At 38.1% G+C, this 120,898-nt stretch overlaps 6 protein-coding genes across 6 annotated transcripts; 5 read left to right on the top strand and 1 right to left on the bottom strand.

Annotated features, from left to right (window-relative positions):
• The first annotated feature begins 2,118 nt into the window (after positions 1 to 2,118).
• smg8 (SMG8 nonsense mediated mRNA decay factor) lies at positions 2,119 to 12,637 on the top strand. Its single transcript, XM_084730085.1, has 5 exons — positions 2,119 to 2,915; positions 3,738 to 4,641; positions 6,143 to 6,288; positions 8,669 to 9,553; positions 12,260 to 12,637. Exons 1-5 carry the CDS (start codon positions 2,292 to 2,294, stop codon positions 12,470 to 12,472), a joined length of 2,772 nt encoding a protein of 923 aa, XP_084586211.1. The 5' UTR covers positions 2,119 to 2,291; the 3' UTR covers positions 12,473 to 12,637.
• Positions 12,638 to 17,518: 4,881 nt separating this feature from the next.
• On the top strand, positions 17,519 to 22,341 carry kcnj15 (potassium inwardly rectifying channel subfamily J member 15). Its single transcript, XM_084730083.1, has 2 exons — positions 17,519 to 17,780; positions 20,038 to 22,341. Exon 2 carries the CDS (start codon positions 20,093 to 20,095, stop codon positions 21,113 to 21,115), a length of 1,023 nt encoding a protein of 340 aa, XP_084586209.1. The 5' UTR covers positions 17,519 to 17,780; positions 20,038 to 20,092; the 3' UTR covers positions 21,116 to 22,341.
• Positions 22,342 to 24,125: 1,784 nt separating this feature from the next.
• Positions 24,126 to 47,205, top strand: vps26c (VPS26 endosomal protein sorting factor C). Its single transcript, XM_084730462.1, has 8 exons — positions 24,126 to 24,317; positions 25,274 to 25,417; positions 26,578 to 26,727; positions 28,913 to 28,993; positions 30,468 to 30,542; positions 30,633 to 30,783; positions 30,858 to 31,010; positions 46,944 to 47,205. The coding sequence occupies exons 1-8, from the start codon at positions 24,261 to 24,263 to the stop codon at positions 47,024 to 47,026; spliced, it is 894 nt and encodes a 297-aa protein (XP_084586588.1). The 5' UTR covers positions 24,126 to 24,260; the 3' UTR covers positions 47,027 to 47,205.
• A 367-nt stretch (positions 47,206 to 47,572) lies between these two features.
• On the bottom strand, positions 47,573 to 94,055 carry ttc3 (tetratricopeptide repeat domain 3). The gene is made up of 47 exons (XM_084730082.1): positions 93,904 to 94,055; positions 85,743 to 85,822; positions 85,606 to 85,654; positions 85,308 to 85,467; positions 85,128 to 85,203; positions 84,009 to 84,062; positions 83,361 to 83,496; positions 83,099 to 83,184; positions 81,791 to 81,885; positions 80,620 to 80,682; positions 80,268 to 80,322; positions 77,240 to 77,402; positions 76,192 to 76,222; positions 75,998 to 76,095; positions 75,316 to 75,329; positions 75,177 to 75,216; positions 73,664 to 73,724; positions 71,470 to 71,551; positions 70,913 to 71,065; positions 69,991 to 70,071; positions 67,624 to 67,733; positions 67,402 to 67,528; positions 66,901 to 67,023; positions 66,671 to 66,772; positions 66,479 to 66,571; positions 66,340 to 66,404; positions 65,059 to 65,195; positions 63,416 to 63,736; positions 61,700 to 61,975; positions 61,562 to 61,605; positions 60,318 to 60,365; positions 60,151 to 60,230; positions 59,902 to 60,060; positions 58,060 to 58,702; positions 57,878 to 57,946; positions 57,312 to 57,461; positions 57,083 to 57,222; positions 56,797 to 56,865; positions 56,616 to 56,712; positions 55,395 to 55,498; positions 55,226 to 55,310; positions 54,817 to 54,918; positions 53,980 to 54,188; positions 53,698 to 53,812; positions 52,950 to 53,078; positions 49,597 to 49,689; positions 47,573 to 47,842 (listed from the first exon to the last, which is right to left on the bottom strand). The coding sequence occupies exons 2-47, from the start codon at positions 85,809 to 85,811 to the stop codon at positions 47,732 to 47,734; spliced, it is 5,367 nt and encodes a 1,788-aa protein (XP_084586208.1). The 5' UTR covers positions 85,812 to 85,822; positions 93,904 to 94,055; the 3' UTR covers positions 47,573 to 47,731.
• Positions 94,056 to 97,021: 2,966 nt separating this feature from the next.
• Positions 97,022 to 100,723, top strand: LOC146319505 (uncharacterized). The gene is made up of 3 exons (XM_084730081.1): positions 97,022 to 97,357; positions 98,351 to 98,653; positions 98,762 to 100,723. Exons 1-3 carry the CDS (start codon positions 97,043 to 97,045, stop codon positions 99,398 to 99,400), a joined length of 1,257 nt encoding a protein of 418 aa, XP_084586207.1. The 5' UTR covers positions 97,022 to 97,042; the 3' UTR covers positions 99,401 to 100,723.
• Positions 100,724 to 102,215: 1,492 nt separating this feature from the next.
• On the top strand, positions 102,216 to 114,140 carry rabgef1 (RAB guanine nucleotide exchange factor (GEF) 1). Its single transcript, XM_084730079.1, has 9 exons — positions 102,216 to 102,447; positions 104,122 to 104,313; positions 104,492 to 104,703; positions 107,078 to 107,244; positions 107,355 to 107,436; positions 107,614 to 107,746; positions 109,567 to 109,658; positions 112,625 to 112,881; positions 113,703 to 114,140. The coding sequence occupies exons 2-9, from the start codon at positions 104,135 to 104,137 to the stop codon at positions 114,120 to 114,122; spliced, it is 1,542 nt and encodes a 513-aa protein (XP_084586205.1). The 5' UTR covers positions 102,216 to 102,447; positions 104,122 to 104,134; the 3' UTR covers positions 114,123 to 114,140.
• Positions 114,141 to 120,898: the final 6,758 nt, after the last annotated feature.

Raw genomic sequence — 120,898 nt, 5'->3', positions numbered from 1 at the left:
AGGGCTTTTTGTGGACATGATGAAAAAAGGTGGCCTGTTTTATGATGTCTGCAGTTCAAGAATGAAGACAGACCCACCTCTGTTTCTTTATATAATCTCAGCAACACGTCACTGTCACAAACTTTATGAAGAAAACTTTATTTAAAAGAGAAACAACACACTGTAAAACCAAACACTCAAATGAATGAGTTGTGAGAACTTAAAATTTGTTTACAAGTTCTCATAACTTAAAAATGTTGAGTGACTGTAACTCATGTAATGTAAAGAGTACTGAAAATTTGTACTCAAGTATAAGTACTATTACATTTACATTTACATACAAGTAAAGGTACTGTTGTTAAATAAAAGTACACAGTATTCTTCTGAAAAAGTCCTCTTAGTTTTTAACCATTGAAATCTGAAATTTTTGGACTTTCTTTCTTTTAAAAAATGACTCAAACTGATTTACCAATCAATTAATCCTGTCACAATTTTATTAGTTGAAAAATAGTTCCAGACATGTTTGGATTTATTTTTCAACTGACAACATTGTTTTAACTTCTCTCCTGTAATGATTATTTTCATTATTGATTAATCTGCCGATCATTTTCTCCATGAATGGATTAGTTCTTTGGTCCGTAAGAAGTCAGAAAATATTGAAAAATATAAAAATCAGAAAATATTCACATTAAGAAGCTGAAATCAAAGAATTTGGACGTTTTATTCAGCGCTCCCTGTCTTAATTCACTCTCCAAGTCTCTCTACCTCTCTCTCCTTTGTTGAGCTGGGGAGGAGGCGCCAAATCAATACATGACAGAATCAAGCTTATTGATAGATTTTTATCCTCCTAAATACATTAATCGTATATTTGATTGTGGTTTATTTGAGACTGTTGTTGATTTAAACTATTTGTGACTAACTTTTGTATTTTTATCAACAGATTCTTTTATAAACATGAACTGCATAACATCCTAAATGATAACAGAAATTTCTCAGCTACTAATCTTTTAATTTTACTGGCTAATTGTCAAAGTCATAAATACAACTTGGCAGGTAAAGGAGGCCAAACGTGAACTCGGTTCATTTTTCTTTAAAACCAAAAGCTGTTAAACAAAAAACAAACAAGCAAAAAAAAAAACTTCTGTGCAGCTCAGATCCTGTTACTATATTATGTTTCTTCACTTTCTTCAAGATGAACGTGGAGCTTTTGGAGGTGACTCTACCCTGATTCCTTCAGTTGTTCTTGTCTAACCTCATTTTTGTTTTCTGCTGACAGAAACTGAACTGTGTAAAATACTTCAAGGAATATTTTATTCTCCCCTGGGTATACAAAGCCAAAGTGTTCAAGTTGTAATATAAATAAACAGACAAGACATATATATATATAAGAAGCAAATCATATGAATCCATATACAGACAAAATATGTTATAAAACAATGATATAGTTAATTATTATATATATATTAATAATAACTATAATATATGTTGGCCTTGAAAACCAAAGACAGCAGACAAGCTGGTTATGAAACTAAATGAATTACTAATGCCTCTATATAATCTACCCACCCATGCAAAGTTATTTCTTGTTGTTCTCAGTACCTACCATCAATGGTGAAATCAGAGGTAAAGAACCTGCGTTTACTTTTTCTCAGCCAAACTTACAGTCAGTAGCATGGTCGTCAGTTAAAAAGAAGCAGGAGGGGATTTTAATTGAAATAATTTTATTTTTAACATTATATTTTGTCGATATTACGATGGAAACTCTTTTCCCCTGAGATCTCTAATATTGATAAAATATATTAAAAAGTTATTTGTAGTAGCTGTAATTCTAAAAATATATATATATATATATGAATAAATAAAGTAATGCATAAAAATACACATAATACACATTTATATAAATAAATACATTAATTAGTAAAGTAAATATATAAATACATACATTTATCACACACATCTATTTATATGTTTAAGCAATTGAGTACGTAATTATTTATGAGTTTATATTTTTGGACCATTTTTCTGCATTGATAACTTAAATACTTTGATTAAGGTACATTTTACTAATAATTCTTACTGTGATTAATACAGGACTTCATCTTATAATAGCGTATTTTACAGGATTTTAGAGTATCGATTTTACTTTACTTAGTAAATAATCTACATTCACCAATGTGTGAAACAGAAAAACACCTGTAGCCAACAGGGAACTGTAAAGCAGATGTTGTACCCAGTCGGACACTTTAATTGGCGGACCCGGACGCATATCAGGAAATGAGCGCGCGGTTGTTTTTATTCCCCCGCCGTTCACCATGAAGGAAGCGAACATGTCTCTCCCTGTGAGTGTGGGGGCTCTGCTGGAGGCGGACCTCCAGGAGGACGCCGCTCACCGGGACGACGGCCTGTGTGTGGTCGGGATCTTCGGGAAGAGCAACACGCAGTCCGGTCCGCCCAAAGAGTCCCTCATCAACACCCTGGCCGACAAACACATCTTCTCCCTGTTCGGAGGACCGGAGGACGGCGGCACCGCCGACAGCCACATCCAGGCTTTCTACCACCAGGAGAGCCGCGTCCTCTACCTGCTGCTGTCCTCCGTCTGCGACAGCCGCCAGCTGCTGCGGGCCTGCCAGTCCCTGAGCTCCGGGACGGGACACTCCGACGCCCACGAGTTCTGGAAGGGCCTGGACCGACAGCACTGCCTCCACCTGCTCTACATGTTCTCCGTGTGCCACGTCCTCCTGCTCGTCCACCCCAACCAGACCTTCGATGTTGCCTACGACCGGCTGTTCAGAGCGCTGGACGCCCTGAGACAGAAGGCGCTGCCGCTGATCCGGGCTGCCATCAAAGACTGTCCGGTGTCCAAAGAGTGGAAGGTCAACTGTCGGCCCTGTCCTCCACGGCTGCTCTTCGTCTTCCAGATGAACGGCTCTCTCAAGGTCTGACACTTAAAAAGTCTGTCAGAGCACAGTGAGATCCAGGGCCACGGAGTCCTTTCCAAAACAAAATTATAGTCATAATAATGGCTTAATTTTGTGCAAGTTTACATATATATTTAAATACTTTAGGGAAAGTATTTTAAAACTTCACTAAATCAGTTTTTGTAGCTCAGTAATCTTCCACTTAATGTTGGTGCAAGTTCTGCAGGGCTGCAACTGAAATCAGCTTTATTAATATATTTTTCATACACACATGCAAATGTAAATTAAAACAAATGAAACAAGCAAAGAATGATGGAAATACAAATAAATCAAATCAGATAAAATGCAGAAATTACAACAATATCACAATAAAATGAAAGTTCTTAGAATTAAGTAAAGGAAGCACTGAGAAATTCAATAACATAAAAAACAATTATTGCATCTTAAAGGGATAGTTCACCCAAAAATGAAAATTCAGTCATCATCTACTTATGTTTGACAAAAGTGTCAGTGTTTTCACCTCCAAAACCACAAAATATAACATCAAAAAATTTGTTTCATTATTGATAAATTAAGACGGTTTTGTAACCAGTTAAAAACTCTGTAGTAGCTTTAATAAGTCACTTAACTTGAAAATGAAGATTTCAAAGAAAGATGAGTTATGGGCCTTTTCATGTTTATTGATTTGATCTGATAAATAAGATAATTTGATTTGATTATTAACTGTCCCCTGGCCTCCTGCCATTTCACAAAAGTTGAGTATCTGTGGTCTAGAGGGCTAAAAAACTCAGGAGTTTCATCTGAGTTTAATGGACTCTTCTCCTGTTTTTGGTTCCAAAGGTCTCTGCAAACGGCTCAGACTCTGGAGGAAACCCCGACAAACCCAAGAAGCACTCTCCCAGGAGGAGGCTGCAGCACGCTCTGGAGGACCAGATTTACAGAATCTTCCGGAAAAGCCGCGTCCTGACCAACCAGAGCAGCAACTGCCTGTTCACTGTGCCCGCCAACCAGGCGTTTGTTTACGTGATACCGACAACAGAGGAGGACCCTGTGGGCGCTCTGCTCGGTCAGCTGCGGTCCAACTGCATCTTGTGCGACCAGGACTCCACCACGGCGGTGTCTGGGCCGAGGCGTTACCAGCAGATGAGGCGTTCGGCTCGGCCGTCCGGCTTCAGCGGAGACTCGGGCGTCATGTCGATGGGCGCTCAGCCGGTGGACTGCAGCCTGAAGGAGTTCCTCTGGCAGCACGTCGAGCTGGTTCTGACCAAGAAAGGCTTCGACGACAGCGTCGGCCGCAACCCGCAGCCATCGCACTTTGAGCTGCCGACCTACTCCAAGTGGGTCCAGGTCGCCTCCAGACTCCACCAGGTCCTCATCAACAACACAGAAGAAGAAATAGCCGAGCTGGCCACCAAAGTGCAGGGCCAGCTGAAGGTGTTGGAGGGTTTTCTCGATGCCGACACAAAGTTCTCTGAGAACAGGTGTCAGAAAGCTCTGCCGCTGGCTCACAGCGCGTACCAGTCCAACCTCCCCCATAACTACACCACCACGGTGCACAAGAACCAGCTGGCTCAGGCTCTGAGGGTGTACAGCCAGCACGCCCGAGGCGTGGCGTTCCAACGCTACGCTCTGCAGCTTCACGAGGACTGCTACAAGTTCTGGAGCAACGGCCACCAGCTGTGTGAAGAACGAAGCCTGACGGACCAACACTGCGTTCACAAGTTCCACCTGCTGCCTCAGCCAGGTCAACACATTGTCAGCCTCTCTGCTGCGCTGCATCGGCACTAATCAGGACAGAAACCAGGGGCCGTATTATAGGAACTTCCTGTTTTAATACTTCGGTTAAAATAGGTATATAGGTAAATAGAGTCTAAGATAGGATATTTCTCAATTTGGTATTTAAACAAGCAAATCCTGACTAAGTTTAGGAACGCTTTCTTATCTCACTTCGTCCTTTCTTATCTCAAGTTAGGATAGGAACATTGACTTAGGAACTGTTCATCTTTTTCTCCCAGGAAAGCGAAGTCATACGTCAGACTGACAATACTTCATGCAGCTGTCAAGACCAGATGCTCCCTCTGGGGGAAAACTCGTGGTTTCATATAATGGGAGTGATAGGAAAATGCAGAAAACCTGCTGTGTACCAGGCTGTAAAACAAATGAATATACAAATACAGCACCATCTTTGGTTCCTCATTCTTCCTAGAAAGGAGAGGATCCCAAAAGAAGAGCAGAGAGAAAGTCTGAGCCTCCAGAGAGCGATAAATGTTACTACTGATGGAGAGCTTAGGTGACGCTGCTGCAGTTCAGTCCAACGTTTTCATACAGCAGCATCAGACTGTTTCTGATTAAATCTGAGCGTAGCTTTGATCAGCAGTTGTCTATTATTTCTGGCCACTTGGAAAGAGCAGACTGAAGGAGTATGATGACTGATTTATGAAGTTATCGTGAACACTCTGGTTCAGGTAGGGTCACAGAATAATTCTTAGACATGTCTCTAAAACAAAGTTTAGTTTATCTTGACATGAATTCATACAAACCTGATAAAGTTCTTATTCAAAAACATGTAACATTGTATTGTTTGCAGTGAGATCTTCTGTTTTGTATCCTCCGAAAGACGGCATGGCGTTTGTGCAAAGTGCTCATCTCTGCCGGTCTGATGCCTGCTCTCACTCTGATGTAGCATTTGTTGATTTGGATTTTTGGGGTTTGTTTAGGTTTAGGCAATGAGTTGTGGGATTGAATTAAGGATAGGGTAAGAATACAGGGGTAAAACAATTAGAAGCAAAGCAGCTCAGGTCATGTCTTCACCATCCTGGGAAAAACGATGCCATGTGTTGAGGCTTTTTTTTTTTTCCTACATCAGGTCCTAAACCAAACAGTAAGATAGGATCTGCAAGTCAGGGAGTTTCTGTAAGACAGCCCCTGAAGAATATAATTTTATGAGATGTATAATACAACACCTGTCCACCCACAGTGGAAGCTTTCATGTAGTTTATATTTACATTGACATTTCAGTCGGCCTCAGGCAAACATAAACTGAGTGTGTTCATTTGTACTGGAAGTCAAAACTCCTTGAAGATAATTGAAGTTTTAAGACTCTACAGTAAAGTTCAACATCTTCTACAAATACGAACAGAAAGTTCTGAATGTGTTTGTGCATGGATGTATATTTATTTATATGCTTATTATATGTTCAAAAGCAGTCGGGACAAAACCAATAAATCTGACGATTATTTCCGTAGGAGAGAAACCAGACATGGACCGAAACCCGCCCGTCCTGAACCACAACAGCAGGGGGCGCTCCACCAGCTCCTGTAACTGCGGCAGGAAACAGGCACCTCGAGAGGATCCGTTCGACATCCAGGCTGCAAATTATGACTTCTACCAGGTCAGGAATCACTACACACACACACACACACACACACACACACACACACACACACACACACACACACACACACACACACACACACACAGCCCTGACAGCGCTGATCTGACGGAGTGTGTAGTCATTTCTGTAGCCAAGCTCTTATTGTTTGTGTTGATGGCGCTCTGTTCGTTATAAAGAGCCACTGTGTAGAATTTCATAGTAGATATTTCATTCCCTTGATTAAAAATCCTTAAAATCCATTTTTGTCCATAAAGAGAATCCTGCTGATTGATTTGCAACATTGCCCACACCAGTCCGATGCAACCAAAGACATAAAGGGGACACCTACGACGTTAGAACCAGAACAGAAAAATCTCATCTCATGGTCGTATTCATTCTTTTATTCATTCAACCTTTGTTTATACAGTGTGGTCCAAAGATAGCAGCTCATTCTCTTTTGCAAGGTGCAGTAAAAGCAGGACAAAATACAACGTTTAAAATGTATAAATCTGCAAATAAAGGATGAGGATACAAGAGTGGAAAGGATGATTATTTTTCAGAAAAGTCAGAGTCGGTTCACTAGTAGCTGCTGAATGAAACAAACCATCTTCTCATCATTAAGTAAATATATATATCCTTTATTTAACCAGGTAAAAACCTTCTCCTTTCAAGAGTAAAACATTGTTACACGTTACAACAATACAAACAGACAGAAACAATTGTCACACAACAAGTGAGTGAAACTTTAGGAACAGTCACACTGACCGAGGCAGTTCTTGGCACCTTTCAGATCCTTCTGTAGATTATTCCAAGATGAAGGAGCGTTTTTTCCAGAGTTCTGTTCTCACTCTCAGAACCAGCGTTTGTAGAATATTGATTTTAATACTGATTTTGGTTTCTGCACGTTCATGCAGACAGATGAGAACCAACTAATGCAAGAGCCTGTGGACGTGCAGAGATGGACATTTAGCAGTAACATACAGAGTACAGTGGTGTGTGCAATTTCCACAGCCAGTAATAAAACACACTGGTACACAGTGTCTAACTTCTTTAGACGCTGGTCAGGTGCATTCAAAAAAAGTAAATCACCCAAATGCAGCAGAGATTATAAAAAAAAAGTTGCTCTAACAATGTCCTCTATCAGCCTGGTACGCAGTTCTCCTTCTGTGTTGTGAACTTTCAGAGTGACGGAGACCCAGAGTGTCCCTGTAACCATGGTAACTCACTCTCACTCCTGCACGGTGCGAGAGGAGAGGGAGACACAGAGATCACTCTGAGCAGACGCAGAAGATTAAATTACAACATACAGTAATATATATTTCTTAATTTTTCTCATTTTCTCCCCCGGTGGTCTGAATAACTCACTAACTGAGACGGTCAGTCGACACTGTAGTGTGTGAGTGAGGAGGCAGGGACGGTTATGTTGGTTACAAAAGATCAGTGGTTGTATGAACTCATAATTCAAAGGAGAATTTGTCGTAATTGATCATAAAATTACTCTGCCTTTGTAATATGTATAACTGTTGTTCTTTGCCCGTTTCACGTTAATCAGAGTTCAGATTAAAGCCGAATGTTTGCTGAATGAGTTGGTGTCTGTTTATGAGTCGTAAGAAGTAATTCATAATCTTGTAGAAGGAGTAGATGTTTATATCAGTTAAACTGAACAAAACGTTAATGGAGTTTGGTAGGTAGTGAGACAGACAGTCACTGAACTCAGACTCGGAAGTGCAGTATTTTCAGAGCAGTGGGTTTTTGTTTTCAGGATAACAGGCTGAACTTTACATTGACAAGAGACAGTTACAAACAGCTGATCGACTTACAGTATAGGACTCACTGTCACTTATTATTGTCAAATTATGTCGCACTCTTGCTGCGTTCCTGCAGCCTGCCTGAGGGAAACAACTCGCTTCAGTGCTTGATTGTATATTAAATCGGATTTCAACCTATTTGAAATTGACTATTTGAACTGCAGTACTCATTTTGGGACACATATATTGCTCCTTGAAATATTTTGGCAGTAAAAAAAGGACACTTCACTGCAGAAAAAAGACCTGTGGCTACCAGCTGCAGGTAAGCAGTGGACCAAACCACTGTGAGGCATATGGGGGACGTCATCTTTCAAAACTTTCAACAATGCAAAATTATGTTTTGCAGCTATAATTAGCACAGGTGCTAACTAACATTGACTTGACAGTGACAGACAGCAGTGGTTCTGTTTTTAATTTTTTTTAAATCAAAATTATTGCAAACCCTTTTTACCTAAATTCCACCAACTCCTGAAGTAAATATTTGGCTCTTTAGTTTCTAAATACTACACACACATCCTCACATTGTCCAACCTCAAACATGTTTTTCCACGTCTTTGTTGCTTATATTCTGTGACGATGTTCTCTAACAGATGCTGGAGGAGAAATGCTGCGGGAAGCTGGAGAGGATCGAGTTTCCGGTGTTCCAGCCGAGCACTCCTGACCCAGCACCAGCCTGCAACCAGGCTCAGCGACTCCCATGCGAGGTGTCGGGGTCAGCTGAGGCAGAGAGGCTGAAGGAGCCCAGCACGGCCCAGAGCCACACACCCGGAGACCCCAGCCTCAGCCTGGCGCTCAGTCTGGGTCAGTCCACCGACAGCCTGGGGCCCTACGGGGACGGAGACGGAACAGAATCCCAAGTCCAGCAGAAGAGGCCGAGCCTCGTTGACCGCCAGCCCTCCACGGTGGAATACCTCCCTGGTATGATGCACTCCGGCTGCCCCAAAGGCCTCCTGCCCAAATTCTCCAGCTGGTCACTGGTCAAACTGGGACCAGCCAAGTCGTACAACTGCCACTCCGGTCTGGAGCAGCCAGGCTTCCTGCCCGGCTCCTCCTTCCTCCTGCCGTGGGACCTGGTGATCCGCTCTCGGTCGGAGGAGGACACAGGACTGACGGAGCCTCTGGACGGAGGCACCTCGTCGTGGCCGGCCCCCAACAAGACGCTGGTGGGAAAGCGAGGGAGCACCGGGGGGCTCGGCAGGAGTCGCAGGAGGGACGACATGGCTCGGGTCTTTGTGGGGTTTGAGTATGAAGACAGCAGAGGACGACGCTTCATCAGCTGCGGGCCGGATAAGATAGTGAAGGTTCTGGGGCCGGGGGGCGCCAAAGACCCCGCCACCAGGGTGCTGAACACCGACATGCCGCTGTACATCCCCTCCCCCTCACAGGGCCGTGGCCTGAAGCCTCACTACGCCCAGCTGGCTCGCCTTTATATCGTGGTGCCTGACGCCCCGCTGGAGGTCACCCTCAACCCACAGGTAACCGGACTGCACCTCACTTCTGTTTGTCCTCGACTAAACTAAGACAGTGTTGTGCATGTGACATCTGCTGAGGCTGAATGTTGGATATTGAGTCCAGGTAGCATTAATTTAATTAATTTTAGCATTAAAAATTATTGTGATGTATCGCTGCAAAGTACTGAGAAAATGTTCTTCTAGGCCATTTAGTCCCTGCTGGTTTTCCATGTACTGTCATATTTTAGCTGCGAGGATCATGAAAAACATTATTTATTCTAAGTGATATTAAAAATGTCTTAAAAGTCCCAAATTTATCTTGATGAACCCTGCAGAAACCCTGGATTTAGACGTGCTGTCAAAAACCTCGTGGGAACACTTATTTTGCATCCATCTTTAGTGCCACTTTCTGAGCCGTGCACTTCCCTCAGATCACTGGTTTATTCAGACGGACTTTTATAAACACTCCTCCGGCTCAAATGTTGGCTCCGGCCTGGGAATTTAAACACATTTGTTTGTTAGAGACAGTGATGCTGTTGGCTGCTTTTATCATCAAAAAATCATCACATTTTCTGGGAGCTGAGCGCCGTTTGGAAGCTCAGAGGTTTTCTGTCGCCAAAACAAAGAAGTGGCACATTTCAGAATTAGGTGTTAAAGTAGCGGGATTTATGGTTTATCTCACAAAGTAAATCTTCTGCTTTATTCTTCATACACATCTTAAATAACCAGGGATCGATGGATGGATTAATGCGTTAAGTTTGGTTGTAGTCGATGCAGATTTTAGCTCTGTATGTGACCCCTCTCTTCAAATATCATAATAATCTTTATTTGTAAAGTCCTGGTTACAAAGTGCTTCACAAAGGCAGCAAAATAAAACAGACAAGTCAAAAATATAAAAAATATAAGAGAGTTTAAAGAAAAAAAAGGCTTTCTGATAAAAGTATGTTTTAAGAAGAGACTTAGAGGAGTTCACTGACTCAAAAACCAGAAGTAATAATACTCATTGAACAGAATTGCCTATTTCAGAATAAAATATATTATTTTATTGTAATTATTGATGATGTGTCCATCACTCTGATGTTGCAGCTGGTAAATGTGCAGCTCATTTTAATTACTTTATCTGCTGCTGGGTAATTTAATCTGTATTTATATATCATGTTTTATTTGCTGAATCTGTAAAAATTATGAAAATAGTGAGAAGTGGCGTCTCCATCACACGGAGCCCAAAGCGACACCTTCATGATGTTTGTTTTGTCCAACCAGCAGCTCAAACCTCAACATGATTAAAAGGAAAATCAGCAAATCATCACACGTTTGTGAAACTGGAACCATTTATTGATTATCAGAACAGCTGCTGATTAATTTTCTGTCAATGGACAAACTGATTATATGTCGTGTACAAAAATCTGAATCTGTAAAGTAACTAGTGACTAAACTGTCAGTTAAATACTTTAAGTAAGGTAAAACTGAAATACTCAAGTAAAGTACCTATTAAATGTCCAGGTTTTGAGTAAATGTACTCAGTTACTTTCCACCACTGTCTGAAAGAGATTGGAAGTTGAGGTGAGGTGATCTTCACTGCTCGTGTTTTATACTTCCTCTTCGTCGTTTACTTTTGCCAAACAAACAGCAACCAAACTTCATCATACTTCTCAGTTCAAATTACAACACGGGCAGCAGAGGCTGCTGCCAAGTCCAAAAAAAAAAAAGATTTCTGTTATGTAATCCAGAGTTTTGAAGCTCAGAAATCTTAGAAAAAAGGACTCTTGTAATAACTTCAGAACTTGGCTGAGAAGTTTTTAAGTTTTCTTCAGTATTGAAGGAATCCAGTGATGGTTGTCTGTGTTTCCACGGGAACATTACAAACAGGAACTGCTAACAGCTGATGCTGCATATTTTTATTAGTGTCAGTTTGCCAAAATGTAAACAAACAGTTTAAATCAGAGGATCTCCTCACAAGATCCAGAATATATCCATTTGTTTTCTAAACATCTTCTTAGTGAGTTAGTTCATGAGAGAACAACACAAGAGAAATGTATTAGAAAGATATTAGTCGTGTATTAAAGATAATTATTACATGGTTTTGTCTGATTGGTCAGTTACAACAAAAGATCTGTTACCTCTATGCAAATTAAACTGAACCTCGTCTTTTCTGTCTGTTATGTCTTCTAGTATTTTTTGTTACTTTTTTACTTTTTTGTCTTTTGATTACTTTGTTTTTGTTCTTTGTTTTTTGTTGCTATGTCTTTTACATAATTTAGGTCTTGTTATGTATCATTGCCTCGTCTTGTCAAACCCTTTATGTTTTCATCTTGTGATGTCTTTTATCATTCACAAAGCAAAAAAAAGTCAATAATTCCCCTCAGATACATTCAATTCAAAGTAACGAGTCTCTTTCCAAAATGTAAGGAGTAGAAAGTACAGATATTTGTGTTCAATGTCAGGAGAAAAAAAATAAGAGTTGTCAGAAAAATAAATACTCAAGTAAAGTTCAGATACTTGAAAAAACTGCTTGAGTACAGTAATAAAGTATTTGTAATTAGTTACTTCTCATCTCTGACACTCCTCCCTCTTAAAATGTTTGATAAAGTTTCCCCAGGTCTGAAAAAACTTGGGCCGTTGAACATAGTGACATGAGTTCCTTTAAGATATAAACAGGAACAGGGGAAACTGGTTTCCACTCAGGAAAACCCTTTTTTCATTAAACCGTTTCTTCTGATGTGTGTTCAGGTGCAGCCCGGTCCTCCTCCCTGCCCAGTTTTCCACCCGGAGCAGACAGATTTGGTGCTGCCTCCTGACGGTCTTTGGGTTCTGCGGTTCCCTTATTCCTACTCCACAGATCGCGGTCCCTGTTACCCCCCCAAAGAGAACCAGCCCCTCAACAACTACAAGGTGCTGCGGGGCATCCTGAAGGCCACCACTGCGAACCCTCCACCACAGTGAACCTGGTCTGAACCAAGGACCTCGCCTTCCTGGACCCTGTTTTATTTATTTACACCTCCTCATCTTGAAAATGTTTGTTTGTCCTCTTCAGACCTTCACAGGTCGAAATCTGGCCCTGATCAGTCGATTGGTCCGCGACAGCGATGTTAGAAACTTATGGTTTGACTTCCTGCTCCCCGTTCTGTCGCACCATCCAGACTTTAACCTTTACATTTTTTAGCTCTGAACGTGTTAAAATCAGTCGCACATCATCTTTCCGGTGTCGGATTCGAGGGGGCTGCTGTGTCCAACAATCTCTGGAACTTTCCGAAACCAGCAGTCTGAGATTCACACCCATTCACACCCACTTCACGCCCTGATTGGCCAGCTGTGCGGAGGCGAGAAAACGAGCAGGATGTGAACTTCTCTCTCCCAGTCTTGATCCAAACGGTTATTTCTGTCACTTTTCATGTGAAGAAACGAGTGCAGCACTGAGAGCGTCTTCCAGGAGACACTGTCTGAAAAATGTGTCCTGATAATAATAATAATTAGGCTGAACTGATGTGCATTCAGCTCCAAATTACTTCCCCTATTAAGCCTTTATAAGCATATATAAATATTTAAAAGCCCAGTATGTGAGATCTGCAGGGATCTACTGGAATATGGCATCTAATATTGATAAGTATGTTTTCATTGGTGTATAATCACCTGAAAATAAGAATCATTGTGTTTTTGTTTGTCCAGTCTGCCATGTCTCTACAGTAGCCCAGAGTTTCGCTGCCACCGTCACCATCGGTTCTCCTCCATGCTTGTAAGGGGAGGGCGGCTGCGTAACTTCTTAGTTATCCAACTCCCTGGCAGCGTTTAATCGATTAGGCGACTAATCAAGCACATCCCCAAGAAACAGACAACGAATGACAACATAGTAAAACTACAGAAGCCAAGAACAGCCGTGATTTCAGGGAAACAAGCTTTTTAATCTCGATATAATGAGATAATCAACATGATATCATGAAAAAACAAACAGTGTTTTCTTCTTGTTACTCGTAAAGCTTATCAGAGATCAGGAGTACACGCTTGTAGGCAGGTTTTTTTTTTGTGGCATCACTGTGAAAAAGTTCCATCATATCATTTCAGCATAATGTAAATTAAGTGGTCTGAAAGAAAACTAGACTTCAGTTCCTCCTCTTGAATCTGTTTTCAGGTTTTAGAAAGTTTCACCTGTGACAGCAGACTTTTGCCAATCACAGATCAATAAGACAGTTAATGTTGGGTCTTGTTCCCAAAAGGTCGACAGGAATGAGACTCAACAACCTACAATCTCTGACCAGAATCGCTCGACACACCTTTAGAAAAATCCAGCATGGCTTTTCTCACCTTCTGTTTGAAACGAATCTTCACAGGTTATAAGTTATAACAGCTGACAAATCCTGCACATTAATAAAAACTTTAGAATTTTAGAGTATGAGTCAGAGGTTTGGGTAGTTTTTTCTTTTTTTAATTATCTTTGGAGACATCAAAACTATGAAATATGGAAGTGTGTAGCACAAAATATGAAAAAAGGCAAAATGTTTGTTTTAAATTCTTCAAAAGCAAAAAAAAAACCTTTGCACGCTGTCTTCTGCACTTTTGATCAAAGTTTTGATAACGTTACACGCACAGACGACAGCGTTCAAATCATTTTTGCTGTTTGTTGTCGACCGATGACCTGCAGGTGTGCAAAAGTTTGCTCTTTGATATTTTAGATTCTTCACATTAGCTGCATACTTTTTTTTTTTAGAAGAAACATTGAATTATAGAAGATGTGTCTAAACTTTTGTTTAATACTGTGTAACTGCCTACAACTACATTATATTGTGTCATGAACATTTAATTAAATGTTTATATTCTGCTTATAAAGGCAAACTAGGAGGACTTACAGTAAAATATATTCTGCTTCATGTGTAGTTTGGTATCACGACACATATTCTTCACATATTCAGACAGACGTAACAATACACCGAGTACTGAGGAGGAACGTGTTCATGACTTTTCTGTAATTAAAATTAACTGTCATTCTGTGTCAGATGCTTTATGAGTGATATTGAAAGAGAAAATCCTTCATGTGTTTGCAAACTATATGCATTTTACTGTTTGTCCACCAGAGGGAGCCGGACTCCTCCTCCTCCTCCTCCTCCTCCTCCTCCTCCTCCTCCTCCTCCTCCTCCTCCTCCTCCTCCTTCTTCTTCTTCTTCTTCTTCTTCTCCTCAGCTGCAGTTTTCCTCAATCAGTTTGGCTCTTGTTTTTTTAACAGTCTTAGCTTTCTTTAAACTCTAAGTGCAACTGTTACAGCTGTTTCTTGGGGCAACTTTTCATTTTGGTGGCACCGACCAGTTTACTGACACAAAAATGAGGTTTTTAAAGATGAACAAAATGTTTTGGGTGAGTTACTAACTTCTGCAAAGATGCAATAAGGTTGTGATGTGGGTGAAAAAATTAAAATAAACAAATAAATAAATAAATATAGTGCAGCCCGAGCCCAACGTTAGCCCAGAAATAAGGCCCGACCCGCCCGTACCCGTCGTGTCCCATCAGGTTTATTGTGCAAATTGTAGACAATCTGACTGACACTTCTGCACACATGTGCTGAGATATGTGCACTTTGCTTGAATGAATTCCACTCTGTTGTGAACAACAAACTTATTGTTCTGAGAATTGAATTTACGGTTTTAAAAAACATATTTTTGAAAACTGAGCCAAACCGACTGAAAAAAAAACTGTAAAACACTTTGACATCCACTTGGTGGAGACACTTTGCCCCTTTTAAAGCTTCAGCAAAACTGAAACCAACAAATAGATCACACTTATTAGACAGTTTTGTTCCCCAGTACATGTTATTGTATGTTGTAAGTTATCCTCTGTTTATATAAGACTTTTCTCAACAAGGTTACAAAGTGCTTCACAGAAACAGAACGATAAAAAACAGCACAGATATAAATACAGCAGAAAACGAGGAGCTGTATTGCCTCAGTGTTACCATCATTATCCTGTCAAACGTGGAGTTTAATTCATTTATTTTTGGCTTACTGTGTCAAACTCCCTCCAGAACTCCAGCAGACTTTATACAACCAGCTGCAGTGTCCCTTTAAACAGCTGCTGAAAAGTAAAAGTCTGAGTTTATGTAAGATATTTGGTTGATGTCCTCCTCAAATATTTACACACGTAATACATGATGGGCTGCTGTCATCTGTCTTTTATCTAACTTTCTTTTTTTTAAAAATTGCAATATCGACAAACTGTTAAACAGAAGTGAAGAACAAAAACACGGACAGAACGAGGTCAGCGATGACAGAAGGATGTTCATGCAGGTGGGGTTTGAGTCATACTGCCTGACATTGAAGTGAGAAAAAAAAATTAATCGGTGTCCATTTCCTGTAATTAACAATCCCATTTCATCCAGTATTTTTCACACGTGTCTCAGAAGGAGTAAATCATCTTTTCCATGGAGCGTAGACAGTTTATTATAGAGCCCATTAAAAGATCCACAGTGGAGGTTTTCCCTGAAACCAGCGTTTGGAAACAGCTGTTTTGTTTGCAACCATAAAAACCTTCAGCAGGTAAATATTAAACCATTTTATGAACAAATTCAACCTGCATGAATCAGTATTTCTGTATTATATTGTATAGTTCTGTCACCTTCATTGATTTTTCCTACAGTCTGTCGTTGTTGTTCTCTGCAGGTTTTTTTCCCTGAAGGAAACAGGAAGCTGTAAGATCCAACTGGTTAAAGATCAACAAACAGACGGGTGATAATCTGATGGGAATGACGAAGAGATCAGTCTGTACAGTAGAAGTTCTTCTCTCAGTCTCCAAGGAACAAGTTAGTGATTTCATAACTTAGTCACACACACACACACACACACACACACACACACACACATCTAACCCCGAGGAATGTGGGTAATAACTATGAGGTTAATAACAAAGCTAAGGAGTGTTTTTTCAGGTCATAAAGTTGAACAACCACTGTTCAAGATTTAAAGAAACATTCTACATACAAGTTAAAACTTTCTCAGTGTGTGATTTGTACACTTTTATTTAAAGGCAAACTATGCATGACACCCCCCCCCCCCCCCCCCCCAAAACAAACAAAAAAACAAAAAACAAAGCAGCAAAAAGTCATATACATAAAAAAAATAATCTACGGGTGCAACTAACAATTTCCCAATTAATGGATCAATCATTTACTCCATAAAATGTCAAACAAATTGTGAAATATTGTCAGTTTCCCGGAGCCCAAAGTGAATCCTCACATTTAATCAGTGGTGGAAGGAGTACTGACTGTCATAAAAAACTTCTCCGAGTATTAGTTACTTTTAACCACTGATGTCACCGTCACCTCTCAAAACTAGGGCTGCGAATTTTATGTATCATTGTTTTCATTGGCCTGTTTGTGATCGGATCATTTTATTGGCTATTGAACATTTAATTATTTAATTATTAATTATGCAGATGAAAGATACTCAGTACTCAATTATGGGATCAAAAGTAACTAAGTAGGTTACATATTGTAATGCAAACTGAAGTACAAGTAAAAGTACAGACTTGAAAATCTGCTCATAAAAGCTCAAGTACACCCCCAAAAAAACTACTTAATTACAGTAATTTGAGTATTTGTAATTAGTTACTTCCACTCCTGTCATTTAAGAAGCTGGAACCAGCAAGTGTTTGACTTTTTGTTTGAAAAATTACTGAAATGATCAAGATAGTTGGCAGTTTTTTTTCCGATTGACTGATTGATTAATTGACTAGTTGCTGTACCTTTGAAATAATCTGTTTCGATCATCACACACACCAGAGGAGTGTATCCAGGGTCATTTCTAGCTTTTTGGAGGCCCTGTGCAAAATGTTGTTTGGGTCCCCTATTCTGTGAAACTAAATGTTGGTCGTGACGCCCTTCAGATGAGGAGGCAGTAAATCTGGGTGTGATTGTGTAAAGCAACAACAGCCATAAAAGGAGCAAAACAAACTTTTAAGTGGTGCCGCTGTTCCCACCTGTGGACAGGTAGAGGTGGAGGAGGCGGAGGGATAAAAAGCTCAACCCACAGCGTGTGGATCGGAGTTTACGGCTCTGCTTTGTGTCTCTCTCATTTCTGTTCTTCCCTCTGAACGACACGACTGTGCCAAAGTTCAGCGCTCACAGACGGGACAATAGGAGAAAGAAGACACTGAACTAGATGTTCTCTGGCAGCTTCGTCTTACAGATTGTGTGTGTGTGTGTGAGTGTGTGCGACCCTGAGACAGGTGAAGCAAACACCTGAGACTATTCAACAAGGCAGCACCGCAGGATGTGAGTATAATACACACTCAGATTTATCAGCTAATCAATGATTATGTCAAGTTTTCTTGGCCTCCTGTAATGTTTTACTACAAAGTTAACTTTCAACTTGTTTAAACTTTGAGACGTAACAGCGACCTGGAACAGAAGTGTGTTTGTAGGAGGTACATTTAATTTTGAGAAGTATTTGTCTGTCATTTTATTGCGTTGAATCCTCTGCTGTACCCTTGTCCCCTTCAGAGGACAAAGACTGATTAACTTTAAAGGAACATACCAAAGTTTTTGCATGTCTTAGCCTCATAAGAACAACTGTACTTAGATAAAGTTTGAGATACTTATTTACTGGGATGTTTCTATTTTGTGACAATTTGTGCTATATTTAAGATTTCCTTATTCATTTAAACTGATTACAATGACTTTTTAACTGGTTATGAAATTGTCTCAATTTAGTACTGGTGCCTGTATTTGACCTCCTTGAGGAAAAGAGACTATTTGAAATCAGCTGAAATGATTTATGGCGTGCAGACCGGTAGAGCCTGTGTTTACATTTTCTCAGGTTAGGTCATGTTATCCAGGAGGAGATTTCTATTTAAATGATTTTATATTTTCTTATTTTATACAGAAGTAAATCATGTAAATCTTACACACTGGACCTTTAAAGGTGTGTTCTGACAGAAAAGTAAGTTTTGTCATGTGCAGAAATTTGACCAATGGCCTGTTCAAACTGCCAGCGTAGACCTACTGACTGAACTACAGACATTAGCTGTGAGACGGCTAACAACAGTTGGAGTGTGCTTGTGTGCGTGGATGTATTAAGAGATGTCGATGTGGCGCTGCCACTCAGTCTTGCTGCTAATTTGTTTCGGTCACTTGTGGCATTGCAACATAAAAATCTCTGCAGCCCCAGCTCTCAGCAAGAAGATGAAATTCCCAAAATGTTGTATCTTTTAAAGGTTACTGCAAATAATTTAGTAAATAGACTTAAACGCCAGAAAATGATGATTTTTCTCGCTCACCTCTGCTGGTATCTAGCAATGCAGATAGTCCAGGTTTTTAAGGTTTGTGAATAGTTTTCTCTTTTTCTCTGGGATTATTTTGTTGGTAGAAAGCAGTTCGACTGAAAACTTTTTACAATGTGGTCTGAAGATTATCCAGAGTAACTGGGACACTGTTACTGGAAAGACAGGTTGAGCACCACATATTAAATTCCATCCACCTCCATTGTGCTGGGATAGAGGCGGAAATCTTACAGACTCAAATACATAAAACTACAACTATCTTTATGGTTTGATACTAACCCTAATTTAACGTTCAAACAACATATATGTGTTGAAGTGCGAGTTTTATGACTGTTTATTGTATCATAAAAATGTCAGTATCAAAGCCCTTTGTGCCTTTTTGTGTGTTGGTACTCATCAGAAGATTTCGATTCTTTACATCCCTTCTCTCTTTACTCTCATGACGTGACTTTCTCATACATTTCTCCTCTGGTCAGCAGTCAACATGGACAGAGTAACTAATTATCTTACTGTAAACAGTGTGGTCAGCTCCTCTGTGGTCGCTGCTGCACACAGGCTTACAAGTAAACGTGAATATAAATCCACTTTTTAATCCCAGAAGTTTAAAAAAAACAAACACTGAGCTCTCATCTGGCCTGTCCTTGGGTCTGTGATTTCTTCGTGGGTTCCTACTGCAGGCGTTAAAACGTTGAGTGAAAATAATTCCTCTTTTTAATCTCATAAATGTTAAACAGACACTCTGAGCTCCTCTCCCGCTAACAAAGGAGTTGGCGTCAGAGTGACTCTGGTGTTTCTTCCTCCAGAAGCTCCAGTCTGCCATCTTAGCTCCGCCTGGTCCTCTCGGCGTTCAGTAAAGCCCCACAATAGACATGAATTAACTCAACTGAAGCTTAAGTCACAAGTTACTGAGTGAGCTGACAAACTCCTGGGCTGAACATGTTGCTCATTAGCTAGACTCTTTAAGATTCTCTTTTTGATAATTCATTTTATAGCGACTTTTCTTGCAGGAGTTCACAACATTGATTCGGGGTCTCACCGAAGATTCTGTAAAGTTCTGTCTCAGACCACTTGATTTACAATATGCTGAAAGGTTATTTTGAAATTATTTCTCAGTGATACCAAAACGGTGTTGCCTACCCTAGCCTGAATGCAAATATTTTCTGGTTTCTTTACTCCTTTATGTCAGTAAATGCATATCTTTGATATAGCTTCAGGTGAGATATTAATCGTGTTTTTTATTCCTTTGTCAGTCCTTCCATCAGCAGTGCCACACTGAGACCTTCGTTTTAATTGACCCAGAGCAACATGGCCACCAGGAAGTCAGCGGTCCAGCGAAGGATTGTGTCCAAGGACGGCCACAACAACGTGCGGATCGACAACGTGGAGGGCATGGTGAAGCTGTACCTGCACGACATCTGGACCACCGTGGTGGACATGAAATGGCGCTACAAACTCACTCTGTTTGCCTCCACCTTCGTCATGACGTGGTTCATCTTCGGGGTGTTCTTTTACTTCATCGGGATGGGCAACGGAGACTTGGAGCCTGGTCTGAGCTCCAACCACACGCCCTGTGTGATGAACGTGGGGACGCTCACCGGAGCCTTCCTCTTCTCTCTGGAGTCTCAGACCACCATCGGCTACGGTTTCCGTTACATCTCAGAAGAATGTCCTCTGGCCATCTTCACCCTGGTGGCTCAGCTCGTCATCACCGGCCTGGCAGAGATCTTCGTCACCGGCGCTTTTCTAGCCAAACTGGCTCGACCCAAGAAGCGAGCGGAGACCATCAAGTTCAGCCAGTCAGCGGTGATCTGCAGGCGCCAGGGGAAGCTGTGTCTGATGGTGAGGGTGGCGAACATGAGGAAGAGTCTCTTGATCCAGTGCCAGCTCACAGGAAAGCTCCTGCACTCCAATGTGACGCAGGAGGGCGAGAGAACACAAGTCCACCAGAGCTCTGTGGACTTCTACATGGACTCCAGCAGCGAGTGTCCCTTCCTCATCCTCCCGCTCACGTTCTACCACGTTCTGGACGAGCACAGCCCACTGGCGGGGCTGAACGCAGAGAACCTGCGCACTCGAGAGTTTGAGCTGCTGGTCACTCTCAACGCCACCATGGAGTCGACGGCCGCCACGTGCCAGAGCCGCACCTCCTACGTCCCTCAGGAGATCCTCTGGGGCTACGAGTTCAAGCCGGTGCTGTTCAGCACCACCGGGGGGCGCTATGTGGCAGATTTCAACTTCTTTGACAAAGTGCAAGTGAGCAACGATGCAGTGTTCCTCAGCAACAACACGGAGAAACTAAAACTGGAGGAGGACTACAAGAGAGAATAGAAGATACAGATGTTATCGTCGCCACTGTTTGATCTAACTGTGAAATGTTAGTTCGGTCTGGACCAGTAAGTCAGTTTACTGATATATTGTGCCAGTCTTACTCACAGCCATGAACCCCTCATATTTTTGTATATCATATAAAAAGTGATTTGGTCCTATTTTTCATTTAAAAGAATGACTCTCAAATGTTCCATCAGACTGGAAAATCAAACCTGACATAAACATTCTCTGCACATTTAATTTATTCGTTTGATCTTTAGAATTTTTTCTTTTGTTTTTATGGTAATATATTTCTGCCATGCGGGAGAAAGAAAAAAGAATCAGAATCACGCTATAAAATGAAAAGTTTCTCATTAAAACAAGATGTACATGTCATGTAAAGCATAATATACGGTGAACAGGTCAGTATTGCAAAATAAACCCCGACAGGGTGAATCAGTGGGGTTTATTTCACAATAATGACCTGCTCACTGTACATTATCCCTTACATAACATAACATGAAACTTTTCATGCTTTAACAACATAAATAGTGATTTTTATACCAAGAACAGTAAATAAACTTTTCACTTTTAAACTTGTTGGTTAAGAAACATTTAAATAACAAATTTATAACGTGCAAATAATCAGACAGCTAAAGAAGGAAATGGATAGAAGGTGTACACTTTTGAAACACATAAGCTAGCAATTTCCCCCTGTTTTAAATCTGTGTGCTTAAGCTATGCTAACACATTCTGTCTCGGCCCTGGACAGAAACTGAGGAGGACATCTTCTTCTCTGACAGTGAACACGCTTTACACCCTCCAAAATGTGGTGACTGTTCCTTTAAAGACACTGATGCTCAGCAGTAAATCTACATTTCTAGCAGCTTCAAACCCAAAACATCAGTTTCAAAATCCGGTGTAATATTTCTGGATGTGAGTTCATTCATTTTGGGAGGATTAATAATTGTCAAAATCTATGATAATTTGAGTATAATGTTTATGACAGTAACGTATCTACAGCTGCTGAGTTTGTATGACACGTTTTATCAACATAAAATAAGAATGTATGTGACCTGATTCCTGGAAACACGTGTAAGGTTTGTTTGTTGTTATTAGGATAAACAAATAGATTATGATGGTATAATACACTGGGTGTGGTGATACAGAGGGGGTTGTTATGTAGACTGTAAACAGATTATTGTTTTGTAAATAAAGATCTTTATGAGGTAAAAATTAAAATGAAATGTTGTGTTAATTTTTGTAAAAACAGAAAATGAATGTCTCCCAGTGCATGCTGGGATATTCTCCAGTAACGATGACCCTCTTAAGGAATAAGTGCTTATCAGGGGTGGAAGTAACTAATTACAAAAACTCAAGTTACTTCTTTCAGGGGGTACTTGTACTTTTACAAGTAGGTTTTCAGTCTGTACTTTTACTTGTACTTAAGCATTCATTCCACAATGTAATCTACTTAGTTACTTTCAAAATCATAATTGAGTGCTGAGTATCTAGACCTTGCATCTGCGTTTTTGTAGCCAGTCAGCTGATCTGATCATCAACAGGCCAATGAAAACCAGGACGTACTGATGAAAAAAAAACCCATAAAATACTGCAGCAGGCACAGGTTTGAAATAGGGATGTTAACAATTATTAATTAATTAATTAATTAATTGATATTGAATCAATAGCCTAGAAATTGCAGTTATTGCATGTCGTCGTTGCAAGTTTCACATACATATATGTATGTATATACATATATATATATAAAAGAGGGGGAAAAAGTTTTTTAAAAAAGTATTTTTCTAACACCAGTACTTTTACTTGTAATTGATTAATATTTCCATAATGTAACAGTACTGGAGTGCAGATTTTCAGTGCTCTTTCCACCGCTGGTGCTCACAGAGAACAGATGAATGAATGAAAGCGTTGGAGGGACAGAACAGGTTCGGCTGCTGGCTCTGTGTCTCAGTTGTCTTCTGTTGTGGCAACAGTGAGGAGCAGCCAGCGAGCTGCTTGTATCTGGTCAAAACAATCTGTCAGTCCAAAACACAACTGACAGAGACACCGAGGAACTTTATTAAGAACTGGCCAAGCAAGAAATAATTAAAGAGGTGATCTAATATCTAATGTCTTAATGTCAGAACATCTTATATAATAAATGGAGATTACCAACAATGAGTTTGTATTTCTTCTATGAACCACAGCATGTATAAAATAATACTGTCATGTTTGACAGTAAACACTTTTGCCTCAAGATGTCACTACTGTACAGCAAACTACTGAATTTACAGATGAGGAACATTTTGACAGTTAAGACATCAACAATCAAAAAGGATTTATTTTTTTCATTATTCTTTCTTAAACACGTTTTTATTATAGGATATAGCACAGACCAACAGTATAAAGATTTGATCATACCTGAAAAAAAAAAAAGAAAGAAAGAAAGAAAAGAAAGACTGAAGGAAAAGCTCAAGTTTTGACAGATTTTACTGGCACTATTTCTTTATCATCCAGTGAAAAATAATTACAATGAGATCTGTGGATTATTCAGTAAAAAAATAGACACTGTTTTCCAAATGCATGGCTGTTAGATTTTTTGAAATGTCAGTTTATTTCAACGCATAAATTAACGATAATGATAAATGAAATTCGATTGAGTCGAGGCAGAAATCTCAAATCTCCCCATCAGTTGTTCTCCATCATATGATGGAGTATAAGGGTACATTTAGAGGAAAAATTTACATTTTGACAATAAAGAATAAATGTTGAGAATAAAGTCAAACTCTTTTATTAGTGCCAGGAACAAGAAAAAAATAAGTCAGAGGAGGATTTTTTTTTTTCATTTTGCATCATGAGAATAAAGATGAAATACCATGATGAGAATAAAGACAAAATGGTATATCAGTTTAATTATTTCTTTCTAACTGTTTCTCCTCGCCATGTCTGGTCCTAATACTCCAAGTTTCTTGGATGCTTTTACTTTGAAGATTCCACTTTTATTCTGAAGGATCTGGCCCGGAAGTCGTTTTGTTGTTGCTGCTGAGCGGAACTAAAGTCACGAGAGCAGCTAGAAGTAGATAAAACAGTTTGTTTGTTTGTTGTTTTTAACAAACAGAGCCTGTAAACAGTTGTTTGGTGTCTGTGTGATGTGTGCTGGTCAGAGATGAGCGTCACTTTAGATATAAGACTGAAAAGAGCGAACAAAGTTTATCATGAAGGGGTGAGTATATAAACCACAGTCAGCTGACGAGCTGCTACTGTTCTCTGTTCAGCTAACTGAAACCTTCATGTCTCGGTGTTTAACTTTGACTATGAGATAAATAGTGTATTTTTAAAAGACGTTAACTAGCTAGCCAGCTAGCTAGCAGGGAGGCGCTGACACCCCGTTAATTAGCTGCACCTGGCGAGCAGCTGGTCAGCTGGGTGTCACATCAAAATCTGTCCCCCGGTCAGATTCTGTGCCGCTCGAAGATCAATACTAAGAAAAACACTGATAGATTGACCAAATATTGAAAAATGAAGTGCTGGTTCTCCTCAGACAGACCAGTACACTTCAGGTTATCAGTTAATGCTAATCACAGCTATCAGTGTCAGGAAACAGCGCTTAAAATACAAATAAGAAACACAAAAACAGTTGAACTGGTATCTACAACAACTATAACTGATACTGTTATGGCTGCTGCTAATACTACAATCTGTACTGAGGTTCTAGTATAAGTGCTACTAGTCCATGTCGATCTGCTACTACTGTTTCTATAGATATTATAGATGCTGATCCTGCCGGTGTAACGACTATTAAAGTGATAGTTCACCCAAAAATGAAAATTCAGTATTTATCTACTCACCTTCATGCTGATTGAAGGACAGGTTTAATTTATTAGTCCACAGAACTCTGCTGGAGTTTCACAGGAAAACAGTGTTGCAGAATCTCCCAAACAATGGAAGTGAATGGTGACCAGTTTTCAACAAGCAACAGAATAAAGCTTTTTTTTTTTTTTTTTTTTAAGCTGAAATTCCTTATCAGCTCACAGAATTCTGGTACTGGAGCTTCTCAGGGAGCTGCAGATGTTTTTGTCTGGAGAAGTGCAAGCTGTTCATGTGGTTTAAGACTGCATCAGATCTGTGTCACCAGTGAAGACAGCAGTCAGGACATCAGTGGTGTTGTTTTGTGTGCAGGAAACGGTGGCCGGTGTCATCCTGCTGGTGTGTAAGGAGGCGCTGCAGCATCACGGCATCTCTCTGAGTATGGAGGGGCTGGTGAACCTGCAGCTGAGCTCCAAGAGCGTCGGCGTCTTCGAGGCCTTCTACAACTCTGTCAAGGTGAACTATGAAATGAATAATATGAGTAGTGAGTTAGAAAATCTGCAGCCTAAAGAGATGCCTTCCTAATGATGAGATTAAACAAACTGCAAACTGAATACATTTTGGTTTTGGTTGAATAGACAAAGACATTTTAATGCGTCACCTCAGGCTCTGGGAGCAGGTAATACACTTCAGACTAAACAATGAATGGATTAAATGGAATAATTATCAACATATTAATTGCTAATTACAGCCATAATCCTTCTAATTGTGGAGATAAATGACATGAAGCGAGCGTGTCAACACACAGTGGGAACAATGCGAATGTTCGGGCTAAAACTAATGATTATTTTCATTATCAATTAATTAGACCCCGTAATATTTTCAATTAGTCATTAGCCCAAGGTTACGTCTTCAGATGAGCTCTGAACAAAACCACAAAATGTTCAATCTGCAGTCACGTCGTCAGGCTGAAAACGTTTCTGTTTGCCTTTGCATTTCACAAAAATAAATCTGAGGATTTTGATTCATATCTTAAACTTTTACTTTTCTGTTTTATCTTATTTTGATTTTCTACGTTAAGAAAACCACTAAATTCTCTCAGCTGAGAAGCAGGAACCAGAGTGTTTCTACTTTTGTTTGATGAGTGACTAAAAATGACCATCTAATCAATTTGTTGACTCATTGTTTTAGCTCTGATAGATAAACAGTAGTTATTTCAGGCACATGTTACATAGAGTCTCATGTCAGAAGCTGTTTTTTTTTGTGTGTGTGTTTTTAAAGAACAAATGTGACAAAACAGGTCAACAAAGCTGCATTCAGGTGCTCTGATCAGTCTGTAAAGATGCAAAATAATCATGTAATCATTGAAAATAATAACTTTATTTATGTAAAAATAAAACAAAGTTACAGTGTAATACAGAAATAAAAATGGTGGACAGATTGAAGAAATAAGTTAAAGACTATTTAAGATAAACAGCATGAAGAAAAAAGTTCTGTAACAAATAATGAAGTAAATGATATCAAATGATTAAAAAGCCAATCAATAAATGATCAGATGAATCAACAGAGTCAACAAATTGATTAGATGATCATTTTCAAGTTTCCTTAATGATCAAGGCAACAAATCTCTATTTAAAATAACCTGTTGCTAATATTAATATATAATCTAATTTCAGCCCATCCAGCTGATCAGCAGTAACATCGAAGTGGCCAAAGCAGGAAAAGTCCCAGCAGGCAAGACTGAGATCCCCTTCGAGTTTCCTCTGAGCACAAAGAACAACAAAGTTCTGTACGAGACGTACCACGGTGTCTTCGTCAACATTCAGGTGAGCGAGACATTTTCTCCTGTCATGTGACAGGAGGACACTTACATTATGACACGTTCACAGACTTCATGCAAAGTCCTGAAAGTTTGGAAAATGGTTCATTTTAATCATTTTATGTTTTCAAGTTAAGGAACGTGTTTGAATTTGAATATAGTCCCTGAAAGCTGCTTGATTTTCAACATCGTCTGGTGTTTCATTCACATAATCACTAATGGAAACAAAAAATCATTTAATATTTTAATTAAAATGATTCATAATGAGTCATATTTATCATTCATGCCTCAATAAATCCTCTGATGATCCTTTACCCTCAACATTCAAACCTTAAAATAATCAGGATCGTTTTTATATCTTGATGCGTCTTTATTTTTCTGTTCACTTTGCTGCTGTAACACGCTAAATTTCCCAGTTGTGGGACTAATTATGGAATATCTTATTTTATCAAAACATACAATCAAATGAACAGCTGGTAAAAGAACAATATACATCAATAACAATGAGAAATAAGTAAATGATAATATACTCTCACTACTATATCTCACTGACTGAGACGATTCGATACGTATCTCGATACATGTTCAACGATACGATACATTTTATAAATCTTTAAGTGGCCAACGATTCGGTTCGATACGATACGATACAAGACAATGCAGTGTGTCAGTCTTTACATTTTGATTCAACTAATGCTACATTTGTAGAGTGCTGTTAGTGTCAAAAATCCTGAGTTTGACTAAATATAGTAACAGTAGAGACAGAGAGGAGGAGACATTATTATGAGTCTCGTGTAAATGAGATGAGATAAATGAGAAAATTTAAAATGTGAGTATTTGTGCAGTAAGATGATGAGCTGCTGTGTTTCATATTCAGAGTGCTGTGGTTTAGATCAGTGTGGAGGAACAGTGAAGTGTTACCTGCTCTCACAGTCACATGACGTCTCTGTGGTCAGACTCGTGTCTCTGTTCTCTGCTGTCCGACACGTTTTACATCAATAATCTGCAGCAGAGTTTCTCATCTTTCTTATGAAACACAAACTTATTCTACACTTAAGCATTATGAAAGTTTGGTGGTGCGACGCGGTACGATGTCACTTCTGTCGCTGTTTTCAGCGCCGTCTGTTTTAAGTAAATGAAGAGGAGACACAGGAGAGGGAGGAGGGAGCGCTTGTTTTGTGAACGCAGCAGCAGGTGTCTGGCGAGAGCGGTGCAGTCAGAGACAGCAGGGGAGAGAAGACGGAGGAAAGTTAACAGTGGCAGCTCCCTGATGCCAAAATTAAACGTATGCACATCCCAGTGAGATGTATTGATACGTTAGTGCTGCATTGTTACTGATTCATGTTCAGCTTTTTACCGATGCAGGTCGTCCGAACCAATGCACCCGTATCTAACACATTAAAGTCTGATGCATCGGGCGCATGAGTGAATCGTTACACCCTTATAATATACATTATTGCTGTGGATATGAAAGAACTTCCCGTTTCATTTATAGTAACAGTTCAGATGTGATGATTTTTGTTTTAGGTACCTTGAAAGTGCTTTAATTTTATTTTTAAAAAGCTTCATGAATGCTGAGGACACAAAGACACACAAAAACACTTTTACCTACAAACTGAACCCTCCAGGATTTCACAGCCTCTGTCTTAGATGGTTGCAGCCTGATTTCACAGCTGCTTTTCTAAAAAAAAAATGTGATGCATGTTGCCGTGTGTTTTAGGCATTTTTGGAGAAAATTGCAAATAAAAAGTTGCAAATTGAATTAAATTAAAGATGTAAAAATTAAAAATCAACAGCAGCTTGTTCCAATGAGAATAAAAGAAGCACCAGAAAGGCTCAGGATTACAAAAATTCTTTCAGTCTGCTTTATTCGTACTCAGATATAAATGAATCCAGAGTTTCTGCAGGAGACGTAGGAAGCTGTAAGTTTATACTGAGATCTCTCCTAAAAACTCAAGGCAGACCAGTGCACTGAATATTCAGAATTTTGCATGAAATTAAAGTTAATACGGTTTGACTACAATGGAATTACAAAAATACACACACAGTTTTGTTGCACGTACTGTATCCGAACACCAGAAATGAAATACCATGGAATAAAAAATCAGATTCACAAAGCGAAGGTTGAAATAAAAGTTGTTTGGTTCAGTTTTTCTGTCGGTAACTCGTCCTGTTGGTCGTCTGCTCCTCAGTACACCCTCCGCTGTGACATGAAGCGCTCGCTGCTGGCCAAAGACCTGAGCAGGAACTGTGAGTTCATCGTACACTGTCAGGTGAGTCCAGCGTGATGTCAGTCACATAAAATACTGTGATATCAGACAACTGTGAGACGACTTTTGTTTGTTTGTGAGGTTGTTAGTTTTGTGGCCGTACAGGATTTTAGGACTACATGTGATCAGAGTTCAGATCAGACCGTCACAGGGTTTTAGATCACACTGTCAGATTTAGGACATTTCTCATTATTTTTCTCACAGTGGACGAGTCTTACCGGTGGACTAAGTGATTTAGAAATGACCCTCCATGTCCGTGTTTCATGCGACGCGTTCAAATGACATAAGTGAAATCTTTTTACTATTTTACTCTAATTTACTGTCATTATTCCTCTGATATAAAGTCACGCTTCTGTGTAACAACCACTTCCTGAACAAATAGAGCAGAGCCTCCTGAATTTGCCCCCAAAATGCTGCCAAAACTTTTATTCAAAATTACCAACGCAGCTTTCAGAATTCTCCTGCTGAAATACATCATCATAATCATCAATACATCATTATAATGCTATGAATTTGTGGTTGGAACTTCCAGGATGGACTCAGCCTTCTGACCACTTTGAATTCTGTTTTTGTGTTTACTTTTTCGTCTGTTTCATGCTGCGCTCTGACCGACTGCTGAGTCATCCTTAACGTGTCCATATAAAGAAAAGACAGTCGCGCTCACATGTTTATAATTTAACATTTGATCATCTGTGTGCAGATCGGATGACAGACTAACCAGCATGTTAAATTAATCGAACATCCAGCTGAGAGACGCTGTGGAGACACAGTGAGAAGATTTTAATTCCTGTAACTGATTTTAACGTGTGATTAATGTTGGATATTACAAATATTTTAGTGCGTTTTCTTTCATCGTTTTATCTGATGTAAAGAGTCTTTGAGGATCCTGAAAAGCGCTCTATAGAATAAATGTCTTATTATCATTATTATTATTACTATCAAAGCGATTATTCTTTCCTTTGCCGTCTGTCCTTCCTGCATGCAGCAGCTGCAGGAGTGTTTCTTTCAGTCTGGATCATGATGGTTATGATCATCTTCTTCTTTATCATTTGTTTGAGCTGTCAGTAGTCTCGTCCATGATGCGATTGGTCAGATGCTGCAAACGCCGCCCCGGTTATGTGAACGCTCTCGTGTCTAGATTGATAAACGCTGACATCATGAACGCTGACGGCTGTAAATTGAAATATTATTTTCTGTTATTAGTGAATGAAGAGTAAGTGGAGGTCGGACTAGGAAAGATTTTAACTTCTTCCTGTCCCGTTTGAACATGAACGGTATTTCAGTTGCACAGTTACTTGCATGTTGCTGATGATCTTGTTTTTGTTTTTATTGCTTTTATATTTTACATTTGTGTTGTCTGTCTGTCCTGTAACCATAAAGCTGGTCTGAGATCAGTAGTGTAGTTTGTTCACCCTCATGTCAACAGTCCAGACGTTTTAAAAGTTTCTAAACTGCGTGAAATCTGTTTGATTTCCAGCCACAGAAAGCTAAAGTCGTCCCCACTCCGGTCAACTTCACCATCACTCCAGACACCCTGCAGAACATCCGCGAGGTGAGAAACACCAGAACTTCCCTTTATGTTGTTTCTTTCTCTTTTTATTTTAAGTTGTGCTGACAGGAAGGAGTTGTTTTCTGTCTCCAGAGGACTTCGCTGCCAAAGTTTCTGATCAGAGGCCATTTAGACGCCACCAACTGTGTGATCAGCCAGCCGCTGACCGGAGAGGTGGTGGTGGAGAACTCGGACGTTCCCATCAAGAGCATCGAGCTGCAGCTGGTGCGAGTGGAGACGTGCGGTGAGTTCATGCCGACCGACGAGTGGATGAAATCTCTCCGAGCTGCAGGTTTTCTAAATGTCGGCTGTGTTCAGGTTGCGCCGAAGGTTACGCCAGAGACGCCACGGAGATCCAGAACATCCAGATAGCCGAAGGCGATGTCTGCCACGGCCTCGCTATCCCCATCTACATGGTGTTCCCCCGACTGTTCACCTGCCCCACGCTGGAGACCACCAACTTCAAAGTCGGTCAGTAAAACCTCTGCAACAGCGCTTTTATTTCCTCACACAAATGTATGTCCTTTTGTAATCTTAAAAACAGGTCAGAAATTTAGTAGTCAAAAAGTGTCTAGTGTCTTTTCAGAAATTACAGCTGGACACTAGTTTTTAGTGAACATTACTCGAAAAGGAGTAAACAGTGCATTTTTTAGGAACTATTTTCAAATGCAGATAGGACTGTTTGAATTTTTGAGTGCGGTTGTATGACATACTAAAAATTCATTATGAAGTATATGGTCTATTAAGAATATTTTCACTGCTTTATCTTCCTGCCAGACGGTGTTTTCTGAAGGGGAAACTGTTGTATATAAGACAGATATTTTTCTCTCCAAGTCACCAGACTCCTTAAGGAAAAACAGTCATTTTATCCTGCAGACAACTGGAGTTGCTGGTCCAACGCTGCCTCAATGGGTTAGTTTGTGTTATTGTGCGACTTTGGTGTTTGAAAAGGTTATTTCAGATTTACAGAAGTCACACAACAACAACAAACAAACTTACAGATCGAGGCAGTGGTAGACCAACAACTCTTGTTTTCTGCAAGGTAAAATGACTGATTTTTACAATAGTTTGGTTGGTTTGGAGAGCTATATTTGTCTGTTTTTTTTGTAGAAAAGGCTGCCTGACATCAAGGTAAAGCAGTGAAATATAGCAAACACTTAAACTGACATTTCACTGAGGGATTTGTTTAGTGTTTAAAACTAATGTGTGGAACATTCATACCACTCTTAGTCCATTTAACACAAAGCTACATAAAAGCAGCAGGTTAGCTTGTTAGCACAAATAATGGAAGCAAATTTATGCATCCAAGATCTTATGTTAGTCCTAAACCAATGTGTGCCACATATATCTGTGGAACATAGAAATGACCCAGCATTGAACAGTGAGCCTGTCTCTGTTCAAGAGACCAGCACCTCCAAGTTAATTAATGTTTTTTTTGTTTAATCTTTCTAAAGTCAAAGTGTAAAACTGGTGATTAACCCTCTATGGTACACATTATGATGCCAGTGAGGGAAATGTGTTTTTATGTCTCAAAATAGACTAAATAAACATAATCTGAAGAATTTTTATTTTTATTTTTATTTTTGGAAGTTTTTGGGGTTCGTTGCCTGTAGGCAACATTGTACCATAATGGTGCATAAGTGAAAAAGAACGTTCCTTTTCCAATTTGAACATTGTTTATTTCATAAACATATGCAAAATAATTCAAAACATCAAGACGTCACAATTCATTTTAAATTTTAAATTAAAAAGAATTATGAAAAGAATTTAAATATGTATGTATGTATGTATGTATGTATGGTCATATATATGTATGTATGTATGGTCATAAGTATGTATGTATGTATGTTCATATGTATGTATGCATGGTCATATGTATGGCCATATGTATGTATGTATGTATGTATGGTTGCATGGTCATATGTATGTATGTATGTATGCTCATATGTATGTATGCTCATATGTGTGTATGTATGTATGTATGTATGTATGGTTATATGTATGTATGTATGTATGCTCATATGTATGTATGCATGGTCGTATGTATGTATGTATGCTCATATGTATGTATGTATGCATGGTCATATGTATGGCCATATTTATGTATGTATGTATGTATTCTCATATGTATGTATGTATACATGGCCATATGTATGTATGTATGCTCATATGTATGTATGTATGCATGTATGTATGTATGTATGGTCACATGTATGTATGTATGTATGTATGCATGGTCATATGTATGTATGTATGCTCATATGTATGTATGTATGTATGTATGTATGCATGCTCATATGTATGTATGTATGTATGCATGCTCATATGTATGTATGTATTTATGCATGCTCATATGTATGTATGTATGTATGCATGGTCATATGTATGTATGTATATATGTATGTATGTGTGTATGTATGTATGGTCATATGAATGTATGCATGGTCATATGTATGTATGCTCATATGTATGTATGTATGCTCATATGTATGTATGTATGCATGGTCACATGTATGTATGTATGCATGTATGGTCATATGTATGTATGCATGTATGCTCATATGTATGTATGTATGTATGTATGCATGGTCATATGTATGACCATATGTATGTATGGTCATATGAATGTATGCATGGTCATATGTATGTATGGTCATATGTATGTATGTATGTATGTATGTATGTATGGTCATATGTATGCATGTATGGTCATAAGTATGTATGTATGTATGTATGTACGCATGGTCATATGTATATATGGTCATATGTATGTATGTATGTATGTATGTATGTATGGTCATATGTATGTATGTTTGTATGCATGGTCATATGTTTGGCCATATGTATGCTCATATGTATGTACATATGTATGTATGTATGCTCATATGTATGTATGCTCATATGTATGTATGTATGTATGTATGGTAACATGTATCTATGTATGCATGGTCATATGTATGAACATATGTATGTATGTATGTATGGTCATAAGTATGTATGTATGTATGCTCATATGTATGTATGTATGTATGTATGCTCATATGTGTGTATGTATGTATGTATGCTCATATGTATGTATGTATGTATGTATGCTCATATGTATGTATGTATGTATGTACGGTCATATATATGTATGTATGTATGTATGTATGTATGTATGTTCATATCCCTCTATGGTACACATTATGATGCCAGTGAGGGAAATGTGTTTTTATGTCTCAAAATAGACTAAATAAACATAATCTGAAGAAATTTTATTTTTATTTTTATTTTTGGAAGTTTTTGGGGTTCGTTGCCTGTAGGCAACATTGTACCATAATGGTGCGTAAGTGAAAAAGAACGTTCCTTTTCCAATTTGAACATTGTTTATTTCATAAACATATGCAAAAATATTCAATAACATCAAGACGTCACAATTCATTTTAAATTTTAAATTAAAAAGAATTATGAAAAGAATTTAAATATATATGTATGTATGTATGTATGTATGTATGTATGTATGGTCATATATATGTATGTATGTATGTATGCTCATATATATGTATGTATGCTCATATGTATGTATGCTCATATGTGTGTATGTATGTATGTATGTATGTATGGTCATATGTATGTATGTATGTATGTATGGTCATATGTATATATGCATGGTCGTATGTATGTATGTATGCTCATATGTATGTATGTATGCATGGTCATATGTATGGCCATATTTATGCATGTGTGTATGTATTCTCATATGTATGTATGTATGTATACATGGTCATATGTATGTATGTATGTATGCTCATATGTATGTATGTATGCATGTATGTATGTATGTATGGTCACATGTATGTATGTATGTATGTATGCATGGTCACATGTATGTATGTATGCTAATATGTATGTATGTATGTATGTATGTATGTATGTATGTATGCATGCTCATATGTATGTATGTATGCATGCTCATATGTATGTATGTATGTATGCATGCTCATATGTATGTATGTATGGTCACATGTATGTATGTATGTATGTATGCATGGTCATATTTATGTATGTATGCTCATATGTATGTATGTATGTATGTATGTATGCATGCTCATATGTATGTATGTATATATGTATGTATGTGTGTATGTATGTATGTATGGTCACATGTATGTATGTATGTATGTATGTATGCATGGTCACATGTATGTATGTATGCTAATATGTATGTATGTATGTATGTATGTATGTATGTATGTATGCATGCTCATATGTATGTATGTATGTATGCATGCTCATATGTATGTATGTATGTATGTATGTATGTATGTATGTATGCATGCTCATATGTATGTATGTATGTATGCATGGTAATATGTATTTATGTATGTATGTATGTATGTATGTATGCATGCTCATATGTATGTATGTATGTATGCATGCTCATATGTATGTATGTATGGTCACATGTATGTATGTATGTATGTATGCATGGTCATATGTATGTATGCATGGTCATATGTATGTATGTATGTATGTATGTATGCATGCTCATATGTATGTATGTATTTATGCATGCTCATATGTATGTATGTATGTATGCATGGTCATATGTATGTATGTATATATGTATGTATGTGTGTATGTATGTATGTATGGTCACATGTATGTATGTATGTATGTATGCATGGTCACATGTATGTATGTATGCTAATATGTATGTATGTATGTTTATTTCATAAACATATGCAAAAATATTCAATAACATCAAGACGTCACAATTCATTTTAAATTTTAAATTAAAAAGAATTATGAAAAGAATTTAAATATATATGTATGTATGTATGTATGTATGGTCATATATATGTATGTATGTATGTATGCTCATATATATGTATGTATGCTCATATGTATGTATGCTCATATGTGTGTATGTATGTATGTATGTATGTATGGTCATATGTATGTATGTATGTATGTATGGTCATATGTATATATGCATGGTCGTATGTATGTATGTATGTATGCTCATATGTATGTATGTATGCATGGTCATATGTATGGCCATATTTATGCATGTGTGTATGTATTCTCATATGTATGTATGTATGTATACATGGTCATATGTATGTATGTATGCTCATATGTATGTATGTATGCATGTATGTATGTATGTATGGTCACATGTATGTATGTATGTATGTATGCATGGTCACATGTATGTATGTATGCTAATATGTATGTATGTATGTATGTATGTATGTATGTATGTATGCATGCTCATATGTATGTATGTATGTATGCTCATATGTATGTATGTATGTATGGTCACATGTATGTATGTATGTATGTATGCATGGTCATATGTATGTATGTATGCTCATATGTATGTATGTATGTATGTATGTATGCATGCTCATATGTATGTATGTATTTATGCATGCTCATATGTATGTATGTATGTATGAAAGGTCACATGTATGTATGTATGCTAATATGTATGTATGTATGTATGTATGTATGCATGCTCATATGTATGTATGTATGTATGCATGCTCATATGTATGTATGTATGTATGTATGTATGTATGTATGCATGCTCATATGTATGTATGTATGTATGCATGCTAATATGTATGTATGTATGTATGTATGTATGTATGTATGTATGTATGTATGTATGCATGCTCATATGTATGTATGTATGGTCACATGTATGTATGTATGTATGTATGCATGGTCATATGTATGTATGTATGCTCATATGTATGTATGTATGTATGTATGTATGCATGCTCATATGTATGTATGTATTTATTCATGCTCATATGTATGTATGTATGTATGCATGGTCATATGTATGTATGTATGTATATATGTATGTATGTGTGTATGTATGTATGTATGGTCACATGTATGTATGTATGTATGCATGGTCACATGTATGTATGTATGCTAATATGTATGTATGTATGTATGTTTATTTCATAAACATATGCAAAAATATTCAATAACATACATATGTATGTATGTATGTGTGTATGTATGCATGGTCATATGAATGTATGCATGGTCATATGTATGTATGTATGTATGTATGTATGTATGTATGTATGGTCATATGTATGCATGTATGGTCATAAGTATGTATGTATGTATGTATGGTCATATGTATGTATGTATGCATGGTCATATATATGTATGGTCATATGTATGTATGTATGTATGCATGGTCATATGTATGAACATATGTATGTATGTATGTGTGTATGTATGTATGGTCATATGAATGTATGCATGGTCATATGTATGTATGGTCATATGTATGTATGTATGTATGGTCATATGTATGCATGTATGGTCATAAGTATGTATGTATGTATGTATGTATGTATGTATGTATGCTCATATGTATGTATGTATGTATGTATGTATGCTCATATGTATGTATGTATGTATGTATGTATGTGTATGTATGTATGTACGGTCATATGTATGTATGTATGTATGTATGTATGTATGTATGTATGTTCATATCCCTCTATGGTACACATTATGATGCCAGTGAGGGAAATGTGTTTTTATGTCTCAAAATAGACTAAATAAACATAATCTGAAGAAATTTTATTTTTATTTTTATTTTTATTTTTGGAAGTTTTTGGGGTTCGTTGCCTGTAGGCAACATTGTACCATAATGGTGCATAAGTGAAAAAGAACGTTCCTTTTCCAATTTGAACATTGTTTATTTCATAAACATATGCAAAAATATTCAATAACATCAAGAAGTCACAATTAATTTTAAATTTTAAATTTAAAAGAATCATAAAAATAATTTATATATATATGTATATATGTATGTATGGTCATATATATGTATGTATGTATGTATGTATGTATGTATGGTCATATGTATGTATGTATGCCCGTATGTATGTATGCTCATATGTATGTATGCATGGTCATATGTATGTATGTATTCTCATATGTATGTATGTACGTATGTATATATGTATGGTCATATGTATGTATGTATATATGCTCATATGTATGTATGCTCATATGTATGTATGTATGTATGTATGTATGGTCACATGTATGTATGTATGCATGGTCATATGTATGTATGTATGTATGTATGCATGTATGCTCATATGTATGTATGTATGTATGTATGTATGCATGGTCATATGTATGACCGTATGTATGTATGTGTGTATGTATGTGTGGTCATATGAATGTATGCATGGTCATATGTATGTATGGTCATATGTATGTATGGTCATATGTATGTATGTATGTATGGTCATATGTATGTATGTATGTATGTATGTATGTATGTATGTATGTATGTATGTATGGGCATATGTATGTATGTATGTATGGTCATATGTATGTATGTATGTATGTATGTATGTATGGTCATATGTATGTATGTTTGTATGCATGGTCATATGTTTGGCCATATGTATGAATGTATGGTCATATGTATGTATGCTCATATGTATGTACGTATGTATGTATGTATGCTCATATGTATGTATGTATGTATGTATGCATGTATGGTCATATGTATGTATGTATGTATGTATGCTCATATGTATGTATGTGTATGTATGTATGTATGTATGGTCATATGTATGTATGTATGTATGCTCATATGTATGTATGTATGTGTATGTACGGTCATATGTATGTATGTATGTATGGTCATATCTCTCTATGGTACACATTATGATGCCAGTGAGGGAAATGTGTTTTTATGTCTCAAAATAGACTAAATAAACATAATCTGAAGAAATTTTATTTTTATTTTTATTTTTGGAAGTTTTTGGGGTTCGTTGCCTGTAGGCAACATTGTACCATAATGGTGCGTAAGTGAAAAAGAACGTTCCTTTTCCAATTTGAACATTGTTTATTTCATAAACATATGCAAAAATATTCAATAACATCAAGAAGTCACAATTCATTTTAAATTTTAAATTAAAAAGAATTATAAAAAGAATTTATATATATATGTATATATGTATGTATGTATGGTCATATATATGTATGTATGTATGTATGTATGGTCATATGTATGTATGTATATATGCTCATATGTATGTATGTATGTATGTATGTATGGTCACATGTATGTATGTATGCATGGTCATATGTATGTATGTATGTATGTATGCATGTATGCTCATATGTATGTATGTATAGTCATATGAATGTATGCATGGTCATATGTATGTATGTATGTATGTATGGTCATATGTATGCATGTATGGTCATAAGTATGTATGTATGTATGTATGTATGTATGTATGTGTGTATGCATGGTCATATGTATGTATGGTTATATGTATGTATGTATGTATGTATGTATGTATGTATGGTCATATGTATGTATGTTTGTATGCATGGTCATATGTTTGGCCACATGTATGAATGTATGCTCATATGTATGTATGCTCATATGTATGTATATATGTATGCTCATATGTATGTATGTATGTATTTATGCTCATATGTATGTATGTATATATGTATGTATGTATGCTCATATGTATGTATGTATGTATGCTCATATGTATGTATGTATGTATGTATGTATGCTCATATGTATGTATGTGTATGTATGTATGTACGGTCATATGTATGTATGTATGTATGTATGTATGTATGCTCATATCCCTCTATGGTACACATTATGATGCCAGTGAGGGAAATGTGTTTTTATGTCTCAAAATAGACTAAATAAACATAATCTGAAGAAATTTTATTTTTATTTTTTTTTTATTTTTGGAAGTTTTTGGGGTTCGTTGCCTGTAGGCAACATTGTACCATAATGGTGCATAAGTGAAAAAGAATGTTCCTTTTCCAATTTGAACATTGTTTATTTCATAAACATATGGAAAAATATTCAATAAAATCAAGAAGTCACAATTTATTTTAAATTTTAAATTTAAAAGAATTATAAAAATAATTTATATATATGTGTATATATTTATGTATGTATGTATGTATGGTCATATATATGTATGTATGTATGTATGGATGTATGGTCATATGTATGTATGTATGCTCATATGTATGTATGCATGGTCATATGTATGTATGTATTCTCATATGTATGCATGTATGGTCATATGTATGTATGCATGGTCATATGTATGTATGCATGGTCATATGTATGTATGTATTCTCATACATACATACATATGAGCATACATACATACATACATATGACCATACATGGATACATACATACATACATACATACATACATTCATATGACCGTACATACATACACATACATACATATGAGCATACATACATACATACATATGACCATACATGCATACATACATACATACGAGCATACATACATACATACATATGAGCATAAATACATACATACATACATACATATGAGCATACATACATACATACATACATATGAGCATATATACATATGACCATACATACATATCACCATACATACATATCACCATACATACATACATACGTACATACATATGAGCATACATACATATGACCATATATTCATACATATGGCCAAACATATGACCATGCATACAAACATACATACATATCACCATACATACATACATACATACATATGACCATACATACATACATACATACATACAGACATACATACATACATACTTATGACCATACATGCATACATATGACCATACATACATACATACATACATACATACATATGACTATACATACAAATGACCATGCATACATTCATATGACCATACATACATATGACCATGCATACATTCATATGACCATACATACATACACACATACATACATATGGTCATACATATGACCATGCATACATACATACATACATACATACATACATACATACTTATGACCATACATGCATACATATGACCATACATACATACATACATACATACATACATACATACATATGACTATACATACAAATGACCATGCATACATTCATATGACCATACATACATATGACCATGCATACATTCATATGACCATACATACATACACACATACATACATATGGTCATACATATGACCATGCATACATACATACGTACATACATACATATGAGAATACATACATACATATGACCATGCATACATACATATGAGCATACATACATACATATGACCATGCATACATACATATGAGCATACATGCATACATATGAGAATACATACATACATATGACCATACATACATACATGTGACCATACATACATACATATGAGCATTAATACATACATACATATGACCATACATACATACATACGTACATACATACATATGAGAATACATACATACATATGACCATGCATACATACATATGAGCATACATACATACATATGACCATGCATACATACATATGAGCATACATGCATACATATGAGAATACATACATACATATGACCATACATACATACATATGACCATACATACATACATACATACATACATATATATGACCATACATACATACATACATACATATATACATATATATATAAATTATTTTTATAATTCTTTTAAATTTAAAATTTAAAATTAATTGTGACTTCTTGATGTTATTGAATATTTTTGCATATGTTTATGAAATAAACAATTTTCAAATTGGAAAAGGAACGTTCTTACATACATACATACATACATACATACATACATATGAGCATACATACATATATACATACATATGACCATACATGCATACATACATACATACATACATACATATGAGCATACATACATACATACATACATATGAGCATAAATACATACATACATACATATGAGCATACATATATACATACATATGAGCATACATACATATGACCATACATACATATGACCATACATTCATACATATGGCCAAACATATGACCATGCATACAAACATACATACATATGACCATACATACATACATACATACATATGACCATACATACATATGACCATGCATCCACACATACATATGACCATACATACATACATACATACATACATACATACTTATGACCATACATGCATACATATGACCATACATACATACATACATACATACATACATACATACATATGAGCATACATGCATACATACATACATACATACATACATACATATGACCATGCATACATACATACATGTGACCATACATACATACATATGAGCATATATACATACATACATATGACCATACATACATACATACGTACATATATACATATGAGAATACATACATACATATGACCATGCATACATACATATGAGCATACATGCATACATATGAGAATACATACATACATATGAGAATACATACATACATATGACCATACATACATACATACATACATACATATATATGACCATACATACATACATACATACATATATACATATATATATATAAATTATTTTTATAATTCTTTTAAATTTAAAATTTAAAATTAATTGTGACTTCTTGATGTTATTGAATATTTTTGCATATGTTTATGAAATAAACAATTTTCAAATTGGAAAAGGAACATTCTTACATACATACATACATACATACATACATACATATGACCGTACATACATACATACACATACATACATATGAGCATACATACATACATACATACATACATATGACCATACATGCATACATACATACATACATATGAGCATACATACATACATACATATGAGCATACATACATACATACATATGAGCATACATACATATGAGCATGCATACATATGAGCATACATTCATACATATGGCCAAACATATGACCATGCATACAAACATACATACATATGACCATACATACATACATACATACATACATACATACATACATATGACCGTACATACATACATACACATACATACATATGAGCATACATACATACATACATACATACATACATATGACCATACATGCATACATACATACATACATATGAGCATACATACATACATACATACATATGAGCATACATACATACATACATATGAGCATACATACATATGAGCATGCATACATATGAGCATACATTCATACATATGGCCAAACATATGACCATGCATACAAACATACATACATATGACCATACATACATACATACATACATATGACCATACATACATATGACCATGCATCCACACATACATATAACCATCCATACATACATACATACATACATACATATGACCATGCATACATTCATATGACCATACATACATACATATGACCATACATACATACATACATACATACATATGACCATGCATACATTCATATGACCATACATACATACACACATACATACATACATATGGTCATACATATGACCACGCATACATACATACATACATACATACATACATACATATGACCATGCATACATACATACATGTGACCATACATGCACACATACATACATACATACATATGACCATGCATACATACATACATGTGACCATACATACATACATACATACATACATACATACATATGAGCATATATACATACATACATATATATATAAATATATATATAAATAAATGAATTGTGACTTCTTGATGTTATTGAATATTTTTGCATATGTTTATGAAATAAACAATGTTCAAATTGGAAAAGGAACGTTCTTTTTCACTTATGCACCATTATGGTACAATGTTGCCTACAGGCAACGAACCCCAAAAACTTCCAAAAATAAAAATAAAAATAAAATTTCTTCAGATTATGTTTATTTAGTCTATTTTGAGACATAAAAACACATTTCCCTCACTGGCATCATAATGTGTACCATAGAGGGATATGAACATACATACATACATACATACATACATACATACATATGACCGTACATACATACATACACACACATACATACATATGAGCATACATACATACATACATACATATGACCATACATACATATGACCATACATACGTACATACATACATACATACATACATACATACTTATGACCATACATGCATACATATGACCATACATACATACATACATACATACATATGACCATGCATACATTCATATGACCATACATACATACATACACACATACATACATACATATGGTCATACATATGACCACGCATACATACATACATACATGCACACATACATACATACATACATACATATGACCATGCATACATACATACATGTGACCATACATACATATGACCATACATACATACATACATACATATATATGACCATACATATGTATGTATGTATGTATGTATGGTCATATGTATGTATGTTTGTATGCATGGTCATATGTTTGGCCATATGTGTGAATATATGGTCATATGTATGTATGCTCATATGTATGTACGTATGTATGTATGTATGGTCATATGTATGTATGCTCATATGTATGTATGTATGTATGGTCATATGTATGTATGTATGTATGTATGCATGTATGGTCATATGTATGTATGCTCATATGTATGTATGTGTGTGTATGTATGTATGTATGTATGTATGTATGTATGCATGTATGGTCATATGTATGTATGTATGTATGTATGTATGTATGTATGCATGTATGGTCATAAGTATGTATGTATGTATGTATGTATGGTCATAAGTATGTATGTATGTATGTATGTATGTATGTATGCATGTATGGTCATAAGTATGTATGTATGTATGTATGTATGTATGTATGTATGTATGCATGTATGGTCATAAGTATGTATGTATGTATGTATGCATGTATGGTCATAAGTATGTATGTATGTATGTATCTATGCATGTATGTATGTATGTATGGTCATATGTATGTGTGTATGCATGCTCATATGTATGTATGTATGTATGCTCATATGTATGTATGTGTATGTATGTATGTACGGTCATATGTATGTGTGTATGCATGCTCATATGTATGTATGTATGTATGTATGCATGCTCATATGTATGTATGTATGTATGTATGCATGTATGGTCATAAGTATGTATGTATGTATGTATGTATGTATGTATCTATGTATGTATGTATGTATGGTCATATGTATGTGTGTATGCATGCTCATATGTATGTATGTATGTATGCTCATATGTATGTATGTGTATGTATGTATGTACGGTCATATGTATGTGTGTATGCATGCTCATATGTATGTATGTATGTATGTATGCTCATATGTATGTATGTATGCATGCATGTATGGTCATAAGTATGTATGTATGTATGTATGTATCTATGTATGTATGTATGTATGTATGTACGGTCATATGTATGTATGTATGTATGTATGTATGTATGGTCATATCCCTCCATGGTACACATTATGATGCCAGTGAGGGAAATGTGTTTTTATGTCTCAAAATAGACTAAATAAACATAATCTGAAGAAATTTTATTTTTATTTTTATTTTTATTTTTGGAAGTTTTTGGGGTTCGTTGCCTGTAGGCAACATTGTACCATAATGGTGCGTAAGTGAAAAAAACGTTCCTTTTCCAATTTGAACATTGTTTATTTCATAAACATATGCAAAAATATTCAATAACATCAAGAAGTCACAATTCATTTTAAATTTTAAATTAAAAAGAATTTTAAAAAGAATTTAAAAAGTTTCTTGGCTAAATGTTGCCTGTAGGCAACATTGTACTATTTAGGAACAACCCATTGAAATAAATGTGTAAAGTATAAAACTTTAAACTACTTAAATCAACAAAGATAACCATTGCCATAACCATTTGAAAAACAAAAACAACAAATTCCAGTGTTTGATCATCACTGCTTCATTTCAGTGCATGTTTTCTGTCAGTCCCCTGTGTCTTTCCTGACATGTGTTGCCATCACTTGTGGTGTTGCTGCTCAGTGCTTATGGAACTCCATGAAGCAGTTTTTTTCAGGAGTGAAGCACAGGCAGGTGACACATTTTGTGCACTGTGGCTTCACTATACCCTTACATCCAGGGTATCTGCATCTGCCCTTTTTCTCCACCCAAATAGGCCAGTGGTCAGTGTTGTGTTTGCTATAGTGATTCCATAATGGTTCACTGTTGCAGGCAACATTGCAACTTTCCATGATGGCACGTTGTTGCCTCAGGGCAACAGCTGCACTTTAACAAGTTTCCACTATTAAATTAGTAAATAAGTTGCATGAAACTATCAAAACTTAAAGTTTACTCACCTATTAGTGTGAAGACATTTTTTCCAGGTGGAAAAGGGACAAAAAATAACTTTTTGAGTCTTTTTTTTGCAGCAAGGTAGCAGAGCTGTCTCCTTAGAAAAAGCCCGCCAAGAAGGGTTTCAAAATCGCTTCCTGGAGGTCATGTGACAACTTAAAGCATTGTTAATGGTTCCCTATGGTTTTACCTCTTTTTTAAAGTATTGCATCATTTAAAGGGATGCATTGTGGAGATGTGACAGGGCAAAAATGGGTTTGTTGCCTGAGGGCAACATGGTACCATAGAGGGTTAACTGTTTTTCTGCTCTGAGTAGTTGTCAGGCAACCAGCAGAGACTCGTTACTGATCCCAGCCAACAAACAGTCGGGCACATGAACCCCAAAAACAGAATTTTTAACTTGTATAAGTAAACATCCAAGGTATTATGTTAATTAGTGAACTCTGGAGTTCCCGCACTTCCATTCCTTGTGCTACTGCATTAACAAGCTGCTGGCTGTAGTTGTTTTCTCCTGTTTATAGTTTTTATGCTAAGCTAAGAGTCAGCTGCTAGTTTGATACTGACTGTACAGACATGAGAGTGGGATCGATCTTCTCGTCTAACTCTTGGCAAGAAAGCAAACAAGCATTTTTTCCTAAAACGTCGAACTGTTTCTTCTGCAATAATGTTTTTATTTGGGCGTCCATCATGTTTTTAAAGTGCTCATAGTTTTGCAGTTCCAGTTAATGTACCCTGAACCCGACTTCCTGTCACCACTGATCATATTTCAACTACTTCTAAGCTGCAACCCAATTTGGTTGGATAATTAAAGCAAGATAAGAAAAACAAATCACTAACAGAATGTACTCTGATTGGTCAATTACAGTATTTTAAGATCTGTTATGTTATATTCAGTTTACTGTCAGGAACAAGTAAAGAAACCAGAGAAGAAAAAGTCAAATTTAAAAAGCTGAAATCTGAGAACTTTGATTTTTCTTCCCTTCAAACATCAAAGTAGCTGGCGATCAGTTTAGTGGTTGACAAACTCATCACTTCAGTTCTTTGTGCTTCTGTAATAAAGTTAACCGACTGCTGGCTGTAGCTTCATATAACGTTATCAAGGCCAGCTCTTAAAGCCTCCGCCAGACGAGTTTCCCAAAATGTATGAAACACACCTAAAAATATCAGAAATATTTCAGATAATAATGTGCTGATATGTTTGTTTGTGTCCTTTTAGAGTTTGAGGTCAACATCGTCATCGTGCTTCATGATGACCATCTGATCACAGAGAACTTCCCTCTGAAGCTCTGCAGAGTCTGAACCCAGATGTCACATCAGCACCGAGAAGATAAGTTTTATAAACACACAGACTGAACATCTTCAAACCACAGAGGACACGACCCTGTCTGTCCTGTCTCTCTGTGGACGTCTGAACTGATTCTCTGCTAAATGTTCCTCTGAAGACAGAAAAAGAAACAATACGAACCAACTTAAAACGAGCCTGATTCTCTGGTCACGTTCATCCATATTTCTGACAAAAGTGTTTAGTTATATTTCAGTTTAATGTCACGTTTTTGAAATTGAACTTTGACATTTTTATAACCATCATTCAAAGGACCAGTGTGTGAGATTTAAGGGCATTTATCAGCAGAATATGACGGTGTTTGTTGTGTTTTTGTTACCTTAGAATGAGCTGTTGTTAAGATCTACAGAAGATGAGGGTCTTCTACATGCTGGGAAGGGGAGAGCGAGGTGAGGAGTTTACAATCTGTATGCTCATTGCTAGATGTCACTAAATCCTGCACACTGGTCCGTTTATTTTGCCTTAAATTCCTCGTTTCCATGTGACAGATGAGCAGAGACGAGTTCAAACACAAGATGTTCTTGTTTATTCAAAGTATAAATCGCCTCCTTGTGTTAACATTTAAATGATACAAAAAAAAAAAGATTCAATGAAGTAAGTGTTTAAAAAAAGAAAGAAGATAAAATCAGAATGTGATAGTGAAGGATGAAGTGGTTAAGACATCATGGGGCTTGGCGTCTCCGGCCAGACAGTGCAGGGAAGTCTTCAGGCAGCAGTGCGTGGTCTCTGCAGGTGGGACAGGTGCTCTGCTCCTTCAGCCACGACTTTATACACTGAAACACAAACACAACAAAGACTGTATGTTAAAAAAAACTCATCAAGTCTAGATCTTCACTAGGGACGTGCACGATTATTAAAATTCTATTTATGCACGAGGTTTCCTGTAGGATGTGGATCTTATCCTGCAAAAAGAGCAGGCAGCTGATGCTAACATGCTAACGTCAGCTCTGTGTTCATGATGTTTACCTGCAGACCCTGTGATTCTGCTTTGTCTGTAACGTTGAAGCATTTAACAAGTTGTCTTTATGTATTGTTGGATGGTTTGTAATAGATCAATAGATTACTGAACAATGTGCTCAATTTTCGTCTCATCTTCTGCGTGTTTTCTTACCTTTAGACTAGGAGACGAGTCTAATTTAGGGCTGCAAAGTGTAAGCACTTTCTTCCATCGATCATTGGTAACATTAACAATCAATCGACAGTGTTGGGGGTAATGATATTACTTTTTTGGGTAACAAAGTAAAGTAACACATTACACTTAAAATATTGGTAACGAAACTACTTTACTAGGCTATAGGAACGCGCTTTCCTGCATTACCCAAGCCATGTTTGCCTGTGTGTAAAGTTCTGGGCCCCGTTTCCCAGAGCCTTCGTAGCGCTACGTGCGTCGTAAGTTGTATTTTAAGGTCTCCCTTAAGGTTGTCCCAACTCTGGGAAACAGCCCATAACCTTAAGGGAGACCTTAAAATACAACTTACGACGCACGTAGCGCTACGAAGGCTCTGGGAAACGGGGCCCAGAACTTTACACACAGGCAAACATGGCTTGGGTAATGCAGGAAAGCGCGTTCGGGGTTTGGGGTTTCGGCCAGTGGTGATATTCTTATTACTTTCAGTTTATTGCTCGAAAGGACAAAAGTATTTGTGTGAAATGTGCTCTATGCGCAGTCGACAGGTGTCTTTCAACTAGTGTCAAGTCAATGAGCAACCTGTCAAAGCATTTGTCAGCACAGCAGGGCAACAACAAACTTATATGTTTGTCCATGTATCTACTCGGTAAATTAAGAAACAGGAAAGGAAAGTAATAAGTAGTGAAGTTACTTTTCAAATGCAGTAACTAATTACTTTTTGAGTAACTACCCCAACACTGTCAATTGATCAATTGTTAGTAAAAACAAGTCTGTGTATACTAAATGTTTTTCCCTCTCAATCAAAGTTAAATATTAACCACATACACTTGATTATTGGATAACGTGAAATGCGAGCGTAAGAATTTCGTCGACCAAGTAGAATTTATTTGATCTATTGTCCAATAAAGATCGTCACTGATAGTTTAAACTTTCCGTTAAATTGAAACACTTTTCCCTTGTGTTTTGGCAAAATCTTGTGTTACAGTCTGTACTTCATCTTACCTGCATGTTACTGCAGTGATAAAATAAATCTGGTGTCATAACCAGTTTAAAGTCAAGTACTTGTGTAGAAATATTGATCGTCCAGTTCAGGGAAAGAGTTGACACAGTGATCAGAGATTAAATTTAATTACGCTTCACAGCTACTTTTGAATTTAAGGTTCAGTATTTTTCTGTCTGACACAGAGTCTGTTAAATAACGGGTGAGAAGTGGACGAAAATATGCCACACAATGTGCTTTATGCGTCCATTTTTAAGGATTATGATTGAATAAAATACTGAAATATTAATAAGAAAAGTTTTTGTTACTCCTTTTAGGTAAATTAATTGTTATATTGACCGAATAATGAAAAAGTTAATAGTTGAGGTTTTATCTGCTGCTCTAACTGCTTCACTCACCTCCTTGTGGAAGCTGTGTCTGCACTCCAACACGCAGATGTCGTCTGGACTCATGTCATCGTGACAGATGATGCACGGATCCTCGACGTTCAGCTGCGATCGAGACAGAGACACAGAGTCAAGTCCAAACGGGAGAGATTTTCATTTTTCTCAGTGGCAGTTCAAATATGAGTCATGCTTTTTGTTGTTCCAGATTTTTCTGATGTATGTTGTCAAGCACTGTTCTCTCTGAATAAAATCTGACATTATTAAAGTCCATGTAAAACAATACAGCATACATACATACATATGAGCATACATATGACCATGCATACATACATACATACATACTTATGACCATACATGCATACATATGACCATGCATACATACATACATACTTATGACCATACATACATATGAGCATACATACATACATACATACATACATACTTATGACCATACATGCATACATACATACATACGACCATACATACATACATACATACATATGACCATACATACATACATACATATGACCATGCATACATACATATGAGCATACATACATACATACATACATATGACCATGCATACATACATACATATGACCATGCATACATACATATGAGCATACATGCATACATACATACATACATATGAGCATACATGCATACATACATACATACATATGACCATACATACATACATACATACATATATATGACCATACATACATACATATATACATATATATATAAATTATTTTTATAATTCTTTTAAATTTAAAATTTAAAATGAATTGTGACTTCTTGATGTTATTGAATATTTTTGCATATGTTTATGAAATAAACAATGTTCAAATTGGAAAAGGAACGTTCTTTTTCACTTATGCACCATTATGGTACAATGTTGCCTACAGGCAACGAACCCCAAAAACTTCCAAAAATAAAAATAAAAATAAAATTTCTTCAGATTATGTTTATTTAGTCTATTTTGAGACATAAAAACACATTTCCCTCACTGGCATCATAATGTGTACCATAGAGGGATATGAACATACATACATACATACATACATATGAGCATACATACATACATATGAGCATACATACATATGAGCATACATTCATACATACATATGAGCATACATACATACTTATGACCATACATGCATACATACATATGACCATACATACACACATACATACATACATATGAGCATACATTCATACATATGGCCAAACATATGACCATGCATACAAACATACATACATATGACCATACATACATACATACATACATATGACCATATATACATATGACCATGCATACATACATACATATGACCATACATACATACATACATACTTATGACCATACATGCATACATATGACCATACATACATACACACATACATACGAGCATACATGCATACATACATACATGTGACCATGCATACATACATACATACATACATATGAGCATACATACATACATACATATGAATGTATGCATGGTCATATGTATGTATGCTCATATGACCATACATACATACATACACACATACATACATATATACATACATATGACCATGCATACATACATATATACATACATACATACATGTGACCATACATACATACAGACATACATATGACCATGCATACATACATACATACATATGACCATACATACATATGACCATGCATACATGCATACATATGACCATACATACATACATACATACATATGACCATACATACATATGACCATACATACATACATACATATGACCATACATACATACATACATACATATGACCATACATACATATGACCATGCATACATGCATACATATGACCATACATACATACATACATACATATGACCATACATACATATGACCATACATACATATGACCATACATACATACATACATATGACCATACATACATACATACATACATATGACCATACATACATACACACATACATACATACATATGACCATACATACATACATACATACATATGATCATATATACATATGACCATGCATACATACATACATATGACCATACATACATACTTATGACCATACATGCATACATATGACCATACATACATACACACATACATACGAGCATACATGCATACATACATACATGTGACCATGCATACATACATACATATGAGCATACATACATACATACATATGAATGTATGCATGGTCATATGTATGTATGCTCATATGACCATACATACATACATACACACATACATACATATATACATACATACATATGACCATGCATACATACATATATACATACATACATACATATGAGCATACATACATACATATAACCATGCATACATACATACATACATACATGTGACCATACATACATACATACATACAGACATACATACATACATATGAGCATACATACATACATACATACATACGACCATGCATACATACATACACACATACATACATACATACATATGGCTATACATATGACTATGCATACATACATATGAACATACATACATACATACATACATACATACATACTTATGACCATACATACATACATACATATATATGACCATACATACATACATACATACATACATACATATATATTTAAATTCTTTTCATAATTCTTTTTAATTTAAAATTTAAAATGAATTGTGACTTCTTGATGGTATTGAATATTTTTGCATATGTTTATGAAATAAACAATGTTCAAATTGGAAAAGGAACGTTCTTTTTCACTTACGCACCATTATGGTACAATGTTGCCTACAGGAAACGAACCCCAAAAACTTCCAAAAATAAAAATAAAAATAAAATTTCTTCAGATTATGTTTCATAATGTGTACCATAGAGGGTTAAGATTCCCTAAAACATCTTATCCAACTTTTCTTCCACTGATACTCCAGGTTATTAATGACTGAACAAGCAGTTTGTGATGATCTGTAACTTAAATGTTGCTCAGTTGTAAACTTATCCAGTATTGATTTGTTATTCAATTACTTTGATGCTTAACTTTACTCTTGATTACAGAGGTGGATGATACAGATGTTTAGCTTCATTTGAAGCACCCTGAGTTGCACTTTCTGTCAGAAAGGTGCCTTTACTTTAAATGTGTGTGCAGTGAAAGAAAATCGCTGAATTTCCTTTGCACAGACTTCATGATTGTTATCAGCAGCCTACAGAAGCACAAACCACTGAAAGAAAAGTGTAAAAATGTTTGTTTCTTCTTCATAAAATCAAATCTGCAAAATTTTCGCTGCTTCAAGTCAAACTTCTTGGACTAACGTGAGTACAGCTGATACGACTGGATGATTTTGGACTCACCGCGTTTGAGTGTGTGGGTCTCGGGGCTCCGCCCAGTGACTGCCAGACCGGTGGTACCAGAGGAGGGGTGGCCCTCTGAGCTGGACTCCCACGTCCCTTCATGTTTAACTTGGCAGCATTAAGCCTCTCCTGGGAGGAAAACAACAACAATCAATGTGATGTGACGTGTGTCAGTCCAGTTTCCACAAATTACATCTGAAAAAGTTTCAGATCAGTGTTCAGGAAGGAGTTTAACCTCCAGGAGTTTTTGTCTGATCTCTTTTCCTTGACTTTTCTCCTTAAATCTTTTCCAACGACACCAGTCACTCAATGTTTATTTTCAAAAAGGCTTTCCATAAACAGCTGATATCAGATGGGTTGTCTGATGGTTTATTATGTCTAATCTGTTGTTGTTGTTGTCGGAGGTCTCCGTTACTCCTTCATACAGAGCCTCCAAAGAGCGTTTTCAGAAGAGCGCTGGGAGAAAAACACTTGGTGGACACAGAGGCCTTAATGCTGCTAGTGAGTTTTCTTGAAGTCTTTTTCTAGTGTGTCTGTCAGTCCTCTGGGTTCAGGAAGCAAAGTTCAACCTACAGGTTAAAACAGGATCCTGCAAGTTTGTCTGGGAATCCTTCCCAACAGAAGAATATGAATATAATATCAAAAACAGCTGCTGTGAAATGGTGGGTTCCTGTTATGTTGTCAGTGGTCTTGTTTATGTCATTATGTCTAAAAAACAAAAACAAAAACATTGAGTCCAACCACCTACCTGATGGTCCAGGATCAGCTGGGTCACTCCACCGACCATATCCTGCAACGCCATGCTGCTCAGACTTCCACCGCTGGATGAACGCAACTCCTGAACAAACCTCATCAGGTCTGACCTGAAAACACACACAAACAGTTAAATTATTTTTATTGCTCTTATTCATCCTGAAAGTTGTTTGCTTGCCTGGAACCTAAAACACACAGCTGATCATCTAACAGGAAGAAGTGTAAAGGAAGCAGAATCTGTTTGTGGAATTAGTTTTTGTTTTTTAATCAGTGTTACCTTGTGTAGTCGGGGAACATGGCAGTCAGGCGCTCCATGGCTTTTTCAAACACGGTGCTGTGTGTCGGAGGCTCCAGGCTCCTGGTGGGAGGTCTGTGCTGCGTCTGAACCGGAGCGGGTGGCGTCTCGACCACAGACGGCGGGATGAGCGGAGGAGAGCTGTGGGAGGCTGCAGACGGAGGGACGGACTCTTTGGCTGCTGCAGACGGCTGCTGCAACATCGACAGGAGACAGGAGAGTTTAACATTTCTATTTTTCTACATTTAAACAGTCAGTAGTAGGGATTCACCACCGTTTTTTCTAGTGCATCTAATTTCTGATATTCTACGGTGAAGGATAAAGTATTTCTGTGCCTGTTTGGTCTGATAGTTTTCAGTTTTTTTTCAACTGCAGATGATACAAGTCTGCTGAGAATCTTGATTTTTATCTGGACTTTCAGCTAGAAGTCATTAAAAACAAACAAGCAAAAATCAGCAAGTGAAACCCAAGTATGTTTTAGTAAAACCTGGAAAATAACAAGACTTGATAACTGTGCTGGTGGTGATACTGGTGCTGTTCATCAGCCAGGACTTACGAGCTGACAAATAAAGGATATTTATTGTATTACTTATCTTTTTTCAAAACTATTTATCAATGGAATCAATCGTCCGGTCGACAGAAAGTCAAAAATATTGACCAACTTAAATCCTAAGTCACTAAAGTCCAACGTAACGGCTTTAAATCCATTATTTTGTATAAAGAATAATGAAAAGCAGCATGTTTGAGAATCTAGAACTGCTGTTGTTAATAAACTGTGACATGCTGTACTGGTTTGGTTGAACTGGTGAGAAGTCTTACTGGTGCAGCTGCAGGTTCAGGCTGGTTGCTGACGTTGACTGGATGCAGCTCACTGACTCTTCTGCCTTTCTTCACCTCGTCCAGCTGCTCCTTGTACTGAGTCTGTGGGACATACAGAGACAAAACATCTGGTTTAAACACACACACACACACACACAGTCAACGCAGTGAGTCCGGGACACTTCCAATAAAAATCGATTACTGGTTTGTTTTCAGCTGTTCTGATCAATTGGCTGGACTCCAAACATAAGGAGACGACAGACACTTTGATCACAAGGTCAAATTTCTAATTTTTCCAATACTTTAGTGTATGACAAAGTACCTGAAAATCTAAATACATCCTCATCAACTGTGTTTTAAACAAATCAGCAAATCATTTTGCTAAACATGATATGTGCCAAAGCTGTACCTCCACACTGGAGATCTTCTTCTCAATCTCTTGGACGTTGGCTCTGCAGCTGCTCCTGGTCAGTTCCACATCTGGGTTTGGATATCTGTGTAAGACGAAGGACATCAGGTGTAAATCTGACGCCACGCGGCCTCTCTGATTAAAGCAGGACCGATTTCACTCCTCTCACCTGTGTGCCACTTCGTCCAGTTTGGTCAGCAGAGCCTTGGCGTTGGTCAGCTCTCTGTAGAGGCCGTATAAAACCTGATCCCGACTGCTCTCCACCACTAACAGCTGGAAGAGAAAAAAAGACCAAGTGATTTACTCAAAATGACAAACTGATAGTTTTAAAGCAACTAAACCTTAAACCACAGATACACAGGTTTCTTTAAACGTGGGGAAACCCTCCAGTAAAAGATGTTGAAACCTCTACAGTGGTTGTAGGGGCCACTTTATTAGGCACACCTGTACCATCTATTATTAAATCAATACATAAATTTGACCTTTACAGAGACGATGATTCGGGTTTTGGTGGGATTGTTAGAAACGTGCAAATTCACTTCCGTGTTCATAACTGAGCTCATAGATATGCAGCAATAATACATTGCATTTTTCAAGCAAAAGTGTCAAACACCTGCTTGTTCCAGCTTCTTAAATGTGACGATTTGCTGCTTTTATTTGTCACTTATGTCCGTTAATGAAGAGTCTTTGAGTTTTTGGCGGTTGATTCGACTAAAGAGGCAAATTTAAGACGCCACTTTGTGCTCTGAGAAAATTTAAATTGATTACTCATGAAATAAAACAGCTGTTAGTCAGAGATAAAGCTGGTGATGTTCTTGACTACTCAATACTTTTTTCCCTCCCTTTTTACAGAATATCAGAAATACTTCTAAATATAACGCACTGCACTACAATAACACTTTGAAAGGTAGAGTCAGTAGAATCTGTCTGAGCTGTATGTAAGCGCACCGTGAAGATACCTGACTGTCGAGAACCATTCCAAGAACGTTAACTACCAACATTTTGGGTTGGTGAAGTGTCGCAGCAAAATGAGAACTACAGCCACCACCATGGGTCATAAATGATGATTATACATGTTTTGTTTTGTTTTTAATTAAAATGTTGCATATTATACCTTCAGCTATGACCTCAATGCCAAAACCTATAGATGAATCAACAAGAGTATTTATTTTATTTTTAACTGTATTATTTTAGAATTTGTTCCTCTTTCTTTATTGATTTTGTTTTTTTGTTTTGTATTCTTGTTATGTTTTGAGGCCACCTGTACCTGTTTTGATTTATTATTGTTATGACTCTTTGTCAAAAACACACAAACAACAGATGGAAGATGCTGACAGAACTCGACACACTAAATAAAGCGTCTGATGAGAGTTTAAGAACCGGGACCGACCTGAGCTGCGTGAGACCTCCTGGTGGTCGAAGTGAACGAGGCTTTGCAGCGCTTGATCTCATCCTCCAGACTCATCTTCTCCGCTGCCGACTGATTGCTGAAGAAAACGACAAGAGAGAAAGAAGTGAATAAAAACATTTAAAAGGTTAAGCTTCACCCTCACCTGTCGCTCGTCACTCACCTCAGCTCGAGGAAGTCGCGTAACTTTGTGTCATAGTTGGTGGTGTTCTCTCTGATGTTTCGGGCGAGACTGAATGAAAAAACAGAATCATTAAAGAAAAACACATTGTGATGATGGATCTCTAAAGAAGTGATTACGTAGCTCAGTTGACATATCATGGTTGTTTTATGATAATTTTTTTATAAATATATGACAGATTTCTCCATTAATTTCTGTTTACAGAGACCTGCTGAGGCTATAATCAATAAAAGAGAATAATGAAACAGGTGATCGGCCTCAGTCTTACCTCCCCTGCTCCTCCACCAGCTCTTCTATCTCCACCTTGAGGGACCTCAGTGCCTCCTGGTTGGCTTTCTTCTCCTTCTGGTCCTTCTTCAGCTCCTCCTCCAGCTTCTGCTGGAACAGCACCAGCTCTTTATTGGTCACCTTGACAACAGAAAACAACCAAAAACTGATTAGTCACTGAGATTCAGCTCAGAACTTATACATTTTACTGTAGTTATAACTGGACCTACTTGTATATTGGCAGTGACCTTCTGTACTTCCTCCTCGAGGGAGGCGAGGTCTTCCCTGTGCCTGACGTCGACTTCATCACAGCCGGTCGCCATTTTCTTGATCTGCTCCTCCAGCCTCTTGTTGCTCTTTTCCTTTTTGTTGACGTCACCCTGGAAGAACAAACCAGGCCGAAAAAGGTGAAAAACAAAAACCAGCAGGAGACAAAAACTGATCAGGACATAACGGCTGTTATAACAGCTTTTGTGAACACAGATGGATGGAATCATTTTTAAATCAATATTTTGGTGCCTGATTTTGGTGATCAATGATAATTTTTTTAAGGAAAAAAAGTCAAAATTCTCAGCGTTTGGCTTCTTGAATGTGAATATTTTCTAGTTTATTTACTCCTCTGACAGTAAACTGAATATCTCTGAGTTGCGGATAAAACAAGACATTTGAGGACGTCGTCTTGGACTTTGGGAAACGCTGATCAACAGTTCTCAAAATTTTCTGACATTTTAAAAACAAACAACTATCGATCGAGAAAATAATCGACTATAAAAATAATCATTAGTTGCAGCCTCACCTGGCAGCTCTCGAAACGCTCCAGAAGCTCAGTATTCACAGCGACGCTCCTCATGGCCTCCTGACACGTCTAAGAGAACATAAAGAAAGAGTATTTCAAAATTAGACACATTTCAGCGTAAATGCATGTATTTACATGTTCCATCTGGTTTATTTAAAAAGCTGGTGAATGTTGGTATTAACCTGCACTGCTGCATCTTTCTTCAAAGAGTCTTCCTCAGTTGTCACTGAAGCGACTTCACCTGTAGATGAATCAGTTTCCAAACCTCCACCGTCACCCTCACCAGAATAAAGATCCAGCCCCCCGTCGTCATTAGGTAAAAAGTAAGAGGCCTGATCTTGATCGTCAGTGTCACCCCAAGACATCAAGACATCATTTGGGTGAGGAACTCCACTAGCTGACAGGCCAAGCGGAGGAGGAGGAGGAGTAGGAGGAGGAGGGATAGATCCAAATACATAAGGATTCGGGAGGATGGGATAGACGTCAGTCTGTGCAGATGAATAACTGTTAAGATAGTGTGTGAAAGCGGGGTCATGATGGGATTGCAAATCAAGAGATGGAGAGTCTGTGTCAGGATCCAGTATGACGTCCAGGTCATCCAGGCTGGCTCCGTTTCGAGCCTGCTGTAGGGAGACGGCGTGTTTAGCCAGACCGATCGACCTGCCAATCTTTATGAAGCGAAGGGACTCCAGGAGGAAGGGCTCGAAGCCGCCCGCCTCTTGGATCTTCTGCTGAGCCACAACAGGGAAATTTACCAGTTCTCCCACCAGCAGAGGGTCCTCAGCAACCAGTGGACCGTGCTCCTCCAGGATCTGAGCAAAGTAGCTGCAGGAGCAGAGAGACAGACAAATATAATAAGAACCATAGCAACCTAATGTTAGCTTGTGGCTAGCTAAAGTCGCTAATGGTTATTTGAATACAAAAATGATCCAGAATACTAACAACACACGCTATAAACAAACTGAACTGTAAACAGTGAAGTATTTGATAACTCAGGGATGAAAAACCAAAGACGTCTACTGCAGATTTGACACTGGACGCTAAGTGACAGGCAGACAGTCAAGTGAATATGTCTCACTACATTGTGCAGGTGGAGAAGTGGGCAGATCACAGATTATCTCCCTGTATATGTTTACAGATATGCACCAATATAATGTTTGTTTTTTTAAAAATGCAGAAAATGTTTGGGGTGATTTGCATTAAGCACAACGGTAAACATGTTTGTAGAAGAGAAAATAAATTTACAGACTTCTGAGTTGACTTTTCAGATTATATTCGGCATCCGAGTACAAATAAAAAGATGTTTATTATGTAAATAAATGTTAACATGCGTTTGACATTTTGACTGTGTAGCCTCTGCCGAACGACTTTAACATAGTTTACTTGTACCTTTCTTTCCCTCTTCTGAGATTGTCAAGCCAGACCTCAGAAAACTTGCATGATCAGTGATCAGTTTATTTTTTAGAAATTCTGAATTTTATATTTTAGAAAACAAACTGAGGACAATAGTCTGGAAACAATTATTTTCCCGATAGTCTCTTTTCTTTTTTTCAAACTTATCCAAACCTGAAAATGACTAAAATCAAATTCCACGCACACCTGTGAAGAGCACTGCTATCTATCTATTTTTATTTACTCTTTATTTCCTCAGTGTTCACTTCTACATTTAGTTGGCAATTATATAACACGTTTAAGGATATTTTTTTCTTTAACTGTTATTTGAGAAAGCAGCCTGCAGTGCATAGTCATGTCGTTACAAAATCAGAGCACAATCCACATTAAAAAAAATATTAATTCTAGCTCGAAATTTCACAAAATCTTCCCCCTCTAAAATCAGTATCAGTCTCAAAAATCCCACAAAGGTCGGGGTCGTATGTACGAGGCAGAGTGGTGACCCTCCAATCACAGCTGAGTATTCAGCAGCGTTTTTTATTACTGTGATTTTAATATTTACTTCTTATTTCTTCTGTGTTGACACACTGAAAACATGCTTGTTATTACAGTGAACTGTAGTTTTCACTTACTCATACAAACTCTCTCTTGTTGGATCAGGGTTGTTGTCCAAAATCTTTTTATAGTGACTGCTGCCGTGTCTCGTGCTGTTGTACTGGTCCTCAAAATCGGCCACTTGCTCCCGGAGGTGACTGGGTACACTGAACGGATCACCGGGGTGAAGGAATGATCTGTCGACACGAAAACATCGACGTCACGAACGTGTTATAATCACAGTTATAACACAACACTGCTGCGTCCGCGTGGATGATGCAACTTACAAAGAGTCATCTTCAAAAAAGTCTTGGTCCCACTCATCTCTCTGAGTTACACCTCTCATCCCCGACCAAACAATAACACCCTGGGAGGAAGAGGAGAGGAGGAGGGTGATGCTACACACGTCACATTTTATCTTTACAGGCAACAAATATTAAATCCAACTTCTGACCTTTGGCTCTTTCTGTTTCTTTTTCCGGCCCTTCTTGATAGGAGAATTCTGAGAAGAAATCAAATAAGAAATTAAATCACAAATGAAGTTTAGTGAGGCTGACATTAAAGAACAGGTTGGAACATTTTGGGAAACCCTTTCATACATTTCAGTTATTAAATACAAGACTTTGCTCATATGTGTATCACATTTTTGTTAGTACCTCCCAGCTGCTACTTAACAATAATTCCTGATATAAAAATGACCTGGACCCAGAAAAATGGCAGAAAATTCATTGAAACTGAATTGAATGTCGTGGCTCCTAACACTTCGCCCTCTCCTCCCCAAACCTGAAGTGACGACGAGTCCGACACTGCGAGCTGATCGGCGGTGTGAAGCACGCTGCCTGCTGGGCTCTGTCAACATACTGCTTTAATTCTTGATTTAACCGTTACAAACAGCTGCTCCGTCTTTAAGATTACTGACGATTTCTCACAAGTCAGACACTAAAAAGACACTAACTCATTCAGCAAACATGCAGCATTAATTTTAACTTCATTTAAAGCGAATAAACGTGAAAAGGGCAAAAAAAACCAGACATTTGGCACCAGAATGGTAATTTTAAAGGAGAACATAATGGTTGTGTTGCTGTCAGAGAAGCGAGTATTTGAACTTAACATGTTTCCTTAATATCTGATGACACATATCGATTTCTGCTTTAAGTTAATTTAAGTTATTGCTAAAATTTGTGTGAACTCTCTTGATAGTCCACGGCCACATACAAAACAAATAAATGTATAAATGATCCTATGTCTGCAGCTGGAAGAAGATATTAAAAATCAATTCAATTTAATTTAGACATTTCAGGGAACTGAACTCAACACTTTAAGACTTTTCAAGAACTACAGACACTTATTATTATTCCTATTCTGCAGAATACGTTCTGTTGAGGTGGGACTTTTCTGTTTTGTATGTATATTTTATTATTTATTATTTATTTTTCATTAAAAAAAAATAACTCTGCAAGCGGTTTCCACTCGTTTCATTGTTTCTTTATGCTGAGCAACACTAACTGGCTGTTGGCTTTATATTTATCATACAGACCTGACACTGTTTTTTTATTGTTTCATTTCAAATCTTGTCTAGGAAGAAAATAAGCATATTTCCCAAAACGCCAAACTGTTTGTTTTATGTTTAGTTTATGTGGCAACCAGTGACTTATCAACCCAGGAGAAAAAACTGACATTTGGTTTCTAAAGACTTACATTTTGATTTTCATCAGACTTTTTTAAGACTGAACAATGTCCATCTGAAAAACAAAAAGTTACAAGTCAAATTGTGACGTAAAAGCAAAAACAGGCAACAAATCAAATTAAATGTTAGTAAAAGTGAAATTAACGTACCCATCATATCAAAATATTCATCCAGTATAGTGTGGCAGGCGACATACTGCTCTCTATGCTCCTCCAGAGTCCAGATAAAGAGTCTCATGTCATGAGGCGGGGCTTGTTTTAGGTATTCAGTCACAGTCAAGCCAATGCTTGAAAAAAGCTCCGGTCTAGTACCGAGCTTCTCTATAATCACTTCCTGCAGGGGACCAAAGTTGAGCAAAAAAGCCAAATCCAGCTGCTCCAAGTGTCCCGCGTAGCGTTCGATGAAGGTTTTGGCAGCATTCAGTCCTAAAGAGAGCAGCAGTCAGGTCAGTGAGACGTCACGACCCGAACGCCGACGTCAGTGTCCACCATCTTTACATTAAGCAACAGGTTTGTGTCACTTTTCTACATGTCAGCCAGAAAAGTGAACTTTAAAAAAGACCCATTAGTAAAATTCTGACATAAACAACTCGCCTGTTTACCTCAGGACTAGAAATGACACACACTTACTTACAACGAGCAGAGCTTAGTGTCACACATCCTTTAAGTTGCTGGGTTTAACGTTCTTTGCTTGCTCAGGTCAGAGGTCAAGTTTTACTCACCCATGTACAAATCACTTCATTTATTAGTGGTTATCAAATAACAATAAAGACTAAACTTGTCATGTTTAATCGAACGTCTATAAAATGTCAGGAAATAGTGAAAAAAGTCCAAGGTGACGTCTCTAAATGTCTTGTTTTGTCCATTCAAATACAAAAGATTTTCAGTTTAATATGATAAAAAAAAACAAAGAAAAGCAGGAAATCTCCATATTTAAAAGGAGGAACACAGCATTTTTACATGAAGAATTGCTTGAACTGTAAATCGATTACTGAAATAGTCAATAGTTCATTTCTTTTTTTTTTTTAACCACTTGCCCGGTACACACACATATATTTCAGCTGCCAAGGCTGACATGTTTTACTGGATGCTTTGACAAAATTAAAAATAAATAAATAAAATTCCACATCATTTACACGTATGATATTTTGTTTGTATTATATTTGATCCATCTGACATTTATGGAATTTAATTGATCACAAAAGATTTTATTTTAGAAACAAAAACAATTATTGTTCATTGCTTTTGAGAAAGTTTTATTTTGCCTTGTAATCAGCAAAATAATATTGTAATAACCGTTTTAGTGAAAATAAATAATAAAGACAAGTAGCAAGTGCTCATTTGTAATTGTTTGCAACATCTAAGTGATTATTATATTTTTATGAAAAAACACAAATATCTAAATTTCCACTCAATCTATCTTGAGATGATATTTAAAGTTTTTTATTGATCTATTTAACAGTGTATTTGTGTTTGTGGTAGGAATAATGAAAACTGCATCATGAAATTCAGTAGAATTATGATTCACAGATAAGAGATCTTATAAACCTGCTGTATCATATCTGATACACACATTTTCAAAACAATAAAGTTCCAAATATTGAGTCATGTGCTGTTTCACTTCAGTAAATATTCATATTGAAATATTAGAAACAATAAAACTGTAACTTTCTCAAAATTAGCAAAGATTTCCCTGCTAAAAACATGTGACTCACTACGTGAAGGCAGCCATGATTTTGCACTGCAGTGTGCTGATTATCCACCAGAGGGCAGAGGACGTCTCAGATTGTACACAACAGGAAAGTATTGATGTTGTTTCATGTGTTGAATATGATGCAAACAGACATTAAAGCGTAACATGCTGACCTGAATTGTTGAGCTGACACGCCCAGTTGCTGAGTTTAGGATTTATATCCAGACAGCTGCTGAGTTGTTCGATAAGGATGCGAGCCCAGACCCGGTTCTTCCTCTCCAGGAGCAGCTCGGCGACCTGACCCAGAGTCTCCAGCTGCTCCTCCTGCCAGTTCAGTAACCTCGCAGCGAGCCGGTTCCCCTTCGACGAGTCCAGTTCCAGCCACGGCTTCAGACTTCCGGTCAGGACCGACACGCGGAGGGCTTTCTCCTCTCTCAGCAGCTCCATGTTCTGACTGATCTGCAGGACAACTCGATCCCTGTACACCAACCAGGCTGAAAACACAGCGGGACCCGGACAATAAGTGACTCATCAACACTTTTCTGACTACAACAAAGTAAAAATGCAGCTCTAATGACATCACTGCTGCCTGCCAGCGTCCAAATCTGGTGCTGCAGATTTATATGCAAGCTAGTTCACCGGCGAGCACCGACTCTGGAGGACTTTTTCCTTCTTTATGCTAAAATTAAAGGCTGAGCTGTTACTCCTCCGTCTCCTAGGAGACCAAGGTCATAGACAGATACAGCGCTCTGTCTCCGACTCAACAGACTGAGGCTACAGTGTGCTGAGTGTGACCTGACAGACACACAGTGTGACTGAGGTAGTTAGTTTAGTTTAGTAATAGTTTCTTAGGATCAAACTCCCCAAAAAATCTTCCCTCATATTCAGCTGGGCCAAGAATCAAGGTCAGAATCCTGGAAAAAACAGACCTTCGCTTCTTCTGCTACAGTTAAGATAAAAAGAGGAGGGAGGATCTCTCTCTCTCTCTCTCTCTCTCTCTCGTCTGTTTGTCTGCTCCTGTGCACACAGCTCTCTGTCAGCGCTACACAAAGTTTCCTCTCGTCTCTCTCCTTCTCTTTGGTTCGACACAGCTGACAACAATTCGGAGGAACAAGAACATAATTTAACACAAACAGCAGAGAACGTGTCACTCAACAGCATCCTGACCTGCTGTGCTGGTTTATGAAAATGACTTAATACAATATAGTCTCTGGCTTTTGTTTGATATCTGAAGAGATTTTGAAAAAATATCAATATGCAATTATTTTTGACTGATACCGCAATTGCAATAGGACTGGTGACTGCCTTTAACAATAATCACACCACCTGCAGCTTGAAAATTGCAGTAGACCTTATTGCGATTTTGCAAAAATTTCCATTATTTTTTCAAAACCTACTGGCTATCAGTCGTTAGAGTAGTTAGCACAGATTAAGTCAGAGGGTGTTCATTTAGAAGTATAATCCAGGCTTTAACTTCATAAACCAGGCTTGTTCACTGTGTTATATTAATGTCGTCACCCTGAACCCCGTTCAAAAAACTGGCACATCAATAAAACCGTGCATGATAGTCAATGTGAAAAAAAGAATAGTTGGATATGTTCTGCAAGATCATCATCAATTTTTACAAAATGTTACAAAGCTCCTCTGACAACACGAGATTAGATAAAGGAGGAACCAGGAACGGGACACCAGGACACCAAATGTCTGGATTCTGTCTGGATTTCAAATCAGCTGACCGTAAGTTAAAGACTTCAGTTTCTTCTCAGAGAAACATTCCAGATGTGCGTCACAGCTGTAACAATATTAGAAGCGGTACCTTTGTGTTGAATCTGGGTCGCTGACTCTTCTTTCTTCTGCAGAATCTCATCGTTGATCGCCTGATTCTCTTGAAACGACTGCTTATGCTGCTTCCTCTTGAGTCGGTGCTCTTCCTTTGATTTTAACTTCTTCAGGCTGAAAACATGACGAGAGAAAGGCGGCTGTTTGCAAATCCAATTCTTGTCAATAATAAATAATGATTTGAAAGTAAATATGGTAATAATATTATTAGTACTAATTTAACTTCTAGTAGGACCGTATTTGAATCAAAAAATATTTTGCCCTTCCGTGATTGACTCTTCGCTAAGCCCCGCCCTCCTTAGTTACTGTTGCTACGTCTGCTAAACTTTCCATTCACAATGCATTTATGCAGTTTACAGTGATAACGGCGGCAACATCGAAACTGGCAGTAATTGTTGAAATACGATATGTGATTCCTTAGAGACGTAAACAAAAGCAGCTTCTCATTTTCAGCTGACGACGGTGGATTTTGATGTAGCTGATGTAAGCTAATGCTAATGCTAAGTCAGCTTGAGTCAGCTGAGACGTCTTCAGCCGTTTTAATGTTTCAATCTGACACGTTTTAAAACAAGAACCCTGTGAAAGTGTTTCTGTAAAGTTAGCTAACAGCTACATACATGATATAACGTTAATGCTAACAGACTGAAGCTAAAGCTAGCTTACATCTCAGCAAACACTGGTCAGATGGTGAAATACAGCAGGTATATCTACATGATAGATGACAGAAATACACTCATTAACGTGGGAAAAGGAAGCGCAGGGACTCGATTAGTGCAGCGGACCTCGAGATGGGTCACCCAGCCAGACCGCGATCGCAGAAGACAGCCGGAATAAAAGCTAAGCTAATCCGGTTTAGACCTGAGACAGCGAGCCAGAGAGAAATGCATCGTCATTGACCCGATTCTGCATCAGCCCACATCCTCCTCTTCAAACCAACGCAGAACAAATGCAGACAGGTTTGTCTGAAGGTAAAGTTACTGCAGCTAATGAGCTAGTGTTAGTTAGCCAGGCATGCTAACGTTTGCAGCTTAAGTTAGAACAGATGAAGACAGAGTTTAATCCATTCACCACATGTGCTCTTGTGTTTTAGGTTTTTGAGAGACGACAAAAAGACGCCACCGTCCAGACTCATAAGTATCTCTTCTCAGAGCCTCCTGCACACCTTCAACATGGAGAGAAATGGAAAGCTTGACAGCCCTTGTTACAGTTGCTAAGCTATGATTGGACGGGTCCTACCCCCACTTGACTGCAGTCTCACCTTGTACATTTCTGATTGACTTTTGGCTTCTTTGGCGTCTGTGGTTTGGGAATGGCAACTTCAAACTGAAGAGAGAAAGAACTCAGGTCAAAAACACCTCCTCACACCAATCACGAGCACAAACATAAAATCATCTTACCTTACACTTCACCAGGCCTGTTGGACCATAGATTTTGATACAACAGATTTGTCCGACACAGTCCGGGGTCAAGCAGGAGTCTTGCAGAAAATCCTGCAAAACAAACAAACAAAAAAAACCAAACAACTTAGACTGGAAACAACTGGCCTGAGAGTTGCCTTCAAGAAATGCTGCTATGAAATCTAAATGTACTTTTTCATTCTTTTCAAAGAAGGACGTTGTCTTGAGGGTCTTCCAGCAGGTCATGTGGAATTCAACGATGCATTTCTGACAGCAGCATATCTGAATGAAGCCCTACAAAAAGAAGAATACACACTTAGAATCCATCAGTGATTTTAATCTTTAAATTCACATTTTTACGACTGAATCTAAATATATATGTAAAAAGAACTGTGTGGCTGTTTTTCACGGCTGCCGTTTACCTTAAAATCTGGGTCTGTGAAGTAGATCTCAGACTTCAAATGGCCGTGGCACTTCTCATGTCGACAGATGGCATCAGGAGTAGGAGGAAATTTGCACAACTCAATAGCATCATCCAGAATTTCCTAAACAGAGAAAAAATACAAGTAGGATGAGCCTGACCTGTTTTCACATATGCACTCTGAACTACACCCTGAGAATTAGGGTATAGATACTTTAAGTTCATTTTATTCTGATTTAAATATCAGAATATCTGCCAATACATTTTCTGTGTAAAAACTGCAAACCTGTTTTATATAAATGACGATAAAGTTAAACCTTGAATGGTAAGAGGGTGAATACTATATTTGCAAAATGGTTCAATCTGTAGATATTTAAGTAAATTTAAGTATTTAAAGGGACTACGTGTGGTTCTACGTTCAGACAGTCACATTTTAATCTTTAAGAAAATGTATTTAAAATTGTTTATCAGATAAGAGGACAAACCTGCGATGAAAACATACCTTGAAATAATCTGGATGTGTTTCTTTGACAATCTCTTTTGTTAAAGGCCACGTCAGTTTACCCGGCGTTATTTGATTCTTGACCATCTGCAGGGAATCTGAAAACTGCACCAGAGCGACGACAAATCTGTCGGGAGAAGAGACGCAGATGCCGTTCAGTCTGAAACAGCTTGACGGTGCGAACGTGTCACCGAAAACTGGCGACACCAGAAGCTGCGGTACCTGTTCTCTCGGAGATAAACTCTCCCGATGGCGTAGAAAACCAGACACTGAAATGTTCTCTCCTCATATGATCTGATCTTCTCCAAAAGTTTTTGTGCTTCTCCAAGTTCCTGTGTTCAACAAAGAAACACCACATGTAATTATTGAAGCACCGGAAATTCACTGACAGTTTTTTATGTTATAAACAATTTAAATACTCCAATTATCCTGTACATATAATACCACCGGGGCTTGAGGCACAAATTAACTTTAACAGGAACACACAGAACTCTACAGACATGAAAACAGTGTTTACTGCAGCCTTTTCTAATTTTTTTTCTAATTAATTTTTATGAAAAATAATCTTAGGCTTATTAAGCTTCAGGGGAAACAAGCTGTGAAGAAATGGTCACATATTTAATAAGGTGGGAGGCTGCTGCATGAGCATGTTGCAACATAAGGAAAAAAGAAAAATAAATAGATAAAAAGAAAATATTTTACAAACTGGGACAAACAGCCCCATCAATCACGCTGAAATTAGTTAGATAATCACCAGTTGGACACACATTTTCAAGTTCAACTTGGTAAAAGTTTGTGCTGACCAGCTGGACTTCAATAATCAATTGCTTTGATCGGACGCTAACCAGTTTCCTGTGGAAACTGACAAACATGTATGTTTTTGGAACTACTGGTTAAAAGGGTTAAATGGACTACAAACTACAGTGAGTGATGTACAGACAGTTTAATACTGACTCAAAAATTAATCAAAATGAGCTTTTAATTTTAATAATTGTGATCAAAGGCAGAACTGGCAGTTCTCGTCCAGCGTCCAGCTTGTTTCCAAAGACAACACAGCAAAGCTTACAGTTTGTTCACACTCTACTTGCTGGAGCAACGCATGATGGCACCGTCACCGAACTGCTGTGACTCATGCTCCTCCTGCGGTGTCTACACAGGCTGCATTTCTGCTACAAGACGGCTGCTGAAAGCTCTATCCTTCTGCATAGAGTTTGCAGAAAGTTTGAAGAGAACAAAAGCTGTTTTCTGAACGTAATCAGTGAACCACACACATTACACAGAAAAAAAGAGTTAAGTCTCCAAATCTGTAGATGAAGTGTGGCGAGAGCAGCGCCTGACACACGAGTCACGCTGCTCAAGTAGGCACTTATAATGACAATTTCAGATTTTTGAACATAAGGTAAATAAAACAGAGGAAAACGTGGTTTGTTTGAGCAAGGCTTTAAAAAAAACGCTTTTTTTTATGTTGTGTCATATTACATAGGAAGAGGAAGTGGCTGTGCAGAGGTTTGCCTCTGACCTACGTGCAGAAGGTGTTATTGAGTCTGAGCGATGTTCTTTCAGTGAGTTGGCATTTTTTGGTAGTTTTACAGTGCATTTCACTTCCGGTGACCAAGCTGAATCATTGTTTATGCTACAGGTGCACAAACTCCTGCCTGTCAGGAGATTGAGTCCGGGGTTGTCCTGACTAGGGGTGGGAATCTTTGGGCACCTGCCGATTCGATTACGATTCAGGGGCTACGATTCGATTATAAAACGATTATTGATGCATCTTTATGTATATTGATGCACTTTTTCACAAACACATTTCTTTTTGTCTCACTGAATAAGCATTCGTCACTTGCAATTTTTAAAAACAGCGCATTTGTAATAAGAATTCATTTCAATTATATTTTATTAAACTATTGGAAATATGTGCAAACTGGAAAGTACCAACAGTAGCCACTAGTAGCCGCAGCAACAGCAGCCTGCCGTCTCCCCGACTCCTCCGTCGGGTGGAATCGAGTTACGGCTTCTCATGTTTGTTGTGTTGCCAAAGTATTTTATTTTAGCTCGACACAGCTTACATATAACGTGGCTCTTGTCCAGTTCGCTTCCGCCGTCGACGTTGTAGAAGCCGAAGTGTTTCCACACGGCTGCTTTTAAATTAGAAGGAGCTGTTCGGACCTCATGGCGAGGTGGCTGCCGGTCGGCCATGTTTGTTTTCCGCTGTGCGCGTGTCGCTCCAGGTGCGCGTCCCAAAGTGTCCCGGCGATGACGCGTACCGCGCTTCTTAGTTCCACATTATTTAGAAGCTTCTGTATCACTTTAATTAACAGATTTAAATAATCGAAATTTGGACGTTTGTGAATCGATTCAGATTCTTCCACGTCCGAATCGCGATGCATCTAAGAATCGGAAATTTCCCCCACCCCTAGTCCTGACAGGAGAAGAGTGAGCGCCAGCTTTAACTCCTGTGTGCATTTTGTGCAGATGAAGAGGCGGGACTTCACTGTTGCCTCCATAACTACAGCAGCGGTCTGACTGCCCGCTGACACTGACCACACAAGCACCTAACAAACAAAAAGTTTATCAGGGAACTGTGGTTACCTCGGGCTGGCCGATGTCTGTCAGGGCTGATGCACGGCCGAACAGTAACAGCAGCTCATCCAGGGTGGACAGTCCAAGTTCCTGAGGAAGCAAAAGGAAAATTAGTCATTCTCATGTTTTTGAGAGGATGTCTGCTCTGAGGTCATCAAAATTAGACTTGTATACATTAAATAAAGTCACATTTAATACCGCAAAATAAACTATTTAAAGAGAAACATTTCTTTGCCCTCATTCATATATAGTGAGCTGCTCAGTAGATCACACCTGTGACACCTAAAGCTCTGTGATCATGAGTCATTATTATTATTTTGGTAAGAACGTAGTGTTTAACCCTACTGTGTTGGGTTGTTATAAAATTTAAGCTCAGGTTTAAGCTCAGGGCTAAGGGTTTTTAAGAACAGAAACAATTATAATTGATGTTAAAGCTCTGGGTTCATAGATACTAGAAAAAAGGTTGAGAACCACTGTTTTAGAGCTCACTACAAATCCAGTAATGAAGAATTTAAAGCCTTTATATGGTTTTTAAAGTGCCGCACATCATTTAAGAAGGTGCATGTTTGTGAAGAGAACAGAAAGATGATTTTATTCCCAAATGATTCACCGTAAGTCATAAGTTAAAACATGAGGAGAGGGGATGATCTGAAACAAAACATGTGACCAGTTAGCAATAAACCAGTGACGTTGCATATACATAGATTACATCGTCTCCAGAGAGTAATATTGTTGTCTGGGTGGGCAGACGTGAACACACAGCACCACAAATCTGCAGTCATGTCGCTCTTAAATCTCAACTTCATTCATCGACAAACTAAAAACACTTTCATGTGTGCGATGCTTTTACTTTGATTGACTGATGTTTTGCAAATACATAAAAACTCTGCTTCAGTGTTGATGCTGGTTTATATGTCAGTAATAAGATTACCTTGGCTGTGTTGGTTTCCAGTAAGGCCAGTGCCTGGCTGAAGGCCTGCTCCGCGTTGCGGCTGCGGAGGTCGGTCAGAGCAGTGTGAGCGTCCTGCACCATCGATCTCAACTCTTTACACACAGCTGATTTACCGTCGTCCACCTTCGGTTTCTGGAGAGAACAAACATCAAAACAGGTCAGACATTTCATCTAATGACACTGTCAGCACTTTAAAGCCAATTTGAACGTACTAAAAAGTTAAGTTTGAGTTCTTTACTGTCATGTGCACAACATTCAACTTTCGTTAGGCTCCTAATCTGAGCAGCAACTGTCCAATCACAGACTAGATACCCCATAAACCAGGTGAGTTAATCTCTTATTCCTGCTCTCTTCCTGAGGTGATCACAGTCCAAGTCAGCGAGTGTTTCCCACATCAATGACTAACATGTCACAGTTTTAAGCTACACTGTACTAGAAGTCTTAACACCACACATGACCAAATATACATGCAACATGTCTGTCAAATGCAGAACTTCCCACATGAATAATCTTCAACTGCGTTATAGCAGCCTTACCTCCTCAGACAGATTTTTGTTATTTGATTTCTTCTTCGCGGCGGTGTTGGACTCTCCTTTCCCGTTCTTTGAGGAAGATTCACTGGAAGCACAGAAATTAATTTTCAGTCAGCTTTACAGAAACACGGCAACAAATTCACACATATTCTGTTGTAAGTACTTGGCAGTAATTTAGACGGATATTCCTTTATGTAGCGAAGGGAAGAGCAGCCCTGTGAGTTCAAGGACGAAGCAACCCTGCAAGGAAACATTTTTCATTCCAGGCCGTATCAGGCCAGTTTATACAAAGTACAACATGTAATTTCCCCACTACACCAACATCCCTGCTTTTTTGCTAACAGCTTAGTGGGAATTTGAAAAACCTGGAAAAGAACGACGATGGAGTCGCCTTTTAATCCAGGGCATCAGTTTCCCCAATTTATTTCAAGGCATTTCTTTTTTCTGTTTCTGTTTTTCTGTTGAAGGGGGAGGGAGATACAGACTGTGAGTCTGTGTCTGCCGTCCTTGTCCTTCGAGCTTATCTGTGCATTCTTGCTTTGGGTGAAGCGGGTTGGCCCTGAGTAGTCTGGATCCAGTGATGTTTGGATGAATCTCATAAGCGGTCTTCACACTTCCAAAAGATGGTGAAATCATCAACAAACTTGATCCCACGGGGGAGACACAGCGACGACAGCCATGTATTCAGGGGCAAGGACTCTGGTAAAAGACCTGACTTCTTTCCCCAAGGTTGGAATGGGGCCTAGAATGAATTCATTTTGTGACTGACAGTCGCTCATAGGGATGTCACGATACCAGATTTTTAGCAGTCGATACCAATACCAGTGATTTTCCACAATTCTTGATTCCCAATTCAGTACCATTCAGTTAGAAAAGAAGAAACAAAAATAAAATCCTGCAATATTACTTTTCTTTGCAACAAAGCCCTTCTGAGGTTCTAAGCTAAAAGATTTACTATGACTGACACACTGTCAGCGGAACATGTTGACATGTTTGGAAAATAATGCAAAAGTATGGTGATTTATCTTTGAATCTAAGTTGAACTCAGAGTGCAGCAGTTGTTTAAATTTACTGACATGGTGAGAGACAAAATGCTAACATATTTTGTAATTTTGATGACAGATGACTGTATGGTAGCCTATGAGCTATGCTTACATTATGTTAGCCTTTAGAGTTAAGCCATTGCAAACATCATTTTCAGTTGGTCCCAATTAGGAAAGAGGGTCTGCAGCCATCAAGAGAAAACGCGCTGCACCAGACCTCTTTTTTTCAGAAGCACACTGCCTTCATGTGTGCCTTTTTTTGATCATTAAGGCCAATCCAGCTGATAGGAGTTATTGCAGGTGAAAATTCAACATTTCCTGATTTTGCTGCTTCATAATAAAAACTTTTAGACAATAAAATATCCACAGATCTTTGTTGCAAAGGATTTATAGCAAACTTCATGTGGTTAACCAGGTTAACTGGTCCAGGAGCCTCTGCTGCTGATCCAGTGGTATCAGCCAAGTCTGTGACGGGATGCTCTACGTCTGATGCATCTGTTGTCTGTTCAATGATTTGCTCACTCTCACGAATTTGTCAGAGTGCTTTTTAAGCCGTGTTATCCTCTCGCTCACACTCCTTGCAGCTCACAGATTTTGCCATCGTCGTAATCACAGGGTTCTCAGAGTGAACTTAGGTTATTAATGTGACTGTTTCTAGTTTCTTGCGGACAGGTTATCAAAAAGAAATTAACACTGCTGTCAAAATAAAGAAACACTGTTCTCTACAGGCTCATATGTCATTTGATCTTTTGGATTTTGTAATTTTAATTGTTTTGCCGTCTGCCTTTCTATTTATCTTGTTACATGAAACTGTCCTAACACGACGTCTGATGCGTACAGACAGCAGAATGTAAACAAACAAACTGGGTGAAACGAGTCTACAGTTGCTTACAGACTGAGGAGACACATGATGCAGTGATTCCACCTGCCTTTTTTATAATTTTACTGATCATCTTACTATATTCTTAGGTGGATTTATCTCACAGAAATGTAAAAAATATACACCAAGTACATGATCCTCAAAAGCTTTCCTTTCCTCAACATCTGTGCCCTTTTTGCATTTTAAAAACATCAGCAGTGACAGCAGACAGCTGCCATGTGTACATGACATGGCTTATATAAACCTGGTTATTAGTACGAGTACTTCCACTGACCTTTTTGCTTGTTTCGAGTCCTTAGCACTGCCCTCCGTCTGTGCAGCCTTTTCATTTTTCGCTGGAAAAAGAAAATCAGCCATGAAGTTTTCAATTGTCATGAACATGACAGTGAAAGCAGTTAAATTCACTCCAAAAAAAACACAAAAGGGAGACTCTTTTAATCTTAAATCCATTGAAGGTGAAATCAATCCGGCCACAAGTCGATTCTTAGTGAGGGCGGTTCAGCCCTGAGACAAAGGCAGACTCAGCTCCGGCACCAACAAGTTACTAACTCAAGATGACCAGGCTGCCCCCTACATTCCCCGTCTCAAGTAACACAAACACATCAATGCCAGATGTTCTCCTGGCTTTTTCTCCAACCAACCAGAGGAACCCAAGTATCGATTCACACATACTTATATAGGTGAGAAAAAAACTCACACGGTACCAAAGAAACACAAACTTATGAGACACAGAAAAGTTAATTATTGTTATTAGTGGGATACAGGATATTAGGGCTGGGATGTGATTTTCTGTGGTATCTGTATTCAAGAGGATTCCTTCAACTGTTTATTACAGGCCTGGGTCACACATCGTCCAGAATGAACAAAGTCTGACAAAGAACTTTCTAAAGGTATAACATATATAAGTTAAAGGGGTCTCAACCATCTGAGAAACATTCTCGTTTACTTCTCATCATACAGGAAATAACACAATCTATTTTTCCTGACATGGGACCAAACAATGGAAGTGAATGGTGACCAGTTCTCAAACTGAAAAAACAACATAAAATGCCTCCATGCTGCTCGTCTGTTTCCTCTCACACACACACACACACACACACACACACACACACACACACACACACACACACACACACACACACACAGCTCAGACAGCGTACACGTGAACGAGGCTCCAAGCTAAAGATCTACAGTGAAGATTCAGGATAAAAACATGGTCTCTTTCACAAAAAGGCCGGTTTCTCAGTTTTTTGTCTGAAAATTGAATTTTTGATGCAACCAACCAACGTTCAAGCGCTTAAAAAAAGAATGAATGAAGCTCGAACAAAATGTTTTTTGTGTCTGAAACTAAAAGATCTGTTCTTTCTTTTGATATATTCCATGCCAACTTATTGAACTGAATATTCTGTGGGTGTCATCCCCCCTCTCTTCACCCCATTTCCTGTCTGCTCTTCAGCTGTCCTATCATAACAAAGGCAAAAGAACAGCCCCAAAACATAACCTTAACAACAACAACAACAAAAAATTCAGTGAGGATATTTGTTGATATGTTAATAGTTTTTAACAACACCACTGTAAATACTGACCAGCATCAAACAATATAGTCTCAAAAAAAAACAGGCAAAGCCGCAAACAATGAAAACACAGACATCAAAAATTACAATTTTCACTATAATGATATGAAATTTTCATAGCATTTAATCTCTACTGGTCATGGAGCATTTTTTCTTTTTTTTTTTAACATGATAAACATTCAGGTGTGTCAGCAGGTGTCGAAGGAAACTCACCTGTTTTCTTGTCCGTTTTATTCTGTGAGACCTGTGAAACCTGTCGACACACAAGTTAATAACATCAAACCTCAGCTGAGACAAACACAGCAAACAAACAAACAAACAAACAAAACCAGCTGCCTTTTACATGTCAAACGTTTTCTAAACTCTCTTCACACTGACAAAACCACAGGGGCACGCAACAATCATTTAAATGTTAAAAAGAAAATTAGATGTTGAAATGAAAAATTATATATTATATATTTTTTCAATAATGAAAAAAGAAAGTTAAAAGCTTGAATGGGAAAATAGAAAAGCTTAAATGGAGGAAAATGAAAAAACAAAGAACTTTATATCTTAGTAATTAATTTTCTCTTTCAAATTTTATGTCAATTTCAGAATTTAAAAATTCACTTTTTGTCATTCTAATGTCCAAGTTTCCTCTGACCATCTAATTTAATGTTATTAAATAATTAAACTGATTATCCTTGGTACTGAAATAATATTTCTCTTTATCTCCCCACTCTTTTTTTTTTTTTTTTTTTTTACATCTGGATATTATCATCTTCCTCCTCTCAAACATTAACCTCCACAGTTAGTCTACAAAATTGAGGGGTAAAAAAGGAAAACAGCTGAACTCCCACAGATACAGGCTTTACTTTCACATTAAACAGAGAAAGTCAGCTTACTCTCAACATTTAGGTGCTACTATGTTTTGTTTGACAGTTTTGCTTGAAAAATGGATGAAACCATTAAGCATCTTCGCACAAAATCAACTTGCTGTGTTTTGTGTCTAATAACTGCTGATATCTGTTGGATTACTGCTGGGTAAAAAGCACTAACCTTACTCTGTGGAGCTGAATCAGTCTTATTAACAGATTTTACAGACTGTGATCGTGACTCTGCTGCATGCGCTCTGTTGCCGCCGTCCAGCCTGCTGAAAAAACAAAAAAAAAATAAAGGATCATCCATAAGTTTATCAGCATTCACTGATCATGTTTGATCAATGTGTGTAAAGGCAGCAGGGACAAACCTTTTACTGTGACTTTTCTTTGGTCGTCCAACTAAAAGAAAAGCACATGAACACGAGCTTCAGTTATGAGAGACAGAGAAACTATGAGGTCAGAGTAATTAACTACTTTTTTATTACTCCACAACAAGAAACCAGGTCTTAAACATCAATTTTGACTTCATAGGAACTTCTAAACGTTTATATCCGCGTGTACGGCTCTATATGTCACCTATATGTCAGGATCCATGAAGGTATTTCAGAGTAGAGCCAAAGAAAGGGCATTTTTGAGATCTATACTAATATTTGAGGGGAAAAATTCACCGATTACCAATGTGGTGGCCGATACAGTGAATTTTTGAGCTGGAATAAAAAAACAAAACAACTTTTCTATGTTGATTGTGCTCCGATATGATCATGCAAAGGTACACAAAAGGCTGTGTTCTTGAACAAAGAACTTTATTGCAGAATATCATATATTTTATTTAACATGTTAAATAATCAATTCAATCAATTATAGAAAGGAGAAAGAAACACTAAGAAAATAAAAAATAAATTAAAATAAAATAAACAGCTAAATAAAGACAAGAAGCAGCTTCCTAGAATTAACACAAGCAGGGAGATCCTCGTTGTGTCAAATCTAAATCATCTCAAGCATCGTTTCCTGCATTACATGTTCTGTGAGAAAGTTTTTATATCAGTGCACGTCTGTAATCATATATGCCGATACCAACATACCAGTGATAGTCGATATATCAGACCGAAACTGGCTGATATAGGCCTGACTGACACATCAGGCTCTATTTCAGAGTTTTTGTCTTTTCCTGGAAAACCATTACAGGATGCTGATGACTCATGACTCACTCAGAAGCAAACACTAAATTCATGGAAACTTTAATTATGTCTTAAAATACATAGTTGTTTATTCATTGTCATTTTCACCCTTGATTTCTGAGTATGAGTTTTTTAATCTTGGGAAAATCTGGTCCTCTGGTCACTTTTGCCGTTTCAGATGGATTAAAAAAAAGGCGTGAACAGTGTCGTGAACAGGACATGGGTGCAGTGAAAATACCTTTGGGGTCGGCCGTTTCAGTGATGAATTTCTGGTATTGTTGTTCCAGGTCTTTGATTCCGTCCTGGGTGTCCTTACACAGACTCTGAGCTGAGCAGTTGGCTTCAAGAGCCATTTTGACCTCCCCCAGGGAGAACAAAGCCTCACAGTAGCGGTAGTGACCCTGCAAAAAAATTAAACCATAATTTATTGTTTTTGTCCCACTGAGATACAGCAGAGACGTCAGTGAGCTAAAAACAAGACAACAGGTCCTCAGTTTCTGTGATGTCCAGTCCAAGTACTTTAATGGTGAGTATCTGCAAGTTCAATTTATGTGGCTTCATTAGGACATTAATTGCTCGGAAGGCTTTCATTCATACTTTCCGCAAAATTCCACGTTAAAATTCCGATCCCTATTAAATTCCATTCAACGAAAACTAATGTAACTAGTTCCACAAACTTCAACCGATTCAAACCATTCCAAGTCAAACCATTAATCTGAATTATGACTTTCTCCAAATGTCTTTTCTAATTCCTAACATTCATACTTTCCCAGATATTCCAGTTTTTTTCCAGACAGTTTTCCCATTGAAAATGAATTACGGAATCTGTAGAAATCAAAAAATGTCATCTTTTTTTCAAACGTTAACTAGTGATTCATACTTTCAGCTACAAACTCAATTCAAACTGGAAAATATTCAACATTTTTCAGACTTTTTACATCTGATTCAACTTTTTAATCCCATTCAAACTTTGTCAAACGTTAAGTATTCAAAATTGAATGTGCCATTGCTCACAGGCGATTGGCTGATTTAACCAACAGTAGTTTGGTCCTCTCAGTATTCAGATTTGAATGTTCTGTAACACACAGGCGGTTGGTCAATTTCAATCGGCCTCAGTTCTGAGCAGTTAACATTCCTGTTTTCTGCATAATTCAAATATTATATTTTCAAGTCAGCTATCAGTGTGGCATCAGCTTTTTAACAAAAATTCAAATATTCTACATAATTCTCATATTATTATCATGGCAGTTATTCAGTGTGGCGTCAGCCATTAAACAAACATTCAAATCGTTCAGACTTCATTTCATTCAAAGCAGTATGCTAGTTTGGCTTCAGATTGCGGTATTCACACCCGCAATTTCTTCAGAAATTACTTCTCTAGTTAATTTATAATGTTAAACACTGTCCAAAAAAAATACTGTGTATTAAGAGCCATTTGAAGACGTTAATCGCAGTCTACAATCGTCAAATCGTACTTTAAATGCCGCTGATATGTGCGCTACTTTGCGCTGCGCAATACAAGCCTTACACATTAGTTAATGTAGGGAACATGACAACAACTAACGGCTTCACCTTTTCAGTCTGACGAGGGCCATGGTGTCTGCGGGTAGCGGATCCAGAGCTAACGTTACATGCCTGGATGCCGCACAGTACGGACAACGTTACAAATGCTAACAGCAATAACAACGACGACGGCGGCAGCAGCGGCACCGGCACCGGCAGCAGCGGCATCACTTCTGCTTGCAGGTTTATGTCCGTGCCTGTAGTTCATGTGGGGCACGTTTCTGCAGTCGAGTGAATATAACTATATCGGCTTATTCTGTAACTGTCTACATTCATGTGTCCGACTTTCGTAATATAAACATCGGGGGTTGCCACGGCGATCGGGGCGCACGTGCTGGGTGAGAGGGGCCCACAACTGACAGTATCGCAGCCCCGACTGGCGGCGTTCAGCTGCATAAAATCTTAGAGGCAACAGGTAACTGGCATCGTGCATGAATGAAATATTCATAAATATTTTAAACTAGTATTTCTGGTGCCGACTAGCATGGGTGCGGACGTTTAATCGTATAGTCGACTAATCACACGCATCCCAAGATATCGTCTTTTTTTTGTCCAGGGGCAGGACCAAACAAGGAAGTCGACAAGGATTCATTTTTTTTAAAGCCAATTAATCACAATTTAACTTCAAATTATGTTGAACAAATCTTTTTAAGAAAACTTAAATTTAAACCTCTCTCTGATCATTTTTGGTTTAACTCTAAACCGAGATTAAACTTATACTTTAAACTCTGATTTAAAATGTTTTGATTTTAAATTCACAACTGGCAAGGTTTCATTTTTTTAAATCTGCTGCCTTTGTGAGATGAACTGAGCAAAATAATCAAGTTTCTCAAAGAAAGTTGCAGGACAGACTCAACCCTGTTAAGTTTTATGATGTGTCTCTTTCTTTCACTCCACTTCATCTGTTAAGTGAGTCTGCCAGCTGCTGCCAGTCTCTTTTTCTCGCTTCACTGTTGTTCCTTTTTAATTTTAACTTTAATATTATTAATTCAGCTATCAAGTTTTTCCTAATAGGAGAAATTAGAATAAATTAGAGCTTCTCTGCCAAGCCAGAATGAGTAGTCTACATAAGCTAATTTACTTTTTAGCTCGCTAGCTAACGATCTAAAGTTTTGTTAACTTTTTAGCTTTCTAAAAACCAAAATGAATTTTGTTAACTATGTGGCTAATTAGCTAATGATGTAATGTTTTGTTAACTTTTTAAGGAGCAAACAAAGCAACATTTGGGTCACTTTTAAGCTAGGGGGAAAAAAAAGAAACGGTTTGTTAACTTTTTAGCTTGCTTGAAAACGATGTGACATTTTGGTAAAGACAGAGTAGTCAGCGTTTTGTTCTTATTGCCTTCTTTTATACTTGCTTAGCACAAAAATTATTCGGTCATTTTAATTTGGGTAAACAAGCATCTCCATACTGATTAAACTCTTATTTAGTTCACATCAATAAACTTCATTAAGTGAGAGAAGTTCTTCATTGTGCAACAGAGCTACACCTGAGTCTGTTTGATACCTCTGTACCTGATGAAAAGTCAGTTTTCTAACAGAATTAAATAGACATTTTAATGACTGCTGCATAATGTTGTTAGTCCAGTCCTGATTGGCTCAGCACATCCCTAACTTCTGTCTGCTAAATGTTGGATCTGTCTCATTTCCTCTGCTACATGTTCACACTGCAGCACTGAGGCGGGATCATAAAAGACAAAGTACCTTTGTCCAGAATGGGTTTATCAGAGTGGCACGTTTTCCATCACCCGCAGCTTTTCTGTAAAATCAAAAATTCACGTTTAAGTTAAAACATTTTTTTCTTAAACCTTGTAACTTTGATACAAACGAACAGGCATTTAAATAAAGAGTCTCATGAACACTCATGTTCATCAAGCATCTCAGGCCTGTTTCCTGATCTGTTTACTGTCAGGACCAATCAGGAGCGACTTTCGACTCTGAAAGGCTTTAAATAAAGTCCCTGACTTCCTTGCATTCATTTCAAAGATTTGAAAGGTTTCTGACATGACTGACAGTTAACTGAAAGAGGCATTGATCTGGAGGAAGTGGAACTTACAGATATTGCCTACATCGGATATAACACAGTGCTCTGTTTCCATAAATTAGGTGGTTGTCAGGGCTGGATGGAGAGAGAAGAAATTAATTTCAGTTACAAAAGTGCACAGAAAATCTTAGTCACACCCACAATTCATTCTACATTCTAACACATGTAATGAATCTTAATGAATGAATCACAGTCAAAGATGTTAAATCAGCCCTATGGCCTCAGTTTGAGGTGGTTTTGTATTATATTGAGAGAGTAATAGTCAAATAGAAGGTATCAACAAAAATGAAAAAACAAAGCTTCACAAAGATATTGATTACTTAGTGCTGTGAGTAGATTCTATTAAGTATTTTGATTTTTCCCATGAACTGATTTTTATATATACACAACTAACAGTCTAAGAGCTAGGCTTAGACTGTTAGCTTGATGCTAACACATAACGGGAATCCCCCTTGCTAAATGGAAATTAGCATCACAGATGCTGTAATATACCCCAACAAATGGGTCCATTTGACTTAAACAAAATTGTCAACTTTTTTCCATGGATAAGTGTTAAATCAGCAAACAAAAATCCTAATAACCTGTAATACTGAATTTCAAAATTTGTTTATTTTTGTTTTCATGAGGAAACACTAGAGAAGTTTGTCCGTTTGGCAAAGTTATCTCCCAGTGAAAACTACTTACCTGCTTTTTAGATCAAATTCCCAAATCCTTTTTAAAATAGTTTACAGCTTTATAGATGAAGATGTTCTTAATACTGTAAACTAATCCTGGTTTAAGGCTGCCACGGGTAAACTCACACAATGTTTTTTAACAAAACCAGTCTGGCGGTTGGGCCAATCACAGCGCTGAAACGGCACCGGTCAAGGTTTTAAACAAACTTATGTCAAATACGGACATGAAAAAACTCTCAGTATTGGTCCGACTCGATCTTACAGCAGCTTTTGATACAGCAGACAACTCAGTTCTTTTAGAGACTTCAGACTGCAGTTTGTTTGTATGAAAAGTGAACACAATCAGGAGTGTGTCGTCTGAGCACTAATGATCATTATATTTTAATGTCTGTTTACTCAAGAGAACTGGAACATTTTCATCTTCAGATAAGAAATTCAAAACAATACAGATTAAAGTTTTATGTCAGAGAAAATGACATTTTTAAAGATTATATTAAATCAGTGCTTACTAATATTTGATGGCTTTGGAATAAAAGGTCACAGCGTCTTCGTATTGTTGTTTCTGAAAGTTTTCATTTCCTTTCTTCTTCATTTCTTCACTTTTCTGGAGGAGTAACACATAAAAAAAAAAGAATTACTTCCACAGGAACAACACAAACATTTAAAAGCCAGCAAAAGTTATGGGCACCACTTTTTATTCTAAAATATTCTGAAATAAAATATTCAGTATGTAATGATCAGTCAGCGGGCTGTCCCTCGTACTCAAACTTGTTAAAGTGCTGCATAGTATATAATATATAATTTTATTAGTATGGTTTATGATTAATGTAACTGTGAAAATTATTATGCTCTTTGGATGAGGAAGAAAAAAAGACTGATAATTAGTCACGTGATCCATGTCCATTTATCACACCTATGGGTGCTCATGTGATTCTGTTTAACAAACCTGAGAAAATTATTGCCGTTGTTCGCCTCAAATAAAATTATAGTAGCTCAGTTCAGTGTGCGGAGGTTTACGTGGATGTTTTTACTTGGTAGACTGCAGGGTCATGGATCAATTGCACGCTCTGTTGTCCTACCAGTGAACTGGGCTATTGTTGTTGTTACACGGAAAATGGAAAAAAAAAATGCAACCCGTTGAGATGTACTCAACAGATAATCATGACACCCAATCATCCAGGAAGAAACATGAGGAAACATTCTGAATTTGACACCGTGGATGAAAGAATGACAATACAAGGTGAGGCTGTTTACTGCACTATTATTAATTATCATAAACCTGTGATACCACTATGAAGAGCTTCCTGTCTCTGATCTGGGTAGTCTCATTATACAGGGACCTTTTTATTTCAGTCTGCTGTAAAATGTGAAAATACTTCTGTCGACTCGTCTTGCACTCGGAGTCGTACACACACAGGGTGGTATCATGGCAGAGGGTGTGCGTTTTTGATTCTAAAAAATTCATATTTCCAGAGAATGTTGCAGAGGTCGTATTCACTGCTTCTTTCTCCTCCTGATCTAAAAATGGACGCGAGGGCGGTGTGGGAGGAGGCCAACAGTCCCCTACAGCTCAGCGACTCACTACAGCTCCGTTTTGTGCTGTATTCACTAAACCACACTCACTTTGAGCTGAACAAACAACTCTGATGGATTTCTACTAAAATTCATGTAGATATGCTTCACATAAATACTAAATCACCATGACTTAACAGGGACAGTTTAGCCTGAGGATGTTAATGATTAATCTTTAATTGATTAAATGACATTAAGAATTTCATCATGAAGAGGCCTGCTGTAGATTGTGTTGTTGGTCTTACCTCGACATGATGATCAGCTGGTTGAACCATCAGTGCCCTCAGTGTCCTGTCCAAGTTGCTGCCCATTTGCTGAATATACTTAGCAACTGATAGAAAGCATAAAGAGGAGAGCGAGCGTTAACCATCAACATATTGTACGGTGTTTGCACAGCTCATCAATCATATTTCTGTGCTGTTAAACCGCTGATGTTTGGTTAATTTCTACTGTTGTGGTACTGATGAGTTGTGTTGTAGCAGAGCTGTGTGTGTGTCTGTGTCTTACACTCTGTGAAGATGAGGTGCAGTGCTGTGAAGCAGGTGTGTGCATGGCCGAGATCCAGAACACGATTGCGAATAGCAGGTTCTCCTGTTTGCTCCAACCAGCGTAAAGCGTCCTCCAAAACCTCAGGGGAACGTTGCTGGTAGACAGTCACAGTACTGATTATTATTATTGATTACCATGACAATACACACAAGTATTCACTCAACTCTATGATATTTCTGATATATAGTGTCCTGGTCCATACCCTATAAGCGTCATGGTGCCACCATCCTCCAACGGGAGACATTAATCTGATTGTGGGGTCTCTATGTGTCTCTGTGTGTGTGTGTGTGTGTGTGTTGCCTGAGTCGCACCCATGCTGAAACAATGAGAGGACAGAAGCAGTGCGACCAGAAATCACAGTAAAACATGTCTCGGCATATTTCCTTTGGCACGGTGGAAAAAATGCTTCTGCACTGCGTCTGTGACTCACCAGGGAAAACCCTGCTGTTTATTCTGACAACATGTTGGTTTGAATGTTGGTCACATTCTTATGTAAACGTATACACATGTAAACACAACAAGCATTATCGAGATCAGCAAAACTTACTGAGATGTCTATATATTGCAGGATATGTCAACATAATAATTTACTTTTCTCAGACTTACCAGGTTAAACATGTTGCTTATCCAGAAAACGTGTTTTGTTTGTTCCTTTTTTACCTGCAACACAGAACAAACAAGAAGTTCAGATCAAAAGCAAAACAGTAAAAAACCATAACATAATCTACTTTTACTTTTTCTAGATATGATACACTGGATAACTTGTCCAGCTGTTCCTTACTTTGTTGAGTGCAATTTACTGATTCACTGATTGATTTAAAGACAAAAACAGGACAAAATTTCCAGCCAGTGAAGGATTTTTTTTCACTAGAAACCATGATAATGAATTTGCATTTTAAAAATGTAATCCTACTAATAATCCCCATTTTTACTAAATAAATCTGTAATCATGACTGTTTTCAGTCATGTGACATGTACAGCAACCTGAAGGACAAAAACATGGCGGCTCACGCTGGACTCTCCGTAGAGACGCAGCACAAGCCGCCAAAATTTCCAACTGTTTCAAGCCACGAATATTTGGATCACCTCTCAACTACAGAAAAACAAAGATATGGCAACGAACTACAAGGTTTCAGGATCACCGTGGTCAGTGTTGTAGGGCAGAATCATGACATAAATCTAATCAAAACTTTGGTTAAGTCTCCGCTGTAAGTGTTTGCGCACTCTGGTGGCTGCCATTGTCTGTCCTCCTCGGAGACAGAGGCACGTTTAATGGCACAAATCCAGAATCTCGTCCTTTCTGGGTTTCCTTTGTCGGACGGGATTCTGTAGAAACACAGCTCAGGTTTGTCTCCTCATCCAATCAAACAACAACTATCCAAAACAACAGAGACCATTCAGTTCATCAGCTGGCGGGCAGCATTGTTTTGCCCTCCAAGTGAGGCGTTCTCATACGGACGCAACGTCACGTAAAAACTGTGAATGGTTTAAGACGCTAGAAAAGTCCTTACTCCAGAGTTCTCGCTTTCCAAATATTTGGAAAATTAAAGGGCAGAGCAAATAAAATCCCAAAAGAGTCAAATTTACTTCAGTGCAACTGATATGATTGAAAAACAAATGCACAAAAGAAACGTTTACTTCCTAATTTAGATTTCTTTGGTTCCATAGTTCCTGGAACACTTGGTTGAAAAGAGTTTTTATTAAACTGCTACATGATCAACTTACAGTTCCTCTGTCCAAGGCTCTGAGGATCGCCTCCAACGTCTCGATCTTATGAATTTGCTTCAGAGTTAGATCTTCACTGTCAACAGAAAGAGACAGTTTCAAACTCTTAAAACAGTCTGAATACTGAAAATGGAAACGGTTTCAAAAAGTTATTCAAATACGAATCAAAACTGTACTTACTCTGCGTCGAATAAACCTATATCTGAAGCCCAGTTTACAGTGGGGCTAGACTCTTCACGCTGCAGCAGAACGGGAAGCCAGAAGGCACAAATTTTCATCCGCCGTCCAGCCTCTTTTTTGGTAGCGACTGAGATACTGCACCATCGATCAAAGACCCCTTCTAAAAAACAGAAACAAGCCAAAAACACACTTCGTTTCATCCAGCAGAGAGCAGCACAGAGAATTTACTGCATGATCACATCACGTGTGTAGCCCTGAACATAACTTGAATGATGATGAAGACTTAAATGTCCCTTACCTGATGGACGGAGGGCGATGATTTCATTATATTTCCGAGTCGCCAGTTTCTGAAGCATAAAAAAAAGTTTATTTGGGACGAAAAAAAAAAAATAGTTGGCTAAATGCTCTTATTTTGATTAACAGTTAATAACTCACAGCTTTCATCTGTTCTTTAGACTCTTCCAAGCTGCCACCACAGTCAGAATCAGACTCAGAATCCGACATCTTGTCCAATTCTGTAAGAACATTTGCAAAAAAAAGAAAAGAAAAGAAAAATCACTAAGCCACAAAAACATGTTGCAGTGAATTAGATTTAAATGCCGCCATAGACATGACTAGAATTCATTTCACTGTATGAAAAAACAGTAAGCAGGGACTTGAAATTATTTAAGCAAACATCATGTCTGTTTTAATTGCAGAAGAGGAGACAAACTATTTTATTGATCATCAGATCCTTGTGAATGAAACCTTTTGTGTTGTGACGAGAGCGCGACGCAGCCCTGTGGGGAGTCACACCTTAAATCACAGGAACACAGCTTGTTCTAGGATCTCATACACGTGCTGGTCTGGTTTGACTCTGCACGTCAGACCAGCACAGCAAGGATTTGTATCTCTGTTACAGCAGGACTAACCACGTGGGAGTGTGTCTTAATTGGAGGCTGAAAACCAACATGAAAGCAGATTCCTGAGCATAAAAACAGCAACCAGAAGAAAAACTGAACTTTAAACCACAGAGATTCAGTTAGAAGCTACAAAAGCTGAACACACATCTGTAAAACCTTGATACAGCGATTCTTGTTTGCTTTTTTTAACATTAAAACGTGTAGAAAAGTTGAATCATACTCTCATTGAGACTGTTTATCATGACTCATATTTCCAAAAGCAATGAACATTTTATGTCAGTCAGTCTTTGAGCTTACTTCAGCGGAAGAGGTGGTAAATTTTGGAAGTAAACTACTACATTTAGCTGATCCTGATCATCAGACTGGTGTCAAATTAAAAAATGATGTCAGGTCAAAATGAACAGAGCTGCTGAAAACTGCACAACACACAAGTGTGAACCTTTAAATTGAAATTCTTTACAACAGAATAAAATCTTTTCAGAAAATATTGAAATTCGGTGCTACATCCTGCTCATCAACCAGTGAACAATAAATAAAACAGAAAATATAAATATAAATATATATGCTATGCTCTCCTGGCAGGAAATGTCTGTTTCAAGTGGCAGCTGTATTTCCCCTTGTGAATTTTTCAGTCTTGAGTCTTGACCATTTGAGGCTGCTGAAACCAGAGCAATAGATTAAGTTAATGATTTGAAATCAGCAGCTGTTAGTTTGTTTCTAAAAATCAGGGGAAATATGTGCCTGAAAGTATGAGCGCTCATTTTATTTTATGTGAAGCATGTGAAGTAAAACGGATCAGTTTATTGCGTTAAAATTGCTGTGATCATATAATGCTAATTTCTGTTAGTGTGTCAATGGTAATTCCCATTATGCTTTCGTACTGAACTCGAGGACTAAACGCTGGGTATATACATAAAAAAACAACAACTCAGAAATCCAAAATTCAATTCTAGAATTGTGGAGAAAAAAAAAAGAATTACGATGCTTTAGAGAATCAGTGGTTTCAAATGGGTCGCACAGTATTTTTTTGACATTTAACATTACCAATTAATAAATTGTGCTCAATTTTCCCTGCTTTCTGAGTTCTTACTTTTAGACTAGTCAGGAAGTCTAAATTAAAATTTCTGTTTAATCAACAGGGAAATTAGTTGCCAAGAACATCCCTAGTCATCACACCTGGCTTGGAGGCAGAAAAGGTTCCTCTAGTGCACAACTCAACACAGCTCAGAGTGATAAAAATGGTTATGGAAATTAGGGCTGCACAATATTATCTAAATGGCAATATGATGAAGTGCAATATCCAAATCGCAATTTTTTGAAAAGGCAAAAAAAGTGTGAGAAAACAGCATTATAATTAAGTACTATAGCGCTGAACACATCCCTTTGTTGTTCTCCAGATGAAAGAAAACAGGTTTATTTGTTAAAGACCCCATCAAATATCACATCATCACAATTTCAATAGCCTTTTTTTTGAGTAAAAATGAAAACTGTGGCACAAAAATGATCATTCCCACCAATCCTAGCGCAATTTCAGTCAAAATAATTGCAATATGACTTGTTTATACCATATTGTGTTGCCCTGATGGAAATGCAAATCAGCGTAGTGTGGTTTTCCTCTGCGTGGCCAAATGTGACAATGGAGAAGCTCCACCAGTCGCTCTCCCCTTTTGGTCTTTTGTTGTTATAATAGCAATCTAAACACTGAAGTTTAGCCTGTTTTATCCTTTTATCAAAAGCCTGGAACTTCTCACACCTCTGTACTGTTCTCAATCCAATTGTTGTCCAAAAGGTTTTTAACTTGCATGGTCAGTGTTCCCCTGCCTCATCATAATATTTATCATGTTTAATTACCTTGTTTTTATCCTTTGATTCTTGTTTTCTATTGCTGCTGGACTCAGAGTAAACAGGAGGAGCAGGACGGAGGAGTTGGACAGTTGCCAGCCGTGAAAGACAGAAGCAGAATGGTAAATTATTTGAATATTTTTTTGCATGGTAGCTACAAGTGTGCGACCATCTTCTCCTGTGCTCTGAAACAGACAACGCAATTTTCTTGTACGCCTACAATGACAAAGTGTCTGAAATCAATTCACCTCTTGCCTTTTCAAACAAACATGTATTGAAGCACTCAGACAGACCTGAATGTGTGTCTCTCTTCATGCTGTATGAAAGCTCATCATAGCATCTTGTATTCCTCTGAAACTTACGTAAAGATTCTTTTATTCAATTTGGAAACAGCGCTATTTTTTCTTCCACGCTGTCAAAAGTGTAGAATTATTGCTGTGTGATTAAGTGCACGCTGTCATCACTGTGACAGATTACCAAACAAGCAGGTTTCATGTCTCTGCAAGTTGATTTTCTCACTGGAAATGGAAAATGAAACAAGCGACCCACTTAAAGCTTGAAAAAAACTTAATCAGCGTTAAACAACCGTCAGTGGTAATATAACATTATGTGGATTAGGGGTGTCACGGTATGAAATCTTAACCTCACGGTTATTGTGACCAAAATTATCACGGTTTTCGGTGTTAGGCCTGATCAGCAACAACAATTAACAGGCCTATCTGAAGACAGGCCCCCTTCTTCCACGTGAGCCCTATCATGCACCCTTCCCTTCTCCTTACACATATTCCATGTATACCCCCCCCACACACACACACCACACACACCTCATTTATTCACACATACATCCCTGCACACTATAAGCTGAGCCATCAACTGCATTTCACTACATGTCTTGCATTAGTATTACAAGCATGTGACAAATAAATCCTTGAATGTGTTCAGAAGGAATTGATAGTCCTACAATAACATGCAAAATATTTAAATTTTAATTAAGTAAAAACACTAATACCACAATGTAAAAATGCTTAAGTAAAGAATCTGAGTATTTTTCCATCACAGCAGGTCAGTGATCAGGGTTTCAGTGACTCTCTGTGGATCAGTGAATAGTGTTTTATTTATGGCGGCCCGCCACATTAAAAACATCAACACCACGACATGATTTTCTATTTTTGGAGCTGTGCACCTTTTTCGCTCGTGTCTAGAAGGTAACTATTTATTTGCACAACTCTGGCGAGATTTGTGCTCGTTATTTCTACTAAAATAATCAAACTCTCGCGATCTTTCGCAGGTCTTGGGTTCCCTTCTAGACACGACCGTCTGTCTCTCTGTCAAACTACAGACAGCAGACTGTCTGTAAACAGCATGATGTTAAACTCTGCAGTGTTTCACACAAAGCCTTTATTTGTGTGGACATCCAGGTTTGGTTTGTCACCAATTTTGGCATTTTTATTTTTTTAATCAGTCCGAGAGGACGACGGTATCAGTGATTGATTAGTGATCAGTCTGCCCTCCTCTCCTCCCTCACCTGTTCACTCTGCTGTGAGAAGATCTGAAAGTTTCTCACAGAGTTTGTTTAATTGTTTAATTTTATAAGAGCATCTGGTTGGTGTCGATGTCATTAACCATCACGTTAGTTTCGACTGTTGTAATAAACTCCGTCATTAACAACAGTCTCCTCCACACGCAGCTTCTCTGCAGTTGGTCTGTGCGTTTCCTGATCAGATAAACCAGCGCCGGAAAGACTAGAAAAGTTGCGCCAGTTAAAATAGAAGCGTCCCGTCAAAATTTAAAATCTCTTAATAATTTATTGGTTATAGGTCCGGGTCCGTATAGGACGGCGTGTGGGTCTGGACTCGGATTGCGGTCCGCCAGTTAGGGACCCCTGTTATATAGTAATACACACGTAGTGACTGTCAACTAAAATGGTTAAAACAAACGAAGTGTATGTGTATGCACATTGTTGTGCCTTCAACTAGCGCTCAGTAAAGCCATGTCTTCATTTCACCGTCTCATCTGAAGTTTGTTAGGGGTTGTAGGCTACAAAGTGCGCCTGCGCAGCACCTTCAGCAGACTCAGATGAGACGCTGGAAAGGCTCATGGTGCCTACACCGCGGCGCGGTAATCCACCGCAACAATATATATTTTTAAAATTAAAACAGTAATTGTTATAGTCAACATTTTTACCAGGGTTTACCGCTACACCGGTAACCGCGACACCCCTAATGTGGATTGTGGTACATGAGCTTTCACTATATTATGTTACAGTCTGATCAGATGTTCAGGCAGAAAACAGTTCTGCTTCCACAAAAAGGTGGTGTTGGTGGGGGTGTGATGTTTCAGGTACTGGTGAGAAAATGAAATAATACTGGAAATTCTAGTCTGAGTATCAGATTCATGAGTTTGAAGGCAAATATTAGCAGAAGTGAAATGGCTAGTAGACTAATCAGTAGACTTGCACTGATTAATCAGCAATGCTCAGAATCGGGCCGGTTTTCACGTGATTGCGCTGACCGGTGACCGGCCGGTCAGCGTCAAAAAATCAGATTCTGTGCCCATCATTGTCACACACATGTTCTGCACAATGGTCACATCATGTGCGCAGCAGACAAACTGACCGTGACGTCACCACAGCGCTGATAACAGCTACACACTCAGACACATGCTTGCTTGAAGACAGTGTCAGCAACAGATTCCAAGAACAGGATAAAGAGAAGACAGACAGTCTACAACGAGACAGAGCCGAGATGTCACAGAACAGCCATAAACTCTCTAGCTCTTCAGGCTAATGTTAGCCAGCAGCAGACTGCTGTTCACAGAGGGTTAAAATCTCACCTCCTGTTCTGGCTGAAGAATAAACAACCTGTGTTGATGTGTCTCCTCAAACATTTTCTCATCCAGACTTGTTTAACTTCTGTTAAACTTCTGTTTTTCTCACAGCAAAGTTTTACCACAGCAAACTGTTGCACCGCGCCTGTCTCCAGTTTGTTTACATCTGCTTCCACAGGAGATCACATGAAATCGCATCCCGCAAAATCCCACAAGATCATGTTCACATGATTCATAATCTTAATATAAAACTATAATTAGGCCTGTTTGTAAACTGGAGGACTTTGGAGAAAATTTAAATAGTATTTAATGACAAATGTTTATGAATGCTGACAATTACAGTTCGTAGAAAGACTGAAAATCGGAATCAGTAGGCCAGACCCTTCAAAAAAATTTTTTAAAAAAATCGGAAATTCGGAATCGGCTAAGAAAATTTAAATCTGTGCAACTCTATTAATCAGCCACCATAAAATTAATCAGCGGCTTTTTTTTTTTTTTTTTGGATAATCAGTTCACTCATTCCCACTCTTAAATTGGGATTATTTGCTGTTGTGTCTATTTTACATGATTACGTGCCAAATATCTTTGGGTTTGTAAGAGTTGATCAGACTAAACAAGCACCATGAACACACAGTCTTGGCCTCTGAGAAACTGTGACGGGCACATGCTCACTTTTTTAGACATTTTTAATGAAAATGAATAATGATGAGCAGCATCGATTAATCAGTTGTCAACTATTAAAATTAAATCACCAGCTATTTTGATAATCAATTAATCAGCTTGAGCAATTTTTTTAAGACAAAGAAAGTACAAATTCTTTCATTCCAACTTCATAAATGTGAATATTATTTTCCTATCTTTTCTTCTGTGTGACAGTAAACTGATTATATTTCAGTTGTGGACAAAACAAGACATTTGTGGTCTTCGTCTTGAGCTTTTGGAAACATTTTTCACCATTTTATAACATTTTACAAACAAAACAATCAATTAACTGAAAAAATGGCTTAACTGACGATGTAAATAATAGTTTCAAGAGATTACAATTTGAAGGCAAATAATAGAAAAAATTAAACAGTCTGGTAAGTTCACGCATCACTTTACTGAAATACAGCCTTTAAAACCAGGAAAAGACAACACTTATACCAGGATTCTACATTCATGTTTTGGGAAGTGAGTCAGAGATCTACTTGTCCACTGTCAATTTTTACTCAACCCTGTACAAACGGATTTATTTATCAGTGGCTATCAAATTGCAAAAAAGAATAAAGTGAATTGACAGGTTTAATCTAGGGATGCAATGTCTATAAAATGTCAGAAAATGGTAAAAAAAAAAAAAAAATGTCCACGGTGATGTTTTTAAATGTTTTCATTTGTTTTGTCAGTCTAAACCACAAAGATATTCAATTTAATATGATAATAGAGGAAGAAAAACAGAACCTTTCCATATCGGAGAGGCTGAAAACAGTATCCTATACCATTTTTCCTAAAAAATTACTTTTGTTTGTCAAATTATTTTAATTATTTATTTATTTATTTTTCACCACTTGCCCGGTCAGGTGAGTCAGCTGGCAGATTACTTTATTACCCCAGGCAAGTGGGCAATCCTTATTGTTGAGCCCTAATTATACCACATAACAGTATAGCTATATCCAAAGTCTAATACAATTCTAGTCTCATATCAGGATACCAAAATAATATTAATGTTGCCCAGCCCTACAGCGAAGCTGAAATTTTTAGATATAGGAATAATTTGACAAAACAGCATCATAATGAAGTTCAGCTGTGCTGCAGAGATGCCCTGCATCTCCAAATGCAACAAAAGGTATTAGTTTGTTACAGACCCAAACAAATCATTAATTTCATTATCATTCACATCATTATAATTCCAAGTTTTTTTTCAGGGAAAATGAAACTGATGACAGTAGTTCCTACATGAAACTGCTCACAACAACGTCTGTGGATTATCTTAAGTAATGGGGTCATGATTTTTGGAAAGGGACACTGGTTTTGAATTGAATCTATTTGATTTTTTGATGGTTTGAGCACCACAGGACTAGTGCCATCTAGTTCCATTATATTGGAGAGAAGCCAGACATCTCCTCAACTCTGCAACTGGCACCAAAAAACATCTAGATGGATGAAGAGCACTGTGTTTTTATTTTGGGGTGGACTGTCCCTAAATTAGTGCATAAAATTAACGATATTTAACTAAATAGATATAGTCACCTGTTAGCACTACTGTTTAAGCTAACCACGCTGGGTGTTCCTTCTTAACGGACCGGACCAGCCACCAACACGCCCTAACGTCAGTTCCTACTGCTTACATGAAGTATTTAAAAGTCGAGGTTAAGAATTTTAAAAGATTTTAAAACTTTAACATTGACCAAGTGACAGTAAGCGTTACTTGTGTGTGTGTGTTGAATACCACCCCATGCAACGAGTTTGACTGCATTACAGAGTCACTGACTCATATTGAGGACAAAAGGCTTAACACGAATCTAACAGTCATTTTATTGTATTTTAACGTGCCTAATGTCCTGTAATTAATGCAGTAAAATTGTAAATGACGGTGACTTAAAGCAGTGCACACACCGATTTTGAGCATTATTTGGCGCAGTCGTAGCACAAAAATGGAGTGTGTCACGTCACAATAGTTTGTCAAAACAATATTTCTCTGGGATGAGGTTATTTAGCCCCTCCTTGATTGGTCATTATGATATTAGCATTTTAGCTTATTAGCTAACCTACGTAGTATAAAATCCTGCAGTTTGCGTTTCAGTGTGAAGTTAGTCCGCTGAAAAACTACATCAAACTGCTGCGAGTTTGATGAAGCAGCTTTATCACAGCCATTTTTCGTAACGTGTCATTGTTTAATGGCTGGTAATTCAGGCTACGACACTTTCTTCCCACTTTGTTTTAGCACGACGCAACCAACCCTGACCGGAACCAGGACTGCACTTCAGCTTGTTACTGACTTTTACAAAACATACACGGTGTTAATCAATTTGTTAACCATGAACTCTTACCTTTGGATAACTATTGCGTGAACGCTTATCAGCACTCTTGGCTCGTCCTGTTCATGTTATTGTCCGGAAGTTGAAACAGAGGCGCGCTCACGCAGCGCCGCGTGTCGTCAACACGTGAAGGGCGGCGGTTCAAAATGTCTTCTTCTACTGCTGGATTTCCGGCAGGCTGCTCGCCGCGAGTTTAGGTACATTCAAGATGAACTGCGCCTCGCCCGGAGAGTAGACGAGCACCAGACGTATTTGTTGAAGAGAGGTGATGACATCACAATGACATAATGCCAACATTCCATTGAAATCTGCTTGTTCTAAATCAGGTTTGTATTTGTAACACACACAATTTAAATCAAAACATTTTCACAATTTTCTTACCATCAGAATGACTTTAAGTTCAAGTAAGTTTAATCTTGATTTGTTAAAACAAAAGGCACACTTCAGTGAGATGGCAGCAAAGTTCAGCATGCAGCAACAAAACAGTGATCTCAAGCAGACAGATTCATTGGCACAAAAAGACACTGATGTGTGTGTCCAGGAGGACCTGAAGTTCCTCTGAGGGGAACAACATCGTCCAACAAGAAACAAGAAACTCATTCAAAATTCAGGACCCTGATTTATTTATACAAAAAGAAAATATATGTCCTCAAGCGGAGCTCAAGGCCACTGTAGGGGACAACATCCAAACCGAGTCTTCAAAAGTAATTCAAAACCTGCAGACAGTTCCAAATGAAAGGCCAAAGCTGCAAAAACGCTGGATTTAAATTTTATACAAAACACTTTTTTTTTTTAGTGAAATGTGTTCATGTTCCAACAAAAAAGTATGTCAACGCAGACAAACAAGGTGCTTACGTCATGCTTCGTGGTTTGGGGGTGGAACTGTAACACAGCCCTTGCAGCCATGATAAAATCTTGTATGTTTGTTCATGTTAATGTTTTACCAATAACCTAGACATAAAATCGATGTAGGTTTAAAATTGCAGTCATCTAAGCGTCAGACAGCAGAAGGGAAAAAAAAAAAACTGTACATGCAAAAAGTAAGGTTCATATCTCAAAATAATTTTTTGTTGAAAATCTCTGCTGATGTGAAATGATCCTGCTCCTGTTCCACAGGCAGGGAGAGAATCCTACTGAGCATGTGCAGAGTATCATCGCTCTGGGTTGTTTCACCTGACTGTGTAACAACTGTCCCTGGTCTCCCCTAGAATGTTATCTTATTGTGTTTATTAGACGTTCAGCGTCAAAACTACTCATGAGATGTGAATGAGAAGCAAAGTTTTCTGTCATTAGGTGGTGGGCTGCCAATTTAAAACTTACATTACATTACCCAAAGTATACTACAGGTTACTCAGTTGTTATATGTGCTTCTATAAAACAGTGAAATGAAATGCACCCATCTGCAAGACACTTCATCAAAACAAAACATGGCTGATCACAGTCAGTTCATCTTTGATAGCAGCACAGGATCAACAGCCACCAGAGTCAAAGGAACAAAGTTTGCATGAGTCTTGTTTGCATGTCAGTGCAATGTTAAGTCTGTAATCCTGTCAACAAAAGCCCACTGCTCTGAAAATACACTCTGGAGTTTCAGTTCATTGACTGCCTGCCAGACTTCATTAACATGTTGCTCAATCATTCATGAGTTATAAACATCTACTCCCTCTTAAAGGTTATTGATGATTTCTTACAACTCAGAAACAGACACTCATTCCACAAACATGTGGCATTAAGTTGAACTGTAATTAACATGAAACTGCTGACAAAAACACAAGCAAGGACACTGCAGCTGTAGCGTTGTTTTCAGAGAAGCCAGTATTTCAACTCAACATCTTTCCTTAATCTTTGATGACGGGGCATAGTTATTTTATGATTTATTACAGTAAATATATTACAAATTTGTCCTTTACAAAAAAGCTATTCCACGATATTCCAATATAGATATGACCCTTATTATTTATTCACTTCCATGGCAGTATTTTGACTTTGTTTATGTTCTCTGCAGGACTTCTCTTCTCTCCAACTCTCTCTCTGAACTGTTTGATTTTCTGCAGAGGTTTGGCGAATAGCGACAACCGGTGGTTTCATTTGTTCTTGTATGACTCTGCAAGTGTCTGCCGAGTGTAGAACTGAAGTCTGTTTTGTTCTTCACAACTTTAGTATCTGCAGATTTGACTCTGTTTCTTCTTTCACTCGGTGTTTTTGTGCCTGTCTTTGTGACATTGTTGTTCGGTGGTTCCCAGACAGCCCCAGTCGCCTTCAATCTTTTCTTCCAGGATTCATGGTTTGGTCTAACTTACAGTCTAAACAGTCTGCTGTGGGGCTCCCTCTAGTGTTGAAAGGACAGATGTGCTCATTTGAGCTGTGACAGCTGAGTTTGTATACAGCTGCTGCCTCTTTCTGTCTGTTTCATCTTTTTGTAACTTTGCAGAATTTGACTTTTGTGTTTGCAGACTTGGTTTGTAAATGTCTCCATCCTCTCCGGTGTGTGTCTGGGGCGTCATCTCTCTGTGTGACCTCACGCTTGACGCTCTCTGGTTTAGCTGTTTTTCCAGTTCCCTAGAAGGGTTTGGCAGTTTCTTCTGAACCAAGTCCTCGTAGCTCTTCTTCCCTCTGTTACAGCTTTGATCCTTCAGCTGATGATGATGAACAGGAGCCTCTCGTCTGTCTGCCTCGTCATGTCTTCCTTCAGCCTTGACCTCTGAATGTGCACAGAAAGCTCTCTGGTCACCTTCATCGGTCTTTTCAGGACTTCTGCTCACTTTGAAAAGAAAAAAAGGTTTTTTTTTTCTTTCTAATAATGGAAAATCAATCCAGAAAAAGTAAAAGTAAAAAAAAAGTGAAAAGGAAAATTAATAAAATAAGAAGAGCAGAAAAGTAATTCTGTAATAGTGATAATGAAACAGAACATCTTTTTATTCCTTATTTTAGCCAATTATTTTATTTGCAAAGCTAAATTTATTAGAGTTTTGTTTGTGATTTGTCCCAGTTGTAAAGAATGAGTGATTTAAGTTGATTTATGTGTGCGTTGGTGGACTGGACTGGTCATGCTGATAACATCGGTCTGGGGTAAACAAACACACAGAGGGGTCAAAAACACAGATAACAAGCAGACCTGTTTGCACACACAGCAACACACACGGACGAAGCCATGATCCTGACAGGTCGAACTTTGTGTCTTCCTTCTCCAGCCACCGTCCAGGAGCTGTTCTTTGTGGCTCGAGACGCCAGCGTCATCCCGGACATCTCCTTGGACCCTGTCCTCACCACCTTCCTGTCTCTGGACTCCTCCGCAGCCCTGCAGCATCAGTACGCCTTCTTACAGCGGGGCATGAGCAGGGAGCAGCAGTCTGCGTTCGGCCTCAGCCTGACTGGAGAGCTGGGGGGCGGCAGCAGGGTCACACATGGAGGGGTCGGGGTTGTAGCTCTGGCTCTGTCCATGCTGTTTGACCAGGTCGCCCAACAAGTGGGTAAAACTCTTTGGGTTTGGGTTTGTGTGGCATTATTGAATCACCCATTGGAACAAATCATGTCCAGTGAAAAAACTTTTTAATGCCAACACTCTTGTTCCAATTTTGGGTGAAAATGTATTTTATTGAGGATTTAAATATATGAAATATATGTAATTCATGAAATGTTTTGGTTTGTTTTAAATTTTTTTTTTATTTCTAAACTTACTCTGCTCCAAAAACACCCTTGTCCCAGACAAGAATTCACAACTTCAGACAATAAAAAAAAAGTGTTAAAGGGATAGTTCAACCAAAAATTAAAATTCAGTCATTATCTACTCACCCTCATGCTAACTGAAGGTTGGGTTTATTTTTTTAGTCCACATAACTCTGCTGGAGTTTCACAGGAAAACAGTGTTGCAGGATCTTCCAAACAATGGAAGTGAATGATGACCAGTTTTCAAACATGAAAAACATAAAATGCCTCCATACTGCTTGTCTGGTGTAATCCAAGTTTTCTAAAGCCCCAATATGCTGTTTGCACACCGTCACACCACACACACACAGTTCAGACAGTGTGCACGTGAACTCGGCTCCAAGCTGAAGATCTACAGTGAAGATTCAGGTTAAAAACGTGGTGTAAATAACATTTTTTTTAGTCAACTTGGCATGTTGGGGCTTTGGAAAAGGCAGGAATACTCTTCAAGCACTGGTAAACTTTCTATTATTTGACAAATTCATTAAATAACATTTCTATCAGACGTGTCTCTACTGTAACATGTCAACAACTAAATGGCTCTTCACTATGACTATGCTGAGAGGAAATTAATAAAATAATATTCTGTGAACTCTGTAAGATGTGAACTCCATGTGACAAAGCTGATAACTACAATTAATTAAAAATAAATGAATAGTAGGAGGTTGGCCCATTACAAGCCAAGAGTTTGATCTTCTAAATGCTAAAACTGTTACTGAAATTCAGAGTTGCATACTTCCTGTTATCCCACAAGGTCCGGGCACAAGGGTCAACAGAGGGGGACCCCTCACCCCAGAGACCCCAGACTAAGAGCATGTTTGGCATCAGCAGTTCTTCGAGAATCGGATGGATCATGCACAGCTACCTCCGCCTGATCCCCGGCATCGCCAACGACCCGGAGAAGATGGCCGAGACCACGGAGCTCTACGACACCTGGATGAAACTCGAGCTGCTCGACCATTACGAGAGGATGACCACGAAGAAGAGAATGAGCTCAGTGTCCATGCAGCAGTGGTTAGCAGGAGCTGCGTTTCATCTACACTTGAGAATTCACCAGGTCAGGACAGAGGAAAAAGGGAAATATTAATTGCACGGGACACACTGCGTCCTGCATTGTTGGCACTGAACTGTTGATGTGAAAGCTCCTTTATTCTTGTTTCAACAGGTTCGTCTGAACTCTGTGCCTTTAGGATCAGTTGAGTCGCTGCGTCGGTCTTATAAGTCAGGGTTTGATCGCCTGGTTCAGGACTACACGGCCTATCTGCACAGAAACATCCAGGAGACCCCAGCTCCACGAGTCCGAAAACCCAGAACCAGGATGGCCAGTGGACCAAGAGAAGATAACAAAGTCAATATGACCTGTTCAAGTAACGGCCTCCTAAATGACAGCCTGGTTAGTCCAAACGTCTCATCTGAGAGATTAAATGAGACCGCCACATACAATTCAACTACTGACAGCAGCAGAATCTGTAAAACAGGTCAAGACTTTGGCCTGAATGTGTCAAAAGGAAGTGATGAAACCACTGTAGGTGTGGACAACAGGAAGACAGTCAACAGTTCCGCCGTACACAACAGGGACAAGGAAATCGTCAGTCTGGGTCTGCTGGTCATCGAGCCGCGGACCAACGTTAGTCACAGCGTGCAGCACCACCCCTGTCAGTCTCCGGCCATACAACAAGCTCTGGTGACTCGAATCATCAACGCTCAGGACCTGGAGAGGAACAGAAACTTCTTCAGGTACGCCGAGAAAGTCTTCGACAGCCTGCTCAGGCAGAGGGACGACTTCGAGCTGAAGACAAGTTAGACAGATGATGACCTGAGTGATGATGTGGAAAGTCTTTCACTGATGGTGTTCAGTCCAAGTTAGGAGAAATATGGAAGCTCATTTCTGCCACTGAGAGAAAAAATATCCCCGTGGAAAGTCATAATTATGAGATAAAAAGTCAAAATTATGAGATTCATTCATTCATTGGCTGTAACCTCTTATCCTTGAAGGGTCGCGGGAGTTGGAGCCTATCCCAGCTGACACTGGGCGAGAGGCGGGGTACATCTACGGGCAGTTAAGAGTTATCAATTAACCCATGATGCTGCATGTCTTTGGACTGCGGGAGGAAGCCGGAGTACCTGGAGAGAACCCCTGTGAACACGAGGAGAACATGCAGACTCCACACAGAAAGGTCCTGCCCCCAGTCACAAACTCCCCGGACCCCCAGCCAGCTGAGGGATTCGAACTCGGGAACTTCTGGCTGTGAGACAGCAGTTACTAACCACTGCACCACCGCGAGATAAAAAGTCAGGATTTCAACTTTTTATCTCATAATTTAGACTTTCTTATCTCATAATTATGACTTACCATGGGGATGTTTTTTTTCAGTGGCAGAAATGGACTTCCATAACAGAACACTGGTCTTTTAAACAAACAAACAAACAAACAAACAAAAATAAAACGAGCACCTCATCAGTCATTTCAACCCTCAGATGGTCTCTGTATCCTAACCCTTTTCAGGTCATGTGACTTCATGTCAACATTGAAAATATGCTCATAATTAGACAAAGACACTAGTCATGGTATAAGTGTGGTTATTTTTTCATGTTTATTATATTTTGGGGTGATTTTGTTTTAGAAAATTGTTCTTTATGGATCTTTTTTTTTGTTGAAAAATAATGAATTACATTTTCACAGCTTTAATAATGAGGTAGGTGACAGAAACCAGGAGGAAACAGCTAAAAAAGGTTCATCAGAACTTCTCAAATGTTATAGGAATATTTGTAGATATGATTTTTTGTCTGTTATCTCAGATCATCAACATTTGACCTACAGAGTATAACACAACTTCGTCATGTTTTCTTTGACTCAAAGGTTGAAAGTGCAGGATTTATCTAAAGTGTGGCTCAGCAGCTTAAAACACCGTCACATGAACAAAATCAATATATCAGATGAGTGACAGGGTTCTTGGTGTTTTGTCAGCTTGAGGAGAACGCTGAAAAAACCATAGAACTTCTTCTAATCAGACTGGCATTCAGACACAACCGCTGAACATTAACCTTAATGTCAATAAGGAAAAAGGATGTCAGGTTTGTTGAATAAGGTCCACAAATAAATTCAAAGCCTCTGGCTGTCCACAGACCACCTGTAGCTGGTAAAATCTTGTGAGAAAATGTCTAAACATAGCTGTGTGTGTGCAGCAAAGTCACAAATAACCCCCAGTTAAACCACATATTTGTACACATTAACAAATGAGATACAACACGAGCTTAGAGATGTTGGTGGTTGGAGGATTTTGTCACTATTGGATGAAGCCAGGCTAGCTGTTTCCCTCTGTTTCCAGTCTTTATGCTAAGCTAAGCTAAATGGCACCAACATCATATTTAAAGGACAGATTTGAGGTGGTGAGTGTATCAATCTTCATATCTAACTCTCGGAAATAAAAAAGGAAATAAACATAATTCCAAAAATGTCAAACTGCTTCCTTTAATAATCATTTTGTTAATAAGTTTTTAACCCCAAGAACTCCTTTCAACCCATGTGACAATAATGCACACTACTGGTCTAGTAAGTCTTAAAGTTGATAAATTATAGATTTCAAAACGTATATAATGATTTGATGACCCTGTAATCTTTATAATGTCTGATACATGCATTTATTTTTAAATCAACTATCATCATCTGAGTCTGCAATTACAAACACACCAAAGGGACCAAAGTTTGTAGTAAAAAATAAAAAATAAAGATTTAAATACATATTTTTTAAGCCTGTATTTGTACATTCAGATATAGAAGAAATGTATTGTTTCTGATGGTCAGTGAACCCTGAAAAGTCTGTCTTTTTGTTTATGAATGTGGATTTCTGAATATGAAGCAAACAAACAAACAAATTAATCAAATAGAAGAGTGAACAGAGATTCCATTCATTCTGTGAATATATATTTTCCAAAGTAATATAATGTGATGGTAGATATGATCAGGAATAAATCATGACTCCACAGTTGTTTGGCATTAGGATTTCTGATAGATTTTATTTGATTTTTTTAATTAACAAAATGACACATTATAGATTTAGTATACAGGGGACCAATAACAAAAGAGACAGGGGTATATCACGTTGTACAAAAATATTATAACTTGTACAGAAAAGAAAAGAAAAAACAAAAGGAAAGGAAAGGGGATAAATTGTAAATTATTAATGAAAATATCATTATCATATTTATAATGAAAAGGTATTTATTTTTTTGTATTTAACAAAAGTATCAAACACCACACCACACCTACCCTAAAATAATAAGAAATAAAAATAGATATTTTTTAAAGATATGATCAAGTGTCTGATATTTTCCGCTCTCGTGACCCTCGCCTCATGAAGGTCGTGTCTAGAAGGTAACGTCTGATTTGGAAACTATCGCGAGATTGTATGCGTCGTTTTTCATTATGCACCGTGTACAAGCCAGTTTTGTTTTATAAAGTAACAATACGGTGGTAGAGTCTGTCTGAATGGTTGGGAATAGAAAGTACGTGTTTAGGGTCACAGAAACATCAGGGTTTGGGTTAGAATTATCACTCTCGCGAGATATTTCGCGGGTCTGGGGTTCCTTTCGAGACACGACCGTGAAATTTAGTCCCAGATGCGGAAGTAAAACGGACTACTGACTTAAACCAGCATTTCTGGACGCAACGATCCTTTATGTTTGAAACAGTCTGTCCAAAAAAAACAAATAAATTAGCGAAATGTCTCTAATTCTACACTTCCGTGTTGTTGTCAAGGTAACGTCACTGTGGTAAACCTGCAGGATTGGTCGTCTCGCGTAACAGAAGAAGAGGTCTGCTCCTGCTTGTGATCGGTGAAAACATAACAGGTGAGTACAGAAGCAGTGTAGTTTGTACTTACATGTCATATTGAGCGTTATTGTCCGAGCTAACTTAACTCTTATGAGATCTGTGAAGTAAAATACCGCAGCATTTTTTTTGCTGACTGACTTACAGACGTGACAAATTAAAGGAAAATCCCGAATAAATGAGCGGAGACACAAAACGACTGATAGTTTTAGAGCCAGATGCCTTCAGGCAGAGGAGAAGGAATCACTGAGTGGTTTAGTGAGTTTCATAATTATGTAAATTATAAGCTACAGTCACGTCATTCACAGGGATCAGATCTCAACTAAACTGACCATCTATGAGGAGATTTAGGATTGAAAATGGTGAATATCTTCTTCAAAAACTGTATTTATTCCTCCTGTGGCGATTCAGAGACATAAAAATGAGAATTGAAGCTGATCAGAACGTTTAAAGTGGAATAAAACCTCACTAACATGGTTGTTTTTACTCATCAGTGGTGGGAAAGAGTACTTAAGTACAAGTACTGTTACATTACAAAAATATTACTCATTTACAAACAAAAGTACTCGTGTTAGAAAACTATTTAAGTAAAAATATAAAGTATTCTTGTCAAATATTATTCAGAGTATTAGTTAATTTGTAATCACTGGCATGTAATGAATTATAAACAACAGCATCCAATCAAATCTTCAGTCTAAATCAGTGTTTGTGTCCCAAACTTTCATTCATGCAAGTTCATTTACGCATAAATTAATGTTCCTGACCATTTTTTATTGCTGTTTCCGCATCACCGTACACACGTTAAAATTTTACAAATGAGAAATAAATTCCTAGGCTGAGCTAACAGGCCATCTCATTTTTGAATTTCCTCTCATCAGGAAAACAATTATGGACAAAATAAATTCCTTTAGATGGAACTAACAGGCTTTTTTTCCTCTCATCAGTAAAACAACAGACATATTTTAAATGCTTTATAAAAGTAAGTATTGCAGGTATAAATCTTAAATTTGCATAATTTCCTCCATAGTGTTTTTCTTATCTGGGGACCCAAATAAAATCTCCTGTGACCCACCTGTGGGTCCTGACCCAGTGTTTGGGAAGTGCGGCATCAGTACATATCTCACACGACAGAGGCTAATTATTACTTTAAAACTTTGAGTTCATTTAAGACCCTGGACATTCACAGTTTTGCATGAGCAAAGAAGTTAAATCAGTACTTCTACTTTTAACGTCTTGCAAGTCCAGACGAGCAGTATAGAGACATTTTATTTATTTTTTCAATTGTTTTTTCCGTTTGAAAACTGCTAACCATTCACTTAAATTATTTGGGAGATCCAAACCTGTTTTCCTGTTTTGTGGACTTAAAAAACTAAACTTGACCTTCAATCTGCACGTGACGAGACAATGACTGAATTTTCATTTTTAGGTGAACTATCCCTTTAACTACAAGTTTATTTAGTTGTTATGACTAATGTGCTTGGAAAAGTTTCATTTCCAGTAAACATCGTAGCATTCACTTGGGGTTTGTGTGCTCAGTACCTGATCAACAAGATATGGAAAGGCTGTTTTTGTCCATAAATGTGAGATTGGTGAATTGCAAAACTGTGATAATCTGAAAATATCATGAACACGCTGCGAGCGCGGCAGCGAATACATATTAACAAATGTGTTCAATGATCAATTTTGCATTCCAGGTTGTCCGGCATCATGAGTCAGCGGACGGAGCGACGGGGGATACATGTGGACCAGTCAGACCTGCTGTGCAAAAAGGGATGTGGTTACTATGGCAACGCAGCATGGCAGGGCCTGTGCTCCAAGTGCTGGAGGGAGGAGTACCAGCGGGTCCGGCAGAAACAGATCCAGGACGACTGGGCGTTGGCAGAAAAGTAAGACCGTCTGCTGAAAAGAAATCCACACGCCTTGCACTATGTTGCAGCAGAGAGTGTATTATTTGGATGCTAAGTTTTCCTCCGTAAAATAAGTGGAGCTCGTTCTGTTACTCTTGATCATTATAATTTGCCACTGATTACTGGTATTTGCTCTGTCAAATGTCCTTGGCGCCAGGCTGCAGCGAGAGGAGGAGGCAGCGTATGCCAGCAGTCACGGAGCTCAGACACAGTCCCACTCTCAGTCCACAGCGCCACAGCCGCACCCAGCGCACGCCTCTCTGGCACCCTTCTCCAAGTTTGAGGAGAAGAAGACCAATGAGAAGACACGGAAAGTGACCACGGTTAAGAAGTTCTTCAGCCCGTCATCGCGCACTGCTCCTAAGAAAGGTGCGACTTTTCATCCTGGGCTAATCTTTTTCTTTTTACTATATTTATTTTTTATTTATTTGACAGGGATGATACATGTAGGCATTGTTACCATTTAAGTAAGAAAATGCAACCGATGCAGTGTACACAGGACTTCTAGCTTATTTGTAAACAACAATGACTGAAAACAAACAACCACTTTCTCTTTGGCATTTAAAATCATGCAGCCATTCCTGCTTGCAGAGATGCTCATCTTTTAAACTTGCATAATGGACTTTTTAACTAATAGATGAGAGTTGACAGTGTTCTCTACACCAGTTCCCACCTGGGTTGCTGTCTCTGTTCGCATGTTCTTAGACAAATTTAAATGTGTCTAAAACAAAAAAATATGATAACTGATTTCAGGAGGTCACCACCAAAGCCACCGCCAACTGTTGTAAAAGGTGTCTGGGTGTTGTTCTTGATAACAAATTGAATTTGGAAGCGGACTTTACCCCGAAAAAGGTCCAACAAAGACTTTATTTCTTCAGAAAAATGTCCTTTAATGTCTCCACTGAGATGACCACTTTGTTACAGAAGTTTCATGGAATCTGTTTTAACTTTCTGTATCATTGCTTGGTTTGGAAACATTAATCTGTCCTGTAAGAATCGACTCGGAAGTAAAATCTCAGGGAGGAGTCAGATCGAGCTTGTGGTCATTTATAACAGGCAGGTTCTTAGGAGGGCAAATGCCATACAGGTCTGTCAGGACCATCCTGTCCAGAGGGAGTTTGAGCTGCTGCCCTCAGGTCGCCGTTTCAGGGCAACTGAAAGCTGACCGCAGCCATTCTGCACATTGCATATGATTCCACCAGCAGCACCGCGGTGCGTCCCAGAAGCAGCTTTCCACTCTGCTCTGCTTCAAGTACACACCAAGTCTATTTTTGACGGCTGCTGCGTCAAATAGCGCAGAGCAGATCGAACGAACAGAAAGTCAGACACAGAAAAGGCAGGTGAACATAATCAGGCGGGCGAAACGCTCCCCTGCTGAAACGCTTCTGAAATGCTGCTGGTGGGGCCTGCAGCCGTGCAGAGGACGGATCAGAACCGTGGTGCAGATGTGCCGTATTTGGTGGAATCAACTGGTAAAATTCTTCATGCCTCTTTCATTCCAAGTGTTATAGAGATGCTCAATAGCAATTAGCACCTTGACTACGGTCCTTGCACTGCGCTGGCACATTTTGCACATCTGCACTTTGGCATTCTTGCATATTTGATATGAAATTTCCATTCCCTTGAACTAGTATGTGGTTTTTATCTCATGTTTTCTATTTATTGTTGTTGACGTTGCCCTTTTGTATTGTGTTTTTCATGTAAACCCTTTGCTGCACAACAATAAATATAACCTAACCACTAAACAGCAATTTAGATAACAATGACAGAGTACACTTTCTTTGAAACGAGAACTGAAAATAAACAGCTGCACTGCAAACATTACTTAAAACAACTGACAACAAGCACCTTAAACACTGAGACAACAACGACTGACGTCAATTAAGAACAAAGACAAAAAACTACGGTTGAGAGCAACAAAAGGAAAATAGAGCTTGAATACTTCAGTGCAATGTACAGGATAGTCAGTGTATTAGTGACAGTAGATGGCAGTCGACACACCCCCCCAGTTTGGAGAAGCAGAGAGGAGTACCGGTGCAGGAAGCTAAACAATGTGCTGCTGTGGACGGGGTCAGCAGCAAAATGTATTTTAGGCACTTCAAAAGGGTCCACCAAGAAAAAATATGTATGAGTTTAAGTGCACGTTATATTTAGAATATTTTTACCACTTTACTTTGCCGTCAGAAGCCTTTTATGCTGTTGTATAAGCCAAAAATCGCTCTCCCCAAACCAATCAAACTCCATAGGCGAAATCAGTCATTTTAACTCACAGAAGACAGGAGTTGTTGGTCTACCACTGCCTCGATCTGTTAGTTTGTGTGTGTTATCGTGTGACTTGAGGTAAAATGTTTTGCCAACTGAGTCTGGTTGAGCTCGCATGAGAGAGAAATTTGTCTTATGTACCGGTGGTTTTCTTTAAAGAAAGCTGTGAAGCAGTGAAAATATTCTAAATATAAACTGAAATTGTTTTTTCGTTGTTGTTTTTTTTTTTGTGGACCTTTTTTTAAGTGCACGAAGCTGGAGCTTAACCTAGCTTAGCACAGAAACCGCGGAGGGAAACAGCTAGTCTGACTTTCTCCAAATAAAAGAGAAATTAAATTACACCTACCAAGACCTGTAAAGCTCACCATGTTAGATCTTGTTGTCTGGCTGAACTGGCTCCATGCAGACACAGATTGTGGAGGAGGAAGGGAAAGCAGCCAAAAAGTATGACTTTTTTTTAAACATTGTTCTTCCCCACCAGAAACCCAAGAGGGCAAGACCCCCAGTCCATCCATTAGCCGCCATGCCAGCTTCGACACGGACCAAGTGTCCAAGGACTTTGTGGACTTCTTGAAAAACCTCCAGAAACCCGGCCGGGAGATCCACAAGCAGTGCAGAGCCTTCATCGTCAACATGTCGAGCAAGAAGGTGTGTTGTAATTAAGTAATGATTTGACGTCCAGGGTCCATAGTCTTTATAATAAAAGGTTAACTGTGAAGTGTTTTCATAACTCGATTGATAACTTCTTGACTCATCAGGATCTGAGCGCAGACGAGCTGTCAGAGTGTGTTCAGGATTTCTACCAGAACATGGCCGACCGCTTGATGAGCCACTTTAAAGGTTGGCTGCTTGATCTCATCTTTAATCTGGAACTTTCACCGATCATTTTCATGAATAAGTTCCTAATAAACCTGAGTGCTTAGCAACCTCAGATGGCAGCACACGCTGGATTTTCCACTGATCTGTAGCTCATTATTAGCTTTAACTGATGCGGTCTGATGAATCTTCGCTCACCAGGTTCCTCAGAGTCTGTGGAGCAGGTGATGGACCAGGTGGAGAAGTACATCATGACTCGTCTGTATAAGAGCGTGTTCTGCCCAGAAACCACTGATGACGAGAAGAAGGACTTGGCCACACAGACGAGGATAAGGTGGGCCTCCTTACATTCAAAGCAGACAGTGATGCTTTCATAGTAATAATAATGCAGTTGCATTTTCTTTTGAGGGCAGTTTGGTGATTTTAAGCTGCATTTACAAGATGAAACTTTCACACAACTTAAGTTGGTAAGGCTACAAAGTAAAAAGGCAGTAACTTCTTAGAGTTCTTGTTGTCCAGCTAAAATACCTGCAGGCAGATAATTGGATATGTTTCAGTTTTATAGCTTTATATCAAGTTATTCTTGCTACATATTAATCCTGACCTCTGATTTGACCTTTGACCTTATTTGGAAGTTCCTGTATTCTGTGTTTGCCGAGCTTCCTGAAAAATCTTGGATCATACCAAAGGAAAAGGCAGAAACCTCCATTTTATCTGATCACTTTAGCTTTAAAAAGCAGAATAATGACAAATATGATCAAATCCTTAATCTGATAATGATAAAATTTGTTATTTTTTTACATTACTGTTAAAGCCATTATTTATTTACAATATTTATTATTATATTACAGTACACTTGTGATGTTCCAAGTAACTTTTAAAATCAAATTATTTCAAAGGTTTTGGGAGGTTTCTGAGCATTTGAAGCTACTAATATTCATATTCTAATAAAGTAAACTTTTAAATATAAAAGTCAATATGCTGCAACAGAAAAAAATATTAAATACCATCAAACCTTTTCTGCTAAACTGTGACACTGATTGATTCATTTTAATTCAATGCATTTTCATGTCTGGGATCAGAGATATGACTCTGTGGTAGGAGTATACTGCACATATTTCTTGCAGGTATTTTACATGTTAGAACACAGTGACTGGTGGTTTTCTGTGGTTTCTCTGCAGCTTTTTGCAGCTTCTGTAATTTCAACCCATCTTCTCCAAAACAAAACACATCTGAGTGAAGATATTTGCCCACATCACAAAGGACTTCCTTTGTAGGGCAATAAAACCCTTTGTAACGCAGCTGAAACATGTTTGAAACTCAGCAGCAACCGGTGCAAAACTCAACTTTGTGAAACTAGTGTCATGCAACAGCCAATCAAAACGCTGACGTGTCACATGATGACATCAAACATTCCACATTCCAAACATTTCAGCCGATTCTCACTGATTTCAACGGTTTATCATCAACACGAACCAACAAGGAGGTTTTCAGACGGACATTTTCCTCGTTAACTTGGTCTGTAACGCTGTCAACAAACTTCACAGTGAACAGGTGACTAACAGGAAAATAAAAAAGATGCAGAGATGCTAATGCAGTACCAATTACACTTCCTGCTGGTGTGAAATTTTTTATATTTAAAAAACAATCTAGCTAACTAATTTTAGTTAAATTAACTGTTAATTGTGTTGCATGAGACAATGATTATTTTGAACTGCTTCCTGTAATTGTCAAGTTGCATAGAAGACGTTTCATGCATTTTGCAGCCTGCAGCTAGTTGCATGAGAGTTTTACCATGTTAACCCAGCCTTAGTGTTGCATTTAGTAGATAAGTTCTGTCATGTACTTGGTTAGTTTAAGTTATACAGTCCCTTATACATGCATCAGCACACAGTGGGTGTCTTTAATCTTCAACAGTGTGAAAACTTCTGTCTGAACTGACTGCAGTTTGTGCCCTTGATCAAACAGGAGCCATTTTTAACATTGTTCTCCATTTTTCTTCTCTGTGTGAATGTACAGTCACAGCCGGCATGTGTGTGTCACCCAGGGGGGAAGTGAATCTAACAAATGTGACGGTTACATCATATGTTAAAAAAACAAAAAAACAAAAAACAAAGCTTTAAGTGTTTAGACTGATCTGATTCTGTGTTGCAGGGCCTTACACTGGGTGACCATCCAGATGCTGTGTGTGTCTATGGATGAAGAAATCCCTGAAGTCTCTGAGAACGTGGTCAAAGCAATAACAGGTCAGAAGAAATGAAATAAAAGAATGTTTTTCTGCAGCACACGTACATATCATCACATGTTCTGAGTTCTCCTTTGAGAGCAAAATATCTAGAAACAAATTTTTATTTTATGTTTCTTGGTTTCATGATGGTGCCCCTAACTTTGCATTAAATTATCTGCAGGCTACTGTGTAGATCGAGAACTTGTTTCCAGACAGCAAATGAAACCGGTTAATTGTAAAGTATATTCTCTCACAGGCAGAGCAACCTTGGTGCTGTCTAGCGAACCAGCCCGTGTTGTCAGTAGTCTGGAGTGGAACTGATGTAATCTAGGACGCTTCATTCTGGTACAACACACAGCGGCCTGCAGAATATGACACGCCAGCTTCAGTCCAGAAAATCTGCTATTATTTGAACCAAACCAGTTTATTTCCAGCTGAAATGCTCCGAACAGTTCAACATTAGTTGCATAAACCAGAACCAAATTGGTTACGTGTTGGTGGAAAAGCAGGAACAACAAACAAACAAACAAACAACAACACAAACTAGCTTTCCTACTCAGAGTCTTAAAGTCTCCTTCTTATCTGACTTCTGCACTTTAACCTGCTGCATGAGACACTAAACAGACTACAGTAGAGAGCTAATGAGCTGCTGAGCTGCATCACAGTAAACAGCATGTAAACATACCTGCAAATGTAGGGCTGAACAATTTTGAAAAAAGATGATATTGCAATGGCAATATGATTTGTGATATTAGAGATAATGATAATGTTTTCATCATTATTCTTATTTTGATTGAAAAACATGTTAAAATGATTGTGTTGTAATTTTTTTGCAGGAATCTGTTCCAAATGGAAACGTCTGTAGAATCTGATGTGTAGGACAGGACATCTCTGTCTCACCACATTCAATCATTTAAACGTTTAAAGACACATTGCACCTCCTGCGATTTGAAAATGGCAAAAAATCATACTGCAATTTCAGTAAAACTTTTATTAATTGTGCAGCCCTATGCAAATGTCACTTTTGTGGTTGCTAAGGAACCAGACAGTGCTCTCAGAAAACATTATACAATCATTATTACTGTGAGCCTTAAGCAGTGAAAAAAAAAAACTACATTTTTTTAATCACAAAGTTCAACAGCATTTCCCCAAACTTTTTTTCCTGGGGACCCAAGAAACATGACAAACCGTCACAATAATTCTTAACAATAAATTCTGTGAATAGTTCATTTGCATATAAACGAACTTTCCTGACCATTTTTACATCACCCTATATTATCTTTATATTGAAAAGAAATTCCAGTTAAAACTTTATAAATGAGAAATATGTTCTAGGGCTGCAACTAACAATTACTTTCATAATCGATTAAGAGGTTGATTATTTAACTGATTAATAGTTGTTTGTTTCAGAAAATGGTGAAAAATGTAAATCAGTGTTTCCCAAAGTCCAAGATGACGTCCTCAAATGTCTTTTTCACTCACAGTTGAAAGATTTCCAATTTACTGTCATAAAAGAGTAAAGAAAGCAAACAGATATTCACATTTAAGATTTCAGATTTCTTTTTCTTAGAAAATTAATTAAACTGATTAATTGATTATCAGAATAGTTGGCAGTTGACTTAACAGGCCATCTCATTTCCTTTTATCAGGAAAACAATATACATTTTAGCTTTATTCATAAATGAGACAAAATAAGTGCATTTTGATGGAATTAACAGGTTCTTTTTTCCTCTCATCAGTAAAACAGGACACACATTTAAATGTTTTATAAAAGGTGTACAGCAGACATAAATCTAAATATTTTATTTATTTGGGGACCCAAATAAAATCTGTGGCTCCCGACCCAGTGTTTGGGAACGACTGGCGTGGATAATCAAAAGCTCATTGTATGATGACCGTCAGTTTTCAGGAAAAACATCTCTTTTGATGCAGAAAGCAGCTGCACTGAAATGTTGTGACCTTCTTGACCACGTGTGCAGATGTGTGGCAGCTGCACTGCACGCATGAATTATTGGACATTTCTGTTAATCTGGTCAGGGGAAAAACACGCCTCATATGAATTTTAGAACAAACAAAACAAAAACAAAGTCCCCAACTGCACACATTTAAATTGTATCTGTACCAGAACACAGTTCCTCATTTTTTTGTGTTTGAAACACTGTATTCTGTCACTTATATTCTGCTCTTCGATACCTCTAACAACAGGCTGTCTGCACATCACAGGCTGCAGGACAAGTTTATTTACTGTCTCTTGTTCCCTTTGATATAACTCGGGCACTCTGGCAGCCTGTCAGCTGCTGACAATCAAAAACACAGACAGACACACCCCTCTGTCGGTGAGACAAAAAGGAGCATCTCTGATATTTCACCAAAGACCTTTCTTCCTTTTTAATATTAACAATAAATAAAAAACTAAAACAACACTGAATGGCTTCCAGGCGGTGCAGGTGGCGAAGACAGACAGAATATAAAACCTTCTTTAAGCGTCAGGCAGTTTGGATCATTTGAAAATGATAAAACGTGGGGCTTCACTTAGAAATATTTTAACTTTAGAGTAGAACAAAGAGCTGTACAGTGTCTCTTATTTACCCCCAAAATACACTCTGCCAGTTAGGAAGGAGGCAGAAACCTTGAGAGACAGATATTCGCACTACATAAAACCAAATCTGTCCACATGGCTGGAGACCACCAGAGGGAAGTGAGTAAGTCTGCGATAATGACGGCCTCAGAATCCAAGTTAACATCTATAAATTCACTGTTTTTGTCCAAAATCTAAAGATATTAAATTTACTGTCAGAGAGGGTGAAGAAAACCAGCAGATATTCATATTTGAGCAGCTGGAAACACTAAGTTTAGTAGTTTGCTTAAAAATGACTCAAACAGTGAATCATTTTTCAGAATAGTTGGTGTCAGTCGGACTCGTTTTTTCAGCTCTAGCAGCGATAAAAAAAAAAGTTTTTTTTGTTTTTTTTGTGCTTTGTCCAGATATCATTGAGATGGACTCGAAGAGGGTTCCTCGGGACAAACTCGGGTGCATTACACGCTGCAGTAAACACATCTTCAGCGCCATTCGGATCACCAAGAATGAGCCGGCCTCAGCTGACGACTTCCTCCCAGCGCTCATTTACATCGTGCTCAAGGCCAACCCTCCGCGGCTTCAGTCCAACATCCAGTACATCACGCGCTTCTGTAACCCCAGCAGGCTGATGACCGGAGAGGACGGATACTACTTCACCAACCTGGTACTTCAGTCTTCATCAGAGCCAGTTTCAGCTTTGTTTAGGCCGCTAGTTTCACAGTGGTGCTGTGCGTGCAAAATCGATTGGCTACTAAGACTGAAGAGGGGAAGGTGATTATTAATGAGCTGTGTGGGTCGTCTCTTTACAGTTAAACTTTATCTTTAAAATTTTAATCCTGCTCGTAACATTTATTAGTGTGACGTTTCAAGCTCCAGGCTCTTCCTCAAACTGCGTCTCATGCACACAGTCACCATCTTAAATCACTTATCCACCATGTGGTCCACATATAACAAAAACAAATCAGGAAAGGACTCATTTTTGAAGGAGCTGCTGCTGCGGAGGGGTTGAGAAGCAAATCCCAAACGTTTAAAACATACACTCTGAGCTCCCCTTTTGTCAATAAAGTAGTTGGCATTAGAGCAACTGCGGTGTTTCTTCCTCCAGAAGCTCCCGTCTGCCACGAATCCTCTGACGGTGAAGTCAAAAGTAACTGGGTGAGCTGACAAACTCCTGGGCTGATCATGTTACTCATTAGCTAAAATTCAGTTTTGTAGCACCTTTCCTGCAGGAGTTTCAGCCACTGATTCAGGGTCTCACCGCGGGAACGTGCACGCGCAGCTGCACTAGTAGAACAGCCAGTAGAACAGCCAGTCTCTGAGATGACCTGTGACTGGTTTAAGTCTTGTCCACCATAAGCAAATACACATAATTCCCAAAATATCAAGCTATTCCTTGAACAGGGATGCCATCTGCCCCAGGTTGATGTAAACTGAATGTCAGCCATCACTTTCAGCTGCTGTGTCTCCTTTGTTTTTCTTTTTTAGTGCTGTGCAGCGGCCTTTATCGAGAAGCTGGATGCTCAGTCTCTCAACCTTTCCCCGGAGGAATTTGAGCGCTACATGTCAGGCCAGGCTTCGCCGCGTTTCAACAGCTCAGAGGTCGACTGGCCCCAAACTGGCCCGGCACCTGGCACGACTCCCACCAACCCTGTCCTGGCTCAGCTCAACCACAACCTGGAGCTGCTGTCAGGCCTCAGCAGCCGCCAGGAGACGCTGATGGAGGCGGCTCAGAGCCTGCAGGCCGACCTCCTCTCCTGGCCCGAGGGCGTGCAGAGGGAGGTGAACGACATCCTGGAGAAATACCCTCTGGAGATTCTGCCCCGCACAGTCGCTGCAATCGACGCAAACAACATGGACAATGACAACCTGCCACCGCCACTCACACCCCAGGTGTATGCTGGGTAGTGGAGCCTACAAAGGTGGGAAAAAGGGTACTCCTGCTTTGAAAAGTCAGCTCATTCACTGTGTTTTGAGCCTCACATTACTGAGCTTCTTCTGCACCTTAAAAACCTGGTCACACCAGTATTTATAAGAAAGAAGTCGGTTAATTTCACAGGAATCAATATAACCGCAAATTTTTCATTTCAGTTTCCACTTAGACGTGAATTAAGCATTAAAGCAATTAAAGCATTAAAGTCCAGATGACGGCATTTTAAGGGGATCTAGCTTCATAAACTGATGTACCATGCTCTTGCTAGCTAGCTAATGAATTTTAGCTCTGTGCTGCTAAAAGTAGAAGATTGATGTCATGATTTTATTGGTTGAAACTGGTAGGTTTCATATTTTACTTTACAGGAAGAAAATAATGGATTTTGAGATTTTTTGCATCTATTCAGTCCCTCCAGGATTTCACAGGCTTATTTTGGGCTTCGTTGTTTCTAAAAAATTGCGATGCATGTTGCAATGTTTTTAGGCTTTTTTTGCAATTAAATTAAAATTTAAAAAATTAAAAATCAATGGCAGCTTGATCCAGTTGGAATGAAAATGCACTCTTTTCTGAGTGTTCTCAGTAACCTTACCAAAAAAGAATTGGGATTACAAAAATTCTAATAAATCTGCTGTATTTCTAGGTGAAACGGTGAACCTGGTGGGGTATTCCACAGAGAGGCAGAATCTTTTTGGAGCTCAGACTCAGTCAGAACAGAACAAAATAATTAAAACAATATAAATACAAAAAAGTAAATAAAACATTGAGTCAGTTCATTGAGACGTACATGCATTAGATTTGTGTGGGCAACAGCTATGATTGGTGGAACTCATGGAAAGCTACAATGATTGGTCAAATCTGTGGTTAAGTTGTGGAGTTTGGACTTAGTTGCAAGGTCGTGCAGAATTCAGTGGGATTGTCTGAATTTGCGTGAATTGTTGTGATTGCAACATTGCAACTTCCTGGAGGGACTGAATATTATTAAATATGTGCACAATATGACAGGGGATGTGATCTAAAGGGTTTAAAAGGGCATTTTTAATTTTATCTCAATTTAAACCAATAATAAGTTGTCAAGATGGTGCTGACCTTAAAGGGAAAGGCCAACCAGACAGTTCAAAATGGATGTAGCTTAATGCTGATGTAGCTTAGCAGTTGTGTTACATTATCCGGTTTTAGTAACTCTTCTTTGTTGTCAGAATTTAAACACAAGGGGCACATTTTTGAGACAGCGGTTTATTTCATGAATGAACTGTGGGAACTTGCTGTCACATTAGCGACCAAGCAAACAAGCTTGTGAATCAACAGTTAAGCTAGCTCACACAGAAGTCTTACTCTCCCATCAGCGATAAGTCTTGTTATGAAACTAAAATGTACAATCCTGAGAACAAAATGCCAGGAAGGATCAAATGGCACAGTACAGAGAAAATGGAAAGAAGCTAAGAGAGATATTATAACTGAAGCTAGCATGTTTCCAGCTTGCTAGCATGTTAGCTGTTACTCACCAGCTACAATAGTTTACTAACTAGCATGAGAAGCATCAGACTTAAGATTTTTTGTAGAAAAATAGCAGAATATTTTCTTTTGTAGTGTGTTATTGTCCCATTAGCCATCAAGCAAACACGCTTGCTAACAGGCAGTTACAAGCTAGCTAGCACATAAATCTTCTTTTCTTCTTTTCAGTAACTCCTGTGAGGAAAATGAATTGATGTACAATCCTGAGAACAAAATGCCTGGAGGGATAAAATGGCACAGCACAGAGAAAATAGAAAGAAGCTGAGAGAGATATTGTAACTGAAGCTAGCATACTTATGGTCTGTTAGCATGTTAGCTGTTACTCACCAGCTACAGCAGTTCACCAACTAGTAACTATATAAGGGTCTAACTAAACAACAAGCCAAATATTCTTTCTTGTTGTGCATTATTGTTAACAACCAACTGCTAACTGGCAGATAAAATACAAAGGAACGCTTGTGACTAAAGCTAGCATATTCCAGCCTACTAACATGCTAGCTAGCTACAGTAGTTCACCAACTAGAGGGTCAAAATGTATATATTAGCAGGTGAAAAACTAGCCAAATATCCTTTCTCTTAGTGTGTTTGTTGTGACAGAAACGCAACGCTAAATCACTTAAAAAAAAAAAATACAGCCCCATAGACACACATATAACGCAGGTGATGTTAGCCTTTTGGAGAAGCTAACATTTATGCTAGCCCCATAAAAACATGCAAAACAGATTCCAATACAATATATACTCTGGAATAAAACTGAAGCCTTTGAAACATACACGAAATACAGAATTAAAAAACAAACAAACATATTTTCCAGTACTTTTAATTCCTTCCCACTCAGGATAAAAATTTAGTGGTACACAAAATCACCATATGACCAGCTAATCTTTCACAACACACTAGCTGACTAACGTTAGCATTAAGTATCATGCTGTTCTCTGTACTTTGCTAATGTTAAAACACTAATGTCAGATCAAAACATTTTCATTAAAGACTTTAGATAAAGTTAGAACTGCCCAGTAATACTTTACCACATACATTTCACTATTTGTGTGGCCTTCTTGTACTTTTATTTCACTTTTCATTTTCACACAGTACTGTTATGGTCTCATACTGAGCGACAGGTCTTTACAGCAAGTCTGTATTAGTGCCGTGTGTCTGTCTGAGGTCAGTTTGACTTGTTAATACAGCAACATGATCTCATGTCTTGATGTATTTAATAATTTGTGCTGAGCTGTTTATGTGTCCGTCATGGAGCTTGGTGAAGTGAAATCCAGCTGTAACAAGTTCAGAACATCTGGAACAAGATTACATTCATCGAGCATCAAATTAACTTGAAGAGGAATTTTTTTTTTAAATAAACACACTATGTTTTAACATTGTACTGTGTTATTAGAATTCGCTGGGTTTCTTTCTGCATATTCATCTCTGTAATAAATCAGAATGTAATATGCATGTTGTGTAACAGAATATTGTATTTTAAATATTGACTTATTTTGTCATTTTGTGATGTACTGTAAAATATTGGATGTAAAAACAATCTGCTGTTGTCTGATTGCCTGTTGAAACGCTCCTGTCATACTACTGATTTTTGTCTGGATATTTTTAGCTTTACCAAACAGAAGAAGATCACTTTTAATTCAATGATTGGCATTGAATTAAAAGCCTGTAAAATGCTTGAAAACTGTAAATTACCACATTAACTCAGCTACAGAGTGAACCTGTGTGGGTTTAACTAATCCAAACTAACATAATTTTAGCTAACTAAAATGATCGTGGTCACTGCTAACTTGGTTCTTTAACAACAGTTGTGGGATTGATTTTGTTTTATTTAAAATTAAATTATCTGACAGACTAGATCAGTGTTTTTTAAAAACACTTTTTAAAAATAACAAACCATTGCGACCCAATTCACAACAGGTCTTAATAATAAGAGTTAATTTGTGCATAAATTAACACTCTTGACCATTTTTACGGACATTTCAGCATCACCTTATATTGCATTCACATGCATATACACGTGTTTAATAATTTCTAAATGAGAAATAAATGCATTTTGACTGAGTTAATATTTCATTGTTTTTATTTCCTCTCATCAAGAAAACAAAACAAAAACTAGAAATAAAAACAGAGATGACTCAAAATTTCAAGACAACTTACTTATAATAGATTTTTTAGCTTTGAATCAAACTCAAACTCTTAAGTTTTGAAATTACCTAAAAAAGGTTTTACTGACTGGGGGGGGGGGTCCTAAAACAGAAATAAAGAAGAAAAGGAAATTATCTCAAACTTTTTAAAACTTAAGGGTTTGAGTTGGCCTCAAATTTTTTGAGTTTTATGTAGTGCAGGACATTTAAGCCGACTTCATAAATGAGGCAAAATTACTGCATTTAGGCAGAATTAATGAGCTCTTGTTCTTTGCACACATTTGAAATGCTTTATTAAAAAAAAGTGTACTGCAGATATAAGTCTTACATTTTACAGAATTTCTTCCATAGTCTTTTATTTATTTGATGACCTAAATAAATCTCCTGTGACCCACCTGTGGGTCACGACCCAGTGTTTGGGAATGACTGGACTGGATCAGTCGTAATTTGAGATGAAGGCACCACGACTTGCGTATTGGCCGTATGATTTTTTAGCACGGTGGCTGTAGTTTTGCCACTGCGGTTTCACATCAGTGTTTAAATCAAACATCAATCCAACCCACTTTATATGAGGTGTGAAAACAACTCACTTTAGCACCATCTGGTGGACAAATGAAGAACGACACTGGCAGACAGAACAACACAAACAAACCCTTCAGTTCTTAAGTACAATTTTGAGGTTCTTGTACTTAAGTATTTTTTTTTATACTTATTTACTTACTTATATATGTTTCAGACTTTCTGACACCAATTTTTTTCTGACAGTGACATTTACTAGTTATTTTTCAGATTAGATTTTAAATTATAAAACGTGATAAGTTTCTAAAGACAAAGGCGTTAAAAATTCAACCTGCGGGACCGAAAGTGTCAGAGAAAAATGCAATACAAACAGAGGAGCTCTGCCATGTTTAAGTGATGGAGTACTGTATAAAATATGTTAAAAACATATATATGAAGTCACATTTTTCATCAGATATTTAAGATTTTCACGAATAAAGTTCCTTTGTGTTAATATTTCTGATCCACCATGACACATGGTCGTCCTCTGCTCTCTTCATCAAGTAAAGCTTTTTGTATTTTATATTTCTTTTTTTTCCAAAGTTGAAATTTGACAGAACTGCTGAACTTCACAGATTCTTCCCGACTTCCTTGACATTGCTGTTGAAACTAAAGTTACAAAAAAAAACCTGAGTGTAAAAGTAGACAGTTGTAAACTTCTCACAGCGGCTCATTCGCGTTCACACTGTAAAGAAAGGCCACTTTCTAACTTCCGGTTACTTTGCCAGATTCGTCTATATTGATCACATTAAAGTCACTCTCAACTATACATTTTGCTTAAGATTCTGGCTGGAACAGCTGTGGTAAAATACCAGATCTGGAAAATCTCGCGAGAATCTCAAAAAATTTGGGGTTCCCTTCTAGACACAACCAGCAGACCGAAGGTGACGGACACTGCAGCAATGGCGGCGCTGCAAGATGGCGGACCACACAAAGCACTTGACCACAGCTGTTCCAGCCAGAATATTAAGACAGGTGTAGTTGAGGGTGAGTTACATTAATATGCTTAAAATATACAAGTGTCTGTGAAGTTCATCAACAATGAAACACAGCATCACCATCTGCTGCCCAAACACCAACCAGACAACCAACTCCAGCAACACCAACCAGACAACCAACTCCAGCAACACCAACCAGACAACCAACTCCAGCAACACCAACCAGACACAACCAGCTCCAGCGACACCAACCAGACAACCAACTCCAGCAACACCAACCAGACACAACCAGCTCCAGCGACACCAACCAGACAACCAACTCCAGCAACACCAACCAGACACAACCACCTCCAGCAACACCAACCAGACACAACCAACTCCAGCAACACCAACCAGACACAACCAACTCCAGCAACACCAACCAGACAACCACCTCCAGCAACACCAACCAGACAACCAACTCCAGCAACACCAACCAGACACAACCAACTCCAGCAACACCAACCAGACAACCAACTCCAGCAACACCAACCAGACACAACCAACTCCAGAAACACCAACCAGACACAACCAACTCCAGCAACACCAACCAGACACAACCAACTCCAGCCACACCAACCAGACACAACCAACTCCAGCAACACCAACCAGACAACCAACTCCAGAAACACCAACCAGACAACCAACTCCAGCAACACCAACCAGACACAACCAACTCCAGAAACACCAACCAGACACAACCAACTCCAGCAACACCAACCAGACAACCAACTCCAGCAACACCAACCAGACAACCAACTCCAGAAACACCAACCAGACACAACCAACTCCAGCAACACCAACCAGACAACCAACTCCAGCAACACCAACCAGACACAACCAACTCCAGAAACACCAACCAGACAACCAACTCCAGAAACACCAACCAGACAACCAACTCCAGCGACACCAACCAGACAACCAACTCCAGCAACACCAACCAGACACAACCAACTCCAGCAACACCAACCAACCAGAACAATAAACTCTGCTGTATAAACTAAAACACCACAGTGACTTTATTTCTCTTAAACACAGTAAACAGTAACACTCACCCATCACTTGTAATCAGTAGCAGGTGTAAATATCAGCCCTTAGTTTAGTTTACTCCTCTTCCTCTTTTTTAATTTACTCCGTTGATGACATCACAGGGGGCTCGTGCGTCTGTCACTACACATCAAAATTTGATTGGCTGATGAAAGTGTCAGTCAAAGTTATAATCAAATGGCAGCTTCAGGTTTCAGTGAAAGACTCCAGCGAACAACTACTGCAGCTGTGATGCGTTTAGTAACATTCAGAAAAATAGGAAATCCCAGCTCTCCCTCACAAGAAAATAATCATAATCGTTCTGGATATTCTGTATTTAATCAATTAATAACTAATTGTACAATAAAAATTAGGCATTAAATATGTCTTCACAAATTAATTTATTAAGCTATGAATAAATTGATTAAATATCAAAATATTTAATCATTCGATATTTTAAATGGCAAAAGGAAAAGTAAATATCCTTTTTAAATGCCTGATTAAGATCTGTATTTGTCAATCCAATTATTTATT

Source organism: Lutjanus erythropterus, chromosome 11 (genome assembly GCF_056507025.1).
Source record: "Lutjanus erythropterus isolate fLutEry1 chromosome 11, fLutEry1.hap2, whole genome shotgun sequence".
Taxonomy (NCBI): Eukaryota; Metazoa; Chordata; class Actinopteri; order Lutjaniformes; family Lutjanidae; genus Lutjanus; species Lutjanus erythropterus.
Note: the sequence above shows the minus strand (reverse complement) of the source record. Positions and strands in the feature narration are given on the sequence as shown.

Coding starts and splice junctions, on each gene's coding strand:
- smg8 (XM_084730085.1), top strand. CDS start 2,292: ATGAAGGAAGCGAACATGTCTCTCCCTGTGAGTGTGGGGGCTCTGCTG. Junction 2,916..3,737: donor AGATGAACGGCTCTCTCAAG/GTCTGACACTTA, acceptor TTGGTTCCAAAG/GTCTCTGCAAACGGCTCAGA. Junction 6,289..8,668: donor CAAATTATGACTTCTACCAG/GTCAGGAATCAC, acceptor GTTCTCTAACAG/ATGCTGGAGGAGAAATGCTG.
- ttc3 (XM_084730082.1), bottom strand. CDS start 85,811: ATGTCGGATTCTGAGTCTGATTCTGACTGTGGTGGCAGCTTGGAAGAG. Junction 77,403..80,267: donor TAAACCCATTCTGGACAAAG/GTACTTTGTCTT, acceptor ATTTTTTTGCAG/GGTCACTACCGCTACTGTGA. Junction 54,189..54,816: donor CTGAACCTGCAGCTGCACCA/GTAAGACTTCTC, acceptor ATGTTGCAGCAG/CCGTCTGCAGCAGCCAAAGA.
- rabgef1 (XM_084730079.1), top strand. CDS start 104,135: ATGAGTCAGCGGACGGAGCGACGGGGGATACATGTGGACCAGTCAGAC. Junction 107,437..107,613: donor CTTGATGAGCCACTTTAAAG/GTTGGCTGCTTG, acceptor TTCGCTCACCAG/GTTCCTCAGAGTCTGTGGAG. Junction 107,747..109,566: donor GCCACACAGACGAGGATAAG/GTGGGCCTCCTT, acceptor TCTGTGTTGCAG/GGCCTTACACTGGGTGACCA.
- kcnj15 (XM_084730083.1), top strand. CDS start 20,093: ATGGCCACCAGGAAGTCAGCGGTCCAGCGAAGGATTGTGTCCAAGGAC.
- LOC146319505 (XM_084730081.1), top strand. CDS start 97,043: ATGATCCTGACAGGTCGAACTTTGTGTCTTCCTTCTCCAGCCACCGTC. Junction 97,358..98,350: donor TTGACCAGGTCGCCCAACAA/GTGGGTAAAACT, acceptor TTATCCCACAAG/GTCCGGGCACAAGGGTCAAC. Junction 98,654..98,761: donor TACACTTGAGAATTCACCAG/GTCAGGACAGAG, acceptor TTGTTTCAACAG/GTTCGTCTGAACTCTGTGCC.
- vps26c (XM_084730462.1), top strand. CDS start 24,261: ATGAGCGTCACTTTAGATATAAGACTGAAAAGAGCGAACAAAGTTTAT. Junction 24,318..25,273: donor ACAAAGTTTATCATGAAGGG/GTGAGTATATAA, acceptor TTTTGTGTGCAG/GAAACGGTGGCCGGTGTCAT. Junction 31,011..46,943: donor GACCACCAACTTCAAAGTCG/GTCAGTAAAACC, acceptor GTGTCCTTTTAG/AGTTTGAGGTCAACATCGTC.